The 144,179-nt window shown below is 46.5% G+C and overlaps 4 protein-coding genes and 2 long non-coding RNA genes across 10 annotated transcripts; 2 read left to right on the forward strand and 4 right to left on the reverse strand.

Moving 5' to 3' along the window:
* Nucleotides 1–1,757: 1,757 nt before the first annotated feature.
* On the forward strand, nucleotides 1,758–3,547 carry LOC146201391 (uncharacterized). Its single transcript, XM_084592526.1, has one exon. The coding sequence runs from the start codon at nucleotides 2,600–2,602 to the stop codon at nucleotides 3,545–3,547; it is 948 nt and encodes a 315-aa protein (XP_084448652.1). The 5' UTR covers nucleotides 1,758–2,599.
* Nucleotides 3,548–4,229: 682 nt separating this feature from the next.
* LOC146201392 (52 kDa repressor of the inhibitor of the protein kinase-like) lies at nucleotides 4,230–6,428 on the reverse strand. The gene is made up of 2 exons (XM_084595813.1): nucleotides 5,750–6,428; nucleotides 4,230–4,984 (listed from the first exon to the last, which is right to left on the reverse strand). Exons 1-2 carry the CDS (start codon nucleotides 5,851–5,853, stop codon nucleotides 4,807–4,809), a joined length of 282 nt encoding a protein of 93 aa, XP_084451939.1. The 5' UTR covers nucleotides 5,854–6,428; the 3' UTR covers nucleotides 4,230–4,806.
* Nucleotides 6,429–6,909: 481 nt separating this feature from the next.
* LOC146201393 (uncharacterized) lies at nucleotides 6,910–8,879 on the forward strand. Its single transcript, XR_014705334.1, has 2 exons — nucleotides 6,910–7,571; nucleotides 8,129–8,879. It is a non-coding gene; the product is annotated as an uncharacterized LOC146201393 (long non-coding RNA).
* A 5,188-nt stretch (nucleotides 8,880–14,067) lies between these two features.
* On the reverse strand, nucleotides 14,068–23,425 carry LOC146201394 (uncharacterized). Its single transcript, XM_084592527.1, has 5 exons — nucleotides 23,398–23,425; nucleotides 23,103–23,170; nucleotides 22,142–22,281; nucleotides 19,444–19,928; nucleotides 14,068–17,071 (listed from the first exon to the last, which is right to left on the reverse strand). Exons 1-5 carry the CDS (start codon nucleotides 23,423–23,425, stop codon nucleotides 16,725–16,727), a joined length of 1,068 nt encoding a protein of 355 aa, XP_084448653.1. The 3' UTR covers nucleotides 14,068–16,724.
* A 500-nt stretch (nucleotides 23,426–23,925) lies between these two features.
* On the reverse strand, nucleotides 23,926–92,051 carry LOC146201395 (FUN14 domain-containing protein 1-like). 5 transcript variants are annotated; one of them, XM_084595814.1, is made up of 7 exons: nucleotides 91,832–92,050; nucleotides 83,982–84,001; nucleotides 72,378–72,398; nucleotides 68,344–68,516; nucleotides 65,916–66,092; nucleotides 29,220–29,368; nucleotides 23,926–24,578 (listed from the first exon to the last, which is right to left on the reverse strand). In XM_084595814.1, exons 2-7 carry the CDS (start codon nucleotides 83,989–83,991, stop codon nucleotides 24,338–24,340), a joined length of 771 nt encoding a protein of 256 aa, XP_084451940.1. In that variant the 5' UTR covers nucleotides 83,992–84,001; nucleotides 91,832–92,050; the 3' UTR covers nucleotides 23,926–24,337. The 5 variants fall into 5 exon arrangements, with proteins under 5 accessions (XP_084451940.1, XP_084451942.1, XP_084451941.1 ...); XM_084595816.1 differs by having other exon boundaries at nucleotides 65,973–66,092; nucleotides 91,832–92,048; XM_084595815.1 differs by lacking the exon at nucleotides 72,378–72,398 and having other exon boundaries at nucleotides 91,832–92,046.
* Nucleotides 92,052–122,561: 30,510 nt separating this feature from the next.
* LOC146201396 (uncharacterized) lies at nucleotides 122,562–134,502 on the reverse strand. The gene is made up of 3 exons (XR_014704879.1): nucleotides 134,368–134,502; nucleotides 132,877–133,002; nucleotides 122,562–122,923 (listed from the first exon to the last, which is right to left on the reverse strand). It is a non-coding gene; the product is annotated as an uncharacterized LOC146201396 (long non-coding RNA).
* Between the last annotated feature and the right edge of the window lie 9,677 nt (nucleotides 134,503–144,179).

Consider the following 144,179-nt stretch of genomic DNA (forward strand, 5'->3'; position numbering starts at 1 on the left):
CGGACAGAACGGCCGAGCTCAGAGCGGGGGACCTCCAAGCACAGGAGAAGAAGCTGGAAAGCACAGGCACACCTCAGGGATCGGTCATCTCGCCGGTGCTTTTCGATCTCGTGATGATAGGAGTGGCCGAAAGGCTCAGGAACATCAAGGAAGTCCGAGATACGATATACGCGGACGACATAACGCTGTGGGTGGAAGGGGGCAGCGATGCCCACATCGAATCCACCCTACAGGCGGTCGTTGATGCGATCGAAGACCAACTCGACGGAACGGGGCTCAGATGCTCGCCGAGCAAGTCGGAGCTCCTCGTCTACCCGCCCGTCAAGCACCGCAAACCTAAGAGCAGCCCGAGAGAGTACGAGGCAATCAAAGTCAAGACCAGAGAGGGAGGGAAACGCGATCCCAAGAGTCAACAAGATCAGAGTGTTGGGGATGACGATCGAGACGCACGGCAGAAACGGCGAGACCGTCACCCGGCTCACTGCGAAAGCGGCGAACGCCACAAACGAGTCACGAACAAGAAAAGTGGAATGAAGGAAGAGAGCATGATCAGACTGATCCACTCGTTCGTCATATGTCACGTAGCGTACGTGGCGGCCTACCACAAGTGGAACAAGAGCGAGAGAAACAAGATAGATATACTCATCCGCAGAGCCTACAAGACTGCACTGGGACTGTTCGCAACAACGAGCACCAAACGCCTTCTGCAGCTAGGGGTGCACAACACGCTGGAGGAGATAGCGGAGGCCCAACGTGCCGCACAGCTCGAAAGACTGTCTACGACCAAGGCCGGCCGGAAAATCCTGGACAACCTGGGAATTGGATATCAAGGCAGGGAGCAGACGCAGCTCTCCGTCCCCGATGAGATCAGGCGCAACATCAGAGTGGACTCGGTACCGAAGAACATGCACCCGGAGTATAACGAAGGGAGGAGAGCAGCGAGAGCCAAGGCGCTGATAGACCATGCACGCGGCCGACACACACGCACGCCTACGTTGACGCGGCTGACGCGGGTTCACGACGGTCGTCGTCGACGCGACCGGCACCGTTCGCACGACCGCCAGCACGAGATGCACCAAGGCAGAGCAAGCGGAGGAGGTAGCCATCGCCCTGGCCATCGCCGACCGCGACTGCCACACAGCTATGCGACTCGAGGCAGGCGGTGAGAAATTACGCCAAAGGCAGGATAGCGAAAGAAGCTGTGCGCATACTGCAGGCAACCAAAAACGACGATGGCAGCAGACAAGTGAGAACCAAGTGGTTCCCGGCGCACGCGGGCGAGGCGTCAGACCGCAACGCCAACCACAACGAGACGGCACACGCCGACGCGCCGCGCCTCGGTCGACTGGCCGCTGTGGTTCAGCACCAAAGACCGAATGACGGACTACAACGAAATAACCAAGGTGTTCCGCCTAGCTCGCAGAACTCTTCCACTCCCTTGCTCGGGGCTCAGTCGAGAGCAAGCGTTTTATTCAGACAGCTGCAGACGGGCTCACTCCCCAGACCGTTGCTGATGCATAGAATGTATCCCAAGACGCACCCGACAGACAAATGCAGTCTGCCGAACGGAGACTGCCGGCTTCGCACACATGCTGTTGGAATTGTACCCAGTGCCAGGAAGAAGCTAATACCGCTAATACTCCTGTCACACGAGCAAATTTAATGTCATTCGTATCGAATGACATTAGCATCTTATGTCATTATTCCCATGCTACACGAGAAAATTTAATGTCATTAGGTTCGAATGACATTCTTCATCGAATGAGTTTGGGGAACTCATTCGCATTCGATCGCGAACCAGATGCGCAGCAGAAACAAGTAACGCAACAACATATTCTGCGCACATTGAAATTTAAAAATTACATTTCTAAAGTTTTGTTTTAAAACCTCTTAATTTAGGTGTAAAATTATTAGCACTGCAGACTCTCGCGGAACGGCATTACTCTCGGTCACAGCAGTGGTCCAGTAATGGCAGCGACTCACGATCATTTTGGGCTCTGTGCTCCTTGGTAACCGCATCTCCCCGTATGTTTCTCTCGGAACTATTTAAACTTTTGACTGAGCGCCTCACAGTTTGGACGCCAATTGCATGCTCTACGTGTCTCCGTGCGTCTCCGCACTGTGTATCCGCGCTCCGCTGTGTTCAGCCATATTGTTTGTTTACATATTTCGGATTTCTGGGTGACTCGATACTTGGCTTGGATTTTTATGGCTAAAGTGCTACAGCACGCACAGCCAAAAGTAATGTTTTTCGCTTGAATTATCGTACAGAAATGTTTTGATCAGCTTTAAAATGTTACATAGTGATTTCAAACGCCGTTTATGCGCACTGATGCTCCTTAAGTGCAGCATTTTTTGTAGCTGATCGTAATTGCTACCAATTGCGAATGACATATTTTACCGTGTAGCACCGAAAGAAACCGAATGACATTAAATCATTAAATCTGCTCATGTGACAGAGGTATAAGTCTGGGAGGATCCCGCCGCGACTGGAAGCAGCCGCAGGGAGCGACAATCAAAAGGAGCAACTCTGGGCCGTCCAGCAGGTCATGGAACATCGGGAGGCTGGCCTGCGAGTTGTTCGGCGGATTTCGCGGTCATGGCGGACTCGCCCGCTGAACTGCAGAGCTTGCTGGACATCTGCGGCAGGGGGATGTCTAGGCTTCAACTGAGGTTTATTCCTGCGAAGTGCTCTGTGCTGGTGTGGGGTGCGGAAGAGCTCGACCAGGCACAGACGTGGACTCTCCAGGGAGGTGCGGTGAGCATCGCTTCAGCCGCTAAATACTTGGGAGTGCGCCTATGCTGTGACTCTGACTACATGACAGCGCAGGAAAAGGCCCTCAAAGCCAAAGCGGCGCGAGATAGAGGGATCCTGAGCCGACAGGCGCTGTGGGCGTACAACAAGTATGAGGTGGTACGTGCACTGTGGAAGATGGTGGCTGTGCCGGGGCTTACGTACGCCAACGCAACACTGTGTTTATCTGCCGGCACAAGGGAGTTCTTGGAAAGACGGCAGAGGGACGCAGGGCGAATGGCGCTGGGAGCCCACAGGAGCTCACCGGTGGAGGGTGTACAGGGAGATCTTGGCTGGTCCTCATTTGCAGCTCGTGAAGCTGTAGCGAAGCTGAGCTATGAGGCTAGGCTCCTTCGGTTGCCGGACACGAATCTGGCGCACCAAACGTTGGTGCACATCATATACGCGGGACTGTCGACGCGATGGCCCAGACGGACGGCTAATTTACAGCGCCGTTTCAAGGTGGCACCCTCCTCCATGGCGTCGGCGCCTGCTAAGCCCAGCAACGCAACGAACGCGAAAATCCGGGAGCAGGTGCAAAAGACGGAGACGCGAGAGTGGATGAGTGGAATGATGGCGAAGCCCACCTTGGCTCTCTACCGGGCGGCGAAGACAGCTATCGGCCGTGAGCACTGTTTTGATAATTCATGCGGTAGCGGCTTGCTGGCGGAGACCCGCTGCGGAGTGCTCCGCACGCGCGTATGGCACGCAAAATCCGTAAGCGGTCTGGGCAAGGTAGATATACAATGGTAGCGAAGGTTCCATAGACGCCCATTGGTCCAAAAAATGGCGGCTCATGGGCCTTTAAGGCCCGTTAATTCACACTTGCGACTAGCAGCGGTCGCGCGACCGTTTTGGTCGAAAAGCGACAGTCGCAAATGGTCGCATCGGTCGAAAAGCGACTGCCGCGGGCCGATCGGGCACTGCTCGAATTTTCAGTCGCGCGACTACTAGTCGCAAACCATTTCACCAATCAGCGAGCTCCCGGAGTACTCGATCGAGCACCTTCTCAATGCAATTAAAGAATACCCCCACCTTTTCAACAAACGGCATCCGGAATTTAAAGGCAGGGAGAAGGATATGGCCTGGGAGGAGATCGGAAAGATATTCGGACTATCCGGTAAGTACTACGAACTTTTGAGAAATGGGTTTTTCACGCAGGCGCAACATTTTATATTAACACCGTCTATTCGTCGTCGGCGTTCTCGCCTGAAAAAGCTGAAGTGTCTGGCAAGCGGCTGCTACCGACGTTCGCTGTCATCGCCCTGCAGCTTTCCTACTCCCAACTCGTTTTTCGAGAAGGCGACAGTCGCAAGTGTGAACATAGCTCCTCTCCTCTGGTCGCGCGACCTCATCTAGTCGCAAGTGTGAATAGACCTTTATTGGGGGGCAACTACGTATGAGTGACGTTGAATGACGTCACGCATACGTATGTTTTTAGCGCGAACTTTAAAGTGGTCTTTTTATAGAACCCGCCTTTTCAAGCCGGTATCTCATGAAGGTTGCCTTTCAGTGCGCACCAACCTTTGCCAGTCAAATGTGCTCGAGTTCCTGCTAGTTATGGCCTTGCTAATGTGCAATTCGGAACCCAATGAAAGTTACTGGCAAAGAAGGCAGCATAGAAAGGCAGCAACACTTTCAGACGCTGGCTTACCTTGGCTGGCTAAGAATACAATCATGCATGATTCGTAGTGAAAATCTTGGTGGAAATACTGGTGCTGGTACTTTTGAGTACAAGGTATGATGCACAAAGCACAGGCTCAAGTGCACAGTTTGCAATACAGTGTACGGCAAGTATGGTTTTCATATTCATGGTTTATTACAGCAACCAAACAAATACAGTGATAAAGCACACCAACAAAAAATACACGTCACAGGCAGCTCAAGCAGTAGTATCTTTAAGCTGGCTATTCATCTTAATGGTCACAGTGCGGATAGAAAAAAGCCCTGCAGTTCCACGATCGTTGCCAGGTAGGAAATTGAAAAGCATAGAAGACAGTGCTAAGACAGCTTCAATTGAGGCAAACATGACATGACATAAGTAGGCGCATCAACACGAGTCGCAGCCTTTTTGACGACAGATACGCAGACGGTTCGAAGTGCTTGGAACAAACCCGCAAGTCTCGCAGCTGCCATGGTGTCTTCTTCTCCAGGCTGACGTTGTGGTAGAACTGCACCCACGCTCGGCACCTGGACGTGATGCAACGTGCACGTTATTCACAATTGCGCCGTAAGGAATACTGCATACTCCAAACGCCAATGCGTCATTATTCCTGTCAATGTTAACTGCAGTAATTATATTTCCATTATATCTGAACTACGGTAGTAAATGCTCGCCCCAAGCTCTCAGCGCCGAAGAGTGCGGTTATGTACGCTCGTCCTCATGGCATGCGGGTAGCTATACTTTTCTATGGTTAAGATTGACGAGAATGAAGTGCGTTTAAAGTTACCCTAACGGTCATGCATATGCAGAATAGCAATAAGAAGACAGGCAGTAACTCCTGCTGGGTGAATTCAGTTAAAGCACCCTCAAGGCCGCGTATATACACGTGGCTGAATTTTGATACTACCAGTTGCGACGGTCGAATTGGCTTCGCGGTGTTGGAAAACTATAACAGTGTTGTGCTCAGACTTGTCAGGCAGCACAATTGGTTTTAAATTGGCTTTCCGGTCAGTGGCATGCGCGTGGTTGCTCCTGAGAGCCCGGTATCAAGTTAACGCTGGTGATAGCCGGCTGCATGAAACTCACCATAAATCAGACAAATGGTGGGCCTCTTTCGCACAGCTCAGCACTTAAAGTGTGTGCCCTGTAGTGTAGTCCATAAATATCCCCGCAAAAATGAAGCCACGTGCGCACGAACTGGTTACAGAAACAAAAGCGAACAGCCAAACGAAAGCATTCGGAGCATACCTAGAGCAGACGCCTTGTAGCAGACGACACTGACAGGAGCTCACCTGTGAAAGTCCAGCGGGAAGCGGTGTAGCTTGACACCGACGGCACTGTCCATGCTGTCGCTATGTGCCACGTCGCATCGTTTCTTCACACGCCGCAAGCTCATCTTGAAATAAAGCGCTAAGCGCTTCAAAAGAACAGCGCGAAGCGTGCAAAGACGGAAGAAGACTTCGCACTGGCCGCACGTCGAAGGAAATGACAAAAGCCGAGAAAATTGCCGCAGCGGTGCGGCGGGGTGCAAATTTTACAAAACGGTGACAGAGACGCGACGCGCAAGGACGACGAAAACTTCGCAAAAGGGGCATTTTGAGACTGGCGATAAGAAACCGCTTCGTGAGCTCCCGCGGCCACTGTGGGTGGGTGCCGAAACAAGCATAGAGATAATACAAAGACTCTATGGAAACAAGGCCTGCAAAGTCAAGCTGCAAATGCACCGCACACTCATCAACAGGGGGCGTAACAAGAACGTTGCAAAAAATTAAAAATTCGGAGTAATGTTTTGCTAAAATAGTTTACCTATTTTATAAAACGTGGCATTAAAATATTTATTTCTTTATGTTGTTTTATAGCGTTTTTATTTGTGCTTTTGAATTTCATTATCTAAGTGGTTCGGCCCCCCCAAAGTGGCTGTGCTGCTGTCGCGCTAGACCGTTTTTGGGCCCAGCCTTCGCTACCATTCTATATATACCTTGGTCTGGGCACCGCTTGCGGCACCTGTGGAGGGGCGGAGGAAACGATAATACTTCTAGGGACTCTAACGATAGGGCATGTGGTCCTAGAGTGCCCCGGTATAACACCGATCTCGGAGGCCTCAGCCCTCCCTGCTGCCCTGGGTTTCGGCCAGACGGAGCGAAGTGTAGTGGAGACCACTAAACGACGCCTGGAATACTGGTGGCGGAATGGGGCGGTGCAACAGAAGAGCATTCCGGCTGTGAACGTGCCAGAGTGAACTAAGTGGTCACGTGGAACAGATATTGTGTGTGTGTGTGTGTGTGTGTGTGTGTGTGTGTGTGTGTGTGTGTGTGTGTGTGTGTGTGTGTGTGTGTGTGTGTGTGTGTGTGTGTGTGTGTGTGTGTGTGTGTGTGTGTGTTTTGCATTGTTATGTTTTTTTTTTTTTTTTTTGCTCCGCCACGCCGACAGGCGGAGGCGACCCCCTGCCGGGCCGCGTATTTGGGTTTGCTCGGGACGGTGGCTCTGCAAGAGAGAAAACGACAGAAGAGACGAAGAAAGTCGGCTGTTCCGACTACCATCTACACCCCCAAAGGCGACGCAAGAAGCTTGAGAGAGCAGAGCCCAGCGGCCCAGCGGGGCCCAGCGGCCCAGCGATTCAAGGCGTATGCTTTTTCAATGGGCGTTCATGTCGGCCACCGCGAGGCGGCGCAAGCTTGAGAGAGCCGAGCCAGGCCGAGCGGCCCAGCTATTCAAAGAGTATGGTTTTTCAATGGGCGTCATGTTGGCCGCGGTAGCACGCTGCTCCAGCTGGCTGACTTCCGAGGTTTCGATTTCCGTGTTTTTAACTGGTGGCGTGTGTTGTTTCGTGCGCTTTTGCGCACCTAATTAAGCTTAAATTCGTTATTCCAACCGAACTTGTGTTGCCATCGACGGATGAGTGTCCAGCTGGCGGACTTGACCAGCTATTTACGTGCTTTTAACCTGTGGCGTGTGTCGTTTAGTGCGCTTCTGCGCACCTATTTAAGCGCTTTTTTTTTTTTTTTTATACCGGAAAGCTTTTCCAGCACCTGTGCTTGTTGCCATCGGCTGATGAATGCACCCCCCGAGGCGGCGCGATGCTTTGAGAGACCCCGCGGTCCAGCGATTCGAGGCGTATGCTTTTTCAATTTATTATTATTTTTTTTTTTTTGTGTGTGTGTGGTGAGCATTATTTCTCTGAGAGATTACCGAGGTAATTGTTTTAAGTGTGTACTTAGGTACGTATACATTCCCTTTTAGCGTGCATTGTATGCATGTATTTTGAAGCTTCAAAACAGCACTGACAGTGCTTACGAAACGCAATTCTGTCTGCATACATGTACTTTCAATTATTTGAATGTAAGCGTGCCTTTATAATTATTAAAAATGCAGCAGAGCGCGGCTATGCCGCGTACCTGTATTGTTTAAAACGAGTCATGCACGAACTGTTCCTTCCTTTCGATGTCATCCCAATTAAGACCACACGGGTCCCGAAATGTTTTTTTTTTTTTTGTTATTGTTTAGTCTGCGTTCCATTTTCACGTGTCAGTATGTTATGTACATCTGTTCCCAATCAGAGGAGCTTCCGTCTAACTGTCGGCTTCAGCCTCAACGTCGGTGGCTTAATTCCACCTGTTCTGCTTTTAGAAAGAACACCTGGTTTCAATTTCCTTACCAACTTTACTGCCCAGTCCCTGCACAGTCTTCTTCTAGCCATTCTTGCAGGACGAAGAAACACCCGAATGACATGAAATTTTCATGTGGTCAAGTGGAACGAAGTTTGGACTCTATTCAAAAGGCGTTTATTTTTGAGGAGTCAGCACAACTATTATCCTTCAGTGCCAGCCATGTGTAGAGTGTTCTGACTGAAACTTCTTGTTTCCTGAACATAAGTGGAAGCGCTCATTTTTACAGCTTATTTCCAGCCTTCTTTGCATCAAGTTAAGTGGGCAACAATTCAAGATGGTACCTCTTTATCTGCTACACAGGATGGCAAAGTGAATATTTAGTCATTTATATATTTTGGTATATACAACATTATTTAATTAAATAGCAGGTATTATTTTAAGGGGTGAAACAGAAATTTAATACAGGCAGTATGTTGCAGCATATGAATCCGTTTTGAAAAACAGAAAGTACACATTTATATACTGCATTTGCACAAACCAAGAACAAATGCAGGGGATGACAATTATGGGCCTATACAGGTGAAAGAAGTGAAAGTTTGTGGACCGCACTTATGCAGACATTATAAACCTGCTCAAAATACAAAATGTGGTGCAAACACAGTGGCCTCAACATGTCCACAGACGAAAAAAAAAACAAACTAAAAGTGGATTAAACAATTTACAGTTCGGTCTCATAACAGGCTGGCAGTTATTTAATGGGCTTTTCAAGTAAATTGTTCAAATCGCAATAAAGATATTTTTCCACATAAGTAAATAGCAGAAATCTTTTTTTGCATAATAAATGATAAATAAGGAGGGTAAAACATGACCCATGTAATACAATAAAACAATAAGTGCAGAAAGCATACAAAACATGCATATGCAAAGGTTTATAATTTGTAGTAACCTAACTAAACTGCATGACATGCACCTTTATCTTGGAACTTCAATCGCCTAACTGTGTCCTGCATCAGATGTGCCTGCCTTGGGCCGACGAACTTCCAAACCACATTCACCTACCTGAATTTCTGCTGCCTTTTGGCATTTTTCTTTCCTTAGAGTTCACTATTGCTTATTCCCTTAATAAAACATGCCTTGCCACTCGTCTTATTTTCAGGTTCAGCAACGGCATCAGTAACTCTCGTTTGTACCCAGACCCACCCTTACTGCCTCGTCTTCCTTGGCTGTACACCATGTCCTTCACTTCTACTATGCTGACCCCAATTTAATTCCCATCTGTATTGGTATCCTCACAGTTTGTCCCATATGCAAGCACTCGTGATGCAACTATAATGTAGTTTCCTCCGAAGTGATGTACTGGTAAACTGATATTCATTACCTGGTAATACCGGCCTAATGCTTTTCACTTTATTTTTCCCCCTGACTTCATATTTTCCTCTTTTGATCCAGATCTATTGCCATTACCTGCAACAATGCTGCGCTACATGTTATAAACGGTTCTTCCTTTTCGTTTCCTCAAATTCAATTCAGATTCATTGTTCTGCTTTACCTCTTTGGGTGCTCAGCCAGCTTCTTTAGTTTGTTTATTCATTTTAGTTATACACTTCAGGAGTGATGGACACAAGCTGTGCAGTATCGCTAAACTAAGAATAAAAAATGGTTGTAGAGTATTTATCTACGGAGAGAAAATAAACAAGCACAGATGTTTAAACAACTCAAACTCAGAGCAGTGGAATATAGTCAGCAGAGTAATGTGTTTTTAGTTATCGCATTTGTTTTCTAAATATATTTGGTCTCGTATGAATGTGCAAGCTGAAAGTGTTTTTTCAGTCATGTCTAAATGAAGAGCGAGTGTAAACAAGACAATATTTTATGTTGTAGTATGCTCACTTCATAAATATGGTTGTGATATACAGACCAACACGGCTGGTGAAGCAGACAACAGAAATAGATGGATTATGGTAACACTTTTGAAAATACACTCATGACAGGTATTATTAATCATGACAGTAATGACAGAGGTTCTACGTATGAATCAACTATTGCCATGATCACATATTTATTTCACAATGATCAATACAAAAAGTTCCCATGCTTATTTTGGTGTCAGTGGCTGTTGGCACTCTTAGTGTAATACGTGTATATAGATATATATGTAGCAGACATTCGTGCCACTTGCCAGCGACTTGACTACCTACAGTCGCGCCGCCTCAACAACACCTGTGATCCGAGCCAAGCTCCCGAAGCCGATCTGCGCACCATGATCCGCTCTATTATACGGGAAGAGCTCCACAATGATATTTCGTCGGTGCCTGCTTTCTCACGTCCACCTGTTCAATCTCCTGAGTTGCATGGCATTATCAAGGAGGACCTTGCTTCATTCACTCGTCCCATGGCTACAGAACCACCAGCCCCTTCCTAAGTCCCTACGTATGCTGAAGTTACTGCGGCACCTCCTCGTCTTCCTGCCCATCACTGGCCTGTGTCACCCAGCCTCGCCGCCCTGTCCTCGCGACAACCGGTGTGTGGTAATTGGCGGCCTCTCCCACCTCGTCCAGTTTGTTTCTACTGCGGCATCCGCGGCCATGTTACACGCGTCTGTCGCCGATGACTGCGAGATGAGCGTGCGAGCTACAGGTACGTTTGACGTGACGACGCGTACCAGCTTACGCCTCACCAATATTACACCAACAATGACCTCCGTCGACTTCCCCTGACCTGTCTATGACAGCACGGCCATCGCTTCGCCGCTCCCCATCACCCTTTCAGCGGACTTTGTCTCCCCTTCACCCCCATCTTCAGCTCCTGCCTGCCGCACGGAAAACTAGCCTGTGCAGTTTCCGGAGGTAAAACTGCACTGTCTGCCGTCGCTCCAATTCCTCCACTGCTCCAATCGAACATGTCGACTCTATTCGTTGAAGGAAATGTACTGGAAGCTTTAATTGATACTGGTGCCGCTTTTTCCGTTATGCAGCTTGACTTGTGTTTAAAACTCTGAAAAGTGTGCACTCCTTACAACAGTCCTGCTTTACGTGCTGCAAATGGAGAGAATATTAACCCTTGTGAAGCGTGCACAGCCCGAGTCATCATTGACGGTATCTTGCACTTCATTGAGTTTGCTGTCGTATCCTCCTGTGTCCATCAACTCATCTTCGGCTGGGATTTCCTCCAAAACGCCTCAGCAGACATTAAGTGTTTCGCTCCCACTCTTGAGGTCACTGCAGGCAGCGTTGTTGCCGATAGAGAACGACCTTCCTCCCGCTTAGTTATGGTTGCCGATAACGTCCTCTATCCGGACAACGAAGATATTCTTTCTGTGACTTCTGACGCCGTCACCGATGGTGACGTCCTGAGTACACCCAGCCCTCATCTCCTGTCAAGAGGTGTTATCATCATCGTGTCCCTTCTTCGATTTTGTAGCGGTTCTCTTCTTGCTGCTTTCAACACCACATCGGAGCCCATTCTTCTGTGCCGCGGCTCTACTGTTGCATCAGTTGCTTCCGCCCAGCCTGTCGCTCTTCTTCCCATTTCCACCTCTGATCGCTCTGATTCATCCCCTGCCTCGCTCAGTGCAGCACTTCGCCACACAATCAGCACCGACCTGACAGCAGACCAGACAGACGCATTGCTCGCTATATTGAACAAGCACGCAGACCCGTTCGATGTCAATTTCGGCGCATTGGGTCAACCCGCTGCAGCAACGCATCGCATCCACACTGACGGATCAGGCATAGTTAGGCGCCAGCCATATCGTATGCCTTCAACTGAGCGCAAGGTTATTCAGGAAAATGTTCGTGACATGCTTGCACGCAACATCATATGCCCATTGTCCAGTTCTTGGTCACCGCCTGTTGTTGTTGTGCTAGTGCAAAAAAAAAAGCCGGTTCAGTTTTGTGTAGATTTCCGTGCTCTGAATAGAATCACTCACAAGGATGTGTATCCCCTCCCACGAATTGACAACGCCCTCGACTTTTTACAAGGTGCCCAATTTTTTTTCAGCCTTGACTTAAGATCAGGCTAATGGCAGATCTCCATGCATGAAGATGATAAAAGGAAGACCGCTTTTGCAACACCCAACGGTTTATACGAATTCAATGTAATGCCATTTGGACTCTGCAACACTCCTGCTACGTTCGGGCGCATGATTGACACAGTTCTCCGCGGCCTCAAATGGAAAACATGTCTCTGTTACTTAGGCGACATCATTTTCTGATCATTTTAGTCGTCTCGATAAAGTTTTGACAGCTCTTTCCAGTGCCGGCCTACAGCTAAACACGAAGGAATGCCATTTTGCATTGAAAATCTATTAGTTCTTGGCCATCTCGTAGGCAGCGAAGGAAATAAGCCTGACCCTGAACAAAATCGCTGCTGCGCTGCACTTTCCCCACCCGACTAGGGTCAAAGATCTCCGCAGTTTCCTCGACTTGGCATCATACTTCCACAAATTCATCCGCGATTCAGCCTCTATTGCCTCACCTTTACATGCGCTTCTTCACACCGATATGCCTTTCGTCTGGTCTCTTGCTGCGAAGAAGCATTTGAAATTCTGAAGCGTGCTCCGACTTCGGGTCCTATCCTCTGCGATTTTGATGACAAAGCTCCGGCTATTTTGCACACCGACGCCACTAGCCATGGCATTAGCGCTGTCCTTCTGCAACGCCAAGACATCTCTACAGAAAATGTTGTTGCCTATGCACACCGAACTCTGACTACTGCGGAACAAAACTGCACTATTACCGAGCAAGAATGTTCATCTGGGCTGTTCAGAAGTTTCATCCTTACCTGTACGGCCGTCACTTCACGGCCATCACTGACCACCACGCCCTATGCTGATTATCCTCTTTGAAAAATTTGTCCGGTCGTCTCGGGCGGTGGATCCTCTGCCTTCAAGAGTACGACTTCACTGTCACTTACAAATCGGGCAAGAAGCACAAGGACGCCGACGCTCTCTCTCGTTGCCCTATTGCTTCGCCATCGCAACACATGTCCTCACATTCCTCTCCTGTCCCAACGGAGTCACGCGATTTAAACTCTACAGTTATCCACTCTTTATTTGAGCGCCGCCTCTATTGCTCCCATGCCAGACATAGACTGTAATCTGGCTCACCACCAGAGTGCTGACCCTTACTGTCGAAAGCTGATTGATGGTCTCACCGGTGTTATGAGACCTCCAAATGCCCGTCTTTGTTTTCGGCTCAAACATTTCAAGTTACAGAATGGCACATTATTTTGGCACAACTACAGCCCACTAGGCCACACCTGGGTTCCCGTAATTCCTTCTTCCCTGCGTCCTCAAATTCTACAAGGATTTCACAACGACCTTACCGCAGGTCACCTTAGATACCACAAAACCTACGACCGCATCAAAAGTCGTTTCCTCTGGCCTGGCCTTTCAACCTCACTATTGAAATATGTAGTGTCTTGCATCCCTTGTCAACGCTGCAAGCGGTCTACGTCGCCTCCTGCCAGTCTCTTACAACCTCTCCTATGTCCTTTCACGCCTCTCAAGTCGTCGGAATAGACTTATATGGCCCCCTGCCCTTGACTCCAGCTGGCAACTGCCCAGTCGTTACTGCCGTTGACCACCTCACCCGATACGCTGAAGTCGCACCACTTCCTTCCACCTCCGCTTCCGAAATCGTCAACTTCTTCATCCACACCATACTTCTCCACGGCGGCCCTCGCCTCCTCCTTAGCAATCGTGGTAAGTCGTTCCTCTCCACCGTCCTTGCCGCAGTGCTTCATGCTTCAGGCACAGTGCACAAAACTACATCTCCTTACCACCCTCAGACCAATGGTCTCACTGAACACTTTCATCGCACCCTTTCTGATATTCTATCCACCTATATTCACCCTCAGCACAACTGGGACTCTTTACTCCCCTTTGTCACCTTCGCCTACAACACTGCCGTTCAACAAACCACCACCTACTCTCCATTTTTTCTTGTTTATGGCCACCACCGTACCTTCCACTCAAAGCATCTTTCTTCTCAGTTTCCACTCCTTCTGCCGCACCTTCCCATGAACAGTTTGTGTCTCGTATCACCCACTGCCGTGATTGTGCCCGCCTTCAAACTGAAGCCACTCAAGCTTCCAGGGAAAGCACATATGATACAACCCATCGCTCAGTGTCTTTCAGCCCTGGAGACGAAGTGCTACTCTGGACATCTACTCGCATCCCCGGCCTGTGTGAAAGGTTTCTGAGCCGTTTTATTGGCTCGTACACGGTTCTAGAACAAACTTTTCCAACTATCTCATCACACCTGCATCGCCTGTTCGCGATCACCGGTGTCGCGGCACTGACACCGAAGTAGTGCACATGTCGCGTTTTAAACACTAACTGCCGACCTTAAGCTATAATTTACGACCAGGATGGTCGCTTTCGTTTTGGAGGGGGAAGGTTGTAAGCAGTGTGAGTGAACTTCATCTTCATCTAAGTGTAATCATTATCAAGTCGTGGGAAAAAGACGAAGTGGTGATGAGCTGGGGCTAGTCAGTAGCTGCTGCTTCGGCTTATCTGAAATAGAAAGGTGAATTCGCTGGTGCGACTGTCTGCCTCACGAGATATATATATATTATAATGTAATGAGCACCTTGTTCTCCCTGCATTTGTTTGCTGATTAGCCTAATGTTTGCCATATGGGCCTTGTTTCTGAAAGCCTTGATGTCGCAGGTAGCGCCCAGCTCCCACTCTTCCTTTAAGTTGACATTCCACATGACAGCTGAGGACCACCGACAAGGGTGGTTCTGGTGAGCACCGTCAAGTGTAGGTTACACGCCACACAAATATTGAGCAAACTTGAACACTGAATAACCACTATTGTAGCTTAGTTGATAAGAGTACCAGACACTATATTCGAGGTTCACAGGTTTGTATCCCACCAGTGACCTGTGGTTGTTTTTTTTCTTTCTAATCAATTATTTACAAGATTTTATTGGTATTTCACATTTATTGACACATACACAGGCACACACACAGATCAGTTAGACTAGCTTTTTACTCGGTTAACATCTGGTTGTTTCGTTCTTCTACCTTCCAGACTGTTACCGTCATCATTGATTGATCCTTAAAGACCTTGAGCGGGCATTATTTTTGGGGAAGCAAGGACTAGTAGAGAATGTTCATTGTCGTAGATTTTTTATACAATGGAAAACAAACAAAAAGGCATGGTAACAACATTGCAATACAGTGCATAACAATAGAACAATGCAAAAACCGAATGGTCAAGGGCACCAGTGCATTCATGTCAGCATATGCTTACACATTAAGGCGGTTTATAGAAGCACAATATGCACAAAGTAGTACGCAGACAAATGACAGGTCGTATATGTTAGTAAAATTTGAGAGAGCGAACAAAGCAAAACTCACTTTTGAGGCTACGCAGACAAATGACAGGTCGTATATGTTAGTAAAATTTGAGAGAGCGAACAAAGCAAAACTCACTTTTGAGGCTACAGTAAGGTAGTTAAGAAAAATTTAAGTCAAAATGCTGCTCATTTTAATTTAGCAATTTGGACAGATATTAACAGTCTAAATTTCAAGTTGAGACATTCCTGGACTATAGATTTCGGAATCGAATTCCATTCATCAATGGCCAGTGGCAAGAGAGACCTATTGAAGGTATTTGTGTAGCCTGTTATTAACCTTTTCAAAATTGGCCAACGGGCACTGCCATATTGGAGACTGGGCTGTGCTCATAACACAGAAAAAAGCTGCGGATTCTGCGGAAGGAACCACCACCGGCCTGAATGTTTCACGTTTGGCCTCAGACCTCCTGGAGGCCAAACGTGAAACGTTCAGGCCGGTGATGGTCCCTTATTTTCATAATGTGTCACACCATATGAAGAAGATAGCAAAGAGGCATTCTATCCCTAAGCTCTGCTCCCGCACGTGCAGTGATGGGCGTCTTGGCTGCCAAATCAGGCACCGAACTACTCATGTTCTTTGCACCATTGGAGTGGTGTATTCCATCCCACTTTCCTGCGGGAAGACGTACATCGGGCAGACTGGCCGCTGTATTAATAAGCGACTGAGGGAGCATGCGCTAAATGTTAAGAAAGATGACAAAGGTGTTCATCTCGTGTCCCATATTCTTGCTTGCGAGTGTGCACCGCGATTTCATGAGACGACGATTCTTGGCAGAAGCAAAAATAAACACGCGGTTGGCACTTGAAGCTTTTCATATCAAGAAAGAAGGCGAAAACTGTATTAGCGATATTAGCTACAACCAATGGTAGCTGACGGTAACAAACTGGATTCCAAAGGCAGGAAAGCGTAGCAGGGGGAGGCAGAAAGTTAGGTGGGCAGATGAGGTTAAGAAGTTTGCAGGTGTCAAGTGGATGCAGCTAGCACAGAACTGGGTTAGTTGGAGGAATATGGGAGAGGTCCTCGCCCTACAGTGGGTATAGTCTGGCTGATGATCACGATATGTAGAATTTTTATAGCCTTTGCCTATTACCTTATAAAATGAATTGGAAGCTAATGCTGTATTTTTATTACATAGTCTTTGGGAATTATTATTTAAAAACTGTGGTGGTGAAAATTTATAAGTTGATTTGTGTATGCAACAGGTCAGATTAAATTTGCAGAACGTTTCATTTTGTTCTCCCCCTTTCCAACAGAGCAGGAGAGAGGCAAGATCAATTCACAATTGTGCACCTAACTGTAATTATGACTTGGTCCGTTATGAACACTATGCACATTAATGCTTACATGAGCACCACCGAAGCACGTCGGGTAGCTCTGCTTGAGCAGGCCAAAAGCAGCTTTGTAGCTCTCGGTGCTTTGAGAGCTGTGCAGCAGGACCGCTAGCGGCAGCGCTCCAACCACGGTCGCTGCAAGCACCAGCGTTATGCTGCTTTGGGACTCATCGCATGAGGCTGTGCTGTCGATGAATATAATCTCCTTGGCAGAAGTCAGCCCTTGCGTCCTCTTCATTATTTGGGTGACTATAAGAGCTGCCCAGCTGGTACCATCTTCAGATTTTGTGATCCTGACATCGATCCCTGCGAAAGGTGACACGTGCTTTTAACCTTGTACTATCGACTGTGTCAATGCTTCATGTGACGTAACCAGAACACTATTTTCGTACAAAATAATAGAGACCTTTCTTTAGATCCAAGCAGGGAGGTAGAAAATAAAAGCAAAATGCAATGAGAAGGCAAACATTAATTAAAAACATGAAATAAAATTGCAGTATACGACAAATGCATTTTCTAAAATATGCTATAAAGTTTGTTGCCAATGGTAATCAATACCATTTGTAGAGGTAGAGCTTGCCACTCGGAAATTATTCTTAGAAAGTGAAACTTCAGAGCATTAGTATGCATTAAGTGTGGTGTTCATCTGTGATTATGATGACAACAATTTCTGAATTTTTCTAAACCTTTAGGTAGGTATATACAGGCCAAGAGAGATGCCTAGTATGGCATGATTTCATTGTGGAGAAAGGGTAAGGCTGACAGTCACTGAAATGAAGGAAAGCATTAGGGAGAATATTTATATCATCTCCTAATTTGTGGTGTTGATCAATGCAATTATTTCTTTTGCCTGAAAGATAATTTATTAGAGAGTAGAAATGTGTTCACAAATGACTATATGGGGAAGGCAGCAATTGTGCGAGAACCGCCTGTGCTTCTGTGATATCAGGAGCAGTAAGACCCTCTTTGGTCCCACCCTTGTTGTGTAGCAAATGGCCTCCGTTTAGGTTATTTACTTATTTTTGACCGGAAATAATGTGGTGCCTGCATTAAATTAACACATGAAAATAGAATGAAGTGTAAATAATAGGTGGTAATGAGAAATTTTATTTCGGATTCTCAAATGAAAGCAGTAGTAAATACAGCATGAAAAGAAAATTATGTAAATATTCTGAGACACAAAACATTGCTGTTATACTACATGACAAACCTGTAAGCTTCAATTCCGTGTGTAAGAAAGACTCCAGCCTACCAGAAAGCATAATTGCTATCTGGCTTTGCATAACACTACGACCCATTACTACAGCAACAACCAGATAGGCAGGGATATTTTTGAAGCTTACTGCATTGCTAAGAAGCCGGTCACATGTGTAGCATAACAGTCTTTTGTGTTACAAGGAAATGAGATAGCCTTCATTGATAAGTGCCTTTCATTGCAGCATAATCCTTGATGTTTTGTTTTGGTTTCGCACATTTCACCGTATATACTTTCTAATAAATCTTAGTTGTTAGACAGCACCCGTGTCGTCCTCTCCTTTCTCTGTCCTTTGTCTCTTTTGCACTTTTCCACAATGTGAACTACTTTTAACTCACCCAATACAGTTTACTGTTTATCATGGCTTTCCACACATAATTTTTAAAACCGATTTTTAATAGGGCGCCCTTGCTGAGCAGATATGCGTATATAATTGAGGGCTTTGTAGAGCTGTGCATGTAACAAAAGTCGGAAGTCTCTGGAATCATGGAAAACACGCAGAGGAATTTCTTTTTTTATTTTGATAGTGTGGTTGATTGAATTGGGAAGTTTTTCATAAATGATATTTTAGATGTCGGATCATTAAACAGGACACAAAAAAGACGAAATAATTACTGTTTGTGCTATCCAGGAGTAAGGTTTCACTGCTGGCAAACAGTTATCAAGCTAATGACTGCAAACACCTTTTATAGGCTATTGTACACTTTCTTTTATGCCTTGTTTGCACCGTATCATTCTTATGGTGCATTCACCCTTTTTTTCACCTTCATATCACGAGATTTTGCATTTCACTTAGTATAAGCCATGTTCACCTTATCCAGCAAGTAACATGGCAATCATATGGTGTCTATGAGGCTGTGAGAAATTCATGGTTTTGAATCTTAGCCATTCAATCTTTTTTCTGGGGTATTTTATGTGACGCAGTACAAACACAGACATGTCACTTTATATTGCTCCTGCCAACTTAACATGTTATACCCAATATCAACTCTCACAGGCTAGATGCATGCTCATGACAAGTTTAAGATATGAAAATATTCACTGCAGCTTGTAACGCTAAAACATTAAATACCACATGAAACCAGTGGGATTTGTCTACATTGCATTTTCATGCACCAGGCCTATTACTATGTTAGCGGCTCCTGTGGCAGGCACAATGTTCACGAGACAGAGAACTGACTGTTTGGCCTGCAAATCTCAAAGTTCCAGGTATTGAAAAGTGGAGACTAACATGGCCATTGCTCCGAAGCTTTATGGTTAAAGCCTGACGTGGCCTCTAGAAGGGAAAAGAAAACTGTAATGCAACCTCAGATGTCGGCCTTTCCAGGCTGCAACAACGTTATGGATTTATGCCCTGAGGCTATAAAATCGCAAAAAAAAAATTTCTCCATCACATAGTACTGTTGAGCATATTGCAACTTACCGTTATGAAGATAGGCTGGTGCCTTTTCAGCCAGCTTAGTCAAAGGATCTGCAGTACTGCCAAAGTGTTCCTTCCGCCAGACCCGGTACCAGTTGTAGACTGTGTTGGCACTCGGGTTTACAGCACCACTCGCCAGTTTTTCTAGCCCGTCATCCTCTACTTCCAGCTTTCGTTGGTGTAGTGCTATGGCCTCTGCTGGGCTGTGGCCATCATTAAAGTAGGAATGAAATGCTGCCCGAGTGTCAGACGTGCTCCGCAGCAACCGCAGGCCATCCGCGCAGTCAGTAGCATGATTATGGTCATCCATGACCCTGATGACAGCAGGCAGCGGCACAGTTCGCTTCAAGAAGCCATCCCTCTTCTTTGTGTCCTTTGTGACTTTCTTGACTTTTATGTCAACGAAGGCTGGGCAGTTTGTAGCGTTCCGGCCAGCAGTCTTGTTGCGACTGCTATGCTGGCATCTCCACCTTTTGTGGAATACAATCCTAGGGAAAAAATGGGGGGCTATAAGAATGGCTTCAAAATAGTCACAAGCAAAAGCTATGGGAAGTATGGTTTGACATGCTTTAGCAAGGTTGTAGAGGGGGTTTGCATTAGGGGGATGCTCAAGCTTCACCTTAAGAGGTAAAAAGCAAAGCCTCAATTGCCTGCGAAGTTCTCGGCGAATAACCATGCATTACACCAGTGTTGAGTGCTTTATGGTACGGTTAAAAAATATTCTTATAGCAGCTGTCCATAGGCCACTATTAGGATACAAAACCCAATTTTTTGAATTAATGAAAACTTTGTTGTCAAGCCTCCATTCAATGCAAGGAGCCTTCTTAGTTATGGGTGATGTGAATATCAATATGCTTGGTGAAGATTCATCTTCTGAGTGCCTAGAAACCATACTTCGCGCTTCCACTTGTTCGAATATAATTTCCTTGCCTACCCATGTTACCGATACCGGTGCCACACTTCTAGATATCTGCATTACCAATTGTACATTGTGACCAGTGCTTATCAGGTGTGCTTTCCCTTTATATCAGTGACCACATCCCAGTTTTTACATGTATCCCGACATGTATTAATGACGTGCAATTTGCCTCTTTCACCGAAACTGGTCATGTACGCTGATGACACAAATATTTTTTTCTCCGCACAAACCTTTACCAAATTGAACACTGTCATAAATAGTTATTTGAGCAAACTTTGAATGTTAAAAATCCTAAATGTATTATTTTGAGCCTCATAACAAAGTCTGTGACACTGAGCTAGTCCTACACTTTCAAGGTGCAGCATTGCAGTGTGTGACTTCAGAAAAATTTGTAGGCGTCTGGTTTGAAGAAACCATGTCGTGGAACACACATGCTAGCAAGTTGGCGATAGAATTAAGCAAAACAGTTGGCTGTCTCTATAAGCTGAGAGGATTACTTCCAGTAAAGCTCAAAAAAGCAATATGTTTTGCTAATTTCTACTCTAGTCTTTCATATTGCATTTTAGTTTGAGGAGCTACAACCATCCATAATTATAATAAACTAGAGCGGCTACAAAAAAAGGTGCTACGAATTCTTGACAACTTTTATGGAAACCCTAGCCAGCTATTTACTGATCGCTTGTTTACTAAACATCATATGCTTAAAGCAACTAAATTATATGATTACAAACTGTCTTTCTATATGCATAAATGTAACCCTCCAAATGATACACACATCCCTTGCATGCTTACAGCTTACGTAGGGAAGTAAAACCAGTGCCACATACACGAAAAAAAATTATGGCCGGGCCACTCTTGACTACCGCATACCATCACTTTATAATAAACCTAAAGCCCACATTGACTTTACTGCTCCACCTAGCGCATTTAGACACGAATCAACAAATTTTATGATGAGGCAATGAATATTACTGTGATGTTCATATTCATTTATGATATCTGATGTGTGTATAATTCTTTAGGAAGTGTAAACGCTGCTTTTGCTCTCATGTTCATATCCATTTTTATTGTGCTGTGAAATGCACTGCGAGATGCTGCCTGTAGGCCCAGTCAAGCTGTCTGTGGTAGCTTTTTCCATGGGGGACCCCCGACTTGTAGGTTGGAAATAAATTGGAAAGTAGAATGCCCCACCACTTTTTATTATGCTTTTTATATATTTTTACTTTAAGTGTGTTTTGGGGGAAAGTAAGGTGCAGGTTTTCGGTGGGCATCTGCACCAGGTCATACTGCCGTTTCATTCTGCGATTGTTAATAATAATAAGTGGTTTATGGGAAAAGAAAGTTGCAGTATTTGTCTTTTTCTGTGGACACCTAAAAATAAAGATTAGTTTTTGGCGTAAGAAAAGTGCGGTATGTCCACTCAAGGTCATTTGGATGATGCCAGGCGAATTCAAAGTTGCATCCCAAGAAGTAGAGCTTACAATCTAAAAATATAAATTTACATTCCAGCATAACTAAGCAGACTTTTGTTTCAATTCATATATTAGAAAAATGATACATTGAAATTACACTATACTCATTTATTCTTCATCTAAGAAGCCACATTAACTTGTGCATTATGATGCTGGGCCATCAACAAATTGAATGCACAGATACTATCACACAAAATGAAACAACCAAAAACTTTCAGTTCAGTAGAGAGAACATTGGGTGTAAGCAAAATTAGTTAATCAAGAGAAAACTACAAGGAACGAGCACATGCCAAGTCAGGTAGTAAAATACCTTTTAGGATCGGCCACTTCCCAGTCGACTACCCACGACGTACTCGTAGCATTGCTGTAGCTGCTCAGCCACTCGTACGCGTCCCCATCAGTGTTGAGGGCGACACGAAAGCATTTGACGTTCTCTTCTGCTGCAGCGCACTACGACAATGAAGCCGGTAATGCAGGCAAAAAGTTCAGCAGAAGCCAAGAGCGCGCGTACGGCGCTACACGAACGAAAAATTCAGCAGCAGCCCGAAGCGTGCACAGTTCAGCAGAAGCCAAGAGCGCGCGTACGGCGCTACACGAACGAAAAATTCAGCAGCAGCCCGAAGCGTGCACACGCGACGTTACCCGGCAGGTAGGCAGTGAAGCGCACAAACGACGTTACAGGGCAAAAAACGTTCAGCAGCAGAACGTCCAGAAGCGCGGCGACAAAAGGCGCGCGCGCGCAACACCCAACAAGCGAGAGGTGCAGGGAGCAGGACGTCCAGAAGCGCGGCGACAAAAGGGGCGCGCGCGCAGCACCCAATGAGCGAGAGGTGCGGGAAGTGATAGCCGCTGGCCGGAACAGCCCGCTTTCTTCGTCTCTTCTGTCATTTGTCTCTCGCGGAGCCACCGTCCCAAGCAAACCCAAATACGCGGCCCGGCAGGGAACCAGCGAGCCGGCCACGGCGAGCGGGGACTATGGTGGCTAGCGGGGACCCAGGCCGCGCGGCCGGTGCCCAGAGGACGACGTAGGCCCCGTCCGGAGCGCGCGCGCGCGCGAGCGCGCGTTCTACTGCAGGCCCCGAATAAACGTTTTACCAATCTAGTGTCTTCTTAATTCCACAGCTACGTTATGCAATTCCTAGTTGTTATCTCCTCTAGCGAATGCGCAGTTTTGAGCTCACGAAGTATGAGGATAGAACGATTGGCGTATGTGTTCTTCCTTTATAAGCGCCAAGTGATGGCATTAATGACATCTGTTTCTTGAGACCAACTTGGTTCCGCGACGGCTGCTGCGGCACCGCCAGATACAGGGGTGTGAGATATGAGCGGTACGAGACACCTTAAAATAGGCCGACAACCATCGTTTCAACACGAGTCTTGCGGAAAAGCGCGCTATCACTTTTTCATTCTTTTTTTGCCCCCTTTGCTGGAGCGCGACGGCGGCCAAAACGCGGCCGGAGGAGGAGAGAAACAACCGAGCACTCGCGCGCAAACACGTGCTGGAAAGCAGCGCAGAGCAGACAGCATGCTTTTCGATGCAGCGGGGAGCAGACTACGCGGCCGCACTGGGCGGAGGTTTTGACGGGGTCTCCATGGAGGGCGCTGACGTACAGAGCGGCGCAGCGAGAACCTCTATGCTCTGCTTATTAACGCTGCCAAATTACAAATGTTAATGGTTGCCAATGGCAAGCCAAAATGGACAGGGTCAGCTGAACAGCCAAGGAAGGAGTCTCCACGAACTGAGACTCATCACAAATGTAACCACAATAATAACTGCAGTGCTTCAGAAGAATTTTTGTAACTGCATCGCCACGAACACAATGCTGTTTGTTCCTTTGCCAATTAGCCATGAGGACTGCTTGTGGTGCCTGCTGACGAACCAATCCCAGCAGCTAGTTTACATAAGGTGCAGTCCCCTTCTGTTGGCTGGCGGTGCCTTCAGTGATCTCAATGACCAACAGGCAACGCACATACTGTGATCTGCAGGAGTCAGTGCTGCAGCAAAACTTTCCTTGGTGCAAACCGCAACTGTTTTGGCCACTTGGGGCTTGCAATGCTGAAACTGATAAATAGAGAAGGTACATCACACATCTGTGGTCACTGAAAGTACTTTATTTCAAAACACCAACCAAGAGCAGTGCATGCCGCAGTTTCAACTGTGTCAAAAACAAAGTCAAGCAAAAGGGCCATGACACACATGCCTACCCCCAACCCTACAAAGCACACAAAAGACCGCCATGGATGGAGAACAGCACATTGATGTTGGCCACTTCAACTGAAAGGTACCATTTTCAGAAGCAGTAGGGGATAAAACATTCCTTGGGCACGTCTTCTGTCTCTGTTGACAGAACTATGAGAAGCCTGGCAAATAAAAAAAAATTAAGGGAGTTCTCCTCGGTGCCCTTCAGGCAAGATTTGTAAGGAGCCACTCAACCTTTTTCCAAATGAGACAATTTCCTAGCTGTTCCAGACCTGAGAGCCAAATCTGCGAAGTTTCTGTGCATTATTACCATTTCTCAAGGTTGTACTGCATGGCACCAAGGCCTAAGTGGTCAGAGAAAAGCCCTTCTTGCAGGGAAAAATAGCTTTGTGTCAGTCCTTGAACAGAGGGTGTGAAGCCCAGCACTGCTATGGAAGAAACTAACGCTAGGCGGAGAAGGTCCGCTTCAGGAGGACGCCACACCCAGCAGGAAGCCGCCCGCAAAGCCAGTGGCCAGGAAGACATTGTCCTTGACAAACTTCTGGGCCTGCACAAGGTAAGTAAAGGGCCTGATTTGATCACAAGCATTTCAATACTATATCCGTATTGTTTGCACTGGTGACCAAGTTTCTCTAAGCAGCGATAGCGTAGGTGCCGCCTTAAAAAGATTTATTGCAAAGCACAAATGCAGTTGTGGCTAAGTTTCAGCGATTATTATTGATAAAGCAATTGAGAATGTGTCCTCAAACTTTCTGCAAAAGAACTCTGTCCACCTACAAACAAAACAAGGTGCACTGCCGCAGACAATGTACGACTTCCAGTTAAGTAACTAACGTGAATACTATACTGCCAACCAAATGTTTGGAACAATTCACCAGTTTACAGCTGAGATTCTACACGGTGTTATTGTCACGTGGTCACACTGGTGTTGTATTTGAAACTCTTGATTGGGCTGACTTGCGCCTGCAAAAGAATTAAGCGAATCGGCGATAGCTGCAAATGTGCCTGTTTGTTGTCGAGCTAAGAATGCCCATTGCACCCATCAACGTGAAGGCTGGGCAGAAACATCTAGATAAAGGCAATCTAGAAAATTGCAGAAAATACGAGTGGCCAGAAGCGCATTCTTTGCAACAAAGAAACAAAAAAAATGCAGAATTGATATTTGTGTTACAATCACACTGAAGGCCGCATGCCAGCAGCTGTAACAAATACTGATTTGAAATGGTATGCGGCAATATGAAAGTGGGAACATGCCATTATTAAAAGTTGAGAAGCAATTGCAAATAACAAAAGACTGGTTGCAGTTCAAAGCAAATATGTTTATATATGAACACACAGATTAATTAGAGCTTGTAGTGCACCTGATCACATATATATTCTAATTATAGCAAATGTGTTTATTCAACTGACATAAACAAAATGTTCCATATATCAAATAGCGCGTCTTGGCTCCCGATGTCACTCGTCACATGTGAAGCAATCTACTGCTGCCACATGAAGACTCGTGATTTGACGAACATTTCCACTGCTGCCAACGCTGGGCATGCAATGAAGCTAAAATCTGCCCGCTAGCCAAAAGGGCAGCCGCATTGACGCTCTACAACTAAATTCTTGCAGAACACAGCGATCGTGCTCTTTAGAATTCTTCTTTCATTTAATACACCCCCTTTTTACACAGCACTATTCCTGTAATATACAGCACAACGTTATACAAAAAATGGTTACGAGGAGATGGAATGGCCATGATTTTCGGATACAGTGGAATCTCATTGATACAACTTGCAAGAAAGTGTTTGCAGGCTAGTTGATGCATTACTGAAACTGGTTTACGGTGAAGACAGGAACACGGTGGAAGAAAGAGAGCGGCCACTTGGTGCGACTTTTACGCATGACGCGGCCGCCAAAGGCAACACCAGTACTGGGAGCCTGTCTCGTTTCTATGGGCGTGCCTAAGACAGGCGCTTGATTTTGACATATGGGGGCGTTTGTCTGCTTGAAACAATTTTTTCTTTTTTTTTTTTTTGTTGGCGGCATGTACCTTTATATTTCTGCCCATTTTCTGGGTTACAATTGGACCCGGGCCGCATGAATGATTTCTTAACTGATATACAGCTTTGCGGTTTACGACAACCACGCCTAATACAATATTTCCTGACAGCACTCCTGTGATTGGCGCGTAAAGAGCATCCAAAGGAGTGCAAGATGACTATGTGAGCCTTCACGGCTGCCAACATGTGCAAAGTTTTAGGTACTGTCGCGCTGAAAAAAAAAAAGAATGAACACAGTTACGTTTGCGCTCTCCGCTGTTTCAATTTCTTACCATTATTTTTTCCTGTTAACAAAAACACGCTAATGTCAACCGACCTTATAAATTGATTTTAAAATTTGATATTCCAGCCCAATGACTGGAAAGAAGATATCTGCAATTGGTTTCGCTGCCAAATGTTTTTTTTTTTCGGGGCTTAGGAAATTAATAATGAAGGAGTGGAGGAGTGCGCTTATGTTCTGTGCTGTTTTTGACAATTATTGATTACAGAAAGTATAATAAAGTTAGGTAGCTGAAAATGGTCTCACTAAAAATATGCATGCTTTTGTTTGTGTTCAGATAATTTTGTTTTTTTGGGGGGAAGTACAGATTTCTTTTTATTTACATGAAGAATATAGGAGAGGTTGGTGCCGCATAGTGGTTCTGGCTACTCCTTTCCCCCAAATTTATGAGAAACACCTGGTCTGTTTTTATAACATTTCTTAAAGTATAATAATTGGTTCACAGAAAAAAAAAAAAGGCGCAGTATCTGTCACAAATGTTCTGTGGACACCTGGGGCCGAATTACGTACCGCTCACAGTCACAAACCAGTCGCAAACCTCTCACAATGCCCTGTTCCTATTGGTGAGTCCTAAGCGGCAGACAGGCTGACCAAATAAGAACAGGGCATTGTGAGCGGTTTGTGACTGTGAGCGGTACGTAATTCGGCCCTTGATCATTGCCGGGGGGACACGGCTCTTTGAGACGAAAAAATCGATTTTTTTTTAAACTGACATTTTCAGAATCTGTAGCTATTATTCCTTTAATTCGCCAGGTTTTATATCTCGCGGTGCAGTATTTGGGCCGCAGAATCAATTTATAGCATTACTGTCAACTGAAATCAGCAAAAAAAAAAAAAAAAAAAAAAGAAAACGCGCAATCGCAGCTATCTTGGTCTCGTTGGAAAGAGCAGCTTTTCTTTTCCGATTTCCCGCCACAAGTGCCTGGTGACTGAAATCCGAGCATAAAGTCCAAACGCGCGGTTCTATTCGTCGAGCTAGCACATGTGATTAAAAAGCGCGCTGTGATTGGCCGCGCAAAGTTCCCGTCGTCTGCTCCTCTGCAAGCGACGCGTCTCCCCTTAGCCATAGAGAAAGAGATTCCTTAGCCTTCAGTCGTAGGGTTGTGACGAGTGCGGCACGATGTCGGAAGCAACGCCGAAGTTTGCCACGAGTCACAAGTTTGGCAAAAAGAGGAAACGATCGGCCTACAACTGCAAGAAGAGCTCAGTTCCTTCGGCCGGCGTCGAGAATAGTCCGCCGCCAACAGCAAGTGATGCCGAAGCCGCGGCCTAACCGGATCGCCGACATTCCGGACAGCAGCCGCATTCGGCGCGACACCGAAATATTGCAGCGTACGGAGTTGTTGCAGAGAGAAATGGAAGCCCAAGAAAAGCTACAAGTCAACACCGGCCACCAAGCGAAAGATGGATGTTTTCACTCGCGCTGACGATGTTGCGGCCGCGCCATCGGACACCGAGACGGGCTTCGTCAGTTTGGACGACATGAACGCGTGCAAGGTGTGCGGCGGTAGCATCACGGTAGGGAAAGGTGAATATGGCCTCGCCCCGTGTGAACGTGCAACCCGTTCGTTGCGAACGTCCTTGCTGCGCGCGCGATGCAAGCCACCGGGAATCGACAAACGGCACTCAATGACGTTTTTGCTACAATGCGGCCTCCACAACAAAACTTGGCAAAGGTATGTGAAGAAGAAGCTGGCTGCCAAGAAGCAAACGTCTCTGTGCGCGCAATCGGTCCGGGATGATAAATTGCAGGTTGCAAATCCCGGAAACATTGCTGTGTCATACCTGGATGACGCGCGGCCACTCGTCCCATATCGGCGTCGGCACGGTCATCGAGCTGTTAACAGGACTGGTTCTCGATTACGTGGTCCTGAGTAATTTTTGCGCTGGTTGCGAGCGTGCCCCAAGCGAAGATGACCCGGCATACAAGGAATTGGAAGGAGACCCATGCATGCCAGAAAAACACCACCAAGAAGGCTGGTGAAATGGAAGTTGAGGCTGCTCTCACCCTCTTCCAGAGATCACTGCAACGGCACAACCTGAGATACACCACCCTACTCAGATGGTGACAGACCACCGCCGAGCAGTGGCATCTGCACACAAGTGCAAGACCACTGTGGACATGCAGCACGTTTTCACAAAACTCCATTTGGGTGGCCATAGTCAGTCTGACTACATCCCTGGTGCCTTCTAGTCACTTACATTGCAAAATATTGCAATATTTTCTCGTCATTTTTTATTAAAAGAGAGCCAATCTTTTTTTTTTCTCGTTTTCTCGAAACACCGATTCTTGCTTATTTGCAGAAGCGATATCTCTGCCTTCAATGGATACAAAACCATAATTTTTGTTGTGGCATGTAGCTAAAAGTGCAAAGCACACAATGTTAGGAGCAAATTTTGCAATTTACGTTTTAAATATTTTTAAATTTTGCTCTAGGCCAGACAGTAGGGCACCCACATTTGAATGGCGGACTTCTAAATGCTATAACATCGCTAATATTTATCAAAAAAGTGCTCCTAACATTGTATACATTATGCTTTCTAGTACCTAGCAAAGTGTCAATATGAATTTTTTTTAGTGTGGTTACTTTTTCTTGTTTCTGCAAATTGTGAACAATTAATTTCATTTATCTTTTGAACTAATTGGCCAATTGGAAAAATAGTTACATATTTAAAATCAGCGCAAGAAACTGAATCAGACTACCTAGTTTATAAAGTTTGGTCGAAAATTAAGAAAAATAGCTTTAAGAGTGAAAGCGGAAAGAGAGAAAGGGGTGCAGTAGTGGAGGGCTAAGGAGTAATTTCGACCACCCGGAGATCTTGAACGTGCACTGACATCGCACAGCACACCTTTTCTCACCTCTTCTTTTCGCCTCCATCGAAACTTGGCCGCCGGTGGTCGGGATCGAACCCGGGTACACTGGCACAGTAGTTGGGAATCTTAATCACTGCACCACCGCGGCGGGGCAAAATCGGCCCAGGAAATGACATTTTGCCTATTCTGCAGGCCTGTCTCAAAAAAAAAAAAAAAAATGTGTAGTTGCTGCAGTGAATTGCTAAAAAAAATTAATGAAAGCATTGTTGTCAGGCAAAAGGCCAGTCAATTGCTAAAAAAATTAATGAAAGCATTGTTGTCAGGCAAAAGGCCAGTCAATTACTAAAACAAATTAATGAAAGCACGGTTGTCAGGCAAAATGCCAATCAATTACTAAAAAAAATTATTGAAAGCATCATTGTCAGGCAAAAGGCCAGTCAATTGCTAAAAAAAATTAGTGACAGCATCATCCATGACCAGCTTCTTATGTGGGAGACCTGAGTGAGGCAAATGAAGTTCTCAAAGACTGTGGCATCGAACACACATCTGTTATCACTCAGGCCAGTGATTCAAGGCTGAAATTTTATATCGCTGGATATGTGGCGAAGAAATGCATCGCTGGCACAAAATGTGAAGACTGATGCAGACAACTTCTCAGTCTCAAGAACGGAACTGCTCCAGATGCAGCGTGTCTTAATTACCAGTTGAAAGTCAGCGCTCGTTGTGTCGTCTTCTAATCTTGTGCTCCCGTCCACGTTCCGCGCTGTTACCTTAAGATGCATAATCAACATATGCCCAAGCTGCTATTCTAGTTAATTACCAGTGCAGTTGACAGAGGCGGTCTTGTGTTTCCATCAACCAATCAAACGCCCCTGTGACATCCCATGAAAACACCTTTACTCGCTGTTTTAGTGCGCATGAAATCCGAAGAGACAGCCTTATTGACTTGGTATCCATTCTCCAAATGACCAAACTGCAGCTGGTTGGTTGTCACGGACATATTAAATTTGTGACAAACAAAGTAATCAAGTTCTATGTTCTTAGCAGACTACACCTGAAGAAGCAGAATTCATTTTCAAAAGAAAGGAAAGGGAGAATGAAACTGTTGAAACTGAGGTGGGTTATTTAATTTGCTATTTGGTTGTGAGCAGTTATGCCTGGAAATTGTGTTTATTCTACCTGTATTACATGTATATTTGAGGCCTTCAACAGCAACCTCAACATTGTGATATTTCACTTTTCTTTCCAGCATTCTTGCCCTTAAGTGCAATAAACAAAACTTTGCTTATCCATGAGAGTTTTTTGTGAATGCACGTTCTGGCTATCATCTGGCTAAAAATTGCACTTTCCCACTTTAGACTCACCGGAAATTCGCAGACAACAAAGAATACAAATAAGCCTGGTGCCTGCGTACTGTGCGACGTAACCGCACGTTAAATAATCGCATGTGCATTCTCTGTAATCTTCGACTGCAACGCCCCTCAACCCGAGTCGCTTTGGCTTTTTTAAAACTCACAATACTAAACCAAAATAATTAGCTTTATAACTTCGACCACTGTGCACATCGGGAAATGGTATGTAATGCATCTTCAGACCAAAACTTCGTCATTTAAGCAGCATTTAGTAGCGCGCCAAGCAAAACAACCGGCACAACCGCATCGCCCACTTTCACGGTGCCAAAGAGCATATTAGCAGTCAACGTCACTCCTGACTTGCCTATTTTGCTTACCTGTTTAAAATATTTCAAGCGGTAACAATAATTTTAACATTTTGTTGGTATGACTGCGCTGCAACCACAGCAAAGTTTACCCAGCCACGGCGCGCGCTCTCCCTCGAGACCGGCCGTGCCCCAGCGCGAGCCGAGCACGCATCGAAGTGCTGAGAGCAGCGCCACCTACGAGAGGCATGAAATGTAGGAGCGGCGCTCGCGGCCCGCTCGCGTCACCTATAGCGACGCACACTCTATAGACCCTTTACTACAGTGGCTTCACTGTACCTTTACTACAGTGGCTAGAATAGGGGAAGTGTGCGGACCGCGCTGCCGACTCTGAAGCCCTTCCGTGATGCTCCGGAGCGGGAGATCCAGGGGCCGCTGACAAACGCTTACACGTCCGCTCACTGCGTGTCGTCTGCTCGCCGCGCGGTTAATCAGCCGCGTCTGAGACATCCCTTCAATATCCGATGCATACCTTCTGCTCTTACTGCGACCTCCACTTTTACACGGCATCTTTATTTATTTGGCAACTATCTAAGTCATGCCGATGTAATTTTATTATTCTATGCAGCGGCCATTTTTAAGCGGAAGAATTACAGCCAGCATTCTAAGCGGGATTTCGCCGGGGTGGCTTTAAAACCTCCTTTGAGCAATCACTCCAAGAAAAACTTGCCGCCAGTAACTGCCATCAGACACGGGCCGAGGTAAAAAGATTAACTTTGCTGGCCACAGTGCTAGATAGACCACTCCACAATTTCGGTACTCAGTTTTCTTTTTTTTTTTTTTTTTCACGTATTAAGCTGCCAGTCTTTCAAGCTGCGCTTTGATCGAAGGTCGTTGGCTTCATCCTATATCACACAGTGGCACTAAAGACGTTAATTAGGTCTCCTTAATCCTAATGAGAGAGAAAGAGAGAGAGAGAAGGCAGAGAGGTTAACCAGGAAAGCTTCCGGTTTGCTACCCTACACTGGGGAAGGGGAATGAGGAGTTTAAAGGAGAAAGATAGAAGAGAATGATAGGAAAGGTAAGGCGGCGAAGAGCACAGTCACAGTTTCTCAATCAAGTTTGTGTCTCTCATAAAACACATAAGTGCTTTGAAGGCTTTGCCGTTAGACGCCTTCTGTGGCCATGGGCCGAGGATTTTCTCCTCTGTGAAAGGACGGCTGTCAAGATGGTCCAGAGCCGAACGCAGCGCATATCTTTCGCTTGCAAAAGCAGGGCACTCGCAAAGGAGATGCTGTGTGGTCTCTTCGCAGCCGCATCTTTCACAGTTAGGGCTATCCGCCATTCTCATCACATGAGCGTATTTTTTGGTGAATGCAACACCGAGCCACATACGGCACATCAGTGTTGTTTCGCGCCGCCCTTTGTTAGGGGGAACACGAAGGCGCAGCCCAGGGTCTAGTTCCCTGAGGCGTCGATTGGAAAATTCTCCTTTGTTCCAGGCTGAAAGCGTTAGCTCCACCGCTAAGGAACGAAGTCGACAAGCTGCGTCAACTCTAGATATAGGAATGTTCACTGTAGTTCCGTCGTTGTGTGCAGAACGGGCAACTTGGTCTGCCTGGTGGTTTCCCTCAATACCGCAATGTCCAGGTAGCCACTGGAAAATTATATCATGACCTTGTGATGTAGCGTCGTGGTATAGCACGCGGATCTCTGCAGTTAGTTGTTCATGTGATCCACGACGTAGCGCAGCTTGAACGCCTTGAAGCGCTGCTTTCGAGTCCGTAAAAATGGACCAGACACCTGGAAGTTCCTGGCCGATGTATTCAATAGCTGCACGTAAGGCAGCCAGTTCCGCACCAGTTGAAGAGGTGGGGTACGTCGTCTTGATTCTCAGCACGATGGACCTCGACGGTATCACTACGGACCCAGCGGAGCTTGTTGAAGCAACTGAGCCATCGGTGTAGACGTGTTCACGATTATTGTGCATAGAATACAGGTGATCCAACGTCATTTGCTTCAAGGCAGGCAATGGTACACCCATTTTCTTTTTTACTCCCGGAATAGATAGGTAAACTTTCGGTTCATGTAGGCTCCATATGGGTAAACTCGGTCTTGAAGCTGGAGTGAACTGTGAAGGAAGGTAGGTGCGATGAGCTGCTATGGTTTTGGCAAATGCAGTATGTGGTCTAATTGTTGGGATAGTTGCCAGGTGGTGACGGGAAACCCGCGTGAGGTGCCGTATATGTGTCCTCATGGTTTCAACAGCAATATATGTAGCTATGGGATGCTCGCGGGAGAGAAGAACCGTTGCTGCCGTTGAGGTGCATTTTGGCAGTCCAAGGCAGATGCGGAGAGCTTGAGCTTGCACGCATTGGAGGATCTCGATGTTCGTCTTCCTAATATTATTGAATATTGGAAAGCTGTACCGCATGTAACCCAGGAAAAGTGAACGGTATAGTTGCAGCATAGAGTGCACTGACGCGCCCCAGGACTTGCCTCCTAGAAAGGAGAGAACATGGGCAATTGCCGTCAGTCTTTTCTTCATACCACTGATATGTGGACTCCACGAGAGGTTCCTATCAATGACGATTCCAAGGAAGCGATGACTCTTTTCATAAGGAATAGCTTTGCCATTTATGTAAACTGCGTATTGTGACATTGATTTTCGTGTGAAGGCCACCACAGAACACTTCTCTGTTGAGATAGTAAGACCCTGTACACGAAGATATGACGTCACAATCGATGCCGCTTTTTGTAGTCTTGCACGAACTTGGGGTCGAGTCACGCTAATCCTAATGAAAACCCAAGGAACTATTTAGGTACTTAGCTAAGCGTGCCAAGGCATGGCATAACAAAGCTACAGGAGGCAATACTTTTCTAAACATGAGCTGTAAACATTGCATGTATATCCGTGCTAGTAAACCACACCTGAATTTTTTTTCACCATGAATTTTGTTGTTTTCCGAATAGATAAGTGAGTAGCTGAAGAATCACTTAGGGATTGTAGTAATTTTGTTTTCGCAGTTACTGTCTTGCTTCGCTACTGATTTTGCCTGGGCTGCTTAATTTGGCTGTTTTTCTTCTCTGAGACAAGAAGAAACACCTCTGCTGCACAACGAAATTTCATTCTATAATTGATTAGCCTGCACTGAAGTATTGGGAAAATTTCTAAATTACCGCCATTTGTTTATTTTTTTTTTGTTTTTCAGTTCTTCAGCGGCGTTATTTAAATAACTGGCAGTTATCATTTTCGTATCAACAGCTCTGAACTTCGTGACCGTATTCGGTGGAAGACTTTAGCAACCCGAAGAAAAATCTACTGGCTGAAGTTCTTGTGCAGCATTTAAATGATTGTACCGGTATTAATAAAAATACTTATCTAAAGCAGCCATATTACATTTCGGAGATACTAGACAACACGAAAAAGATCAATGCCACATTAATGTATTTAAGTATTCGTTTTTCCCTAAAACAATTCTGGACTGGAATAAGCCTCCGAATGATGTAGTTTGTGCACCTGGCTTCCAAAGTGCTGTTGAAATGATGTTGTGATATATTTATTCCAGACGCTGCGTTTGATGTATGTTATGTTATCACTTATATTACTTGTGAATTCATTTAGGGTTCTATTAGTGTGTTGTGTTACCTTGCTAACAAGTTTCCCGATACCTTCTTTGCATGTGTTATTGTATACGTTCCTTGATCAGCGCCCAGGAGATCCAGATCAGCAGTTAGGCGCACACTGTGCGCTACATTCAGTGATACCCCACTGATCTCACGAACCTTTATGACGTAACAGAAAAGTCCATGCGTGCATGTATGTGATTAAAAGCCAGTTTATGTTCAGAACTGGCCGTCAGGTCATCAGGCTCCTCACATGGCAGTGGCCGCAGCCCCTTAATCGTTATATGTCGTCGCCTTTATGACAGTGCTGAACGATGGGCACAGCCTCACCTTATGATTATTTTCCTTGAAACGGTTTTTGACACATGTATATCAAGGCATAATCAGAAAAATGGTACGGAACACGCCGTACTAAAGGGCCACCCACGATCGTTCTATCAATTAACATTAGCAGTTGTGCCGTAAATAACGTGCCAAAGCTGACGTAACAGCAATTATTTTCCAAAGCAGCTCGCAAACAGCAGCGTTGCGCCTTTCAATAATTTCTCACACAGAACAACTATTCCTAGTACGATTTGTACCCGCTTTTGTAACGAGGTACAAAACAATGACTTTGTCGCCGGCTCATCCTACACCGTGAGGCAGAATTTGCACCAAAAAACAACGCAAAGCGCCCACATCCCGTGCACACTCCAGGGTTCAAGCACGCGTTTCGTGCGCCGACCTGACGTGTAAGCGAGAAGGCGCGCCATCTAGCGGAAGCATCACCAGACGGCTTCAATGCTCCCCATAGGCGCCGCTTGGCGGTAATCACACTTTAGTACTCTAGTCACTGTACCTTTACAGCGCGAGCGCTAGAACACTATACGAGCACTTGGGCGCTGCCATATTTGATCATGTGACCCTACCGCCATCGCCGGCCCGGCCTTCTGGCCTCCTGGTTTGACGGCTTCCGGCACGCTGGTACTCGGCTGCACGGTGCGGCGTACCAGCTTTCGCTGGGGACAACGAGCTTGTAGACAGGCAATAAACTTCATGTGAATGCCTATAGTATGTGTAGGTGCTAAAATATGTTTAATTTAACCACGTAGTTCATTTATTGCGTCCTCCTAAATGTCTGCATTGGATAGAACGTTTCGACAAACCCATCAGCCGTCGACTCGGTTTTTTGTTTTGCTTTTTTTTATCAATTCCCTCTCTAGTGCTCTTTGTGGAAAACGTGACTTTCTGTAAAACTGAATAGATTACAAACTGATTATTCCCTCAAACTTATATTTTTTAATTTTCTTGCGCAAAGGGCGAACGCATGCTCAGACTATGCTGGCTGAGACGCATTATATGAATGTTCATTTACCATTGTACAATACTTACTGCACAATATGGACGCGTGTGTAATCCCCGACAATTGATAAGATATAATTTTATCTCCTGTAAACGTCCTGGCTTCAAAAGACTATTACGCTGCTTGAAGGCCGCATCAGGCGCTCAGCGGCGTTCACCTGCGCTCGGGCGAAGGTGACTGGAAACTGCACCGGAATTTAGAACGCACAGTACGCAGCCCAAGCAAGCAGGGATATAAAAAAATCTTATCATGGTAAATTTCATCATTGGCCCGTGCATTAGTTTCATAAAAGCAGCAGTTATTACGTGTATTTTAGCAGTACTTGTCTAATTAAAGTTTGGTTTTGTTTGTGCGGTGTTACGTCCCAAAGCGACTCAGGCTATGAGTGGAGGACTGCGGAAATTCCCATCCCCTTGGGGTTCTTTAATGTGCACTGACATCGCACAAAACACGGGCGCCTGGGTTTTTGGCTCCAGCGAAAAGCAGCCGCCGAGGCCGAGATTCGATCCCGCATATCCTAGGGAATAGTACCTAATTAAAGTAAACAGATTCACTTACATGTCCACACTAACTTTCCTTCTCTGCGCAATCAATTCGTACAAATGCATAGACATTAATAGCAACATGAAGGTACCTCTTAACGCCCTACGAAAAAAACTCGGCAGCAGTGAAAAGACTCAATATCCAATTCCTGAGAAAACGTCAGGGTCGTTCTCGCATTCCTATGGCTACTGCCGGTGCTAAAACGAGCTGGGGCGTGAGGTATAGCCATTCTCTGCAATTCCCAGGCGCTTTCTTGTCCCAGAAAGGAACATAAACTCGTGATACATCTCCCAGAAAAACGGTTGCCTAGGCCATGATGTGCACCTTATGTAGAAAGCGTCTTCTTTCTTCCGCCAATAAACAACAGGGTCATTAGCTCTACTTCCTCGCAGAATACTTCGACAATACAGATGACACCTGCATCAAAGCAGCGCTGTTTAAAAGTCAGCTGGTATTCTTACACAGGATACACAGTAGTTAGCACTGCGCGCCGATGCGTTCCGAAGGCCAGCAATGACGGCCGTCCTAGTGGCGCCACCTGTTAGGGAAGAGTGAAACTACTCGCTGTAAACGGTCTATAGGGTCCAAAGTAATGATTGAGAAGTTTTTCTGATAGGCCTGGGCGCCGGACAGGTGTTCACACCCAGACTTTGTCACCAGGCTGGAACACGACATAGCGATGTCGGTCGTTATATCGGCGTGCTTGCTGCTTTGTAATGTGATTACGGGCGAGTTGGCGAGCTTCCTCAGCGTATTTGGTGAATTCTGCGTCAGCGGTAAGCAGCTGGTCGTCAGCCGCACATGGCAGCATAGCGTCGAGCACGGTCTGTACATCGCGTCCGTATACTAGGCGAAATGGAGTGAATCGAATTGTTTCTTGGACGGCCGTGTCATATGCAAATATGTGACATAAGGCAATATCTCATCCCATGTTTTACCCCGCACCTCCACGTACATGGCGAGCATGTCTGCTATTGTTTTGTTTAGTCACTAAGTAAGGCCATTAGACTGAGGATGGTAAGCAGTAGTCTTTCGGTGATGTGTCTGGCTTAGTTGGAAAACTTTTTCAAGAAGACGCGCTGTAAATGCCTTGCCACGATCAGTGATGACGTATGAAGGGGCGCCATGGCGGAGGACAATCTGCGTCATGAAAAATTGTGCCGCTTCGGAGGATGTTGCACGTGGCACCGCCTATTTTCCGCAGAACGTGTCAGATAATCTGTAGCCACAATAATCCACTTATTGCTAGCTGACGATAGAGGAAAAGGGCCGAGAAAGTCCATACCAATTTGGTCGAATGGTACTAGCGGTGGGGGAATAGGCTACAGGAAACCCGCTGGCTTCAATGGCGGTGTCTTGCGTCGCTGGCACCCGCGGCAACCTCAAACATGTCGATGAACGGTGGCGGCAAGTTTGGGCCAGTATTAGGCCTGGCGCACTCCGGTAAGAGTGCATGCAAAGCCCAAGTGTCTAGCGGTGAGTTCATCATGGCAAGCATGAAGGATTTCATCGCGGAGATCTGCAGGGATGACTAGAAGATAGGCTCGGTCACTGTTGTCGGCGCGTTTCTTGTAGAGGATTCCGTCGAGCGTACAGAAGGATGGCAAGTCCTTAGCAAATAGTTGAGATACTGTATAATCAAAACCCTCCAGATGATCGATCACAGTTTTGAGGTCTGGATCAGCCCGTTGCCGGGCCTTCAAATCAGAGGAACTGATAATGCCAAGAAAATGGGCGTCTTCGTCCGTACTGTCATGGGCCAACTCCACGGGTGATCGAGACAGTGTGTCAGCATCTTCATGTTTACGTCCAGATTTATAAACGATAGAGTAATCAAATTCCTGCATACGAAGACCACCGTGCAAGACGTCCTGATGGGTCTCAGTGACTAGCCAGCCAACACAAAGCATGATGGTCTGTCACAACTTTAAATTTACGGCTGCAGAGGTAAGGTCGAAATTTCATTGTGGCCCAAACGACGGCGAGACACTCCTTTTCAGAAGTTGAATAGTTTGATTCTGCCCGAGAAAGGGTGCGGCTGGCATAAGCGATCACTTTTTCCTCGCCTTGCTGGTGCTGGACCAGAACAGCACCCAGACCAACGTTGCTGGCGTCGGTGTGAATTTCTGTGGCAGCGTCCTCATAGAAGTGTGCAAGAACGGGAGGGTTGTGCAGCCGTTGGCGCAGCTCGGCGAATGCTTCCTGCTACTCGGAAGACCAGACGTACGGGACGTCATCACGTGTCAGGAGCGTCAAAGGTTCTGCAATTTTGGCAAATCGGCAATGAAACGGCGATAGTATGCGCACAGGCCCAAGAAACTTCGGACTGCTTTCTTCGTGGTAGAGATGGGAAAGTTGGCTACAGTGACTGTTTTGTCAGGATCAGGCCGGACACCGTCAGTGCTAACCCCATGACAGAGAAATTTCAGCTGCTAATATCCAAAGTGACATTTTTCCGGTTTGAGTGTCAAATCGGCCGAGCGAAGAGCATCCAATACAGTTCACAGCTGCTTAAGATGTTGGTCAAACGTTTCTGAAAACACGATGACGTCGCCCAAATAAACCAAACAGGTTTGCCATTTAAGACCAGCAAGTACGGTGTCCATCATTCTCTTGAACGTCGCTGGCGCTGAACACAGACCGAAAGGCAATACTTTAAATTCATATAAGCCATCGGGTGTCACAAAGGCAGTCTTTTCCCAATCGCGCTCATCCACTTCTTTAACACTTCTTTTTGGGCGAGTTGGTACATATTTGGAAAACTTTGAAAGAGCGCAAACACACACAACCACTAAAGACAAGAGGCGCTTGTGTCTCGTCTCTTGTCTTTAGTGGTTGTGTGTGTTTGCGCTCTTTCAAAATCATCCACTTCTATCTGCCAATAACCACTTTTTAAATCAATAGAGGAAAAGAACTTGGCGTTGCGAAGTCGATCGACCGAATCGTCGATACGGGGCAACGGATATACATCTTTTTTTGTGATGTCATTCAGTTTCCTGTAATCAACACAAAAACGCAGCGTGCCATCCTTTATCTTAACCAACACGACTGGCGACGACCACGGACTATTAAACGGCCGAATAACATCATCATTAAGCATTTCCTGGACTTGTGTGTGAATTGCCTCACGTTCTTTGGACAAAATACGGTACGGCTGCTGTCGAATAGGTCGGACATCGTCAGACATTAAGATGCGATGCTTGGTGATAGAAGTTTGTGGACTTTCGATGACGACGCAAAGCACGGGGCGTACTCCAGCAGTAAGGCGTGCAGGTCGCATTGTTGGCAGGCAGAAAGGTCACTGCTAACATCGATGTGGTCTAGAACACCAGGAGTATCAATAATGTCAGACGCAAAACATTTAGAAACTTCGTTTAACAGTTCGCCGAAATTTACAGGAACGACAACACAGCTAGCGCACACACTCAGGGACTGATACCTGTGCACCACCAAGGACTCCCGGACAGTCGCCTACTCGTATGCAGGCAAAGAGAACACGGAGCTGGACACTTCGTTCCAGCTCCACGACCTCCGAGCGGCCTTAAGCAAGATGAAACGCGGCACTGCACCTGGGCGCGACAAGGTTACGGTCAAGCTTTTGGCCAACCTTCCCGATGCAGCATATGTCGTGGTTTGCCGTGAGATCGACCTAGAGGTGGCGCCACTGTCACTCCGGTAGTGTGGATCGGCAGCCGGCGGCGCTCGCAGAAACGCACGCTGCGTAGGTCTGCTTCCGAGTTTACGGCGGGTTTGTTAACGATGAAAACGTGTTTTCTGCAGTATTTCTGCAATATTGCAGAAAAAAACCCAAGGATTTCGCCAATGCAGCAGAAGAAGAGCGGATTTTAGGAAAACAAAGCACGCAACCACCAGTCTTCTAGATTTACTTTGCCCGTTTCTTGCGCTGTATCGCGCTCACGCGCCTAATGCTTGGGCCTGCCTAATGACAGCTTTTGTTTTTCTTATCGACTTTTAAACAGTTTGCACGTGTCGCATGTGAGTGAGACCGGCGAATTTAGTGTCAAGCCCACGCAGATACAAGGTTCGTGCTCTGACCTGCAGTAATTTAGATTGAATCGAGGCAGCCTGGTTCACTATATCGCACTTGACTCGAGGATTAAGCAGGTTAAATGTAGCATTGGCAGCGCACAGCATGGCGAGTTGCTTTAGACTGAGTGCACATCAACTCTGGCCCAGACAACCACGCACAGGTATTCCCCAAAAATGAGATCACGCCGACACTATACAGGAAACCCCGCGCACAGGAAAGCTGATTGTTCACGTGTACAGTGCTAAGTGGATTGTATTTGCCGAGATGCTTTTTGCGGCCACTGTCATAGAATGTGATAGTGTATTAATGTGTGCGCCACTAACTGTAAATGATTTCCTGAAACCGAGGAAAGTATAAGGGATTTCTGATGTGTGTGATGTTAATATATAACGGTAAATTAGTAGTGTAATTATTTTGTTTTGCAATACGAATAAATTTCACCCTGTGAAAGAACTTTTACACACTTGACAGAATTTACAATAATCAGCGATTAATTTTCAGTAACGTTAAAGTGCAAGCTACGAATTACTCGCTGCGAAGACATCGTTATAAACTTTGCATGGGCACTGTCATGTTCTGGGAAGCAATTTTACAGGCTGAAAATTTCTTTATCACTAATTATTTAGCAGTGACTAAATTTTATGCGAAGTAAAATATTGGGGTTGCTTCCAAAACAGATGCCGGATATAAAACTATTCCGAAAGAAATGGAGGTCATCTTATTATGCGACTATAAAAATGTATTTATTTCCGAACTAAACACTGATATTTAAGCCCGCATGAAGCCGTTTTACTCCCCTTGTCAGAAATGACGAGTTTTGCCGGAAGTCAGCACTTCGACGAAAAAGGATTATGATGATTATAATAGGCTACCAGTAAAGTACATTGATCTAGGTGTATTATGTAATATTTAGGGTAACAATTAGGTGCAGGGAATATGCTTCCCAAAGATTCGAGCACTTCTCTAAAGCAAAACGTGCTCACTAAAACTTTTACGGATGCACAGAAGCCTTCAACAACAAAAGAAAAGAGATGCATATTGGCCCGGGTTTAACGCATGAAAGCGGCATCGGCTATGACGGATGATTGCAGAGGCTGGTTTTGGTATCGTTTTTTTTTTTTTTTCATTATTAACACCACGTTTACCACGTGGGATAGTTTATTGTCAAATCCCACAGCAGAGGAACGCCTTTCGAAACGGTTGTAACTGAATCCCCCGTTCTCGAAATCGGCAGTCGAGCGCCCTTACCATCATTGAGACACCACGACAGAGGTTTAAAAAAAAAAAAAGTACTCACACAGCTATATCGTGCATACAGACGGCATAGCAGGCATAGAGTGGTCTGTTCAAACTGCATTCTGCTATATGAAGCAGTCTGCGGTGGCATATGTTATAGTAGCTGCGGTATTCCAAACAGAAACGGAAATATGCGATTTCCGAGCGTTTGCATTAACTTTTATTGACGGCAACGACCTGTTTTGCTTTGACACGGCGGTACCGACGGCACCACTTCGTTTGAGACATTGCATGTCAAAGGATCTCAAGCACCGAAGACCGCGATGGATGATGTCCTTATCCAAGCATGACATGCTCGATACGGACAAGTATATATATTTTTTAATGAAGCGAGGGTTATAGACTGTTCATATTTATTTTGCAAGAGGCATATAGGTAAGCAAAAGCTCACAGGTACTGCGAAACAAACAATAACACTCCTGTACACACCACATGCGCGCGTGTAAATTACTGCGGGCTGGCACGCGACGCGAAAACGCATCCACACTGAGTAGGTTTCGTCGCTGAGCCGCAAGGTGGCAACTCTGCTCGATCTCGAGGCCAATAAGTACTTGGGACGGAGACACTCCTCTCCCTCTCGATTGGAAGTCGGCTCTCGTCACCTTTACCCCGAAAACCGGCAAACCTATTGATGTGGAGAACCTTCGCCCCATCTCTCTCACGTCTTGTGTCGGCAAGCTGATGGAGACAATGGTGCGCGATAGACTCTCCGAATTTCTCGAAACACAGCACATTTTCGCGGACACCATGTTCGGTTTCCGCCCTCAAAAATCAGCACAGGATATACTCCTTCAGCTCCACCACGACATACTAGATCCTGTCGAATGCCTCCATAATGACAAGGTGGTCCTGGCCTTGGACCTTAAAGGCGCATTTAACAATGTGAAGCACGAAGTAATCCTCGATCATCTCAGTCACACCAACTGTGGTAACAAAACATTCAATTACATAAAACAATTTCTTACAGACCGCCAAGCCTACATACGCATACAAGATGCGGAACACGGGCCATACACCATCGGCTCGAGGGGAACACCTCAAGGCGCTGTCTTGTCTCCCCTCCTCTTCTATTTAGCCATGCTTCATCTTCCCTCCAAATTGGCATCTCTTCCCGGGATACATCACGCACTTTACGCAGATGATATCACAATCTAGGCCACGCAAGGTAACCTGGGCCACATGGAGTCCTGTCTGCAGGCAGCGGCGACCGTAGTCGACGACTACGCGACCTACTGCGGACTCCAGTGCGCTCCAGCTAAATCTGAATTTGTGCACGTACGTCCATCCCCTCGAGACACAACTCAGCTTCGCATCAGTCTCCCCTCGGGACCGATCCGGGAGGCCAAAGAGATCCGCGTCCTTGGCCTCTTCATACACCATCAACGCAGAGTTGACACCACTCTGGCCAAAATTCGCATGGTGGGAGACCAGGTGGGCCGTATGGTCCGCCGAGTCTCCAACAAGCGGGGCGGAAGCAAGGATGCACTGCGGCTTGCCCATGCTTTTGTTCCTCTACTCGAAACCCTACTTGTACCTGCGTAAACACGAGGAGAATCAGTCGGAGGCCATCCACCGGAAAGTCATCAAGCGGGCTCTCAACCTTCCGGTCAACACGTCCAACCAGACACTTCTGGCTCTGGGTGAACACCTTCCGAGAGCTACGAGAATTACTAAGCCAATACACGCGTCTTACACAGACCACGTCCGGTCGCCGCCTCTTGGACTGACTACATATCAAACACGATTACCACATCGAGGAAAGGGTGAGAGTGCCAGAACTCTGGAGACGCGCCCTCCGGTTCTGACCCCTTCCCCGCAACAAGTCCAAAGAAGACCATAACGGTCGTCGCCAGGCGCGCGCGGAAGCGTTGGAGCGATACTATGGTCACCAGCAACACGTGTGGATGTTGCCGGCCCTTACCACGGGGGGTGGTATACGGCTGCAGTCGTACACAACACAAACATGGTTAACGGGCTAACTTTCAAAGCCTACAGCACAACTCACGCGGAGAAGATTGCTATTGCTCTGGCTCTCAGTATTCCCAATTCAAAACACATCACCGACTCGCGAGGGGCCTGTCGGTATTATAGGCTGAGATGGGCTCCCCCACTTGCCCGGCGTATACTGCAATCTAGCTGTCGATACACGATGGGATGGGAGCTTACGATGGGATTTTATTATTTTTTAATGTTATGCTAGTCGACCCCACGCATCAATGCACCCATATAAGCCGTATACTATCATCGTCGGGGTTCAGCAGCGGATTCTTCAACGGCGTGTACTTTTGGGGGTCGAGTCCCGTCTCGGTACTCATTCGCCGAAGTCGCTTTTCGAGCTCGGGGTCCATAATATCTGTACCGCAGCAAGGGCATGAGATGTTAGCGAAAGACTAGAAATTCAGAATTGAGATCGCAGAGAGCTCTCTTCCAGGCGTTGCGGAGGGAAACTCTCTCGTGCACCTTGCCCGAACCTTGACACCTCCGTGTTTAGGCTCCTCTTGCTTTTGACTATACGATGCCCCTTCGTGAAAGATAACGATCGATTGTAAAGAAAGAAAAAAAGGAAAGGGATGAGGAGAAGGGGACTGCGTAGTTGTGCGCTGTGGTGTAGTTTGTCAGCCACGGTTCGGCATCAGCTGACTGCAACGGCGAACGCACGCGCCGACAGGAAGTAAACAAACTCTGTTCGGTGCCCGATTATTATCGCAGCATCACTCTCGCCCTGTAACCTTTTTTTTTTCTTTTTTTTTTTTTTTTTACGCCGTGTGGTGTTTGTACAGAGCGCACCCTGAAATGTCGCGCGGATGGAGCCGCGTCCAAGTTCACCAACCGAGGCGGCCAGGAATTAGAAACACGTGAAAACCGAGATGGGCGTTGATAAGAAGAAAGAGAAGAAAGGAAGGACATTGTCAGGAATGAAGAGATGGAAACAGAAAAAAAAAAAGTGCCGTGGCTTCAGCAAGAGGGGGGGGGTCGCAAATGAAACGTTATCACTCGCGTGAACTGGCTTAGTCGCTCAAAATTGTGCCTCTTTATCCCTAAGCGATCAGCTGCCGATCAGAAGTGTAAAAGTTGGTTTTGACAGGTGCATAGACAGGAGTTATACACAACTAGATTTTTCCTGCGGAAATGGGGGGGAGATAAACCGCAACAAGGGAAGAGGACTTCTCCAAATGGCTCACCGACAGCGATAAGAGCAGGAGCCTTCTCCGGTTCCTAACGAAAAATAATTTGCACGGGTTCTTATAATATGCCTTATGGCAAGCTTGCGTAATAAAAAAAGAAAAAAAACAGCGCGCGCATGCAGTAGTGCAACGATCGAGTGACACAGTTCGGCACATGTTACAAGTGGCTCACAAATGCACATTTATTTTTGTCCCAGCTTTCCCAGGAACAGCGGGTGCAGATCATCAGCCAGCTGGATGGAATGGAAGTGGACCTTGCAGGAGATGAGCGTTGCGACTCCCCGGGCTACAGCGCCAAGTACTGCATATACAACGTTATCATTCAGACTGACCATATTCTACAATGGGAACAGGTAAGAATAGGAGAGGTAAGGCAATGCTGCGATACGAAGATTGGCAAGCTGCAATTCATATTAACTGTGTGAAGTCAGCTGCAGTGCCCAATAGTGCGAGCATGGGGCCTGGCCTCAACTTAACGAGTCTCAGTGCAGTCTTTAACAAAAGGTGACAATTTCTGCATATTATTAGGGAAAATTATTTTCAGCCTCACCAAGGGTGCCCTTGGCAAGTGCTGCTTGCATGTCTATACATAAAAAGAATCAAATTAATCATTATATAATACAAACAATTGAATGACAAAATGTTTTATCGTTGCAAACCATTGGGGAAGAGGTACATTTGCTGATATGTATTATTATGTAATGAGTTTTTAATTTCATCTATCTACAGACTGCCACCCAGCTATCTGGACATATTGCAAGAGCAGCAAATCGCCCATACAGCGCTACTTTGATGCTTGGCGTATTACTAAAGATGCATGCAGTTGCTTGCTTTATTAATTAGGGTGAATACATGGTAATAACATTATTCTATACTGCATTTAAGAAGTTGAAAGCTGTGAGCAGGTCAAAGGGCTGTGAAGCAATAGAACCATGGATCCAGACAATCACAAGTCTATGTTGCTGCCCTGGGCCAGGGTAATGGTGACCTGATCATCAGCATGTAGTGCAGCCTGTTGAACCACATATGCGATAAGCGTGATGGCCATGATAGACCATACAGCAAATGCCTGCATTAGCTCCTTGCAAACAGGCAATGGATGAGCAGAGGTCATCTTTTTTGTACAGATTTTTTTTTTGTAAAGTTTTCACTTTGATGTTGTTTGGAAGGTGCATGGCTCACATTTGTGGCATTTGTCAACCAATGATAAATTTAAGAGATAGGTAATGCAAATAGAACTTCACGGAAAAAACTTTGTACACATCCACACATAACAGCAAGTTCACATATGACATAGCCGAGAAAGAAACCCCTAATGAAGTGAAGAAACAAAATAATGTAAATGTGAGTGCTGAGACTGCAAGATATTTTAATACTGAGGCAGCTTGGTTATACGTGCCAGTATGGAACACAAATACAATGGGATTTTCCATACTGCCCTATATTGACAATTTTAAAGAAGACAAAGTGTAGCATGTTTGTTCGACAACATCTCCTAGATTTCTTTTCACCGTAATATAGTAGTACAAGACCTGAGGTCTTTTTAAGAATATGATGCTAAAACTGTTTTCAGCTGCAATGCAGCAGCTGTAAGCAGGTTCAGCATCTACGATTGACTAGAACACACACCAACACTGCAATCCATCAGCCAAATATTTATATATATTTTTTTATGTATATATTTTTAACAGATTCATGTGCTTTCAAGAAGCTGAACTCCATTCTGAAGAACTCCCGGTTTTTGATTGACACTCGACAACTGTCTCCCAAAGCCCAAACATTTTCCCTTGAATCTTTTCACAACTTTAGTTTGCTCCCAAATCAATTGCATACTCGGATGGTGGGATGCAAGTAAGGTTTGTTGAATGAAAGAGAAGACTAAGACATTATTTTTCACTCCAGTGTGACTATGTAGTCCAACTTTTCTGCATGGCATGTGCAAACAATAAGTCCTTGCATGAAGCTTTTAATGTATGTACATGATATTGTCATTATAAAAGGAAAAGAAACCAAAGAAAATAGAACACAGTGCAAAAAAGAAAAACAGAAGTTCATATCATTTGCTTCATTTCCTTTTGCTCCTTTTGATTCTTCAACTTGCTAAGCAGACCATTGGAACTTGCAACTAAGCAGATCGCTTTTAGTTCGTGCTATGGAATAGCCCTGGAGGGCTGAAAAGTTGCTTTGTGACCAATTTCAAGCACCTCAAAACAGTCTTTCTCATGGTCTAGTGCTGAGGTTTAGAGAAAAAGAGTTCAAAGGGTTTTTTTTTTTTTTTTAATGTGAGGAGGGGGAAGCTGCTGTGTTACTGGACGCATTTAGCGCCTTCTTTTTATGGAAGTTGGGCTTGACTTCAGTGTCCTTAGTGCAGTGCTTGATCTGGAGCTCTCATGTTATCAGGCCAGGTAAAATGAGACCCTACAATTGCGATTCACAGGAGTCGACCCTGACATCTGCCAAAAAAAAGTGCCCACCACGTAACTCAATCCCAACTTCTGCATAAAGTCGGCACTCAATGCTCCTTATGAGCCAGCTGCCACAATCCTTCCATCCTGATAGTAAATACACTGCTGTAAAATTAGCTGAACTTATCTTGTGTCTTTCTTTTTGAAACTGGGAACACTGCCATGTCAAACGTAGTTATCATACATTTGGAGGAGACTGCAGTGCACACTTCTGACATTCAAAGATGCTTCGTATAATATGGTAAAAACATATTTGGTAGAATGGTAGCACTAGCCATTCTGTAATCCCCTTCCATGGAAAAAGTGAGACAGGAGGCTATAGATGTACTGCACAGGCCACCAAGGGTCCTCATTGAAAGTCATTGCTGTTATATTAGAATAGGCAGATGGGATGAGATAAAGAACAGTGCACCAGGAATACATACAGACAGAAATGACATCAGCTGAGACACTGCAATGACACAAAGTTGAGGGCAAGCCCGGAGTGCTGGCTGGAAAAACACCTCGTCTCTCTTTTGTGCTCCTCATCTTAGTGCAGTCCCAAGACAAAGGTAGTTTTTAAAGAACTGGAAGTTATCAGCGCAAGTTTCCTGCCTCTCTAGAACCATCTCAAATGTCCCGAAGCTAATGTATTGAAACTGAAAGAATGCTCAAGGTTCACTTGATCACTTGGACTAATGATGATCGCCAGAATACAACAGCAGGGAGAACACGGGTGATCCACGATATGAAGTTGTATAGCCCATGTCATACATTCATTTTGCCGCTTGAAGATCATTGCATCACATTCTTAATTTAAAATAAAGGCGCTGGATACAGAAGCTAAAACAGAAGCAATCTCTGCTGCAGTATGTGAATATAATGCATAATGGTTTCTTATAGTAGCCTCTACTTGGGATAACTTTGCTAGTAGGCAACAAGAAACACATTTTTTTCCAAAGTATGAGAAATTCATTCATATTTACCTTCTTTTTAGGTCACATCTGGCTGTTATTCAATTCAATGAAAATTCTTCTAAGCTCCAGGCACAGAAAAAGAAAGGAGAGGATGGCTGGAAAGTGAAAATGGCAAAATCAAGAAAAGGACATTTCAGTGCCGCTCCAGTGAAAATGGAGCATACTTTTTGTAAGTTAAAACTTTGTTTTACTTATATTATTACACAAAAAACTAAGTGAACTGTTGTAATCACGATGACTATTTCACGCAGCATACGTCCAGAGGCTCCTCCAGGATGCGGAGAAATGGTCTCAGGGCTCTTCACACAGAGACACAGCTGCAAGCATAGCTTCAGAGCGCCACCTTATGACTGATGCCTATGAAAGACCGTCAAAAGAAGAACTAATTGCTGCACACAGGCACAGATTTGTGCTTCATCACGACTATTCAATTGCACAGCACAACTGTCAGTATACTTAACCCAAATGCTCAACAGACTGGCATCAGCGAGGCACAGCATTGGCCGCTGGAGCCAAAACAATTGTTTCAATATGTTTGCTGCGACTAACAATAGCTGGAGCACAGTTTCATATGACTTTTTTTGTCGTAGTGAGTGCAATCTTGTACCCATGTCTCTGTGTTTCGCTTCTGGCTGCGGCCAAGAAAACGTGCACATAAAACATGTTGCTGTTTGCTTATCACGGCAACTCTACATGGTGTGCGACCGCTCGTAGGCCCTTCAAGTATTGCATCAAAGCTGCCACTTGAAACAAAAAGTAGGAAAGACAGAGCAACTGTGGGTTCAGGGTATGTGTAAAGCTAGATAGCGAATAATTATGCCGATCAGAGTTGTTCAGCTTCTTGAGGTCAAGCTGGAAGTAAATGGAAGTAATTAAAGTGAGCCGACTTCACAAGCGACCATGTCACATCTCTCTTTTCACAGGCTCGCTGTTCCCCATCCGTTAAGGTCCACAGTTTACAAGACAACAGTGTAATTGCGCTTATTATTATTATGTGCGCAATATAATACTGCGTTCTTAGCGGTAATTTATACTACTGAGCGACTAAGAAAGCACAACGCTTCGCTGCGGAGAGAAGTTTTTTTTTTAATAACGTCAATTGTTTACTGCCTCAGGACATAATGGAATATGCTCTAGGACTTATCTAGAGAAATGCTGTAGGCCTTCTCTCGAAATAAAGTTTTCTTTGTTTCTTCGGTGCCTCCTCATCACTGCACGGGGCAGATACAGCATGCGAATGCTAATACGTGTTTACCGCGGCGTCTTGTATCTCTCCGGCCTAACCGCTCAGTAGTTTATGGTGAAACTGCACATGGAGCTTTGATATTGCGGTAATGTTTATTTGCTCACAGTAAGTTAGGTAAGGGTGCTTAATTCGTTGCTGCTGCGTGCAATGCGAACCCGCAATATGCGCCAGTATCGGGGGCCGAAAGCTGCCAACGCCGGCACATGATACCACGGGTTCGTGCATCGCGCACAGCCGAGCCAGGTAGGTACAGTTGTCTTAGCTAATTTACTATAAGACAAAAGTTCATACGCTACAAACTTACTACATGACAAAACAAGTTTGATGCAATCAAGTCAATAGTTGAAGCGGTAGGATTTTAAAAGCCGCCATAGTATTGATACATCACAACAATGACTAACTAATTGCACCCGTGAAACCGTCATTTATCTGTGCGTTATATTCAGGCTAGTAAACACATTACTTACCAGCGTATGTTGTCGCCTTGACTCGATCCGAGGTGCGTATTTTGGTTTGGTGGACACGGGAACGGAGCGGTTCCGTCCGAAATTTTGCTGCACTACGTACGGCGCGGTGCACCGGGGCACGGCATTTAAGGCACCGACCTAATGCTGGAGACCGGTAAGCCGATTTCGAAGTCCATTTTGCATGGGAAACACAAGAAACGAGAGCATACACAGGCGGAAAGCGCCCCGCAGGGAACTGAAACGAGGTCAGTCGCCGCGCGCGACCGTGCCGCGGTTACCGTGGTTACCGCGTGACACCAGAAGTGCAAGGAAAAAAGCTTTAAAAAAAATATTTCTGTCTACAAAACATTCTAATTTTCTTTCCTGATAACTAAAAGTTAAGCGTATTACAATTATTTTGGCATGAGTGGTAGTTTTATGGATGCGTGACGTCGCAAAGAAGCAGACCAATAGTCATTCGAAAACGCGTGTACGTAGACGCATTGCACGGAGGAGGCGGGGGACCGCAAAAGTGGAAGGAAGAGAGCGCCAACTTTCGAATAGGATTGCGGGACCTGTGCTGCGCGTAGACGTGTTTTATTACGTTCAGATGTGTATCACAGCATAACCTAGCGACAGAGATAGTTTGCGAGCAATGCTCGGGAGGTGTTTGTGGGCCCCTTTAAAAATGAGGTAACTGTAGTTGGCGGGCTACGTACAAGACCAGCAAAAAGCTGTTCTTTAACCCCACGCATCAGGTGGCGCAGCTTTCTGTCTTCAGACATGTTGGGATCTGCACGTCGAAATAGTTTCGTCATGTCCTCAACATACATCATGACGGATTCGTTTGTCATCTGTTTCAGAGATTGTGGAGCACGTTCTGCTCTTTCGCGCCTATCCAGGCTGACATACGCCTCTATGATAAGACGGCAGAACTGAGGCCATGATGTTAATGTGCCTTCTCGGTTCTCATACCATGTCAAAGCATGGTCTTCCAGGCAGAAAATAGCGTTCCATACCTTTAAGTTGTCGTCCCACTGATTAAAAGATACGACTAGTTCGAACCGAGCTAGCCAGTCCTCAACGTCTTCATGCGCAGTGCCATGGAACGATTTTGGCACTCGGGGGTCTTGAAGGTAAACAAGAGTACCTTGCATGACCGACGTAGTGTTTTGCGTGGCTGGCCGGAGGTTCGTTGAAGTGGACTCTGAGGGCCCGTGTTTGGGAGGAAGGCCCAGGTTTCTCCGGCTGACGCGATGAACTGGCGTGTCCACAGGCAAAACTCGGTGTCGTTGGTTCACGGAGGGGTGTGCGACATTGAGAGGACAAATACCCAGCACCTCCACCAAAACTGCCACGAAGACACGGATTTATGGGAATCGGCAACGGGAAACGGTAACACAGAGACACAGGCTCAAGAGCCCACAGTCCTAGCTAGCCGAAGCGCGCAAGAGTCTACAACTACTTCATCTTTCAAGCGCTAGCTCAAACCGTCAGGTGGCAATATAACGTTTCAATACAGATGTACGATCGCGATAATATCAAGAAAACCACGAACAATTAAAATTTTTTAAGACAACTAATTTTGTCCACGGAGAATAGGTGGACAACAACTTTGTCCGCCTATTCTCCTTTACTTCAGCTTTTAAATTCATTGAAAACATACTGCATAACTTCATTGCGCTAGTAATTACGGCCACTCCAATAACACCCTTGCGCAAGTCTCAGCGCACGACGCAGGCGCAGTGGTTAGGGCGCTCGACTACTCTTCCCAAGGATGCGGGATCGAATCCCGGCCTCGGCGGCCACTTTTCGATGGAGGCGAAAAGCCAAGTGCCCGTGTGCTGTGCGATGTCAGTGCACGTTAAAGAACCCCAGGTGGTCGAAATTTCCGGAGTCCTCCACTACGGCGTCTTTCATAGCCTGAGTCGCTTTGGGACGTTACACCCCAAAACCAAACCAAACCAATCAAGACTATGGCATTTGTGAATCGCACACCATTTTTCAATTGTGGCATAATATCGTATTTAGTCATTTATGTCTCCGCATTGCAAATTAGCTGGCAGACACCATAGTGAATGATTTGGAAATTTGTATGCGTGGTGTTCTTGATGAGTTTGCGGCATCGGGCAGCACGGAGATGTTCTTCGAATTTTACCTTCACCAAAACACAGATTGCAGAAAAATGCGATACAGTTCAATGAGTAAGCTACATATTTCAAATATTATTAGTGAAACGAAGAAATTGTGAAAGTCATGAAGAACTGCCTCATTAAAACAGAATGTTTGTTGGTTGCAATCGTTTATTTTAATCATTCGACGATGCACATTGCCTTCATTCCTGTGCACAGTTTCTTTGTTTCTTTCATGCAGTTCAGGCTATGCATGCCTGCATGAAGTGTGAACCGCAGATCGAACATGCGGCAAAAGACCCAGTCTGACCGTGTGGATGCCGTTGTCTGAGATAGGCATGCGCATCCGGCTACAGATAGCTTTGCTTTTCTTTGTGTCCGATACTTCGCTTTGCCACTGGAGCGCCACATTCATTCTGATACCATCTGGCACAGTTTTTCGTGTGGAAACGGTTGTCGTGCCCGCGAGGGTGAAGCGGGCGCTCAAACCTCCCCGACAGCACTTTGATCTTGCTTCCTTCACCGCCGTGTTATCGGCATCTGGTTGCGGTGCGAACAAGGGGCGGATAGAATAGCTCATGTGTTGAACAGCTACCCAAGAAGCATTGCACCGGCGGCATGATGTCATGAAGCTGCTCTTTAATTGGCCAGACGTGGCAAAAATCCGCTACAAGTGCGCCCGGTGCACGCTCCGGAGCGGCGAGTGCAGCTTGGAAATGGAGTTATTTGTTTATTCAGTATTATGAAACTTTATACCCGCTCCATTTAACCCAGGTTAACCGGGTTAAGTGGAGAAATATGGGAGAGGCCTTCGCCCTGCAGTGGGTATAGTCAGGCTGATGATGATGATGAAGTCGGGGTGTAAATATCGCTAAATAAATATCTAAGAGTTGGGGCCTTTTAATGCTGATTTAAGTGGGAAATTATCAGCGTGCGCACCAGTGCTCCACAGGCACGCCAGCAGAACCGGCGGAGAGGATGATGTCCCCAGTCATGGTAAAATTTGAGACCCACAAAACAAAAACGCTCCAAGCGATCAGTGCTCAAGGACCCATCTATAAGGGAATATTTTTCCACATCGACACGTAAGGCGAAGAAGCGGTTAATTGAATACGCCAAAGAATAGGATCTACCAGTCAATTTATGGCACAACAAATTAATTGCCAATGGAAAATGTTACAGCTATAATGGGGAAACTGTATTTGAGGTTGGGCCTGCGCTGTACAATGCGAACAGTAAGCCCCCGCGCACCCTCCGTTCTGGTCGTACTCTGCCTGATGTGGGAAAGTCGGGATTCGCCAGGGGTGGTAGTACTACTACTCAGAGCACTGGCCCGAATGTTTTCTTCACTAATATACGCAGTATCTTGCCCAAAAGAGACTACTTGTGTGGGTTGATAAATGATCGTAACGCTGATATTATTGCTCTTACAGAGACATTGCTGTCTGATGAGGTATTAGACAGTGAACTCTTCCTGTGTGAAAAGAATTACAACATATTCCGATGCGACAGATCCGAGAGGCACGGTGGCGGTGCTTTACTTGCTATTAATCAACAAATCGAGGCCTTTTATGTTACTTTAACAACAAGTTTAGAAATCGTGTGGTGTTGTATAACGTTATGTTTCAGAGAAACTATTTTTGGTGTGTGCTATCGACCACCGTCTAGCCCAGCTAGTTTCTAGATCATGGAACTTGCGAATTATGCCCAGTCCCCCCCCCCCCCCCACCGCACCACTTGCTACCCCCAAAAGACACACCGTAATGTTCTCGCTGCGCAGCATCTTGGCACGCTGCCAAGAAATACATTGTGGTGGACTGCGACGCCATGAAATGGAGGGACGCGCTAATGACTAGCATTTCTTTTTCTTTTTTTTTAAGTTCTCAGCAGCAAAAGTGGGAGCTGGGCTCTTATGCTAGTAAATACGGTATGCGTAAGTGAAGCCTCAGCAAAAGATCGCCGCAGCCAACGTGGCTGCGCCAGCATGGGCGATGCAGAGATACGACTAATCTAGTTCACTATAATTATAGCTATAATCGACAGCATCCCCATTAAAGTCTCTAGGGACTCACATTAACTCTACTGACTCTTGTCTCCAAACGTTAGACGATGATACCAGTGGCGATATATCTGGCAGCAGCTTTAAGTGCTAGGTGCTGCGCTCGCTCTTGTGCCCTTTTGCTATCACTCATTATATGCTGCTGATATGAAAAATAACATCCGATGCCCTTGTTAGCGCTATCACTGCTAGAATGTGGGCATGGTAGGCCTGGCGAGAGCATGGCGTTAATCAAGTCCTTCTTTTACTTTGTACAGGGTTTCTTTCTATGCCTATCTGGAACGTCGATGCAATGCTCCTGCGCCGGTGACCCATCGTGCTTATATCAACCAATTTCCTTGCACGTGCAAACAATACAGCTTGACATTTGCGCGATTGACGATGATCCAGGATTTCTTTAACTTCATCAAGCAGCCATGGAACTGTGGTGCTGCGGACCGCTCCTCCCGTGGGATCCATGACGTCACCGACCGGTGTCTACTTAAAGGACTGCCTTCACCTTCAGTGGGCACGGTGGGCCTGGCGAGAGCATGGCGTTAATCAAGCCCTTCTTTTACTTTGTACAGATTGGTTCTAGTTCTCTTAAAAGTGACTGCCGTGCCCACAATGGTGTCTGATGATAGCGTATGAGTGTTACCATGTTCTTGAACTCCTTTTATGTGGGGACGTTGAACAAAATCCTGGTCCTATTTCCAATAATGAATTACTGCAAAGGGTACTAAAAGGACAAAATTCTCTATGGGAAGAGATACTTGACCTGAAATCAAAAACAGATGGTATGATTGCAAACATTCGAGCTCAGTTCACTTGTATTGAAGAGCACATTTCCGAACTGAAAGCTAAAACCTTGAAATTAGAAGATCTTGAAAACGCGCTCTGCACATACCATTCTTATGTTGGCCATCAAGCTCGTAAGCTCAAAGATTTAGAAGATAGAAGCAGGCACTCTAGCCTTATCGTTTACGGTATAACTGAAGAAACAAATGAAACTGAATCCGATCTTAAGCGTAAAGTAATCACAAACATTTGAAGAAAAACTTGGCGTAAAATGTGTATCAATTGGTCGCATTCACAGGCTAGGTAAGAAGGAATCAGCAAGACCGGTTATTGTCTTTTTTCAGGATTTCATTGAAAAAGCATCACTCTTTAAAAATTGCAGCAAACTTAAAGGCTCAGCTATTCAGAACGATTACTCGCCAGCTACTTTAAAAAGACGGAAGATGTTGTGGAAGAGTACAAAAACCGAAAATTTGCAAGGACAGAAGGTGTTTCTTGTTCACGACAAATTGCACATCGGCAGTGACGTGTTTGTCTGGGACGAGACAAAACAAGAAAGCCAGTTAATTTCAAAAACCCTCCAAGCACCTTGGACGTGACCCATCCCGAATAAGCATGTTAGGCTTCTAAACATAAATACCCAGAGTATTGTAAATAAGGCTAGCCTACCTGAAGGAGTTCTTTTATCCTACAACCCAGACATCACCGTCATTACTGAAACTTGGTTGCACAGTGCAGTCAGCAATGACGATCTAGTTCCGCCAGCATTCAAAATTTATCGTAAAGACAGACCAACCTAGGGCTTAGCTATAATAACCAAATCGGACATAGAACCCGTTCTTCTTCCAGATGTTAAAGACGTTGAATGTTTATGCTTAAAGATGTACCTATTTGGGCATGTTCTCGTATTGTATGCAGTATACAGACCACCAGAGTCGATTCCCGACCTTCTAACAAACCTCAGAGATCATATGAGGCATTACAGTAAATACAAGATGATATTGGTAGGTGATTTCAACTTTCCATGCTTTGACTGGAACCGCTTCCTTTCCAGGGCTGACTCTGCAAATGATTCCAATACTATGTTTGTTATGCTTGAAAACAATCTCGCTCAAATTGTGAATGAGCCTATGCGCCTCGATTGAGCGTGGTCTGTCTTCCCATTGCGAGAGCTGTGAAGCACTTCTATTTATCCAATACCTCTTTTTAATGGAGCGCATGTTTCTGCGAGACCCACACTTTCGCTGTTGCCCCAACATGTCGTCTTTTATCCTGATTTGGCTTTTCTTGATCGCTGTTTTTATGATTATGTTGCGCCGGTCGGTTCCGACTTATTCGATCATAAAATGGTATCTGTTTGCTTGGCACTTGTTTCTAAATGTGTGAAAAATGATCCAGTGGTTAAAACAGTGAATGATTTTGAGCGTGCCGATGATGATGCCATTTTAGCTTACTTAAATGCTCAGTTTGCTGACTTCTCCGACGATGCTGCTGCTGTTTTTTGGAACAAATTTAATAAGATACGCCACTTTAGAAATTTTTTGCCTGATAGAACAAAGAGACCATGGATGAAAAGGCATGTAATACATTTAAAGCGGAAGGCCAAACGAAAAAAAAAAGAACAGCATCCCATGCTTTCAGCGAAGCTTGCGCAGCTCTTTCCGATGCCATTGTACATGCAAAGTCTCTATTTTAACACTACTCTCCCGAATTTTATTTTTAAGGATCCTCAAAGATTCTAGAACTTTACAAAAGAAAAGGAGTGACAACGAATATCCCATAATGGTGCAGCGTTAACTAATCTTAAGATTATTGGACAAAACTTTAACCAATATTTTCACAGCGTTTTCTCTGCACCTGCTGGACCTTCATTTTCAACTTTCGCATCGCATCTCCTCAATGTTACCAGTTTGACTTCACATGAAGGGGTTTTGAACATGCTGCTTAGACTAAAAGTTAAATCTTCTCCAGGACCTGATGGTATACCAGGTGCATTCCTTCGCTGTTTCGCTGGAACACTATGCAAGTTCCTCGTTTTATATCTCGAGCTTCCATTAGAACTGCATCCATACCTGATGACTGGAAGACCGCGCGTGCGGTGCCCGTCACGAAGAGGGGTGACCCACTTCTTTTGTTTAACTGCCGCCCAATATCTATATTATGTCCTTCTTGTAAATCGTAGCTAATCTCATTTCAAAATTTCTTCAAGATATTAACATTTTGTTGCAACACCAGCACGGCTTCAGGAAAGGAACTACAGTTATGCAGTTAGTCACCTGATTTCACTTTCTTGCTTCCGTAGTAGATAGGACCAGCCAAGTAACGCGCGTCAAGGGTATGCCTGGGTAGCACTTGCCAAAACAGGCCCATTTCGTCCACATTAAAAATGTCCTTGGGCTGATATTTTGCAAGAATTTGCGGCCACTCCTCTTCCACCACTTTTTGATGCTCTTGCAGTTAACAGTCTCACTTTCGCCAGAGATCGTTTTGCCATTCGGAGCTGGTGACAAAGTTTTCGGTATCGAGGATACAAGCAAAGTCTTTCACTTTTTGTTGAAGCATCGGTCCCAACACCGGTATGTTTCAAGCTCTGACATCCAAAAACCATTTGTAGAGCGCCTTTTCTACATCGCTGAATGCAGGAGGCCAAAGACGTTGTTCGTTTGGTCCCTTGTGCCTTGATTTCAGCTTTGTTCTTCAGAATGGTACTCAAAGTGCTCCTTGGGATGCCAAATAAGAATGCACTCCTTTTCGCCGTTCTCCACATGCTGAATTATCTCGAGCATGGTCTTTAACTTCAGTGCTGCTCTTTTTTTCACGTTCACCGCCATCACAGCACTACGCACACCCTTGCACAACACTCTACATGACCACCGACGCAGCCTCCACAAAATGCGACAACAGCCACGCCGCTGCTAACATTAGAACACAAAAGATGCAAAAGCAATATTTGATCGAGCCGCTGCCGCCACTGCTGAAGTGGCGTTGTCAGCGATTGTGAGATGGGAACGATTTCTTTGGCATTTGTGGCGCTGTCAGCACCTGCGAGGTAGTCTGGAAGGTTTGCTGCGCCACATAACATACTTGTAGTGCAACGAAGCCTGTTATTAAAGTGAGCTAGTGCTTGGTGTCATGAAGTTCGTTATATCCGTTTTATGCTGAATTGTGTTCGCTATGGGAAGTTAAAAATACATGTGTTTGACAAAAATATTTCGGATATATTCAATAATTCATTATAAGCGTGTTCGCTATATCGAGGTCTGACTGTATATACATCGACTCACAAGGGGGTGGCACAGTGGTTAGGGCGCTCGACTACTGTTCCCAAGAATGTGGGATCGAATCCCGGCCTCGGCAGCCACTTTTCGATGGAGGCGAAAAGCCAAGCAACCGTGTGCTGTGCCATGTCAGTGCACGTTAAAGAACCCCAGGAGGTTGAAATTTCAGGAGTCCTTCAATACGGCGTCTCTCATAGCCTCAGTTGCTTTGGGACGTTAAACCCTACCAACCAACCAACCAACAAACGTCCATGTACTCCACGAGTGACAAGTTTGATGTCGCAGAGTCGTGCACGCTACAGCCAACTTGGGTGCCTCACATCACTCAGCGGCCAAGTGATGCTGGCACTGCGGAAAAGACTCGAACGCAACTGCTTTCTGTTCGCAGCTACCCATATTTTTAGGTCAAGACCGGTGCCACAAACATAGGACAACGCACGCAAAGGTGCCATATCACGGCCACTTACCGCTACATATATGGTCACAATTACATATAATACTGCTCCTGACCATCAACAAAATGTTAATCACTAGCACACAGCACAACTGCCCTGTATATGCACAACCATTCGGGGATCTGTTAGCGACGAACCTTCAGGGTTCTGAAGGTCACGGACTTTACAAAGCTCTGCAGAATGATGCACAGCACTGTCTACTCTTGGCCAAGCAGCATGTGCACTCTCTCCGGAGCGAGTGCACAATGGTGGTCATCATCATCAGCAGCAGCAGCCTGACTATACCCACTGCAGGGCGAAGGCCTCTCCTATATTTCTCTAATTAACCCGGTTCTGTGCTAGCTGCATCCACTTGACCCCTGCGAACTTCTTAACCTCATCCGCCCACCTAACTTTCTGCCGCCCCCTGCTACGCTTTCCTTCCTTTGGAATCCAGTTTGTTACCCTAAGCGACCATCCGTTATCCTCTCTTCGCACTTCATGTCCTGCCCATGTCCATTTCTTCTTCTTAATTTCCGCTAGAATGTCGGTAACGAGTTATTTCTCTGACCCACTCTGCACGCTTCTTATCTCTTAATGTTACCCCTGCCATTTTTCGTTCCATAGCCCTCTGGGTTGTCCTCAACTTAAGTAGAACCCTCCTGGTTAGCCTCCACGTTTCAGCCCCATAGCTGAGTACAGGTAAGATGCAACTGTTGTATACTTTCCTCTTGAGCGATACCGGTAAGCTGCTAGTCAATCTGAGAGTGCTTGCCAAATGCGGTCCATCCCAATCTTATTCTACTTATTCTCTTTTCATGGTCCGGATCTACGGTTACTACCTGTCCTAAGTAGACATATTCGCCTACTACTTCCTGTACTTCGCTACCTAATGTAAACTGCTGTTCCTTTCCGAGGCTGTCGAACATTACCGTAGTCTTCTGCATATTTATTTTCAAGCCTACCTTTCTACTTTTTCTGTCTAGGTCATCAATCATTATTTGCAGTTCATCCCCCGAGTTGCTTAGCAAGGCAATGTCATCAGCAAATCACAGATGAGGTATTCTCCATCTACCCTTACACCTAACTGCTCCCATTCCAAGTCTCTGAATATACGTCCTCTAAGCAAGCTGTGAATAGTACTGGGGAGATCGTGTCTCCTTGCCTAACACCTTTCTTTATGGGAATTTTGCTACTCTCTTTATGCAGAACTATGGTTGCTGTGCAGCCACTACATATACCTTCCAGCACTTTCACGTACGGCTCGTCTACTCCGATTTTGCAACGCCTGCATCACCGCCGAGGTTTCAACTGAGTCAAATGCTTTTTCGTAATCAATGAATGCTATGTATAAGGGCTGGTTATATTCAGAGCATTTTTCTATCACCTGGTTGATGGTATGGATATGATCGATAGTAGAGTACCGTTTCCGAAAACCTGCTTGATCCTTTGCTTGATTGCAGTCTAAGGTTGTCCTGATTCTATTAGCGATTACCTTAGTAAATATCTTATACGTAACAGACAGTAAGCTGATTGGTCTGTATTTTTTAAGGTCCTTAGAGTCCCCTTTCTTATGAATGAGGATAATGTTTGCATTCTTCCATGGTTCCAGTACCGTCGATGACACTAGGCACTGCTTATACAGGGTGGCAAGTTTTTCTAGCACGATATCCCCCCCGTCCTTCAACAAATCTGTAGTTATCTGATCTTCTCCAGCTGATTTCTCCCGTTTTATAGCTTCTAATGCTTTCTTGACCTCATCCTTCGTCACTGGTGGAACGTCTGACTGTTTTTCCCTGCCGCCAATCTCATTACGGTCCCGACTACTTTGGCTACTGTAGAAATCTGTTCAGAACTCCTCGGCTACTTTGACTATCTTGTCCATATTTGTGATGACGTTGCCCGCCTTGTCCCTTATCGTATACATCTGGTTTTTGCCTATGCCCAATTTCTTCTTTACCACTTTAAGGCTTCCCCCGTTCTTTACAGCATGCTCAATTTTATCCATGTTATACTTCCTTATATCGGCCACCTTGTGCATATTGGTTAGCTTTGATATCTCGGCCAATTCTATCTGGTCTGTTGGATTGGAAGCTTTCATACTCTGGCGTTTCTTAATCAAATCTTTCGTCTCCTTAGGCAGCTTACCGGTATCCTATCTATCCTACCGCCTACTTCTACAGCGCATTCAGTAATGATATCTCTGAAATTATTGTTCACTGCATCTAGGGTAATGTCCTTGTCCTAAGTTAGAGCTGAATATCTATTCTGTAGCGAGATCCTGAACTCTTCTGCCCTCTCCCTCACCGCTAATTCGTTGATGGGTTTCTTTCTTACTAATCTGTTGCGTTCCTTCTTCAGATTTAGGCTAATTCGGGACCTCACCATCCTGTGGTCACTGCATCGGACTTTCCCGATTACCTCTACATCTTGCATAATGGCGGGGGTTAAACACAGTATGAAGTCAATTTCATTTTTAGTCTCCCCGTTAGGACTTTTCCATGTCCATTTCCGGTTCTTCCGTTTGCTGAAGAAGGTATTCATGATTCTTAACTTATTACACTCTGCAAACTCAACCAGTAACTCCCCCCTGCTATTCCTAGAGCCAATGCCACAGTCACCTACTGCCTGGTCTCCTGCCTGACATTGAAGTCGCCGATTAGTACAGTATACTGCGTCTTTACTTTTCACATTGCCGATTCTACATCTTCGTAGGAGCTTTCAACTGCCTGGTCATCATAACTACATGTAGGTGCATAGGCCTGTACAACCTTCAGTTTATAGCGCTTATTAAGCCTAATTACAATGCCTGCCACCCTCTCGTTAAAACTATAGAATTCACCTATATTACCCGCTATATACTTATTGACAAGGAAACCTACTCCTAGTTGTCGCCTCTCTGGTAAATCTCAATAACACAGTACATGCCCATCCTTCAGTACAGTATATGCCTCATTCGGCCTCCTAGCCTCACTAAGCCCTATGACATCCCATTTCATACCCTCTAGTTCCCCTAACAGCACTGCTAAACTAGCTTTACTAGCTAGGGTTCTAGCATTAAACGTTGCAAGGGTCAGTTTCCAATGGCGGCCTGTCCAGCGGAGCCAGGCTTCCTTAGCACCCCCTGCTGCGTCACAGGTCTGACCGCTGCCGTGGTCAGTTGTTCCGCAGCCGCTGGTGACTGAGGGCCGGGGTTTTATGGAGCTTATCATAGAAGGCTGCGGCCAATTACTGCACCAGGGTGGCTAACTCCTGTTCTGGTGAGGGAGTGCGTTGCCGGAGGTGTTCACCGGTACCTGGTCGCACCTATGCCTGTTTATGCAATTCTATCGACACACGGATTCTTTTTTTCATTTTAATCTGGTGCTGCAGCCAAATCGAAGAGGCCTTAATTTAGACATAATGATTGAGGCTGCAGATTTCAGGGTAGAATGCAAGGTATTCACAGTAAAATTTTATCCAATCTGTCAAGACTAAAGTGAATGGCAGTAGCCACAGTAGCAAGAACAGCAAGTAGTGCCTTCACTTTGTGTCCCTTCCAGCTTATAAAAGCAAAAGCAGCGTCTTTCCCTCATTATAACACAGTCACCTACTGATTTAGACCAACTTGATTTGGGTAGCAACTTCAAACACATGGATTGATCCTGTGTGATGAAAAAAAATTACGCAGGACGTTATTTTGAAATATCATTGCAATAAGAAACTTGCAGTTCCAGTGGTCAAACCTTGGCACAAAATGATGTACCCTGACAGGAGATGCTGTGCAGAAAAGCAAGTTTCGAATATGAATCGAAGAGTAGAACCCCGTTATAGCAACTTGAAAGAACGTTTTGTTGGGCTAGTTGGTGACAGTTCACAGCTATAGTAAACTCGGACATAGTAAAGTGAAGTCCCAGATCATCTGTACATTTTCCCCCTTTATAATAGACATTTTTGGTAAAAATAGGTTATAGTAAAGTGCGCCAGACCGCGGCAACGACTCCCACGATATGACATCACCGCTTGCGCACTACCTAGAATCGTGAGGCAAAGATTTTTTTTTGTATTTGAAAACAGAAAAATAACACCGAGTGTTCTTTTAAGTGGCTTTACCTAGCAGCATTCAGGAGAAGTCTACTTTACGGAGGCCTCGAAGCCATGAGGGAAAGCATGCAGCGTGTAAGAAAAAAAAAAAAAAGGAAAAGGAGGCGGCGTGGTCCTTAGTAAAGTTCCGCAAAAATAGGGAAGAGGAAGAAATGGGCAAACATTCACAGCACTGTGCAGCACGAAACATGAGGTAGAGGAGGCAAGAAGTGGAGGTGCAGCGTGAGTGGTCTTCAAGTTGCAGCACTTGATTTCCACGCGCAATTATCATTTATTGCCTTTTAAAAGACAGAAAGAGCAAAAAGTGGCACAGTGTTCATGCAAGGCTTTGATTTTCACATGAAATCAAACTTGGTTGTATTCGTAGCCATGCTGTCCTTATGCTTAAAAGGTACTTCCACAAGACGTAAAAAAATTTTATAACTGAAAAAAAATTGTGCTAAGAGGTGATAACAGAGAGGTGGAAGCTATTTCCGAGTGTTTTTTTCATTAAGCAACAAGACGTGTTCAGTAAGTGCTCAGTAACTATAGGGAACCCAAGCTCAAGTTTCGCCGCGCGATGGCAGCGCCGTATTCCTGGCATGGTGGCGAAATGTGAAACGATGGGACGTCGCCGGAGCAGACGCTCCGCTAGCTTCCTGTGCGCGTGCGGCGATTGAGTTGCGCCTGGCGGTTATTTGGCGATACAAAAACGCTTCCGCTGATGCGAAACGGAGGTACTAAGTAGCATTGTGTTATTGGCAGCCACAATAGTAGGCGAAGCGCCAAAAGACGAGGCTCATGTGTGAAACTTTGCAGATTCCTTTGGAAGCGTTTCCACAAAACCTGTTTTCCAACCGCGTGACAGCGTTCTAAGAAGTTTTGCGTTCTTTGTGGAAACGAAAAGAGCTAATTTCCTCCTCCATAAACTCAGAAATGTCGACAGTTGGTAAAGACGGCTTGGAGAGGCATTGAAAGAGTACAGTGGTTTAACACCATGCATACAAAGCGAAGGGGGTGAAGGAATATCCAGCTCTTCGCTACCCGCGTGTCTTGCTTTGTTGTGTGCTTTCTCCCTGCTTTGCGAGTGCTCTGAAAGCAACCAAATCAACAGATATCCAGCGTGCGACGTCCACGATCGACAATGTTGTGTGAATGTACCCTAAGACCAAGACAATATCTAGGAACGAGACCTTTTTTTTTTTCTTGGAAAGGGGGGAGGGGGGGGACATGCCTTGCTGAGCTGAAACTCTTTTACAGATTTCCGCAAATTAGCCAATAAATGAACCAACATTATTATTATTCATAACGAAAATATGTCGGAAGTGCAATACAAAAGCGATCCTAGTTATGGCTCGATTGACAATACTCGCGCGGAGCACCCTATTCGCGTCACAGGTTTCGTTAATGCAAACCAAATAGAAATGAAGCACAACCATTTAATAAGAACCGAAATAAAACACTATGTAGTACAAGCTTGGATCTCACCTGCCTTCCGAGCCAGCGAGCTGGTTATGTCGCGTGCAGCACACATGTGCTTTTGAGACTGCTAGCGTTCGTGCCTTGAAGACACACCTCCTTCGGACTGTAACTCATTCTTCTACTGCAAGATTTGCGTTAGCAACGTCGTTATAATAAAAACAAAACCGTATACAGATCTAATGCTACAGGCCAAAACGATGATCAACGAGCGAGCCTCTTTATTTCAGAGTACTGATAATACGTTTGCAGTTTTTAAACATTTTATATACAATAATATAATTACATAGCAGACTTACGTCGAAATACACTTCCTACGTTTTCGCTAACGTGGGAAACGCATTCACAATCAGTATTTACTCATTGCCGTCTGTCGTCTGCTGTGCAGTACAAACGTGAATAAAAGTTTTCTCGCCTATAAATACGCTTCCTCCATGGAAATACGCGGCAGGTTGTCCAATAATCAAGACGGAATGCAGGCGGCATGTCGCGATGCGCCTGCGGGGGCGCGTCAGGGCGCGTGCTCGTGCGAGAGAAAGCGCGCGGCGCACGCCGCAAAGGCAGCGAGCCAAGCCGGCGGCGCCCCACTGTGTATTTTTCTGCCACAGATGGCGCTGCCCATCAGGAGCCGCAGCGCCGCCCAGCGATGCTTTGGGAGCCTATACCAGACAGCATCTTCAGGACCATGTCATCACCAACAATTGATATAGATATAGCTAAGACCCTTATATAGTAAAGATTTTTGCTGTTCCCAGTGACTTCACTATAAAGGGGTTCTACTATTTGTTACTCGATTCATGTGTGTATTCGAAAAACTGATATTCTAATTTTCAAATATAATACACGAAAAATTTTCAGATTCAGGTTTGTGGGGTTTAACGTTCCAAAGCGACTCAAGCTATGAGAGAAGCTGTAGTTGAGGGCTCTGGAATTTCAAACATGTGGGGCTCTTTGTGTTGCACACCACATGAGCACTTTGCTTTCTGCCTCCATCGAAAAGCAGCTGCTGCAGCATAAAATTTTCCAATTCAGCACCATGTCATACTGCACCGCAATGCTTGACTGTGTGGGCAGTGAAGCATCCTCAAAACGTGACTGGGCCATTATGCGACCTATTTTGTGAGAAGAGGGCCTTAACTTGACAAAACCAGGAAAAAATGTCACTTGGGTTCCATATCACATGCAGGTGTTCATTGGATAAAGTTACTGTGATGCGAACGGTTTTCAGCAGCTTTTCAGGCCCATGCGATACACACAATTTCATGAAGAGCGCTGCTGCACTCGTACCATAGAAAAGAGTTGACTCCTTCCTTAAAACCAGTTTCTCTGGAGCTCATGTATATATTCAAACATTTTTTCCCCCCAGTTTTATGCAGGTCCATTCTATACAAAAGCTGGTACACAGAATCCTGTACATACTGTATAATGGATTTTTAAGTAGGGCATATGCTTCTGTGCAATTCTAGTTGAATTTTATTTGAGAATACCAAAAGAAAACGAGCAATGTTTTATCTTGAATTCATTTTTCACTGATGAGACATTCAACGTTCGCTCACCCCTAAGTATCTCAAATGGAAATGTTCAAAGGTGCTTTATTTGAACAAGCACATATGAGTGATTGAAAATGCCTCATCAAGCGATGAAAGTGGGTCTGCAGAGGCCGATAGGCAGGAGGAGATGGCACAGGGCAGAAGAGAGCCCCGTACCTTGTCAAGGAATGTTCTCCTGGGTGTTAGAGACACCCCGGCTGCTTGGCGTCTCACCTCCTCGAGAAGTCGGGGCAGCTTGCCGTCTGTGCGCCGGGCCAGCTCGTTCTGGGCCTGCTGCAGGTCCTTGTTGAGGCGCGACCAGTTCACTTTCACATAGCCCTGGTGCTGGGCAATCTGAAACAGAAAATTTGCGCTCAGCCGGCATTGATGAATAAAGTCACATGCAGGCTGTGGCCGCCGCATATAACAACGTCCATCTGTTTGCTTCTGATGTGCAAGTGCTTTTCATCTCTGGTAAGTTGGATGAGCATTGCACCAAGTAACGCTCAAATGTGGTGAGAATGTAAATGAATACCACTATGTTGTGAAAATAACATCCCAAATGAGGTGACAGTGTACGACTGAAATATAGCGTGGCAAATAAGTACTTTGCGAAAATGTTAGTGCTGCTGGGAGAATGGGTACGTTGGGAACAGAATGCTTCTAAACAGCACTAAGAGCAAGCCAAATTGTTACAACATTTTTATTGCAGTATTTTGATATGCAGGCACTTTTTTACATTTTGGACATTGCTTTTTTTCAGCAAGTTCACAGAGTGAGATTTTTTTCTTTTGCTGTGTTTAAAAAAAATATTCATCAGTTTTAAAGACAGTCTAAACAGCTACATTTTAGTATATAAATATAGCACAGACTGCTTATAATGTAGGTTGCAGGGACCGTTAAAATCCAATGTATAAATGGTACCGCACTATAATCAAACATTATTTCGCACATCAAAATATATATCAGAGCTTTCCTTTCAAAAAACCCCTTATTAGGCAGTAAACGAAAAGCAACCCGCTAAGTCAACTGCGTGCAACATGACTGCAAAAATTGCAGTGCATATGCGTCTGTTATCAGTACATGCCTAGTTGCGTATGCTAAAACGTCAGTTGGATCTTTTCATTCCCGCAAAGAATGCGAGGCATCTCGGAACAAGACGAAACAAGCCTCACAATTCCCATTTAGTGTTTCGTGCACTGTTGTGGCGACCGTTTGCTTCCATCATTGCCAAAATACTCATTCAGCGCACAGAGCCGAGCGTCTGGTGTCGGTTCCAATGACACCCCGACAGTTCGCTACCAAGCTTGAACGATGTGAACACACAACAAGCATTTCCTTATGAAAAGAGCAATGTGTGGGGGAAGGAAGGCATGGCGAGAATGTGGTGCGATCTAGATGCGTGCAAAAAAGAAAAGCGAAACAGCGAGAGAGGAAAAAATGTTGCACAACCTTGTGCAAGACGGGATGGTGACTGGAGGAGGAAACAAGTGGAGCGTGTGTTGCATCATGTGCTATGCAGGGAAGTGCACTTGCTGTTCACTAAGCGGATTTTAAAACTGCACTATAATTAGCAGAAAATAACAACTTTGCATTGAGTCCTATGGGAGACAGATCAGTACCCAACAAAAACTTGTTAGATCTGGTCCTGCACTGTACTCCACTACTTCATATAATTAGACTTTTTCCCAGACTCTTCAGAGTTGCTGCTTTGTTCCGCAGTCCTGAAATAGTTAACATCAGAAAACATAATATGCAAACCACAGTTTCAAAAGTAAGGAAAAACCCGTTTTGCACACTCTGAAATTTTTACCAGCATTTCTAGTAACTATTATTCACATGTGTGTAAGAGCATTTAAATAGCTACTTTTGGCATAAGTTACAACAGGGATGTTTAAATACTGCGCTGAAATAAAGGTTCTTGGCCCCAAACACCTCTGAATCGCCTGTTTTTTCAAAGTACCGAAAGCCTTCCTCGAAGCAGCATTTCCAGCTGCCCACCTTCTCTGCATGCTCATCGAAAACCGGGCAGCTTCCGAGCCCAGTTGAGTGCTAGCAGAAGGTTGCTTCGGCTCCCTTCAATAGCTTCGGGCATAAAGGCTCTGAACAGTTTGTTGAATCCAGCTTTACAATTTTTTTTTTTTTGTTCTCCATTCGTAGAATTTTCAAATTTCCCACAGTAAAAAGCATTTAGGATGGAGCCAGCACATTTATTTGGTTAGCCCCCCAGCTACTCAAAACATTAAGGACGTTTGAGCACCTGTTGCATTTTGAGTGTTTGTGGGAAGAATATTAGTTGTGTGTGCCAACTTGAGTCACCAAAGTGGGGAGCATGCTGTACTCGAAATTATGTATGCCGCGATACAGTTAGCTATACATGCTTGGCATAAATTAACAATAAAAATTATGGGCATGCATCCTCACAAATACAATGAAAGCATTCAAATCGTACAGATGGTTCCACCATGGATCATAGTGCACTGCCACACTTGGACCATGCCTCAAAACTAGGTAGAGAACTACGTGAAATTATGAAACAATGACTGCTGTGCCTCCTCCACGCATATGTAAAGCAATGGTGGCATGGTAATCCACAGAGCCTCACCTGGAAAAGCAGCAGGCTTCCCCCAATGGCTGTTGCAGCTATCTTGCCAGCCTTGGTGAACACAAATCCCACACACCAGCCCGAGATGCCGCCAATGGTAAGCTGCTTGGCAGGCGAGGCCTTGGTGGCATCCTTGAAAAAGCTCACGGCCCACGACTCACCCCCCTTGGAACCTGCAGGTTGCATCGCTCAGTCCCCAAGTTAACAAAAAAGCAACAACACACATTTAGGACAACCCCCAGCACTCACTCCAAACTTATAACCGAGATGGTTGCCTATGGGAAGTGGGGCTGCCGACATGTAGCTTAATTGCAAAATCGGCCAGGCATCGCTCAGTCCCGAAAATGTAAACAAGAGCCATTCTGCATACACAGTCCGGAGGGAGCGCCATTTAGTTGTTGGTTGTTCCCTTCTTCCCCCTAGTTCACAACAAAACAGAAACGCACATTTAGGACAACCCCCACCTCTTACTTCAAACTTATAAATGAGAAGGACTGGTTGGGTGTTTCCATGTACAATCGAACAAAAAATGGTCAGTCGACCTTTTATATTTCTTTCAAAATTTTATACATTGTTGCCCGGAGGGTTTACAAAAGTATGTCTGGCAACCGTGAGCGGCACGCTGATCCCGCGCTGGCCGCCATATTTTGTTCGCTCCAGCCGTTCGCTTCATGTCTGTCCGCCAGCGCTTGCCGTTCTGTTCGCCTTTTTCACGTTTTAACCTAGTGTGCTGTGCTTGGACCTCTCTTCGGTCCCTGGCGGTTTCTGTTAGCGACGTCTAGAAGCGTATTTTGACAGCCGAGACGTGGCAGGGCCCACCGGCCGCGCTGCCGAGCGCAGTTACAAATTGCTCTACAAGTCGTGCATGGGCCCCTCGGCAATCCACAGCGTCACCCCTATCCAGGTACAGTATCCAGAGTCCTGTAATGTGGATTTTTTTTGTCTGTGCCCCTTTGCTGTTTACTTAAACGCCTATGAGAGATCATCGAGAGTTCGCTTGGTTTGCGCAATCAAAGTCGCTCATCCCACTGGAAGATGAAATGAGCGAGGATGCATTTTATTTTATGATAAAAGGATCGTGCGTAATTTGACGTAAGTTGGACTGGCGCTTAGCACTTTTCTTCCCATGCCGTCGACGCAGTAGTTGGCATTAGTCTCGGAAATAATCAGGGGCTGCGTAAAAAAAAGTGCCATGGTAATTTGTGCTTCCAGTGATTGAATATTGATTAGTGTGCGATAGGCGATGACGAGTTAATAAAATCTTTGTAATTAATTTATCAATTGATGAAATAAAAAAACGAAAAAAAAGAAAAATGGGAAAGTAAGGGTTTAAAGGTGTCAGAATGAAAAACCAGTGCTTGGTGATGCTAAGAAAGAAAATTTGGAATAGGTAATTGATTAATTAAAATAACTGAAGAATGTGTTCAAAAGCCGATTGTTGCTGACGCATGCGTATTGGTGTATAAAAATATAAAATGTCAAATAAAATAAAAATAAATAAAGAAATGATAGAAATATAACATAACATATATAACAGAAATATAACGCACATAACATATAACATACTACACTTGTGTGTAGTATGTTACTTTTGATGAATTCATATTTCACTGCATTGTATTCTTTTCGACCCTCCTGCTAGGGCCCAGTTAGGACCTGCAGTATTTGGTAAATAAAATAAATAAATAAAAGAACAAAAATATAACACGTGAAGAAAGAAAACATCGTGTGTGTGAGTATGAGAGAGACACTATCGCGTTATACCTTTAACGGCGGAGCTTAAGTGACCCCCTAATTTTTCTATAACGATATGATATAAATCTGATTTTATGAACACAGCTAGTTGCACAAAGCACAAACACTTCGCAGTGACGTGAGTTGACTTTTCAAATTTCTTTTCATTTCATCCGAGTTCCTCCTCCTCTGAGTTCTTTGAAGCTTCCAATGTCAGCGGTTTCATATGAGATTACGGCTTCAAATGTTTACTTTCTGACAGAGGGAATAAACAAGAAATCGACACATTTAAAAATTCCAGTAAATTTCAGGTAGCTGTGAATTAGCGAACCATCGGGTGACCCGAAAAAACACACAAAAGTGAAGCGCACGCTCCGTTATTTTATCGGCCGCGCTGGCAGGTATAAAACCTGAGCTGCGCACTCTGGACGTAGACCGGTCGAAACGGGCTGCACGTGAGCATGTTACAACACACTAGTGGGATGTCATCTTTTCCTGCTTTTCTAGACGCCGCGGGTTTGGCAGCCGCTTGCTTTTGCAGCGTGAAACACGCACCTCGGGCGCACTAGACAACCGTATTGTTCTCTGCACCAAGCACTACCATTTCATACGACTGTGAAAAGTAGTTTCGGTAATCATGCCCGTGTCTTAAATCCAATACACAATGGTAAATGCAACCTACGTACAAAATGTTTCAAAGAACGTATTTGCACAATAGCGTTCATTATACATGCATTGCTCCTTCTCCCGTGTCCCCCATCGCAGCATAAGCTTATCCTTCAAGTTCACAAGGCTCCATAGAGCGCAAAACAACCTTGCTGTTTTAGGTGATAGCACATTCTATTTATTTATTTATAGCAGTTTGTAGCAAAAATGCAATTTTTGCTGTGGGACCGAGGCTAAAGGTGACGTACAAGTCACCTGACTGGGCCTTCGGCACCACAATTGACATGTGCAACACAACGCAGCAGGCACAGAGCAGCACAAAATAGTCAGTCATATGTGAGAATGTAATACAAACACAAACCAGGGGCAAAACACATAAAATTCAATCTTTAACATACATCAAGGTAACAGTGCCAACAGTAATTGGTATTACACAACGGAAATAGGAAACAAATAATCACGTATGTTCCAAAAAGTACATCTTAAGTTTTTTTTTTTGAATGTTAACAAGGAGGATGATTCTTCAAGTAGATAAAATATGTCAGGATAGCAGTTCAAGAGGTTAGGGATTTGCCAGTGAATTAACTGCATACCATACCCGGTCCTTATGCGAGGTTTTATAAAGTTCACATTTCTAAGGACGTAATGTGGATCTGTGTTGATAAACGTAGTTAAAAACTGCATTACTGTCAGTTTTGTATTGTCGGTATATAAATTCGGATAGTCGTTGTTTATAGAGGGCTGTAATACTTAATATATTACTTAGTTTAAAGTATGCAGACGCAGAATCATATCTAGACAGGTTGTGAATAAACCGAAGGCCTTTCTTTTGCAAAATATAAATCTTTTCCATGTTGGTTTTTGTACCCACTCCCATACCAACAGGCAGTACTGAACACGAGACTGGACAGTGGAAAAATATAGTTGCTTCCTCAAGTGAATTGGCAGAAACGGGCGAAATTTATTCAGTATGCCTATGTACCGGGCTGTTTTGCTGGATACAAAGTCTACATGATAAGACCAGTGGAGATTTTCGTGAAATAGAACACCTAAATACTTATGCACTGAAACACGTTCTAAGGAGACAGATTGGAAAGAAAGTGTGATATTTTTATTTATTGGTTTATTGACAGCGGAAAAAATTATATATTTTGTTTTATTAACATTTAACATCAGCTGGTTTGCACAAAGCCAACTCGACAGATCTTCAAGCCATTTGTTAGCTGCAGACACTAGAGAGGGTAAGCTTGGCGAGGAAAAAAGGCGCTCGTGTCATCGGCATAGAGCAAGATATTGGAAGTTCCAGGGATAGCAATTATATCATTTATATATAAAAGAAATAATAGAGGGCCTAGGATGGAACCTTGAGGAACAAACATATTTTATGAATTCAGGATCCAAGGCAAAATCATTTATAACGACAAACTGAGAACGGTTTGACAAGCAGCTTTGGAGCAGTTGAAGTGCGACGCCTCTCATTCCGTAGTGTGGCAGTTTTTCAAAAAGTATTTCATGCTTAATTGAGTCGAAAGCTTTGTTGACATCCAAAAAAATTCCTATAGTACACAACTGCATGTCTATATTATGTGCTATCTTATCTTTAATGAATAATAGAGCAGATTCAGTTGACTTACCTCTCTGGAAACCATACTGGGCTGCAGAGAGCAAGGCATTTTCAGTCAAGTGCTTATTAGCCTTAGATTAATTACTTTTTCTACTATCTTGGAAAACAGTGGGAGGACTGATATTGGGCGATAGTTACTGATACAATCGACGGCACCCCCTTTGTGTAGAACTATGACTTTAGCAATTTTCATTTTATCTGGAAATATTCCTGTAGATAACACCTGATTAGTTAAGTGGCATCACACTTCAGATAGAATATCAGAAACCGCTTTGATTGGTGCTGCCATAATACCATCGAAACCACATGAACTGTTATTTTTAAGGTCATTAACTAGGTCGACAATTCCAGTTTCTGTGACTGGATAAAGAAACATGGACTTGGTCAGGTTGCACTGAATATACTTATCGAAATCGTAAGAACCAGAAGTAGTAAAAGATCCAAAAGTTAAAAAATGTCTATTGAACACATTACTGAGAGCCACACCACCGTACATTTGGTTATCAATTTTTAATTCAGCAGGTAAAACTGTATGGTGTTTGCCAAGCAAGCTTTTTACAATGCGCCATGTCTTTTGAGGATCATAATAAATGTCAGCAAATTTATTGGCATAGTAGTGGATACGTGCTTTCTTTATATCGTTACCTAACTTGTTACGGATCTTTTTGTATTCCTGAAATAATAATTTCTCTCTGCATGATAGGAACCTTGCTGTTTTAGGTGATAGCACATTCTGTGAGCTAGCTCCCAGTCAGAGGGACTTGCAGTAATGCTTTACATGATGCAAGTGACCCTTGTAAAGCCAATTAGGACTGCAAACTAACGGTCGCATACACGCGTATACCTTGATTCCTTGCGCGTCTATGACGGTACGCTGGCTGCAGAAAGGCACGCAACAACATGCTGGCATCATTCCGAATAGAGCTTGGAGCTAACAGCGACTACTGTGATGTTAAAAAATGAAACAAGCGCTTGTGAGCATTCCAATGCACCTTTCGGTGCATGCACGGGTTCTATAAAGGCGCACGTTGACAGCGTACTCGATGGGAGGCACGGGCGGACTGAACAAAACATGGCCGCCGCGCACAGTTTCTGTGTCTTTCACTAGATGGCGCTAACTTTTGTAAAGCCTTTATTGGTCTTGCTGCCAAAATTCTTTCAGGGGGGGCAGAGAATTAACAACGATGAAGAGGTGGAGTGCCACGCTTATCTTCTCTGCTGTTTTGGCCAACTTTGGTTATGAATTACACAACATATGATAACGTTAGGTAGCTGAAAATTGTCTCACTAAATATATGCATCTTTTATTCATATTCACTTAATCTTCACTTTTCTGGGTAGTGCAGATGTTTTTATAAAATTGCTCAAAATTTGCCCAGGAAATGGAATTCTACCTACTTTGCAGGGCTTTATTTTAAAAAAAGGCTTACGGCAGAGCAACAATTCCACACTATGTTCTCAGAATAGTTATCTATCAAACAGCTAAACCTTAAATTTATACAATTTTCAATAGAGAGACATGATCGCGCTAAATTTAAAAAGTCAGCGAACAATGAAAACTTCTAAGGACAATTAAAAAAAAACATTTATGATATCTTTAAACTTTGTCCATCTATTCTCCTCTACCTCAGCTTTCAAACTCATTAAAGACCTGTTGCATAATTTTGTAGCACTAGTAATTATGGCCACTTCAATAAGGCCCTTGTGCAATGCGTAGTGCATCATATAGATCTGAAGATTCTACGGCATTTGTGAATCGACCACGATTTTTTAATTTTGGCATAATATTGCAACACGGAGGAATATATTTACAAAAGAGGATTAAACATATATAAATCGAGGCACAGCCAAGGAGCTAGGCAATGAAGACCCCCTGTTCGACGCACTTCTTTTTCTTAATCTTCCACAAACGAGCGCGCCACTTCATCCTCATCGTTATAGACCTGTAACAATATTGCATCTAGCCGTTTTTGGGCTCGACGTTGCAAATCAGGTATGACACATACAGCAGTGAATGATTCAGAATCAGTTTTGTATTGCACAGAGTTCTTGATGTGCTGCAGCATCGGGCAACATGCAGACGTTTTTTGCAATCACCTTCACCATAACAATGAAGCTTTCTGAGGACAATTTTTTTTTAAATCTATTTTTTGTTTTTTTTTTTAACTTTGTCTAGGTATTCACCTTCATGTCAGCTTTCAATATTATTAAAAACATACTGCATAACATTGATACATATACTCAGGACCGGGTTAATTGGAGGATAATGGGAGAGGCCTTCGCCCTGCAGTGGGTATAGTTAGGCTGAGGATGATGATGAATATTGATGCACTAGTAATTACGGCCAGTCCGATAAGACCCGTACACAAGAATTTGGAATTGTAGATCAGACGTCTTACCCGCTAAGTCTAGAAAATGCAAGCAGGATTGGATTTCAGGTTCTTAAAGAATGCCCAACAGTACAGAAAAAATGGCGACGGAACTGAGAACGTTAATTTTGAGATATGATCATAGGAGCGGCCATGAGTGCCAGGGCATGCTCACCCTGGACGTTCGTTTTAAGAGGCAGCGCAGTGAAAGCTTGATTTTAAAGTCTTTGGACCGACAGAGTTCGATGTGTACTGGAGCTTCACCATTCTACCCTTTGTTTGCACCGCGGGTGAAGGAAGCGAGATGAGAGCATTATCAGGGAGCTTTGAGCGCCCGCTTCACCGGCGCAGGAAACAGCTGCTGCCGCATCAAGAACTGCTATGAGAGATACGATCAGTGGAAAGCATGAAACTGGCGCTTCAGTGGCAAAGCGAGGTAACAAATGCACCCACTGTTTTAATGAGGCTCCATGCCCTTCACAATTTTTCAATTTCATTAAAAATTATTTGGAATATGTTGCTTGCCCACTGAGCTTTATCGTCCTTCTGTGTAATCCACCTTATGGTGAAGGTGATTGCGAAAAACGTCTGCGTGCTGCCCAATGCTGCAGTGCATCAGGAACTCTAAGCATACAAAACTGATTCCGAATCATTCACTGCTGTGTCTATCACAACTAATTTGCAACGTCGAGACAAAAAATGATTAGATGCAATATGTTATGGGCGGAGAACGATTTGGACGAAGTGGCGCGCACGTATGTGGAAGGTGAAAAAAATTCATTAAAACTTCAAGTTGTAAATATATTTCTCCCTGTTACAATATTACGCCAAAATTTAAAAATCGTGGACAATTCATAAATGCCTCAGAATCATCTGATCTGCATGGTGCCTATGCCTTGAACAAGGGCCTTATTGAAGTGGCCGTAACTTTTAGCACTCCCCCACTACTCACTTCAAACTTATGACCGAGAAGGACTGGTTGCCTCTGTAAGTGTGGCGCTGCCGATGTGCAGCTTAATTGCGAAAACCAACGGCACACTCTGAAGGGAGCGAAATTTTGTAGTAGGTTATTCCCTTCCTCTTCCTTGGTCCAGAACAAAAAAAAAAACATACATTTAAGACAACCCCCACTACTCGCTTCAAACTTATAACCGAAAAGGACTGGTTGCCTCTGGAAAAGTGGCACTGCCGATGTGCAGCTTAATTGCAAAAACTAACGGCACAATCTGAAGGGAGCGAAATTTAGTAGTAGGTTATTCCTTTCCTCTTCCTTGGTGCAGAACAAAAAAAAAAAAAAAATTGCATTTAAGACAGAAGGAAGTTGCGATTCTCCGCCCTCTATGCAGGAGTCGCGGCGGGTCGCTATGAGGACCGCGCAGCCGGGGGAGACCTTTCTTCCCTCTTCAGCGAAGGGAAAAAGGCACCCTCAGGCGGGGAAACGCGGGAATGTGACTGGGACTGGGTCAGTGTATTTTTTGCTTATGTATTGCTCTGTACCGCTGCTCCGAGTGCTCCGTGAAAATAAATGTGTTGTGGAAAAAGAATATGTGTGGTGAAGTGTTAGCATCAGGATAGAACCCCGACGTCACTGATAGTCACTACAAACATGTTTCTTGTTCGACCCTGTCTTCAAAGCGCATGTATGACCATTGAAAAACATGTTTAAAACTTTCACATGCGATAGCGGTAAATCAGTAAACCGCTGTATTGTGCTTGTTTGTTTAGACCTGCCGCATTTCAAGCGTATGCACTGCACCCAGACGGGGTATGCAACGAGAGTCACAGTACTGAAATAAAAAAAAACTATGTCACAGTTGCTTGCCTTTATGGCATTTCTTTTGCGGCACATCTCCTTCAAGACACTTGTTTGTATGCACAGCGACTCGATGCAAAGATCGGTCATAGTTTGATGCTGCAGCCTATCACATGGCAGGCATTAAATGTTGCCTCACCCTCCACAACACACCTCCGCGTTTCATTTGCCAAAAATCGTCTCACGATGCACAACTGGGCAGGGAGCTGCATGTATGTGCGTGCTTCTGTGAAACCTCCATCACCCCTACGCTCGCCACGGGTGGATGGAATGAATACAGGAGCGTCCACTTTGAAACGGGGTGGTAGCAGTTGCTATCATGCTCATTTTTTCCCCCTATATCTTAATTATTGTTTTAGATTAGTTAGCTATACCATCATTCTATTTATTGAATTTTTGTTTCTACATTACTAACATTATGCTACTTTTCTGCTTTTAAGCCACCAATCTTCCAATCGTTTTTTGCTAGCTTCCACCGCAGGTTCATTCACCCGGCCACTGGTGTTTCTAAACCCTAGACAAAACCATTTGTTGGGCGAGCTGGTATTTTTGATGATCCATAACTACAGCGCAAACGACAGGACAGAGATGAAGGAGGGACACCACACAGCGCTGACTGACAAATAAAGTTTTATTGGATGCGAGCAGGTGTAAATACCTCCCTGGCGGCCAGAAAGAATACAATCCACACTTACATGCATGAATGACAACTAGTATACCAGGCAGTTATCACCATGCGAATTACATGCGATTGAATACAACATAATCAGTGAGCAGGCACTTGTCAATATTCGCAGTCAAGGTACCCTCTTTCTTTTTCTGACAACGTGACAGATGAAGCACTGATGCATTCTTCCGAGAGCCTTCCTATTAAGTGAGCTTCTATTATCTCCCTTGTTAACGAGTCACGGTTCTTTCCTAACACTGTACATTCCTTAGAGTTTGGCGCACAGACGTTGGTATCATCGTCATCTTCATTGTCTTTGCAGTGCCTGCAGTGTTTCACCACGTGGCCAGTGATAGCGACACGTGAGCACGAGTACAATGTCTCACGTGTCGCTTTCACTGACCAGGTCATCTGCCTGGTCAGTTACAATCTGTGTATCCATCCAGATCGTCGATCTGGCCGTTCATGTCCCACGGTGGAATAATATCGGTCCAGTCTCCAAACTGGCTTATATCGTCACTGAGACATCCAACGAGATCCTTGTTTTCCTGCCTGCATTAATGTCCTGTTCCTAAATAAACTACCCCTAGCCATGTCCTTATGTCGGCAATTGTTTCTGATACCCAGATATGTTCTTTCTAAGATAATTTCATTCTTTGCCAATTTGTTCCTTTGTGTATCAACATACCTATTCCTGCCCCCTTTTTTTCCGCTCTCGTACTGTTGCACCCTTCCCAGACGTAGCCTTTTATAAACGGTGGATCTTCTAGATCCCTGAGATGAGTCTTGCATGGGTCTCGCATAGAGTGTACACATCTATTTTGTCATTCTTCAACTGCTGTTCTATCTCTAGGCATTTTGCTCTTTTTCTACCGCCTTGCATGTTTATGTAGTTGATCCTAGTGTTAAATCTCTTTTTTGTACTCAACTTTCTTGACCTCCTCCTTGCCATTTTTTGGGGCTCAGCCTCCGTTATTACGCTTTCATCTGCTTCACTTCTAACTACCCCTGTGCACTGAGCCCTCGTGGACCCCCCTAAAATAGCTACAGCCCGGCCGGCCAGGCGCCACCGATCTCTGCTCCCACCCTTCTGTTAATATGATGCATGGCAGCGATACAATAGCACCACCTATAGGTGCTGAAAAGTATGAATTGACGTTGTTTATGTGCTTGGGTGAACAGTAACATCATCATAGAAAACATTCATCTCATGCCAACACCAGCTGTTCATTCTACAAATTCAACAAGATACAGTAATCGATGCCGTGCTGACACATCCAGTTCGGATTCGCACAATCTTGGAAGTTTCCACAAGCTTTTTATTAAGTTGAGAAAATTGGTGGGCAAATTAGGGGCACAGTTGTATTACTGTTACTGAGCGGTATTCGCTGGTCGTGCCGAGGATAAAGAAGTGCGACAGACTCCCAGAAGAAGACGACGCAGACGAGTGCTGAGATCTGTGCTGTGATCATCCTCAGTAGTGCGGACAGTTAACGGACTGTGAATCTTCCCCATAACATCTCTTGGTGGAGGTGAATCCTTCGACCTCTATCACAAGCTGGATCTCCGCAGCAGCCGACACATCGGTACCACCACTATGACTATTGACGTCGCTACATCTACGGTCGCCGCACCTACTGTCGTCATGGCCCATCCTCATGACCCCGGAATCTTCTGTGGGACCGACGACGTTGATGTAGACGACTGGCTGGCCCTATACGAACGCGTCAGCAAGCACGACAGGTGGGATCCCACACTTATGCTCGCAAATATCATCTTTTACTTGACTGGGACCCCGCAAGTGTGGTTTGAAACCCATGAAGATGACCTCACATCTTGGGATATCAGTAAGCAGAAGCTCTACGACCTATTCCGAAAGCCTATTGGCTGTCACCTCGCCGCCAAAAAAGCGCTCGCTTCTCACGCCCAGACGTCTGCAGAGTCTCATATCACTTATATACAGGACGTCCTATCCCTGTGCCGCAAAGTCAACCGCGCCATGCCTGAGGAGGATAGTCGGCCACATTGCCAACTATGCCTTTAACCTCCTGTTGTGCAGGGATTGTTCACCGTGGACTCTATGCTATAAGTGTGCAGACGTTTCGAGCAAGCGAAACAGAGGTGCGTTTCGACCGGCTACCGAACACGACTGCCGGCTCCTCCTGTGTCGATCTTCCAACTCCTCGACTGCCTGCTAATGAAAGTACTTTGACCCGCATCGTCCGCCAAGAGCTTGAGGCAATGATTCCCACAGCCTCACTATCGCATACCCCCGACAACACCTTGGCTACAATAGCACTCATTCAGGCTGTTGTTCGCCAAGAGGTTGCGAATATGGGTCTCCCTTCTACCTGTGCCACCGACACCGTGGATTTCGGACCTGCCCTTCCAGTGCCCCGATATCGGCATCGCAATCCAAATAAATGGCGTACCCATGACAATCGCCCCATCTGCTTTACTTGTTCACACGTTGGCCACATTTCCCGTCACTGCCGTAGCCGTTGGTACACATCATCTCGTCAATTCACCTACGTCGACCACCTCAGAGACTATGCCCCTCGCTATTCCTCACCTCGCCCCGACCAAGACTAGTGTTGACCCCGGTGGCCCTGTTCGTGCTGCCAACCGTTTACCATCCCCGCAAACATGACGCTCGCGATCTCTTCCTCGGCGCAGTTTGCCACTGTCCTATTCTGACCACTTACTGGAAAACTAACCAATGCAGCTCCCGGAGGTGACGCTGCATTTGCGACCCAGACTGAAAAACCTCTGCTGACCCTTGCCCAACAAAATAATTGTATCGACGTCCTTGTGGATGGTGTTCCCGTTTCTGCTCTCAATGATACCGGTGTCAAACTGTCCGTTCTCAGCTCCTCATTTTGCTGTCACCTCTAAGAAGTCCTTACTCCAGCCGTCTTGCCCATAGTTCGTGTTGCCAATGGCAGCCCTGTTGCCGTGGTTGACACGTGCACGGCGCGGGTTACCACTGGTGGTCGTCATGCCCTAGTGTTGTTCACCGTCCTACACGAATGCCCCCACGACGTTATCCTTGGCACTGACTTTTAACAGCCCACTCTGCCCTCGTTAACTGCTCTACCGGCCTACTTCGCTTGGATCTTCCACTCTGCTCTGAAGACCCCGCCTTCGAGCAGCATAGTTCTGCCGCCTTCCTCCTGAAGCTGCCGTTTACGTCCCTATGTCGCCATTCCCACCCGTCCCAGACGGCAACTATATCGCGTGCCTCATTACTGATGTCATCCTGCAGCGGCACGTCACCCTTCCTCATCTAATTGTGCATATCTCCCAGAACCGTACCACTCTCCCGGTCCTTAACTTCAGCTTGTCAACTCAAGTTCTGCCCGAGGGAATTTCACTAGCTGCACTGTCCCCGATGACCGATTGTGCCATTTCAACTCTGACTACACATAATCCAAATGCCGCCCCTGCAACCCCTCCCTCGTCGTTTACATCGCACCCTGATCCTGATAACAGCATGATTGCAGCTGGTCTGCAGCCTGAATTCGCCGCAGAGTTAAAAAAGCTTTTGCTCCCCTATAGTGACCTTTGCGACTTCGGTACTCGCCCACTGGGTCAAACCACAGTAGTCAGCCACCGCATTGACGCAGGTGACGCCAGTCCTATTCACAGGCGGCCCTATCGTGTTTCGCTTATCAAGCGACGCTTCATCCAAACAGAGGTTGAGAAAATGTTGGTGAATGACATAATTGAGCCTTCCAGTAACCCTTGGGCGTGCCCTGTTGTGTTGGTCAAAAAGAAAGATAACAGTTGGAGATTCTGCGTTGACTACAGTCATTTGAATAAGATAACCAAAAAAGATGTCTATCCTCTTCCATGTATAGACGACGCGCTTGATACTTTGCACAGAGCCAGCTATTTTTCGTCCATTGACCTTGGTTCCGGCTAATGGCAGATCTCTGTCAACGAGAGAGACCGTAAAAAAACAGCGTTCATCACCCCTGACGGCCTCTATCAATTCAAAGTCATGCCTTTTGGCCTTTGCAAAGCCCCAGCAACCTTCAAACGCATGATGGACTCTTTGCTCTGAGGCTTCAAGTGGACCACTTGTTTGTGTTCTCTTGACGTAATAGCTTTTTCTTCTACATTTGAAAGCCATCTCCTTCGTCTTTCTACAATCCTAGCACTTTTTCGCCGCACCGGACTTCAACTAAACTATAAAATGTGCAGTTTTGGTCACCGACAAAGTCCTTGGTCACTTGGTTAATGCTGCCAGTGTTCAGCCTGACCCTGAAGATTCGTGCCATCAGAAATTTTCTCACTCCATGTTCATCCAGCGATGTACGAAGCTTTATTGGCCTATGTTCTTATTTCCGACGATTTGTCCCGAATTTCACAGCCCTTGCTCGTCCTCTCACCCATCTCCTCAAGAAAGACGTTTCATTCTCTTGGGGGCCTGAACAAGTTGCAGCTTTCTCGAAACTTATTGCTGCTCTCACTACTCCACCCGTCTTGGCCCATTTCAACCTAACCGCCAATACTGAACTCCGCACCGACGCAAGTGGCCATGGCATTGGAGCTATACTCGCCCAGCGACAACACAGCCGCACAAGGGTGATTGCGTATGCCAGCAGCCTCCTATCTATGTCCAAACAAAATTATTTTATCACAAAGCGAGAATGCCTGGCGCTTGTTTGGGCTATTACAAAATTCCACCCTTGTTTGCCGCCCTTTTACAGACCATCATGCCTTGTGTTGGCTTTCCTCCCTCAAAGTTCCTACAGGCCGTTTGGGGTGCTGGGCGCTTCGATTACAAGAATATACATTTTCCGTCGTGTACAAGTCTGGCCGGCTTCACCAAGATGCAGACTGCTTGTCCCGTCATCCCGTAGACTCCCCAAGCCCTACAGACTCTGACGATGACACATGTCTCGGCCTTTTCTAACATTGCCAATGAACAACACTTAAATCCTTTTCTCCATTCCCTTATCCTCCGTCTGACCTCCAACCGCCCTAATCCATCTTTCGCCTTATGTGTACTCCACGAGAACAGCCTATACCGACGCAATACACGGCCAGACGGTGCAGACCTTTTGCTCGTTGTTCCTCAACATCTGCATTCCACCATCTTTGACCAGTTCCACGATATTCCATGACAGCCTGCACAGACATTTCTACTGGCCGGGGCTTTACCGCTCTGTCCAGCAGTACATTGCCGCATGTGAATTGTGTCAGCGTAGGAAGAAGCCCACAATTTTGCCTTCAAGCCATTTGCAGCCAATCTCCATACCCACTGACCTGTTTTCCTGTGTAGGCACTTCTTGGGCCCTTCCCAGTTTCCACCTCAGGGAGCAAATGATCGCCGTCGCCACCGATTATACTACGCGTTACGCTATTACCCGAGCCGTCCCGACCAGCTGCGCCACAGACGTAGCTGACTTCCTTCTAGAAAACGCGAGTCTACATCATGGTGCCCCTTGTGAACTACTAACTGACCATGGCCGCTGCTTCCTGTTGCTAGTGGTTGACGAATTATCAGTCCACAAATTCACCACCGCCTATCACCCCCAGACCAACGGCCTCACGGAACGTCTAAACCATACCCTCACAGACATGCCGTCCATGTATGTGTCTGACGACCACCGGGATTGGGATGTTCATCTACCCTTTGTGACATTCGCCTATAATTCATCTGTCCATTCTACCGCTGGATACTCTCCATTTTATCTGTTGGCCAACAACCGTTACTGCCCTTCGACGCCTCACTACCCGCGACAGACGCCACCAGTGATGCCGTTGCACGCGCTCATGATGCCCGCCGGATAGCTCGTGCCAGGCTCTCTGCCATCCCAAGACTCTTAAAAATTCCGGTACATCAGTCGCCACCGTGATGTCCACTACACTCCTGGATCTCTCGTCTTGCTGTGGCTCCCGTGTCTTCGTGTGGGGTTGCGCGAAAAACTTTTGCCCCGTTACACAGACCCTTACAGAGTTTTGCGCCCCGTGACCGATGTCACATATGAAGCTGAATCTGTGCCTCACAAAATCTTCGTCCAGAAAGCCATCCTCCGAAATGGTGCATGTGTCCCGTCTGAAGCCCTATTATGCATGTTCTGTTTCACTAACGTAGAACGCACCGGGACTGTGCTTTTCCCGCAGGGGGTAGTGTTATTGAGCGGTATTCGCTGGTCGTACTGAGGATAAAGAAGTGCGACAGACTCCCAGAAGAAGATGACGCAGACGAGTGCTGAGATCTGTGCTGTGATCAGCCTCAGTTGTGCGGACAGCTGTCGGACTGTGAATCTTCCCCGTAACAAAATATTGCCGCTGTGACCAACAATAGGATAAGCTGAGTATTTTTTTGGTTCTGACAGATTTGTGCCCTATGTAAAAGAACTGGCAACCAGGATCCTAAAGACTGGCAACCGTGCTGTGCAAGCCAGCCAGCCGGGTTGCTGATATAAAAGTGCAAGTGCAAAAATAAGCGCGACTGTTGCTTTGCACCTCAAGCTCAGCGGTTGTCTGTGTCGCATGCTATCTTGAATGACACACCCATACACCTTTATCTTTCACAATACCAAAAGCCAATAGTTTTTTGCTTTGCATAACGACCCACTGATAAATGAGTATCAGCTTGATGAAACAGCAACTGGGTCACAAAGTGCCAATAACAACACTTGCAGCTAAATGAACAAACCACAAGTAAAACATTTTTGTAATGAGTTAAGCGGTAAAGTTGCTGGCTGTTTCAGCTCACAGATGCCCCACAAGAGAACCCAACTAGCTTACCTGGTTTCATCCTTGGTCCTCTGCAAAGAAAGGAGAGATGCCGTTAGAAAAGTGATGCGCTTTGCACATAAAATGCGCTGTGACTAAATTTGGGTGGCTACCCATGACTGGTGTCACAATTGAAGCCCCATCAGGTGACACTTTTAAAAGAACACTCTTGGCCTGGACCGTATGTCTGGTTTCTGTTCTGCGCTACAAAACAGGAGGTGAGTTCCTGTGGAAGTGACCATGAAGAACTGATTTCCCATTTAGAATTTTTTCGCAGTAGGAGAGTCACCAGCAGTGTCACTGGATTGCATAAAAATCGAACCAGACCACATTTTGTCAAGCCACAGGCGCCAGTATACAACACCTCCTCACTCTCCTTTTCCTTCTCCCGCAATGTTCACCTCAGTAAAAATGACAGCATAGCAAAGCGAGCTGATCCAAAGCAAACTATTCAGTAGATTCATCCGCTGATGAGGAAAACCCATTTCCATCCAAGAATGAGAAAGGGCACAGTACAGCCATTGGCGACAAATTTGAAATCCACGCTACTTTCTCTGTAAAAAACAAGCCCACAACATACAATGTATGTCAAAGTATATTTTGATGGCTCAGACATTTTACGGGATGGTCTACAATTTCGCACCAGAATTTCTGCTCGAACTTGATATTGTAGGTCTTTGCCATATCATGCATGCACCAGTTACTGTAGCTAAAAATTGCCAGCCAAAATAGTTGGAGGGACAGGACTAGGACAAGGCGTGTGCCTTTTCTCGTCCCGTCCCTGCGCTATTTTTGCTTAACATGTGTTAGTAACAAGACCAAACTGCCACCTTACTAAAAACTGTCCTTTTAATATTTTAACTGCAGGGACATGGGAAGAGCAGCAGACACAATGCATTTTGACACTAGCTTCAGAATGTTATTTGTCATGCTGTGTAACAGAATAAGCACCTCGCTTGTCTCCATCTAGTCTTGACGAGACAGAATAAAATAAACCTTGCCATGAACTTCTTGAAACCTCACTGCACACACGCAATGTCTGCACTTGTGTCTGTGGGCCTTCCCAAGAGCTTTGACATTTCTCACTCACCCATTATGGAATCTTGAAATGAACACTCAGATTATTTTAACACTCAAGAACACACACACGAGAGGAAACACAGAGGACGTGTGCGTGTTCTTGTGCGCTTGAATTCATTTCAAAATAAGCTATGCACCATCTAGCCCAAACAGAAGTTTTGTTAAAAGAACACTCAGATGCATGCGCACAGCCTACTTCCATGCTTATTGAAGCTGTTTTCAAACAGAACCTAAAGAAGGCTGATTCTAAGGAAGCAGTGCTTTCTTGACCATTTCAAGGAGTGCAGGCTGAACTTGTGCAGAAAGTTGGCTAAGCCTGGCTCTCAGGTTAAAACCAGATGGGTATGCACACATCTTCATCCTGCCGAGTAAAACTTTGTTGCGTCAAAAGCTGTGCCAAAAGAAACCCTGCTATTCATAGCACATAGGAATCTGTTCCCTCTGAAACTTGTGTGCCAGCAGGTACGACTGTCTCCACTGGGCAGCCCACTGCCGCACAAGGGGGCCAGATTTGCGTCCAGCATTGAAGAGCAACTTGCCCAAACATCCTGAACAACATTATGCGACGAAACTGTTAAACATTTGGCGGAATGATTAAAAGGCAAGTAAAGCCCTATTATTGCCATTTCAGGGATGGCTGCAGCAGTGCTAAAAGCTGTACACATTCCACTGCTCTTGTATGGGCATAAACAACTAGATGACACTCTTAGTGCCACACAGATTACCTTTGCTGCACGTCAGCATCGAGACCTACCAGAGCTGTGCAGTGGTGGCCTAGAAGCTAAGCTAGAGCAATGATCTTGTATATCTGCTGACTCGTCACACCTTGTGCAAGGCCTGACACATCATGGAATAATCCCTTCAGCCAGAGCTTCTGGATGCCGCTGAAAAGAACTTTTTGTTCGGCTAACTGGTGCAAGGCTGACTTGCGCACGCAAAAATGTCAGACACAGGCTCTTTCCGCCTTTTTAGTTTCCTTCCTCTGTATGTCTTTTTGCGTGTGCAAATCGTCATCAAAAACAGTCGCTGAAAAAGCAGGAGACAACCAGCGATGATGACACATCAAAACGGCTGAGGTCACATATGGCACAATGCTTCGCGAGGTGAAGAGATGGCGGCTACGTCATCATCATCATCATCAGCCTGATTATACCCACTGCAGGGCGAAGGCCTCTCCCATATTTCTCCACTTAACCCGGTTCTGTGCTAGCTGCATCCACTTGACCCCTGCGAACTTCTTAATCTCATCCGCCCACCTAACTTTCTGCCGCCCCCTGCTACGCTTTCCCTCCCTTGGAATCCAGTTTGTTACCCTCAGCGACCATCGGTTATCCTCTCTTCGCACTACATGTCCTGCCCATGTCCATTTCTTCTTCTTAATTTCTACTAGAATGTCGGTAACTTGAGTTATTTCTGTTACGTCGGGTTCACAACATTTTATTTAACTTCGTCCGGCCCCAGCCGTGACAACACTCAAGAAAAACACACACCGCATTCCACTGCACCGCTGATATGTTTGACGCCAGTCTCCCACGCCTGGTTACTCGTCTGGAGCACACTCGCACCACACCGCGGCAGGAACGCGCAACTGCCCCACCGCTAAACTCCGAACACAACACTCCTCCACCCTTAGTTCGGACTCAACAGTCGGCCAGAGCCAGCACAAAGTCCCGCAGATGGGACGGAGCCTTCCGAGCTCGAAGTGAGCGACGTAGGGTTGGTGGCTCAGCAGGGTCACTTTTCTCCCCTGAAGACAGTGGTAGAGGCATAGCCATTGGTACTGTTTGTGGTGTGACAGTATCGTCAGAGGAAGGTTCAGCTGTTGGCTGCTCCTCCACTGCTTGGTCTTCAGGTGGCTCGCTGCTCACTACTTCGGGTGGTGTTCCCTGCATAGGACAAGCTTCTACCGGTGGCCCCCCTTGTGAGGGGCAGACTTCTGGCTGCTGTTCTGTGGGTACTGGTCCTTCACCTATGCAAGGGGTAGCGGCCCGTCGACGGAGCTGGTCCACATGCCGGCGCAACACTCCGCCATCTGGCAGCGTAACTTCGTAGGAGATTGGGCCTGTGGCTCGGGCTACCACAGCAGAGACCCATGGAGGCCCCTGGCCATAGTTGCGTGCAAACACCGGGTCTTCAGGTTGGAATGAACGTGGCATCGGCAGCGTTCCTGTATGCTGGGAAGACCTGTCTGGGGCCCTGTCCGGATGCAACCGGTCCAGCATGGTTAACAGCCGGCGGCCCATCAAAAGTTCGGCTGGTGATCGCCCTGTGCCTGTGTGCGGGGTTACATGTTGCTGTAACATGAAATCTGCTAGCCGCCGTGACCAATTCCCCTGAATAATGCGGGACAGTGCTTCTTTAGTGGTTCGCACCATCCTTTCAGCTTGACCATTTGTGGACGGGTGAAAGGGTGCAGAAGTCACCTGACGAATTAGGTTGGCATCGAGAAACCCCCGAAACTCGGCAGACGTAAACTGAGGCCCGTTGTCAGACACGATAGTGGCTGGAAGGCCATGTGTTGCAAACAGCTTCCGCAGAGCGTTGATCACAGTGAGTGATGTCATCGATGAAACTGGAGTGACCTCCAGCCACTTTGAATACGAGTCCACCACGATCAAGAACGTCTGTCCTTGGAACGGCCCTGCAAAGTCAATGTGTAGGCGGGACCATGGTGTCCGCGTCGTCTCCCATGGATGGACTGGTGCTCTGGGCATCTCTGGCCGTGTCTCCTGACATGGAGAGCATCGTCGCACCCATTCCTCAATAGCCGCATCGATTCCCGGCCACCATACATAACTGCGGGCAAGTGCCTTCATCCGAACAATTCCTGGGTGCCCGGCATGCAAGGCTTCAAGAATCCTGGAATGTAACTTCTGCGGAATAACTACACGGTCACCCCACAGTAAACAGCCCTTGTGGGCCGATAGTTCATTTTGCCTGACCACGAATGGTGTGAACTCAGAACTAATGCTGTGCTTTGGTGGCCACCCCTTCCATGCCCAGTTGAGTACACGGGATATTATACGGTCCTTGGCAGAATACGTGGCAATGTGAGCCGCATGGAGTGGGGGTTCTGGAAGAGCGTCCAAGAGCATAATGATCTCAGCTGGGGACGGATCCTCGGGTTGCTGGTTTGTCAGGGGAATTCTGCTGAGGCCGTCCGCGTGGCCCAGCTGTTTTCCAGGCTGGTGAAGGAGAGAGTATTGGTACCCATTCAGAAAAATGGACCAGCGCAGCATCCGAGGGGACAACATCTGCGGCGTCTGGCGGTCTGGTGCAAACAATCCCAGAAGTGGCTTGTGGTCCGTGTGGATCTGAAACGGCCGGCCATATACATAGTCGTGGAACTTTTTTACGCCTGCAACTACTGCAAGTGCCTCTTTATCAATCTGAGCATAATTCCGCTCAGTAGTAGACAGCGTCCTTGAGTAGAATGCAATTGGTGCTTCTCTGCCATCTGGCATTTTGTGACTTAGCACAGCCCCTATTCCATATGGTGAGGCATCACAAGCCAGAATGAGTGGTTTGTTCTCATCAAAATGCACCAAGACCTGGTTGGATGACAGGAGGTGCTTCACATTATCAAACGCTCTCTGCTGTGTGTGACCCCAGACCCAGGGCGCATTTTTGTTCAAGAGCCGATGCAGTGGTTCTGCGACAGTTGCCTTATGGGGCAGAAATGCATGATAAAAGTTGAGGAGCCCCAGGAATGCCTGTAGCTCTGTCTTGCCTGCCGGACGTGGTGCCTTCACAATCGCTTGAGTCTTCTCCGGCGTTGGATGAATTCCCTCGGCGTCGACTCTAAACCCCAAAAAATCTACTTCAGCCACCCCAAGCTGGCATTTCTCTTTCTTGACCTTAAGCCCCACATCTTGGAACCTTCTGAGAACTTCACGAAGACGACTGAGCAGCTCTTCTTCCGAGGTTCCAGCAACAATGACATCATCAAAGTAAGCAACAACCCCAGGCACTCCCCGTAGAAGGTTTTCCATGAGACTCTGGAAAATGCCGGGTGCGGTGCTGACCCCAAATTGAAGTCTGTGGACACGGAAAGCTCCCCGGTGAGTTACGATAGTCTGCACTTCCGCCGCTTCCTTGGTCACTGGCAGTTGCTGGTAAGCCTGAGCCAAATCGAGTTTAGCAAACACAGTTGCACCGGAGAGGGACGACAGCACATGGCTCACCACTGGTACTGGATATGCATGTTGCTGCAATGCTTTGTTTATTGTGCACTTGTAGTCTGCACAGATACGGATGTCCCCATTAGCCTTCAAAGGAGTGACGATAGGTGTTTCCCATCTTGCATGATCAACTGGCTCCAGGACCCCTTGCTGAATGAGCTTGTCCAGCTCTGCATCGATTTTTGGACGAAGTGCAAAAGGTACTCTGCGTGCCCTCAGTCGGATTGGCTCAACCTTGGCATTGAGTGCAAACTGCACAGGTGGCCCTTTGTAACACCCCAGTGCTCCATCAAACACTGAACTGAACTCCTGGAATATGTCAGCACTCAAGTGGAATGGCTGGTTGATATGCTGCACTCCTGTAATGTTGATACCCAATGCTGGGAACCAGTCCAGTCCAAGCAGACTTGGACGCTCACCCTTGACAATGATAAGACGTAACAGGCCATCGAAATCCTTAAACTTCACTCTGAACGTGCCATACCCATGCACGGCTATGCGATTGGCCTGGTAATCCTTCATCATGATATCCAGTGGTTTCAGCAATGGCAAACGGCCGCTCGGGAAAATCCGCCTGGCTGTGGCTTCAGATACGAGTGAAAAAGTTGACCCCGAATCCACCTCCATTCGGCATGGATTACCTTCAATTTCGACCACCACATGTACCTTCTTCAGGGCGGGTGCAGGCACATCGTGTATAGCGGTCGCAGTTTGGTCGTCGCAGTAGGAAATATTCGCGCGAGGCGTCCTGCTGTCAGTCTCGGAGTTCTGGCGGTAGTTCCTTGGCTTCCGCGAACGGCAGACCCTCAATATGTGACCAATTTTTCCGCAGCCCCTACACTGGGCGTTCCTGAAACGGCACAGACGACGTTCGTGGGGGCCGCCGCAACCAGCACAGGTGACGCCCCCTGTTCCTTCTGGGTCCGTCCGCTGGGCAGGAATGTTCCGTAGACGCAAGACATCTTCGGTGGCGTCTTGCTCATTATCGACGTCCGAGCTCGTTCCCTGATGTACTGGCTCGATGCGCGGCGTGGTTAGACCTGGACGGACGCCGCGGTTAGCTTCCCGGTCGATGGCCTCGGCAGCGGTTGCCTCCTCCACAGCACTAGCGAGGGTCACTTCTTTCTTGGCCAAAAGTTGTCGCTTTACCTTGTCGTTCCGCAACCCGAAAACAAAACGGTCTCGAAGCGCGATGTCCAGGGTGGTGAAATTACAATGCTGCGCCGTGGTTCGAAGGGCAGCAAGGTAGGCGGCCACCGGCTCTCCCTGTGCCTGGTCGCGTCGGTGGAACTCGTATCGCCTTGCGAGCTCCGGCGGCCTCGGGGCCAGGTGCTCCCTGAGCACGGCGAGTATTGTTTCGAACGGGGTATCTCCGAGCTGGGCCGGCGCGACGAGCGCTTTCACCAACTGAAAAGTGGCGGAGCCGCAACGACTAAGGAACGTGGACCGCTTTTTTCCGCCGTCTGTTATACCTTGCGCATCCAGGAAGAACTCGAAACGCTGTGCATAATCTTCCCAGTCCTCGGGGCGGGACAAGTCGAAAACTTCAATGTAGCCCTCGCTGGCGGTGGCGGCCATGCTGCACAGGTGGGCGTCCGCGATGTCAACTTCCCTTAGCCGCAGCAGAAACGACGTCGACCCAGAATCCCATCCTCGTCGCCAATGTTACGTCGGGTTCACAACATTTTATTTAACTTCCACCGCACCGCATTCCACTGCACCGCTGATATGTTTGACGCCAGTCTCCCACGCCTGGTTACTCGTCTGGAGCACACTCGCACCACACCGCGGCAGGAACGCGCAACTGCCCCACCGCTAAACTCCGAACACAACAATTTCTCTGACCCAATCTGCACGCTTCCTATCTCTTAATGTTACCCCTACCATTTTTCGTTCCATAGCCCTCTGGGTTGTCCTCAACTTAAGTAGAACTCTCTTGGTTAGCCTCCACGTTTCAGCCCCATAGGGGAGTACAGGCAAGACGCAACTGTTGTATACTTTCCTCTTGAGCGATACCGGTAAGCTGCTAGTCAATCTGCGAGTGCTTGCCAAATGCGCTCCATCCCAATCTTATTCTTCTTGTTATTTCCTTTTCATGGTCTGGATCTGCGGTTACTACCTGTCCTAAGTAGACATATTCGCCTACTACTTCCAGTATTTCGCTACCTAATGTAAACTGCTGTAAACTGCTGCGGCTACGTGTTCGGTAGCAAACCGCCATGGTTTGGCACAAGCCGTATGCAAATGCATATTTTGATAACAGACTGTACAATTAATCTTAATAACGTGCTACTCTTTGAAGCCACCGGACGCCTTCTAGCTTCGTACAAACTGCCCCTCCCACATTCGACTCAGTACAAAAACACACTTCGTTCCGAGGAACGCAGCCAACGAGAACGCCTCTTGCTAAGCCAAGGTGCACAGAGGTGGCTCCGAGGGAAACCATGACTTTCACCGACGATCCGCTGATCACGAAGCTCTACGTTCGGCATCTGGCCGAATGCCCACGACCAAAGAGCCCATCATTGTCCCGCATTCGCCCCGAAAGGACAAAAACTTGCACAGAGCCACGCGTGAAAGCATTGCAGCTCCGGGGCTTACCTAGCTTGCAGAAAAATCACTCAGCGCGAAACAGCGTAACTGGCGAGACGACTGTCGAGCATACAGCAGCCAAGCAGCAGCAACGCACGACTATGCACGACGAACGATGAACCATCCGTTCGATTCACCACTTCATGTGGTGCTGCAGCCTGCACTTCGCCATTCGTTTCGGCGATGCAACATGGCGCCCTCTGCACGACGCCGTTCGTTTCAAAAAGTGCAGATAGAGTATAGTGCCTAATACTGGCTAGTGTGACGAGCGCCCGCGCTTCCCTATGGGCGAGGATGGCGCTGTTTGCAATGAAAGCCAATCGTTAGCGGCAGAGAGCGCTGCTTGTCAAGAGGGTGCCACCTGAGCAGACGACGCAGTTTTCTCTCTTCAGAATACGGCAATCTGTTGGTGTTGTGCGTGCGTGTTAAACCTGCTTCTGCGCCTCTTTTGCTTTCACGAAGGTGCAGTAGTTTATTTACGGAGTAGGTGTTTGCTCATGCGAGTCGTTCCGCACTTCTACCTGCTCGGCGACGATTGCATCGGTTTTTTTTTTTCCTCGTTTTGTGCGCGCGTTCTGTGCTCGCCTGTATCCCTTCTTTTTTTTACTGTGTCGCCAGTGGTGGAGCGCGGTTCCCGATTGTTGTTTCCCCAGTGCCTCTAACTAAACTGCAGAGAAAAATGCCAAAGAGAAAGCGGTGGTGCACAGAGAAGACTTTCTTTTTTGGCAAACGGGGCTACCGCTAGAACAAGGAGCGTACGTATTACTGCGCCATCTGATGCTACGTAAGTACGCATTCTGTACAATGGGAACGAAGCATCGATAGAAATGACGGAAGGTAAACGGCAACTGCTTTTGTTGGCGAGAAACATTTTTAGAGCATGCACTTATATTCACAAGGATGCAAACCTGGGCGAGTCGGTAACGGTGCTCCATGGCAGTGTGTAGCGCAGAGTGTACACAGGCGCTACAGACAGCACCTGTGTTGTGTACCTTTTCTGTGTCCCTCGATTGTCATTTTGCGCTACACATATGTCATATGGATGCAGTTATATATTAGGCGCATGTTTCACCGTAAGCGCGGCATTACCAACGAGCTTCATCGGGATTAACCGGCCGCGTCTCGTGCATATTGCGTATCTGAGAAAAAAAAAAAAAAAAAAAAAACTTCGTCAGCTTCTTCATTCAAAAGATGGTGACTTCGGCAAAACCTTGTGCAATCGCAGGCCGCGATGTACCTTAATTAGCCGCTGTAAGTAAAGGTTCCTCGTTTGTGTTCTGCTGTTTTTTTTTTTTTTTTTTTTATTCAAATACCTCACGGGTTCCGATTGGAGTAATATGTGAGGGGGGTTACTTAACTGGGGTGCGAAACAGAAGCATGTAGAAGATGGTTATTTTAACATCGTTATTTTCGAACCGTTAACATTATACCCTCCACACCTTGTGCCCAAGACGGCACCAAAAAGGAAGGAAAGAAACATATGCGAGCAGCAACCACCTCGTAAACGCCATAAGCGGGACGCAGGGACTGGACCCGGCGATTCGGGCTCGGAAATCAACGAGGGCTCCTGTTTTCTCGAAGCTGGCTTTCAAGACTGCAACGACTCCTCCGGCTCCAGTGAAGCGGGCATTGTGGGTGAACAGAGTGGCAGCCAGGCTACACTGCAGACACCTAACCACCACGGAGGCCGTCATTCGTTTGAGGACATTCTCATTCCGGTTACATGGATGCGGATACCTTCCGTGGATAACAGCCTAGCTTATGCTTAAGACCCAATAACTTTGAAAAGATGAAGGTTGACCTTGCATTCCAACTTTTTGGAGAAGAGGTTATTAAAGGACTTTTTTTGCAATGGCGGCATGTGGAGAATATATATACACTCGGGTGCAACCAACAGAAGACTTCGTCACGCTAATCAATCGCCTGATACGAGTAATGACCTCCAGGATAACCAAGCGTGCACTTAAGCCGGGTAGCCCAGACATGAGTTTCTTGGAAGACATTTTAGGATATCTGGACAAGTGGGAAGAACATGCCAGCATTGCCTTCCACTCGCATTGTCACCTTTGATTAAACATGCTGCCTTCGTTCTATTAATCCGAATCTGTGTTTCGTGACTTGTATTCTTTGAGTTTGAATTCCTCCAAACGCGAAAGCTCTCATGTGCGTTTACCGGGTTAGCGTGTGGCTCACGTACCGATTGAGCTTTCAAGTTCGAGCAATCTGCACAAAGCAATTCGATATTAACATTAGCATGTTAAAACGTTATATCAATCCTAAGCTCCTGAAAGAGCTCTAAAACAAAGTATTAAACGTGAGCCAAAGCAACGCGCAGCTCCCTTTCCAACTCTCAGCAGCGCGGCGCAATGTGCGCGAGAAACCGGCTCGCACCCTCTCGCACCACAGCGCCGCTATGCGGCCGCCGGCGGCTTTCATTGCTCTCCGAGCCATCCCAGCCGGCGCGCTCGACACACTAGCCAGTATATTCTAGGCACTATATATTCTAGGCACTATAGGGTGCGTTCCAATTCTTAGACGTCTAGCAAGACTGCTTCGTAGACGTCTACGTAGACGTCTACAGGTTCGCGTATTGGAACGCGTCTACCTGTTTACGCCTAGCGTCACCTCGCGGCATAAAGGTTGAACTAAACCGTTTTAAGAACTATTATAACGTTGTTTTCTTTAAAGATTTACGACAATACAGGTGAAAATCACGTTTTTAACGGTTCGCAGATTTTTTGCAGCAACAATATTACATGTGTAATCGCCACAACGTAGATAGACTATTAATAGGTTAACTTGTTGCAGACCGACTTATCACGCAATGAGTCCTATCACGAATTGACGGAAGAGAACGTTAGTCTGTTTTTCCTTTTTTATTACTGATGCTGAAGTGTACATGCTTCTCAGATGTCTCATTCACACAGCTGTAAGAATGAAAACATGCAAAATACTGTTAACTTGAAGAGATTAAGGACGAAAGGTGATAACCGGCTACAGCAAACGAAAAACTGTGCCGTTACACCACTAGACGAGGAAACCAAAGACAACTCGTTTTAATAATGTACAGCCACAAAAAAATCTATGCGCAACAAGTCGGCATCGTCAGGCGAGTTCGTTCTTCCGAGATTAACGTCTGAAAATCCGCGGAAGAGTTTGCCACGGCTACTACAGCAAGATAGAAACATACACGTGCGCCGTACAGCAGCCGTCCTGACTCCCGGCGAGGTGCCCAGAAAGCGACGAGTTCGTCGATAACATCACGACTGACGAAACTCGTCAAGTTAAAAAAGAAGACCAACAGCATCCAACGCACGCTTTCCTCTTAAGCGCGGTAAAACAATCTGCAGTGCTATGAATCTTACGACCATAAAGACAGCTAAATTAGCCTCTAGCTAGCGCATACATTGACGTAACAACTCACGTTTGAAAGATCGTTCATATGCATATACGCCGGCGTTCGCAAAGAGCACGACCACCGTGCAACTACTGCAACAACCGCACGCACGACTCGCTCAGCGCGAAACGCGCTCTGTCCGCCATATTTAGACAGCAAAGTAGTCTGCATCGATGTTGACTTCGGCGAAGCCGTCTTCGCGAGACTGCTTCGCGAGAATTGGAACGCGTCCCAAGATGGCGGCTGCTCGCGTAGCCGTCTAAGTAGACGTCTACGAGGGGGTATTGGAACGCACCCATAGATAGAGTCCCTAAGGACCGTAGTGCAGACGTTGTGCAGGTCGAGTTCAGCTCCATTCAGTCAGTTCAGGCCCATTCGTTCCGGCTGCACCTCCTGGCCTCCTGGCTTGCACAAGCTGCACTAGTTCTGAAAAGTGCTGCAGCGGTACCAGGCGGTCACATGAGCGTGCAGTGCCAGTTCCGACACTGGCGTGCGGCGGCATGCTGCCAAAACGAGTACGCAGGTGTAAAACGTGGGACAAGCGTCATGTTTGTAAACAAAGCTGGCGCTGCGATCGACAGCGACGTGGGCTGTAGGCAAGAACGTGGGTATAGTGCCTAGAATATACTGGCTAGTGTGCCGAGGGCGCGCGCTGGCGTGTCCGCCGCGGTGATGCCTTCCCGCCGCCACCGCGGGGCGGCGCTACCAATAGCTAAGGTGCTATCGCTCCGCGTTCGCGGCCTCGGCAGCATAGGCGGCATGTAGGTCCGCGGATAGCGTGCTGCGCTTTTCACTGCGAAACCTGTCTCTTGACGGTTTAAGCGCACTTTGTGTCTAAAAACAGTCATGGTGGAAGACATTCATACCGTCTTAGTACTGTGCGGAGAAAATCATACGCTCAAATAGCGCTCGAGGAAGCGTTTAACAAATACTGTCTGGTCCATGTCTGCTATATATCTGTTTTATTTATTCAGCTGAACCGGATAAGGTCTTAAGCAGAACACATATTGACTTCCTGATATCCAGCGAGAGAAGAAATTTGAGAAAACCACCTAAAGTTGACACGTTGGTTGCAATAGTTTGTTAATCTTTGATTAAACGATCGAGTCCGGGCCGGATTCAATATATTGCTATGAAATATTCCGATGACGATTTTATTTTATCTAGAGCCATTCGATTGCGATCCACGCATCGTGATTGCGGATGTAAGGTCGGTAAGGTATCGTATGCCTCTTCCTTCTGAGTGAGCGCTCAGTCAGCCCAGGTGGTTGTCCCGAATTATGGGAACTATATTCTCAATCGCGATCTAACCCGGAACGAATCGACGACGACTGTTATTGTCCGTGTGACACAGGTATCAGAAAATACCCTTAATATATGACACTGTTCATTAATCCAACTTTGAATTTTATTTACTCTTCGGTCTTTTCTTATGGTCCATATCCCAAGCATCCTTGGCCGACCATTTACGTGTGGCCGACGTTCGGAAAATGGTCGGGAGCCTACTTAGTCGGCTAGTAAACCACGGCAAGCGGTCGGCCCGGAGGTAGCCGCCAGCCATTTCGGCAAGTAGTTCGCAGCGGCCTTTGGCCCGACTTTTTGGGCGGACTAAATGCCGGGCACGGCGCCAAGTTAATGGCAAGAGTGCGGCAATGCGTTGGCCCGACTGTTGAGGCGGTACATTGAAAAAAAGTTATGAAGAGCACGACTGCTACTTTTTTTTTAAATTTGCCTGTTACTTGGCTTTGGTTTTTCGCGATGTTATGTAATTTGCGCTTAGTATGGAACAAAATGATACATGCTATTCAGTGTAAATGTTTTGTCACATTAATTAATGTTATTGTTTGTTTAACTTGTCGCTCACATTTTTAGTGAACCTTATAGCTGTTAGTAAAATTATTTACCGAGTTCTGATAAACAGCAAGCCACAAGGTGACCGCGATTTCATGTGTGGATCATGTCGTTATACTGTTTGCTTATTACGAAGCGCAGCTGTAGGTGCTGTAACATCAGTTATATTTTGGCGCACAAGCTCCCGTACACCCCATTTAGCCCGTATCACTCACTGAAATGCGTCCGCTATATGGCAGGGCACTTGAGTAGACGCAACTTCTCATTGTAAGGGAGGAGAAGGCTATTGTGTAAAATAAAAGAAGCGGACAGAAGAGAAAAAGCACACGGGGGCAGAAATTATGCGTAGGGCACTGGCAAGCCTTGGCCGCGGCGAACGCTCCGGCAGGCAAGCAAAGAGACAAATTCTAAAAACACTACTTCGCAGCAGGAGAAGAGAAATGCGTACACGGAGGGAGACTCGGACGAAACAAAACCGACCTCACGCTTGGACGTTTCGAAGGAAGGGCGGAAAAGAGAGGGGAAATGGTGGGAAGGGCGGGGCAACTGTGTCACCCCCGCAGCTCGAAAGTTGGTGGCGAGCGTTCCTGACTGGGCGAGAGAAGAGATGTGTACACGCCGACTTTGAAGAGAGCATGCAGTTTTGTGGTATTTGTATACTATTTTTGAAGGAGCTCTTTTCGAACAAAGTTGTCTTACGATCAAATACATGAAGAAAAAAAAAACGAAGGAAAATGATTATTGTCCAGGTTATTAATCGCATACTTTTTTTCTCAAAACAGTCTGGTAAAGCTAAGAGCCGCGAGAAAACGGGCCAGCGTCCTTGTCATTTGGTTTTGTTTCTTTGCGTGTGGCCCATTCATCCTCTTTTACGACCTGCCGGGGTGGGACGGGCGGCTCTTTTCATTTTTTTTTTTCGGAAGTCGGAGGGGCGCATTTTCGCAGGGAACGGTCCGATTCTACACCGGAAACTACCCCCCTCTCCTCCCCCGCTTCTTGTCAACAGTTCTTGGAAGACTCGGCAGCTTGTGCTCGTGGGTGCGTGCGTGCTTTCAAGTTCATTGCAGAAGTGTAGAGCGCGACCAAGAGACGATCTCGAGCGCGCGAGGACGCTGTACGTGCGAACGAAATGTTGGAAATATAAGCGCGTTTTCCAAAGTTGCGCGTTATTAGTTAAAATTACAAGACAGTCAACTTTGTTACCTTCAATAACTAGGCGCTGGACAACCAGACCTCTTTTTCATTCGCATTTATATACTGTCAGGACAAGTGACTGTAGTAGTTTTCAATCGCTGTATCCTTTCAGTAACTCCGCCAAGCCATCCTGAAGCTCCTCCGGCGCGTTTGGACACAAAAAATCGAAGATGCTCCGCTTTTTCTGTTTTTTTTTGTTCCTTTTTTCTTTTTGCTCAAAGAATGGGAGTGTGGTTTCATAGGAACGAAACAGTTGATTTTTATTTGTTTTATTAGTATTTCGCTTTTGTTTTACAGATTGTTTTGAATTATGGCTTCTATATTTTCTTGCTTGTTACTGTCCACTCCTGGTCCGCGAGAGACATATTTTCTCAACGCATCCTGCATATCAATATGAGTTTGAGACTTCTATGTTAGACAGAGTGATTGAAAATTAAGAATATTTATTGAGAGCTACACGAGGTACGCGCAATGAAAGAAGCTAATTGAAAAGAATTCTTTCCTGAAGCAGCTGCCGCAATTTCGGGTTTTTGTTGTGGCTTGCAGACTAATAATATGGAGAACTTTTAGTTTTAAGGCGTGGACATGTATCGGAAGTGATTAAAGCGAATTATATGTCGTACGTACTAAGCCGAGAGATCGCTTGTAGAATAGCCCTGCATATGGAAGGAATGCTGCATAGGTCCAGAAATTTAAGACTTCTGCTTGAAAAGTCCTGGGATAAGAGAGTAGAAACGATCAGGACGTCATAGGCGTGAACTTCAACCATTTACATAGCAGGGAACCAAAGAAATCTTATTGATAAACATGGAAATAGCAAAGCACACTGGGACAATAAATAATGTTTCAGTAAAACAGCAAACAGTACCGAAAATATAAGGTAGCGGCAAGAAATATATAATGCAGTGAGTTTCTGGTCACACGTTGTATATCAATAATGCGCAGCTGCAACAGGACTCCCTCGGGAGCTCTGACCCCCTAACAAATTTCCAGACAGTCGATTGCTCGATCCTTTGTGCTCACACATATACGCGTGAGCCGCAGGCTTGTGTCTTTCAAGACAAGCACCCAGTTCAAATCACTTCGATGTACAAGTGACCTTCCTGAGGTGGATGTGCCGCGTCAACAACCTCCGGATAAAGCTTTGCTCTCCAAGAACTAACAGCTGGCTATATCTAGGTGAGACGCACTAGCATGGGGAACAGCAGACAACGGGGTCACCGAAAGGATACGATCGACCGCGTTGCTATTCTGCCAAATGATCAATCCCACGGACTTCACTACACGTTATTCGAACGCTTCGCGCGGCTTTCCACTGTGCGACGAAAAAGCTCACGGCGCTAGGCAGCGGAATGTCCAAGCTGCGACGCAGTCCTTAAGGACACGTGTATGAGACTCGACCTGACCAAAGTTGATACTGTGCGGATCAATATGCCAGCTGTAAAGCCTGTCTTAATTTGGTGGGGATCGAATACGGCACACTCAGTGCGCCACCGAAAGTCTCTTAGAGCATGCGGGAGATAGGGTGCAACAGGCGTCTCCCACTTCGCATACGTTTGGCACATATGTATAGGGGCGCAGAATAGCAGAGCGCTTCGCAGAGATTAGATACTGCTATGGCTATCCATGCTCCGTCTACAAACATCTCCTCTAATTATGCGAACACGTGCGCCTGCTTCCCCTGACCATGCACTACAAGCATCTGCCTTCTACTTCCAAGCCAGTATAAAAGTTAAGGCCGCCCAACTTAACCTATGTGATCCACTAACTCGGATACCCAATAGCGCACAACAAAGGGCATAATGAAGACAAGGCGGAACCAGATAGACGCCACCACCTAGCTATAGTGAAAATATAATCAAAGTAGATTGACTTTGCAAGAGGAATCCACAAGAAAACACGTGCTAAGCCATGCAGGGTCGTATCATTGGGAGGCTGGATCAATAAACAATCAAGGAACACAGATGTGGGAAAGTTGGCACCTGTGTGCACTAGGCTTTATCAGAAGTTTCGCGCATACGTTAATTAGCTATAACTTTAGGATGAACAAGATGTCCGAGTTAATAGTCTATCCCGACATCGGCACGAAGCCGTTTGTGACGCATGCACGTACGCACGCACGCACTTACGCACGTCTGCAGTCGCACAGAGTAAATTGTTCCACGACCTTACACAGTAGTACGATGGAATAGTTAATAATATTTGAAAGAAGGAAATAAAAATTAGGGGGACGCTCAAGCTTCCCCTTAACATTCGACGGGATACAACGCCTTCTCATTCTTCTCTCTATCTCTCTATTTCGGTGGACAACCGCAGTTAATTGTAAATTGGTTATAGGAAAGTAAAGGCGCAGCATCTGTCACAGATCCCGATGGGAACCTGGACCGCATCTCCATATTTACTACCACATTCCGAATATTTCAGACAAAACTCGACAATAATCAAGCGAAAACCGGGTTAGCGAGGTGGCTTTTGGACCAAATGAGCTGTAACGCTTCGCATATATACATATATGCTGCACTCTCGATAGACGAAACTCTGGTATATTGCCGACATGAGGATAAATGGAACAGCTTGGGACAAATATTTGCCCGCCTCAGTTAAAACACGGGGATTAGGAAAGCTTTATTCCTTATATATCAATATGCCGAGGCCGACTGTCTTTATCCAGAACACAAATGTGGTCCTGATAGTTTTCAAATAAAAATGAAAGGCACGCAAAGAGCCGATCGCCCGGACGATTCGCCTGTCGAACGTATACTTCCTGCGAACACAAGCATTGTGCAAGAAGTAACCTTTGGTTCTTTTGAGAAAATTCAAAGGGATTGCGTTTTGAGAATCCCGCGCAACATAAAGAGGATCGATCGGCTCCTGCACCAGTGGCGGTCTACATTGTGTTAAATTCTTCAACGTCAGCCTCACACGCAGAAATATGGTATGAAATGCCAGAATATATATAAAGTTCCTCGAATCCCCTTTTCTCCAGCCGCGTATTCACTGCTGCTATATTATATCACTAAATAACATTGTGCATATCAAAGTAAAGTCTCCTGCAATACAGCAGGTTTCCCCTCTACGTTCCATGGAAAATTCGTATCATTGAAACAGCTATTTTTATGCAACATTGAGTTATACCGCGTGCATGATATATATTGACACTATATCATTTGAGCCTGCTGATAGAATTATACATTGCGCAACAGAAGGTGAAATTAACTGTTATTTATACATATTTTGAAATAAAGCTTTAACCGCGCGCTAATTGAGCCACGGCGGGTATGGTACACTCTGTAGTTGATCGCGAGTGATCATGAACTTATGCTTGAATTTGTGAACTGGTAGGCGCTGATTGTCTGTTTGAAGCATACTTAGTATTAAGTGCCTAAGATTTGCGCGGTAACTGCTATGAACCTACGAATGTAATTGTCCATTTTTTTTTATGGTTAAATGGTAACCTCTGAATTTAAACAACCTCATCATAAAGTTAACCTATAACGTAACCCTAAGCAAACCCACGGTAAACCGAAGAGATCACGTGCCTTTATGGTTTATATGTTAACCGTCAATTACTTTTGCCAGTGACCTCGAAACCTATCAATCCTAAACGCCCTTAAATTCGTTTCGCAGCCTCCGTGAGTTTACATTTCGTACGGGGTCAAGAAAAGAGGCGGTGAGCTTTTATGAGCCTTCATCCGGATCCGGTGCACTTTGCCCTGCGACCTTCTACTGATTTTCATGCATCCCTAAAACAAATGGACAAAATATATTTTTGTCAGAAACTTGCAGCAGTTACTATGTGGTTCAATCGGTATTTACCAGCTTGAGCTCGAGGTCACGGGCTTTAGTCGAGCTGCAGAAGCCGCATTATGATGGAAACCAAACGCGAAAACGGAAATGTGGTTTGCGATTAATATGACAGCTCGAGGGACTCTAAATAACCCACGTACTGCTTTGGGAAGTATAAATCCGCATGGACTATGTAATCTCTGCAAAAGCACTCATAATATACAGTGTTCTGCAACTTAACCGTCTTGGAAAAGTTTCCAAGACGGTTCCGATAAAGTTGCTGAACACTATATACGTAGCCAGGTCTTGCTATTTTGGCTAAATGAAGCTGCAGGTGTTCTACTGCCCCACACTTGGTTTATGTGGAAGATATTCGGTTAAAAGAACATTACATACATTCACTCCAAGCCATATTTTTTTCATGCAAAGAACTACAGCCGCTGGTATCAAGACGGGGGCTCTACAGAAGCTGTAGAAAAAGGAAAAGAAAAGAAACTACCTCGACGCTTCTTGAACGACGAGGGAGGGGGGGGGGGGGGGCGTGAAAAAGAAAGAAAACTGCTTCTCGCTGCGCGGGACCCGCTGCCCCCCATCGGTCCATCTCTTCTCCCCGCGGCAAAGCGGAAAGAACCACGGGGAGGCGAAAGGCATCGAGGCACCCACCCGCGGGGGGCGACAGGAATGCCGAAGCAGAGAGAAATAGCGGAAAAAAAAAGAATTGCATGCACCGCACACAGGAGATTCTCCCTGCTTTTGCAGCTTCTCTCCCCCCCCCCCCCCCCCCCCTCCTCCCTTCTTGAGGTCACCTGGCCAAAAGGCGGGAAAACACATCCCGCGCGAGCTAAGATGCGCGGCGCCACTCAGTCGACGGCCAGCCTCCGTGAGTCCGTGTGGGCGCGCGCGATGCCTACTGCCTAATTTTATCGTCCGCTTTTATTTCGCGCAAATTCAATCTGTCTCAACCTCCTGCAGCAGTCAGCGTTTGAAAAGAACAGCCCATATATGCAGCTGATGATTGCAGCCGCTCTGTACAGATTCTTCGTGCCGAAGTTCACCAAAACATGCGTAAGTACATGATCTTTCGGTATATATATATATATATATATATATATATATATATATATATATATATATCATTGGTGTGGGCGCTGATCGCGCAGGAAGACTTGCTGAGCCGTTTGGAAACAAGGCTGCGGCTGGCTGCGGTGGCAGAATTGGCTCATTTTGCTGCAGTCTGGGTCCTTAGGTATCTCCTGTCCCAAAATGCTCGCCTTTTAATATGGAGGGACACTCACTATACCGATCAAGTAAGTCCAGTTAGCACATATTTTGTTCGATACGACAATATACTGCAACTGTTTCTGGAGCGCGTATATATATGCGCATCTTATTACTACGTACATTTTTTTTATATATATAATCGATGTGTGCGCATTTCGCTCTGATTGCGCAGGAAGACGTGCTGAACCGACTTGGAAACGATGCTGCGGCGGTGGAATTAGCTTCGCTGCAGTCCGAGGTCCGATCTCCTCTGCCCCAAAACGCCCGTCTTTCACTTCTTCACATCGAAGTGCATGCACTGACATGTATACCGACCAGGTAAGTCAAATTATCGCTGATTTTCTTCTATACGATAATGTACTGCAACTAATTATGTATTGTTTTGAGACTTATGCGCATCTTGTTACTGTAAATGCATATTTTGTAATTGGTGCGCGCGCCTTGCGCTGATCGTGCAGGGAGGCGATATCAGCTGATCTGGAAACTGGCTTCGACAGTGGAAGCTCGTTTCGCCGAAGCCCGAAGTCCTTGGTCTCCTCTACATTAGAACGCTGGTCTTTCGCTTCTTCATGGCGGTGCACTTGCCGGACAGGTATTAGCGCTGATTTTGTTCGGAAAATTCGATTATCCGACTCACATCGATGGGACGCATGCAACCCAGTTAAATGTCAAATGCTATCACTGATATAAATATTGCAGCACCCCTCGCCATAGGAGCGATCAGAAGCTGTACGAGCATCATCGCTACTGCCAAGCAAGCTCGTGCCAGGACTGAGTACAAGATTTATGCCGTGTTTATTATTATTATTTTTTTTTTTTGCTGCTGTAATGATGTATATACGTGAAAATTGATGATTGAGTGATGCGGTATGCTGGCAAGGTAAGTGAGCCAGTGCGTTCATTTGTGGATTTTGGAATTATATATGTGATGCACGCAGATCTGAGCCGTTTCACATTGATTTTGCTCTGTGCGCTTGCTTTCTGGGCAAGCAGTTGTATTTTCATCGTGCGGATTATTTCCTGGTGCTTACATGCTCATGAGGTGTTCAGCTAACTTGTTTCAAGCTTTAAAAATTTAGAACGGGTTCTATAAGCTTCTAAGAGTTGGGCTGTCTAAATAGCCGTCTTGGCTGATGAGACAATTTTTAAAATAATGCTCGGTTGTTAAATAACGAAAATAAATCAGATGACTTATCGTTAAATATCCGGTCGCTTTTGCTGTAAAAGTTCCATCTAGTTTGAGAAAATTAAGCTGTAGTCTACGGAATAAACTTATTGCAGGTTTCATGTAAATATCGCGGAAACTGTTTGTTCTGCCGCGTTGGAATCCCTCATACGCGCTCTATGACAAGTGCGGACACTTGGTTTTGCTAGAATTATTAAATTGCAGCATTAGCATGCAAGAACGCGCTTCGGGAGGATAAGGTTTGAGTGCGCTACGGTTGCAAATTGCAACATCATGACTCCAGCTCACGCCTTTCTCGCGGATTCACGGATCCTGATTACCTATTGCGGCTTTGCGCTAATGCGTTTTCAGTAGGGTCGCATGAAGTCAAGCGCATAAAATATATTGATGTGATAGTGCAGTTGGTGGCAGTGAGCAGACATTATTTTTTCTACCTTTTCACCCTATATTTGCCTGCAATGTAAAAGTCTAGGCGAAAAGGAAATATTTAATTAAAACACTTTTCTTCATACAGCTGACCAAGATGGAACCTGCCGCAGATCCGACCAGTCGCAGACATCAGGTGATCGACAGGCTGCCAAAAGAAGAAGACCAAGCCTCAAGCCCATCTTCCATATGTGGCACACGCGCAGTCATATATATATCCACGCTTATTAAAAAGCAAATCGCGAGCTTTTTTGAACGCTGTTGACAAATAAATTTTTCACCAAATACTGCAGCTTTTGTTTCTTCGTGGCATCAGAAAAGCTACTGCTTTTCTTGATGCATTTGTATGTGCTACTCCGTTATATATGCATGGGCCACGATATATTAAATGCATGGCATGATACCTGCACGAGGGGCGATGCCGGCCACTAACCGGCGTCGGGAAGCAACCGGCCGACGTACGGTCTTTCGTCAGCAAAATGCTAGGGCAGACGAGCGGCCGACCATTCAGTAACGCTGGCAGACGGCAGGCCCACGTGCGGCAGGTGGTCGATCACGTCGGGCCAAAAGGTCGGGCCGTTGTCGATTGCCGAAAATCGGCCGACGTTAGGTCAGTGTCAATCCCCGACGCCGGCCCTCATTCGGGTGCCGAAGGTCGGCCGGCCACTTTTTGGTCGGCGAGAAAGGTCGGCCCTACCTTTTGCCACACACTTTTTTTTTGCTTGGGATGGTATATCGCGATGCCGCAGTCAAGTGCTACGAACGTCAATACGTATACGGGCCTCATGCTTTCGGATAGGTTACGTCGACGTTTCTGCAATTCAGTCATGCTTATTGCTAAGGTGATATATATCAGGTTAGTGACGTTTCATAGCGTCACATATATGCTACAGAAAAGAAGGGCGATCTTGCTTTTTCGTAACATATATTGCACGCGCGCATGTTTTCAAAGATCGCATGCGACAATAAACACAAGCAGTCTGAATCTGACTTCAGTTTTTGTTCTTACTCTTTATTCATTTGTTTTATTAGGAAGTCACTTAATTGTTGCTTCATACATAAATGATTATTATGCGGTGTGCTTTCTTTTGTAACAGAAGGAAAGGCAAGAAACAAAAGTGGTGATTGTATCACTGATTCTTTTTTTTTACAAAGTCTACAATATAGTAAAATTTGAGCAAAAAGGCGCAGCAACAATAAACAAGTAAAAATATAGAAATGCACCGCTAAAGGTTTTGGAGAAAGGCCGCACATATGACACCGCAATAATTTTAAAGTAGTCTGATACCAATTTTTGGTGGTATTTTTTTCACTTGCTAATGATGCGCTAGATATTCCTGTATAATTCTCCACGTGGTTTCTCGCTTACCACCGCTAAGTAATTTATATATAATTTTACTTTCTTCACCAGTTTCGGCTTCGCGGTTTCAGCAGCCGAGCGGTTGTTGTACGGTCACAATTGACTAGGTCACGCGCGTGATTTTTTTAAAAAAAAAGCTTTAACCACAGACTCACTTATTAGCTCCTCATTTTGCGCTTTCAATAGAGCCACTTGTTCTGCGCTCCATGCCAGTTTTCTCTTAGCTCTTCTCAGAGCGCGAGAAATGTTGCAGCATTTATTTGGCTAGTTGCATGCTTTAATTTTCCTTCTTTCTGCGCATCTTGTGTAAGCCTCCGCTGGTATATGCATTCAGCGCAGCTAACCCCTTCAGAGTTGACGGTCAAGCGACACTTTTTCTGCAAAATATATTCCCATGAATGATATGTGCTTCCTGAATCAGCTGGTTGCAGGCCACAATCGGAACAAAGACCCTCCAGTGCACTCTACCTATACATATAGCTCTATCTTCAGCTTTAGATAGGTATTGTTGTATTGCACGCGCAATTGTTTTTTTTTTCTTTTCCGAGAATATACACTGTAGTGTCCACAGAACTGCGTTCAGGCTTCCAAAAGTTATCACTTTTTCTGTGTACAAAGTGACAAAGTTCTTTTTCTTTTTTTAGGCTCGATAACGCGCGTAGGCTACAGATCCAACAGGTGCTTCGGTTAATTTGGTCCAAGTTGCAGGTATGTAAATTGAGTCAAACGGATCCCGAGGCTCAAAGCTGCACGTCTGCTGCTGCGGGCATGAGTTCTCGCTCGGCTCCTCTGCTGCCAGCTCCTTGGAAGCATTGTCAAACATCCTTGACGGTGCGTGCATGGCTGTGTCGTCTGCAGTCGTTTAGCGGCCGGTTGGTCACAGAGGTTCCTCAACTTTCTTTTCGATGTCTTAGGCAGAAGATGGTTCGGATAATGGCCGAATAGCGTTGGCACGGTTTCGGGCTTAATTCGTGGTCTAGCTCTAGCGAGCTCGTTGACGATGCCGTTTACTGTCACTTTGAACGTTCTCTCGATGTAGCTCTCCTCAAAATATTTTTCGCAGACAACACACGTTGAAGTCAACTTGCGGTCCTGTCTTTTAATCAGCCGCTTCCACTCAGCAAGCTGCGCAGGGTCCGATGGCACACCGAACATAGAAACCTAGTCCTGATTCGAGCGGTAGCCACTCCGACAGAGCGACACGAAACATGTCTTTCCCTGCCCTGATGCTTTATTTTTAGCATCATTAGTCGTTGCAAATTTAATTATCTCATATGAATGCAAGAAACAGAACGACTAAAACAAAAGAACAGCGTAGACGCGTCCAAAGCGCTCGAACCCACTGATGGCTCGGCCAGCGCAGCTGCGGCAAATCAACGGCGCGCCGGCGGCCGACGGCGTCGACGGCACCTTTACGATGAGCAGCGCCCCTGGCGGCCAAAGTTGGAAGGCATCGCCGGCGCGGACACCTCCTCCCATTGAGAGAGCCCTCCGCACGGCACACTAGCCAGTATATTCTAGGCACTATAACGTGGGTATAGTGCTCAAGAAGATTGGGCAGTGTGTCGACCGCGCGGCGAAATGCATGGGAGCGAGGGGCCGCTTTTGCGATGACGGAGGCGCCCCAGCGCAGAGGGCGCCACCAGCAACTGGTTTGTCAGCCATCCGGGCGCCCGCGTATGCGCGCTGAGCGGCGGGGCGGATACTGCGCGGACTGTACGTTCTTTACCGTAGCAGTCTGGGCGTGTTGGTTATTCATGATGAAAAAATACAGCGCAGAGAAGGACGAGGACAAAATGAAGACACATAGGACACACGAGCGCTGCGCTCGTGTGTCCTATGTGTCTTCATTTTGTCCTTGTCCTTCTCTGCGCTGTATTTTTTCATCATGTACGTTCTTGTTTACTTGTGCGTCGTCTCGAGCTGTTCGCGACAAGATTTTACAAATATGCCGGTTAACGGTGCTCAGTACTGTTAGCAATCACCTAATTTATTTTCCATTTTGGCCGTCGGCAACACCTCGGGGAAGTAACATGACAGGAGTTGGCTCCGAAGAAAACAGCTTGGAGAGGGCCGGCGTACGACTCGCACAGCACGCTTCACTCGCCGTACAGCTTGCTTTAGCATTCCTAAAGCACCTAATTCACGTCCAGAAATGTAGTCGTTTTGAAAAGAGGGCAGTGTGGAGAGAGGATGTATGAAGAAGTGAACATACAACACGTGCGTTCGAGCGCTGACTAAAACTGGTCACAGTAATCCCATTATCAAAACAGTCCAAAATGGTATATTCCGTTGTTTCCCACGCCAACTATGCCGACTACAGTAAATCACTGAAGCCACAAGAGAAGTCGGCATTCAGTTGGAATGAATTAAATGTGGACTACCCGCATGGAGGTATAGATATAGTAAAGTAAGGACATGAAAAACGAACGACACCACGCCAACTGGCTACTGAATAACGGAACACAGTTGTTCGGGAAAGGTGGAAGAAGTGGGAGGTAAAGGCTGCACAGGGAAATAAAAAGAAACCTGTCGCCTACCAGGGAGGGAGAAAGGGGTTGGTGGAAGGCACGCAGCGCCGTGAAAAGAGCGACCGCGAAGTTGAACAAAGGTTCAGAATTTTCGTGCGGCACGGCAAACGCACGACGAAGAAAAATGGAGATATATTAAAAACAATAAAAAAAGAGGAAACAACCGAGCATAAGAACCAAATGAAGGCCCGGGAAGAGGAAAGCAGTGGACAAACAGGCTGCAATCGAACGCGTATAAAGATATAAGCGTCGAAATTTAGGAGACAACAATTTGTGAAACTGTACACTAATCTAAGAACACACCATTTTATTTGCTCTCCATAAGCTGAAACATTGTTGTAACGGGTAGCTTTATAAATACCCAGAAATGTGCGCTATAGTTATGACATTTAATCTCAATGCGTTTGACCTAATTGTTCAAGAAAATGTTTCCATTCTAGGGTGCGCAAGCTACCGGTTATATGCAAGTCATTGCCTCCAGAAGATCGCTATAGTCCTGTTTATGTACATACAAAAAAAAAATGAATACCTTTGAAAAAGAAATAACGACGGAAAATAGAGGACGCAGAGGCTATAGGGTACGCTTAATTCGCTTCCGCTAGATCATCCTTCTGCGAAAGAGAGGTTGTGAGGCCGGCACGATTTCTCACCACGAACAAAAATAGCGCTATAGGTTCGAAGCTAGGTCCCAATATACTCAAAAATTTGGCTCGGATGCACGGTCCTTTTCGACTGCTTTGCACTTCACATTTTGTAAACTTCCTGTAAAATGTGAAGGTTCAAAAAGTTTACCTACTTGGAGCACCAGAAAAGCTCGCACTTGAATCAATAAAATTTAATGTGATTTTGCGGCTTCGCTCTTTGCGAAGTAAGCGAATCACGACAAGAGTCCCCAAAGGGAAAGTAATTAAATTCCCTTGGAAGTATTTCACGTGTAATATCAACCTTGCTAACAATTAGTCTGGTGAGTACTGCAAAGAGCACCCGCGGCAAGTAGCCCGATTATATATAGTCCGGTAAGCAGTAGTTGCAAGTATATCCAGTCGATTACTCATATTTCATACCACACACTCAAAGAATAAACACGCAATATGCCCGCATTTGATTTCGGCATTATATTAATTGCTTTCGTATTAGGTGCTCGTCATCTTTTTTGCATTTTCCGCTTTCTCTCGGTGCACGGGCCAAGAACTGCATCATACCTGCCAATTCGACGCGCAGTTATCAGGGCTTTTATTTTTGTCTGTTTGCTCTGTACCATTTGATGCCAGTAAAGCGTCCGCACTCAAGTGCTCACTATGAACGTATTACGTAAGTGACAGGTTTAATTTTTCACATTTTATTTGAAGCAATGCCGTAGCTGTACTAAACAGCTGGTTCACCCTTTCGTTAGTGGCACGCAAACAAATGTCCGTGATATACGTATATGTTAATCACGAACAAAGAATAAATGCTTGAGTCGCGTATACCTTGTTTATTTTTTTTTTGCCGGTAAATACCACAGTGCTTTAAATTAGTACGGTAGTGAATAAATGTGTTTTGCTCGCACACTGTATTTGTAATTTATATAAGCGGTGATTAGGGCACATAAAGAACACCGATTAAAGAGATATATTACAGATTACTGACGATTTAAGATAAACGTTGTTATGTATTAATAAGCGCAAGCTGCAAAATGTAAGCAGGTGTTCGTAAATAAGGTTTGTAAAAAATAAGTGTTCCTAAAGAGACCATACGAAGCACAAGCTTTGATTCGCATGTACACTGTTTTTCTCCGCGTGTTAATAGCGCTCCTGGGCAGTAGCCTTTATTCTCTTACGGGAAAAACGAGTGCAAAATATGACGCTTCGTTGCAAACGTTAAGTACAAATTGCTCATCTGGACGATTTATAACTGTCCGCAGGAAGAAATGTTGAGAGTTTCAGATAGCGATTCAAACATCGCGCGCTGCTCCGAAGGACTACCCAAGCGTGCACGATGTCTCCAGATAGACGTAAAGGAATGGCAGGGATCAGTTTAAGCACCTGGAATAAGTAGCCTCTTAATTAATTATCACGCTAATTGCGTAGCGTCTGAAAATCGCTCAAAAGAGAACGGCACCCCTCCTCTGTACCCCCGCTATCCCGCGGCCGCTACGCGCCGGACGGCGAACGTGGCACCCCTGTTGCACGTCGCGCCCTCTCGCGGGAGTCGGTTCTTGTCATCGCAAAAGCGGCCCGCTCTCCGGCGCCGGTCGTCACACTGCCCAATATTCTAGAGCGCTATAGCCGGGCTTCTCCCTGTAGTCGTGCAGGGCAGCAAGTGCTGCTGGAACAGGAGACGACTCAGCTGAAGTTCGATGTCGCCTCCTTTCAGTCGTTTAAGGGCTTACTTTGTTTCCTGAACGAAGCGCTCGGCCTGTCCGTTAGAACCCACGAAACACATAACGTCTAATAAACTTCTTTAAACAGCTCTGGAGGGCTACAAACATCTTGTTCTGGAACAAAACTTCTCACAGACGTCGACGGAAAGAAGTTTCCTGGAAAACTTCGTTAGCACGTCTATACTAAGACGCCTTTTCAAAGACGTCTCAGGTATGTTTTTTAGAGACATCAATTAGATATTTTTCCAAAGACCTCTCAGCGATGTTTATTCAGGGTTTACTAACTTCGAAAAGTCCACAAAAATACTCCATGTTTCCCCTGTTCAGAATGTTGAATCCCTATTCAAAGAATGTTCACGAATCACAGCGAACATTTTCTACGCTTGGTTTATTGCAGCCACGGGATTAAGCAATAATTACTGCACATAAATTGTTAGACAGCTTTGCATTACTCCAATGTCTCAACTTGATTATTTGATAATCAGGAACAGAAGGCAGGAGACTGCTTTAAAATAACCTCGAACTTTGAAACTGCGGTTCGTTCTAGCGGGAACCAAAGCCCCGTCAGTTACAGTCCAGCTAACCTACCGCTCGTAAGGCTGCACTGGGTTGCACACCGGTCCTGAACGACGAGGGGAGGCACGCGAATGACAACACTTTTTTATGCTACGAATGCCTCTTCATTCCAGTTTGCCTGGCCAACACCAGAAAACCACCGTATTGCCGCTCGTAAGGCCGCACTGGGGTAGCATACGGGTCCTGAAAGAAGACGGGAGGCACGCGAATGACATGCTTCTACTCCGGCTTGCTTGGGAGCACGAGAAAACCACCGCACTGCCGGAAATTTGTTGCTTGGGCAAGAGAACAGTCAGCAGGAGAGCCGATCGTACGCTCAAACATTGTTCCGTGCGCTGAAGCCTGCTGCGTGGTGGCGCTCTGCTCGATGCCGATGCAATTTACAATTTGTCAACATTGCTTTATTATTTCATGTTTTTTTTTTCTTTTTTCTTTGCAAAGCATAAGGTTAAATTGAAAAACAAAATAAAATTAAATTCATAATTGTTTTTGTAATAGTTGGGTTTTGTAGGCAGTTATTGCTTTATTAGCATTTTGGCATTGCAGTCGCTAGCGATTGCTTGCTACCCGCGCGCACCGATCGTTCAACTCATCTTTTCTCGTCTTTCGACATGCTCAACGTTTGCTCAACATGCTCTCGATGGTGTGTGTTCGGTGTGCTGTCTTTGTTTCCCGCGCTTGGACATTTACGCTGATTTTGCAACTTTCCCGCGCTGTATTTTACAACCACTGCTGCGCTGTGATATGGAGCTCATATTTCTCAACAGTAAGTAACTTTCCACTTCTCTTGTATGGTGAATGCAGCGCGCCGAAGTTGAACCGCAGATGCGTCTGACTAGCGCGCTAGAAACACGGGTAGATAGCAATGCGTGTTTGTCTTTCTATCTGTGTATGTTTCTAGCGCAGTTTTAACGTACTGTCCAACCAACTCGCCCAACAAGCAACTTAGCTGTATTGTATTGGCTTTGTTAACTTCACTGATGCGTGCTAAGTATGTGCGGTAGCAAATGTAGAACTGAAGTAATATATATGAGTTATTTTGTTGCTAATGGTCGTGTTGAAGATGTGGAACTATATGAGTCTGTGAAAAAATTACGGCACTTCACTGGCATCAGATGTAGAATATTCTTTGTTTTCTTCCATAAATAGTTGGTAGTTGTGCGCATATGGTGTCCTATTCGTTTTTGTTGTCATCTTTGTACCGTAGCGTTTTCAAATCAGTAACCTCAGCTTCTTTTAAGGTTTTCTGTGTATGTACAGGGTGAATAAAACTTTCTTCTTTTAAAACACACTAGAAAAAACTGTTCTTTCAGTTCACGGTAGGTCAATGCCCGAAGCATAAGGCCACTGCCTCGACCTCGTTTTGTGGTGCGAGCTATGAGGGATATTTGTTTTTCATACATGGGGGGGCTACTAGGTGAATGATTTCAATGGCGTTCATGGTAGGTATTTTGAATAGATGCTAGTGGTATCACCGTATTTTGGTGTTTCCTTTCTCCGTGCATATTTTTCTTTAAAGACCCCACAAAACTCAGGCACGTAGCTCAACTGCCACTGCCTTTGGCTCGTTTGATTATTTTGAGCTTTTTTTGTGTCTTTGCAGATTGCTGGAATCTTGTCTGTCTTAAAGACCCCTGGAAAAGGCAGAACCTGGAGCTTACGATAAGCCATTGAATTTAGCTCATCAGCCAATGCCTTGAGTGTGCATTAATTTTATATATCTGCAAGTTATAAAAAAAAATATTTTTATGCAGAACTTCCTGGGCGGATGGTTTTAGTGAGTTTACACCAGTGCATTTGCATGCATGCCTGTAACTTAACTGTTTTTTTGCCAGTGCAGGTTGTTTGGAATTCACTTTTGCAGAAGAACCTTCAAAAAAAGGCTTCTCAAATCCATATTGTCAACAAGTTTATTTGCTGATTGCTTTTACTTTTGTAGATGGAGTGCAATAAAAATTCGGACTGGAGAAGCATGTGTTATTTATACATTCAGCATGTGCATTCACTATTGAGTGTGGCGATTTGTCGTTTGTGCTCATTGTCCTCAATTCTGTATGTGAGACCACACAATAGTCTGCTTTGAGAGCATTTTTTTTCTAAATTTTAAATTACAGTTAACTGGGGAGAGGGTGAATTGTTGAAGGCTTGCATTTTCTACAGCACAATAAGAAACAGCTAGAGATGGCACATAATCGGTGGGGTGTTAAAGGAGTAAAATTGAAAATTCCATAAAAAAATTAAAATTTTAATTCTCTTCAGCCCAACCGATTTTTCGCCATCTCTAGCTGTGTCTTATTGTGTTGTACAAAGTGCAAGCCTTCATGAATTCGCCTTCTCCCCAGTTAACTGTCATTTTATTAAATTTAGAAAAAAATGCTCTGAAAGCAGAGCACTGTGACCGCACATGCAGAATTGAGGACAATGAGCACAAACTGCAAATCGTTACACATCTAAAACAAGAATAGAAACGTTCTAGCCAAGAGGGTTTTAAGATGTCTACTAGCACAGCTATAGCAGAGCTACAGCTAGAAGCAATGTCTAGAACAAGTATAAAAATTTTCTAGGCGAGAAGTTTTCAAGACTTCTACTGGCGTAGCGTTAGCAGAGCTAAATCGGAGCTACAGGAAGGCTTGTAGCTCTTGGGTCTACAGAACGTCTCAAATGAGTCTTCTTTTAGAAGTGCCCATTTCTTGGCCTAGACATATTCTAGATGTCAATTAGCTCTTTTTGTGTTTCGTGGGAAGATGGATGGTATTGCGCGACTAAAGCTTGACGAACATTGTTCCTGACGAGGAACTGTCGGAATTCAGCTGAGGTGAATGCAGAACCGTTGTCGGACACGACGACGTCAGGAAGTCCGTGTGTGGCGAACAGCCTTCTGAGTTCTCGGATAACGACTGCAGCTGAAGTAGTGTTCAGCACAACGACCTCTAGCCATTTCGAGAATGAGTCCACGACAATAAGAAATATCTTGCCCTGGACTGGTCCAGCAAAGTCCACGTGCAGCCTAGACCACGGTCTCGTAGTCTGCTCCCAGGGATGGACTGCAGCTAGTGGTGGAGCGTTCCTGGATTCTTGGCAGGTCTCACACGCACGTACGGTGCTCTCCACATCGCTGTCGAGTTTCGGCCACCACACGTAACCTCGCGCGAGTCCCTTCATGCGAACGATTCCTGGTTGTGATGAGTGAAGTAGCTGAAGCACTTCCATGCGGAGTTGCTGTGGAATCACGACCCGGAAGCGCCACAGAATGCAATCACGATAAGCGGAGAGTTCTTCGCGGCGCACGAAGTAAGGTTGGAACTGGTCCTTTACTTTTGTTGGCCATCCAGTACGAATCCACTTGAGTACTCGCGACAACACACGATCCTTTTTTGTCAGCTGAGCAATCTTGGATGCATCCGCGAAGGCTTCTGGTGGGTTTTCGAGCAGCAGGACGTCTGTCATAGTGGGACTTTCAGCATTTGTCGAGGGCAGCGGAAGACGACTGAGTGAATCAGCGTTGCCCATTTGACGCCCTGGTCGATAGATCAGCTCATAGTCGTACTGTGCAAGGAGCAAATTCCATCGAAGCATCCTCGGTGAAAGCACTGTGATGCAGCAGACCCAGCAGAGGCTTGTGGTCCGTGTAGACCTTGAAATATGCCTTCCATAAAGGTATTGATGGAACTTCTTGACGCCGGAAACAATAGCCATAGCTTCTCGGTCTGTCTGAGAATAGTTCCTTTCGGTGGAGCTGAGAGTACGAGAACCGAAGGCAATAGGAGATTCGTGTCCGGTAGTGTCCTGGTGACTAAGGACAAATCCTATGCCGTAGGCAGATGCGTCGCAGGTAAGCGTGAGCGGCTTGTGCACGTCGTAATGGACTAAGACATCGGATGCCTGTATGAGCTCCTTGGCGCGCTAGCGTCGGCTTCTTCTTGGCGCCATCTCCACGACTGATCCTTTGCAAGCAGGCGGTATAGAGGCTCGAGGGTGTGAGCTGCACCGTGCAAGAATCTGTTATAGAAGTTTAGCAGTCCGAGAAAAGACTGAAGTTGCTGCTTGTTTTTTGGACTCGGAGCTTCATTAAGTGCTTCCACCTTTTCTTCGGTCGGATGAATACCGGCGGCGTCAATGCGATATCCAAGGAAGGTGACTTCCGGCTTGCCGAAGGTACATTTCTCTCGGCTCAGACGAATGTTGTCGTCCCTTATGCTTTTCAGCACAGCTCGCAGGCGATTGTTATGCTCGTAGGCATCTTGACCTCCCACGATAATATCGTCCAAGTACACGTGAACTCCAGGTAGTCCCAAGAGGAGCTCTTCCATGTAGCGCTGAAATATGGCTACGGCGGACGACACTCCGAACGGCAGGCGAGTAACTTTGAGCAGTCCCCGGTGCGTATTGACTGTCAGGAGATCGGCTGTTTCATTGTCCACGGCAAGCTGCTGATAGGCTTGATTGAGGTCTAGTTGTGAAAACACAGTGCATCCAGCAAGGTTCGAAAAAAGCTGATCGATGGTTGGAAGAGGATAAGTTTCCATCTTGACTGCTTGGTTAACGGTGCTTTTGTAATCACCACAAAGCCTGATCTTGCCGTTCTTCTTAACGACGCAGACTACCGGTGTCGCCCATCTGGAGGATCGCACGGTCTGGTAGACGCCTTCCTGTATGAGAACGTCGGTGGCTTCGTCCACTCTGGGCAGTAGAGCCACCGAACTTGACGTGCTTTCATGAAGATGGGACTGATTTCAGCCTTGAGCTCGATGCGAACGGATGGTCCTTTGCTCTTCCCTAGTCCTTCAGCGAAGACTTCTGGGTATTCAGAGACAGCATTCAATAAGGTTAGCGCAACTTCGATTTGAGACGCGTGGTTTATCCCGCAGAGTGAAATGCCCAACTCCGAAAACCAGTCTCTCCCTAACAGGCTGGTGCCATTTCCTCGGACAACGAGAAGGTGTAGGCGAGCGCTCTTCGTTCTGTATGAGACAGTGACTTCCAATGGTGCCGCAAATCCCTAAGCATTCCCTTGTATAAGAGCGCAGCTATAGAGAAGATGGCTTTAGGTCTTGCCTTGACAGCCGAAGTTTCTGCATGGTGTTCTCGCTGATGATGCTGCAGGCGGCCCCGGAATCAACTTCCATAGTCAGAGGCCTACTGTTTATCAAGACGTCCTCGCAGACTGCCGGAGAAGTGACGTTGTTGACTCTACCCGTAGACTTGTGGTCTTGAATTTCGCGATGAAAACTGACCGAAGTCGTAGAATTTACGGCTTGAGCCGGATCAGCTGATTGCAAGATTTGGTGGTTGCGTCCACGAGAGTGCTTGTTTTTGCGGGAAAACTCCTTTCGATGCTGAACACGCTTGGAAGTTTTTTCTTTTGCTGCCTTCTTCCTGCAGGCCTTCTCGAGGTGTCCTTTGTTTCCGCAGTAGTGACAGATGGCGGAATGGTAGGAGCAAGTACGAGCGTCATGCTCGCCGGTGCAACGCCAACATTGCTGACTCGGAGGATGGTTGGCTGGCTTGATGTCCGGGCGCTTGGGGTTCCATTGCAATTGATGCGTTTCCGAGGGGACCCTCGAGGGGCGAACCTCTTCTGTCTTGGCGGCCGCTTCCTCTACAGCACGTGCCAGTAGGATGGCCTTAGAGAGCTTTAGATCTGGTTCAGCCAGGAGACGTCTTTGAATAGGCTCTTCACTAGGCGGTCGCAAAGAAGTCGATCCAGCCAATCCCCGAACTCACAGTTGCGGGCCAAGAGTCGAAGAGCGGCGAGATAATCCGGTACCGATTCGCCAGGGTGCTGGTCTCGCTTTTTGAAGCGGAAGCGTGACGGAAGGTTTCTCGATGAAGTGGTTGTCGAGCTTGGAAACAATTCTGAGAAGGGAACCTCCGAAGGTGCCTTGGGTGCGCAGAGCGAGCGAAGCAGGGTATACGCGTCGACACCGCATACACTGCAGAGGAAAGCCCGTTTCTTCTCATCGGACTGAATGTCGTGGGCTTGAAAGTAGAACTCGAGGCGTTCTAAGTAAACTGGCCAGGAGGAAGGCTCGGCGGGCGAGGATTCTCCGATCGTGGCCGAAGGCAGAAGCGATGCCATGTCGACGGCTGTGCAGGGATGGAGCGGATCCAGGAGCTTTGCAGAGGCGGTCAGTATTTACTGAACTTGCGCACTCGGGATCGCGGCGATCCCATCCTCGTCGCCAGTGTTCTCTCGTTGGAGTCTGAGGCAAAAATGTTTATTCCAGCGAAAGCGTACAAGCAGGGCAGACAGTCCAAACAGAGAGAGAGAGAGAGAGGAAGTAAAGAGAGTTCGCGTCCTCGCGTAGCTTCGTCCATGCTAGGACCGAAGAGCAGCCGGGACGAGGTGTCGAGCGAAATACGATGCTCAGGCCAGACAAAGAACAGCATGGGAAGCGGCGCTTGGAGCGGCAGCATGTGCGATACACAGTTGGAACGCAGTACCACGATACCCAACACCGTCTCCACTTTTTTTTTCGGAAGGGGGGGGGGGGCAATGCCACCTAGCGTTGCAGATGGCGCATGACTGAGTGAAGGACGACGAAGTGTCGCTTGCGGGTTTTGCGTCTGTACTGCTCACCTCGGCGGTGATGCAGGCATTGCGAAATCAGGGGGTAGACGAGCCGTACGTGAAAGTGCTGGAAGATATATATAGTGGCTGCACAGCAACCATAGTTCTACATAAAGAAAGCAACAAAATTCCCATAAAGAAAGGTGTTAGGCAAGGAGACACAATCTCCCCAGTACTATTCACAGCTTGTTTAGAGGAAGTATTCAGAGACTTGGAATGGGAGCAGTTAGGGATAAGGGTAGATGGAGAATACCTCAGTAATCTGCGATTTCCTGATGACATTTCCTTGCTAAGCAACTCGGGGGATGAACTGCAAATAATGATTGATGACCTAGACAGAAAAAGTAGAAAGGTAGGCTTGAAAATCAATATGCAGAAGACCAAGGTAATGTTCAACAGCCTCGGGAAGGAACAGCAGTTTACATTAGGTAGCGAAATACTGGAAATAGTAGGCGAATATGTCTACTTAGGACAGATAGTAACCGCAGATCCGGACCATGAAAAGGAAATATCAAGAAGAATAAGATTGGGATGGAGCGCATTTGGCAAGCACTCGCAGATTATGACTAGCAGCTTACCGGTATCGCTCAAGATGAAAGTATACGACAGTTGCATCTTGCCTGTACTCACCTATGGGGCTGAAACGTGGAGGCTAACCAAGAGATTTCTACTTAAGTTGAGGACAACCCAGAGGGCTATGGAACGAAAAATGGTAGGGGTAATATTAAGAGATAGAAAGCGTGCAGAGTGGGTCAGAGAAATAACTCAAGTTACCGACATTCTAGTAGAAATTAAGAAGAAATGGACATGGGCAGGACATGTAGTGCGAAGAGAGGATAACCGATGGTCGCTGAGGGTAACAAACTGGATTCCAAGGGAAGGAAAGCGTAGCAGGGGGAGGCAGAAAGTTAGGTGGGCGGGTGAGATTAAGAAGTTCGCAGGGGTCAAGTGGATGCAGCTAGCACAGAACCGGGTTAAGTGGAGAAATATGGGAGAGGCCTTCGCCCTGCAGTGGGTATAAGCAGGCTGATGATGATGACTGCTCACCGCTGTTGTATCGGAGCTAACCCCTTGCTATTCTTGCTATTCTTGATATCCTCAATCCTCAATCACCTTGTACGTATATATATATATATATATATATATATATATATATATATATATATTCGCCATGTATATATATATATATATATATATATATATATATACTCGCTGCGGAGCGTCAGGCGTGGCGAATATATATATATATATATATATATATATATATATATGTGTGTGCAGATAAATGTAGGGGAAATGAGGGTGCTCGTTATAATACATGAAGGAAAGCCAACAGTCGGCGAGGCCAAGGAAAGCATTGGGAATTATGTTTTGTCTTTTTTTTTAATTTTTACTTGGATAATCACAGAAATGAGTAATGTAATCTGCATATAGGGGAAAGATAATTAAACACAAAGTAGAAGAAAAAACAACGTGCCGATGGTGGGGACCGAACCCACGACATCCGAATATCGCGTCCGGTGCTCTTCCAACTGAGCTACATCGGCCGCTGTCCCCCCTGCTACTTTCTCGGGTATTAATGTTGTCTGTATACGAACCTTGAGAGTGTTCACCAGCGCCACCCTCAACCATAGCGGCGGACGTGAAACGTCCTGTGTTACCGCCAGCGTCGCGTAGAACGTGATCAAGAGCGAGGGCGAAAGTTGTGCTAGAACCCTCTTATGCTACCTATGGCTTGACTGCCAGAACCGAGACCCCCGTAAGCTACAAGCAGATAAATGTAGGGGAAATGAGGGTGCTCGTTATAGTACATGAAGGAAAGAAGCCAACAGTCGGCGAGGCCAAGGAAAGGATTGGGGATTATGTTTTGTCTTTTTTTAATTTTTGCTTGGATAATCACAGAAATGAGTAATGTAATCTGCTTAGGGGAAAGATAATTAAACACAAAGTAGAGGAAAAAACAACGTGCCGATGGTGGGGACCGAACCCACGACCTCCGAATATCGCGTCCGGTGCTCTTCCAACTGAGCTACATCGGCCGCTGTCCCCCCTGCTACTTTCTCGGGTATTAATGTTGTCTGTATACGAACCTTGAGAGTGTTCACCAGCGCCACCCTCAACCATAGCGGCGGACGTGAAACGTCCTGTGTTACCGCCAGCGTCGCGTAGAACGTGATCAAGAGCGAGGGCGAAAGCTGTGCTAGAACCCACTTACGCTACCTATGGCTTCAAGACAGAAATGAGTAATGTAATGGTTTAGGGTGGCGCTGGTGAACACTCTCAAGGTTCGTATACAGACAACATTAATACCCGAGAAAGTAGCAGGGGGACAGCGGCCGATGTAGCTCAGTTGGAAGAGCACCGGACGCGATATTGGGAGGTCGTGGGTTCGGTCCCCACCATCGGCACGTTGTTTTTTCTTCTACTTTGTGTTTAATTATCTTTCCCCTAAGCAGATTACATTACCCATTTCTGTGATTATCCAAGTAAAAATAAAAAAAAAGACAAAACAATCCCCAATGCTTTCCTTGGCCTCGCCGACTGTTGGCTTCCCAGACGGCCATAGACGTCCGACGGTCGACCGACTGACGTCCGTTTTCGGACCTTCGGACATCCGACGGAAGTCCGGTTATGTTCGATATACGTACAGCGGACATCCGTCGGACTATCGTTTGTGGATCCGGATCGCGTCCTACGGACGTCCGACGGACAGCAGGAGGCGGACATTCGGCCGTTTCCCGGAACTTGCTTTCAGGGCCCGCTATTCGTGTAAAAACTTGCCAATAACATTCGTGTAAAGCTCAGCAAGCATGTGCCATGGAAATTTCAGTCACATACTAGTGCTCAATGCCTTTGTCGTGAGAGTAAAGCAGACAATAGAATATGCAACAGGTTCAAGTTTCCCGTTGTCTGCTTTACTTTCACACACAATGCACTGAACAGCAGTGTGCAATTAAAACTTCCATCAAAGAGGCACATATGCTAGCTGAGCTTTACACAAATGCACCATTCCTGAGAACATGCGAATAAGTGCATAGGCATACCAGCATCATCATCATCATCATCATCATCAGCCTGATTATACCCACTGCAGGGCGAAGGCCTCTCCCATATCTCTCCACTTAACTCGGTTCTGTGCTAGCTGCATCCACTTGACCCCTGCGAACTTCTTAATCTCATCCGCCCACCTAACTTTCTGCCGCCCCCTGCTACGCTTTCCTTCCCTTGGAATCCAGTTTGTTACCCTCAGCGACCATCGGTTATCCTCTCTTCGCACTACATGTCCTGCCCATGTCCATTTCTTCTTCTTAATTTCCACTAGAATGTCGTTAACTTGCGTTATTTCTCTGACCCACTCTGCACGCTTTCTATCTCTTAATGTTACCCCTACCATTTTTCGTTCCATAGCCCTCTGGGTTGTCCTTAACTTAAGTAGAACTCTCTTGGTTAGCCTCCACGTTTCAGCCCCATAGGTGAGTACAGGCAAGATGCAACTGTTGTATACTTTCCTCTTGAGCGATACCGGTAAGCTGCTAGTCATAATCTGCGAGTGCTTGCCAAATGCGCTCCATCCCAATCTTATTCTTCTTGTTATTTCCTTTTCATGGTCCGGATCTGCGGTTACTACCTGTCCTAAGTAGTTATATTCGCCTACTACTTCCAGTATTTCGCTACCTAATGTAAACTCCTGTTCCTTCCCGAGGCTGTTGAACATTACCTTAGTCTTCTGCATATTGATTTTCAAGCCTACATTTCTACTTTTCCTGTCTAGGTCATGAATCATTATTTGCAGTTCATCTCCCGAGTTGCTTAGCAAGGCAATGTCATCAGCAAATCGCAGATTACTGAGGTATTCTCCATCTACCCTTATCCCTAACTGCTCCCATTCCAACTCTCTGAATACTTCCTCTAAACAAGCTGTGAATAGTACTGGGGAGATTGTGTCTCCTTGCCTAACACCTTTCTTTATGGGAATTTTGTTACTTTCTTTATGCAGAACTATGGTTGCTGTGCAGCCACTATATATATCTTCCAGCACTTTCACGTACGGCTCGTCTACCCCCTGATTTCGCAATGCCTGAATCACCGCCGAGGTTTCAACTGAGTCAAATGCTTTTTCGTAATCAATGAATGCTATGTATAAGGGCTGATTATATTCCGAGCATTTTTCTATCACCTGATTGATGGCATGCGAGGTCGCATACCAGCATGCGAGGTTGTAAAAAAAGCATTTTTTTTGCTTTATTGCAAAAACTGCATGCATAAATAGTCTACAGTAAAAAAATATCGATGTTAAGGAATGGCATGGTAAAATGCAGGCCAACTGGAGTATTAAGAATCTACTTGAATAATTTTTTTCAATTATCCTTGGCCGTGACAGCTCTTCCTTTGGGGAGGTGGTGGAGGAAAAGGTATTTATTGAAACCTAATATTTCGGAATTAGCGAGGAGATGATCGAGTTCTCTGTGGGCGGCCTCCGCAGGCCGGGATTCCAGGAGCAGTTACTATCCTGTGCATTTGCTCGATCAGCTGTTGCTGGCCTTTCAGGCCTAAGATGGAAAGAGCAGGTTGGGCTCCTCCTGCAATAGAAGGGAAAATGAAATTCAAGTTATCTGTGCTGAACTTTGATTACACATCTCCAAGGGCAACTGCCAGTTTCTCTCAATTACTTTTTCCAGATGTCACTGTATGCATACATCTCCATTCAGAACTGTCACATACTATATAGAAAGGTCATATAACTGCAGCAAAACCCATGCAGAATAACAAAAGATACAAACGTAGTTTGACTAGAACCTGGCATTCAGTACTTTAATGTTTTTGTCGTCTCTTTGAACATGCCACTCTGACCAAACATGGCATGTTATGCTTGCTGCTATGCGCCCTCAGCAATGCCCAAGACATGGAGTGCACATGCAGAGAAACTAAGCATGAAGGATGCTGTATATGAACATAAAGCACAGCCAGAGCATTGCAGTATTACACAGGTACGCATTGGCGGCAGGAACCTGCATTTTGAGCGGTTTAACAGGCAGATTTCTAAAGTCTTTGTTCCTGCTCTGAAAAAAAAGTGATCAATAATAACATCATTTAAAATTGTTACCTTTTTGTTCTGTAAACTGTACATTTCACTGGTTTCCATGTACCCTCTACCGAAGACATTCCCTGGGCGTGTCAGGGGTATATCGACATCAACATCTAGGCTACAAGCGTCTAGAAAGCATCTCTTTAGAGCAGCTGCGACGAAGTAACTTATCTGATAACATGCAAGCTGCTGCAGCAGAATAAAGATAGACATTGACATGTGGCTAAAGCCCAATGTAGAAGCATAGCCCGCCGCAGTGATTGCGCAGTGTTCATGCTTCTACAAGAGTTAAAAGTACAGTTATTTGTTTACCCACAGCGCTATATGTGACATTACAATAGCAAGGCTTATAGTTAAACAAAATACAAAAAGCTGACAACCACAAGCTCCTGATGTATTACCGGCAGCATGCAGCATGGATGTTAGTTACTGAAATATGGTTGCATAATTCTGGCAACCAGCTGTGCATGTATGTCATGAATTTCTCAACTACGCACAACAAATTACAAAAAAATGATGGTCTTTATACATGCAGCCAGCTGTTCACAAGAAACACTGTAGCTTTTTTATGGGGAAGGTAGTGGGCGCCAAAGAAACTGCCCCTGTAAAGGCGCCTAATTTGCCCCTATGTAATATCGGGGACAAAAGCGTGTGGACTACACAAACTGCAATCAAAGCACATAACTTTCACATCGACCAGGAAACTCGAACCATACTTGTCGATGTGAAAGTTGAACGTTAGTTCTTTCATGTGTGCAAGAGAAATAAGGTCACAATTCGTTTACATCGCGATTCTAGTCCAAAATCTCCAGACATACTGTCCAAAGACTTTCGCCCCCGCAGTATAAGCCCCCACTTGGGTAAGAGATTAGTAAAAGAAATGTATAAAAGACATTAGTGCTGTTGGACAGTCATAGCTATAAAAATGGTATTGACATTGGAGTACTGCCTTAAGGCGGGGCCTAGGGCATTACAAAAGCAAGAGTTAGTGTCCGCTGGTCCTCATTTGAACGAACAAAAAGAGGGGGGGGGGTGAAGAAATCTACCTCAACTACATGTTTTGAGTGACACCAAGCCGCAGCTAGCATTAAAGATATCACACAGTTTTGTGGAAGATTTGGGAGCGCTTTGCTGCTTTTTAGAGGATTGGACAAAAGAGCTCACCATCTTCAGAAAGGCATGTTATATAGAAATGAAAATAGTGAATTTACTGCATCTGGCCACAACAACTTGCACACACAGAGGAAGATGAACTGAAAACTTTATACATGAATGTACGTATTTACAACAGGTGAAACAATGACCATGATCTATGCCGAAGAGGAAAGAGATCAAAATCTAGCTCAGAACGAGTTCTCCAGGCCGCGGGGCCGTTTCATTAACTTCGGGACTCCGCCCACATTTCTCATCCCCAATGAGAACGAACTCATACATGACTGGCTAACAAACATTTTGGCATGTCTTTCCACTTTCATAAGGTTCTTCACCCTCTCCCTAATACAAGCAATGCAAGAGGGACAACAAATTCATTTCACAACAAACGGAATTTAGAGAATGGACCTCGAAATGATTGGCTCACTAGGTCACATGCCAAACTCTCTCCCCTAGGAAATAAAAAAAGAAAAAAAATAGAACCCATCAAAACGGTGTCCCACGTGCGCAACCATTGCCCAAAGCTTGCACCCTTTGCGGCTCCTTTTACAGGGCAATTATTGCAATTATTGGCGTCCGAGTCAGCACCATTGCGGACCACATCAGAAGAGCCAACCCACATCCTCCCGCTCCGCATCATACCGTCACTGTTACACACTTGCCCTTTTTCAACGCCGCCATCTCCCACCATTGTTGACATCCAGGGTTGGAATCCTCAACGAGACCCCACTCAGCGCGCCTGCACTGAATAATTGTCACTTTTATGGGCTCCCCAACAAGGAAGAGGGCCTTACACCCTTCAACCTGACAGTGTTTTTTCTTTGAACGATAAGCAGTTCTTCCAAAAGAGGTGCTCATTTCAAATTGACTGAAAATAAAGCGCACGGGAAGACACACACAAGAGAAGAAGACACAGGACACGCGCTAAGAAGACACAGGAAGAAGACACAGGACACAGGATTAGCGCGTGTCCTGTGTCTTCTTCTCTTGTGTGTGTCTTCCCGTGCGCTTTATTTTCAGTCAATTTACAATGTACCATCTAGCCCAACTTCAAGTTTTGCTCATTTCAAAGCTGTGCTGCCTCCGGGTGATGGGTCCAGTCAGCGTACTAAGGACCCCTTAGTACGCTTAGTACTAAGGACCCCTTAGTTGTATACTGTTTGTAAAGCTCCTTAAATAAAAATGAGCCCCCTAAATGACACAGCAACGAGAACAAACTGCCTGTCCCAGCGTCTTCGAGTGCGACAGCAAAGTCCTCGGAAGAGGGGACTTCTTTCCCTCTCTGCCTACGTTTCCACTAAGCACTGTAGCTGCTGTAGCTGCCTCTCTGTGCGCGTCTCTCCGCCTCCTGTCCGAGGGCAAGTGGAAGACGGCCGCAGCTGGGCATTGAACAGGTAACTCAAAATAGCAGACTAATAATGGTGCCTAGCATACCCACCGATCCCTTACAGAAATCATTAAAGAAATGAAAGCAACACATCAGATAACGCTACAATGTTTCTAAGTGCAAAGTCGACAACTCAAAGTCATATAAATATATGTACATCTCCGCACATTGACTAGACAGAAACAGTGCAGAGTAAAGTAATAATTCAGTGTCTAGCAACACTATTAAAAGGGGATAATGGCCACGGGGGCTACAATTATTAGTACTGTACTGTGATAGTCATCGCCATCGACATGCACCTGTGCGTTGTGCGACGAAGACGAAGTACGCTGGGCTCGCCGTTGCAAGGTCCTGTCCTCACAGCTCTCCATCTGAGCTTCAATAAACGCCCTATTACAATTGGCGGAGGTGCCGGAAACGATCCCACCCAAACTGGAACTGCGAAGCCGTACACTACCCTCTACGACCGCCATGCAAGACACTTCGACGCTGCCGGCTGTTCCACCCACGATCATGTGTGCTGGCGTCGTGCGCCATCGTGACCCTTGCCTGTTCAGCGGCACGGCCGATCAAGATGTCGACGACTGGCTGTCATCCTATGAAAGAGTAAGCACCTACAACAAGTGGGATGACTCATACAAGCTCAGTAACGTCATATTCTATCTGACGGACGTGGCGAACCTCTGGTTTCGCAACCATGAGGCTGACCTGTCATCTTGGTCGACATTTAAAAAGAATTTCGCGGAAGTGTTCGGCCGCCCGGCAGTGCGTAAGCTTCGTGCCGAACAACGTTTACACGATCGTGTTCAGCGCGCTGATGAGACCTTTACCAGCTACATAGAAGACGTCGTTGATCTCTGCAAACGAGTCGACCCGGCCATGCCGGAAGCAAACAAAATCCGCTACATCCTCGAGGGCATTTCTGAGGACGCCTTCCAGATGCTGGTAGCGAAAGATCCCACCAGCGTTAGTGAACTCGTGAAGCTTTGCCAGAGCTACGACGAGCTCCGCAAGCGGCGCGCTTCTAGGCGCCGCTCCAGTGTGTGCGACGAAGGCGTATCCGCATTAGCCCTGGGTGGTTCGCCAATTTCTGAAGGGAGCCCGCTGAATCAAAAGATCAAAGATTTTATTCGTGAAGAGGTCGCACGTCAAATCTCACTCCTTCCCCATTTTCAAGACTTGGGCCGCCTCGTTCCTGAACTGGCTCCATCTTTGGCCCCTGCTATACGCCGTGTCGTGCAAGAACACGTCGCTGATGCCTTGCCGTCCAACCCCGTGGTGCCGCCTGTGACGGCACCTCTCACGTATGCCCAAGTAACGGCTAGGCCACCACCTTCGCCCACGTCTGGCTCCTATGTGCAGGTCCCTGCCTACCGTTCACCGCCGCATGCTGAGCCTTCGTTTCAAGCCCCACCCTCAAGGTTCCGCCCACATCCTATGAAACCTTGGCGTACTACGGACAACCTTCCGATTTGCTATGCCTGCGGTCGGCCGGGCCATGTTGCGCGCCTTTGTCGCCAGCGCCTCCAACCTTCACAGCCTGACATTCGATTTTACCCGTACGATACCGACTCACGCTCGCAAATGATTCCGCCCGGTTCTCAATTTGTCCCACAAGATCGCCAAACCTATACCACTCGTCGATCACATTCTCCTCGGCGCCGATCGCTTTCTCCAATGCTGCGACGTTCTACCAGCACCGTTGAGGGAAACTAACAGTCGCAGTTCCGGGGGCAAGAACTGCGCTTGTTTCGAATTCCTCAAGTCCTCCATGCCGTCCCGCTAATGTTATCAAAGTTTCTGTAGAAGGCGCCACAGTTCTCGCTCTCGTCGATACCGGTGCAGCCGTCTCCGTCATCAGTGAAGCGCTCTGCCGTCGAATTCGCAAAGTGACCACTCCGATTTCCGACTTTTCGCTCCGCACCGCCTCATCACAGCACATTCACCCCTCCGCATCTTGCACAGCCCGTGTGCTCATTCAAGACGTCTTGTACCCCATCGAGTTTATTGTTCTGCCGAACTGCTCGCATGATATCATCCTCGGATACGATTTTCTATCGACTCATCAAGCCGTTATTGACTGTGCTCGTGCACAAATTGCCTTCGCCCCCCTCTGTGATGCCCCCTTTTGTGATACCCCTCCCCGCACTGCAAAACTTCTCGTCGCCCATGACACCGACATTCCTCCGTTCTCTGCTGCCCTCGTACCACTGTCTTGTGAGTGGGTAACTCCTTTGACTGCGATTTTTACACCTTCCGAAGCCACCTCCCGTCATCCCTGCCTCCTTTTTCCGTTCGCTGTTCTCGAAATTCAAGACGGCAAGAGTGCACTTTACGCCTCGAACCCATTTTCTTGCCCAGCAGTCCTGCTCCGTGGCGAATGCATTGGACGTCTTGAAGAGCTTGATCCCAGTCATATCACCACTCTTGCTGACTCAACCCCCTCCTTCGACGTTAGTCTGTGCTCTTGCGATGTTGCGACCGCTTCGACGCCCTCCGACGTTTTCCAACATGCTATTGATGCTGATCTTCCACTTGCGCAACGTGATCAACTTGTCGCCCTCTTGCAGAACTTCGCTTCTTCATTCGACTTTCCTCAAACTGACTTGGGCCGCACGTCTGTCGTAGAGCACACCATCGACACCGGTAAAACTGCACCTTTGCGCCAGCGCCCCTATCGCGTGTCGGCTTCGGAGCGCCAAGTAATTGCTGATCATGTGAACGACATGCTCCGTCGGGGTGTCATTCGGCCATCCCACAGTCCCTGGGCGTCTCCAGTTGTGTTGGTACCTAAGAAAGATGGCTCCTTCCGGTTTTGTGTCGACTACCGCCGGCTCAACAAGATCACGCGCAAGGACGTCTATCCTCTGCCACGCATCGATGACGCACTAGACTGCTTGCAGGGCGCCGAGTTTTTCTCCTCGTTGGATTTACGATCTGGTTACTGGCAGGTGCCAATGGCTGACGCTGACCGCTCTAAAACTGCCTTCATCACACCAGATGGATTATATGAATTCAACGTCATGCCCTTTGGGCTTTGCAACACCCCGGCCACATTTGAACGCCTCATGAACACTGTGCTTCGTGGATTCAAGTGGCGAACCTGTCTTTGCTATCTCGATGATATCGTAGTCTTTTCTACCGATTTTCAATCCCACCTGCTCCGACTGAAGGACGTTCTCACTTGTCTCGCTACCGCCGGCCTCCAACTGAATCTGAAGAAGTGCCGCTTTGCTGCTCGCCGACTAACAATTCTAGGTCATGTCGTTTCTAAGGATGGCATTCTTCCCGATCCCACCAAACTTCGTGCAGTTGCCCAATTCCCACGCCCAAAATCACTGAAGCAGCTACGAAGTTTCATTGGCCTATGCTCCTACTTTCGCCGCTTCATCTTAAATTTCGCCTCTATTATTGCTCCTCTCATCCAGCTCCTCTCCGGTAGCTCCGACCTCTCCGCATGGACACCTGCTTGTGATGACGCCTTCAACACTTTACGCCGTCTTTTGGTTTCGCCTCCCATCCTCCGCCACTTCGACCCGAATGCGCCAACTGAGATTCACACTGACGCTAGCGGTATTGGGATAGGCGCCGTTCTCACCCAACGCAAACCTGGTATCCGAGACTATGTGGTGGCGTACGCAAGCCGCACCTTGACCAAGGCAGAGTCCAATTATTCTGTTACGGAAAGAGAATGCTTGGCCATTATTTGGGCCATCGGCAAATTCCGTCCGTATGTCTATGGCCGACCATTTTATGTGGTCACTGATAATCACGCTCTGTGCTGGCTGGCGTCCCTCAAGGACCCGTCCGGCCGCCTTGCTCGCTGGGCTCTTCGCCTCCAAGAGTATGACATTCGTGTCATATATCGCTCAGGCCTCAAGCATACTGACGCGGACGCTCTTTCGCGCTCACCGCTGCCTCCCTCTTCGTTGCCTGATGAGATCTGCGCCTACGATTTGTCTTCGCTTGCCACTATTGACATGGCCACGGAACAGCGGCGCGACCCGTGGATATCTACACTTCTGGACTTTCTTTCAAGTCACTCTCCAGGTCGTCTGTCTCGGGCGCTTGCCCGCCAAGCTCACCATTTTTCAATTCGTGACGGGCTGCTCTATCGCCGCAATTATCTTCACGACGGAAGGAAGTGGCTTTTAGTCATCCCCCGTCATCTCCGCGCCGAAATTTGTGCTGCTTTCCATACTGATCCCCAGTGCGCCCACGGCGGAGTGTTGAAAACCTACACGCGCTTGCGTCTACGCTTCTTCTGGCGTGGAATGTACCGCTTTGTCCGCCATTTTGTCCGCTCCTGCCAGTCTTGCCAACGCCGAAAAGCTCCTCTCAAGTCCTCTGCTTCGTTGCAGCCGTTGCCCTGTCCTGCCCGTCCGTTTGATCGTGTCGGCATAGATCTATACGGTCCCCTTCCTGCAACTTCAGCTGGCAACCGCTGGATTATCGTGGCAGTGGATCATCTAACCCGCTACACTGAGACATCATCATTGCCCTCTGCTTCCGCACGCGACGTGGCTGCCTTTATTCTGAAAAACCTGGTTCTTCGCCATGGTGCCCCTCGCGAACTGCTCAGTGACCGCGGACGCGTTTTCTTATCAGACGCTCTTGAGGCTCTCCTGAAAGAATGCCGCATCATACACCGCACCGCTACCTCGTACCACCCTCAGACGAATGGACTGACAGAACGTTTTAACCGCACTCTCGGTGACATGCTGGCTATGTACGTGAACACCGACCATTCCAATTGGGACCAAGTTCTACCGTTTGTTACTTACGCATATAACACCGCGACACAGGCCACTACTGGATTCTCTCCATTCTTTCTCCTTTACGGGCGCGAGCCACCCTGTACTATGGACACACTTTTTCCCTACCGCCCTGACGTTTCCGAATCTTCCCCGCTATCCGATGCCGTCACGAACGCAGAAGAATGCCGTCAGCTCGCCCGCTCTCTCACAACAGAAAATCAGTGGCAACAAAAATACCTCCGTGATACCGGCGAAGCTTCGTCATATCTCCCGAACACACTGGTGTGGCTCTGGGTGCCCTCCACAACCCCTGGCCTTTCAAAGAAGTTTCTTGCTCGCTACCACGGGCCATATAGGGTCCTCCAGCAAACATCTGCAGTCAACTACGTAGTTGAGCCCGTCACGCCCTCTGCGGACTTGCGTCGCCGTGGTCGTGAAACAGTTCACGTGAACCGATTGAAGCCATTCTATGACCCCGCTGTGCTTTCCGCGCCATAAGTCGCCAGGATGGCTCCTTTTTTTTACCCGGGGGGAAAATGTACTGTGATAGTCATCGCCATCGACATGCACCTGTGCGTTGTGCGACGAAGACGAAGTACGCTGGGCTCGCCGTTGCAAGGTCCTGTCCTCACAGCTCTCCATCTGAGCTTCAATAAACGCCCTATTACAGTACCGTTTTGCCTTTAAACTACAATAACATACTTGTTGCAAGCTTAAAATCAAAGATTCACACCTGTCCCACCCACAGCAATGGAACACACATCTGACTCAAGTCTGCAGAGAAATAGCAAGCTAGACTATTACAGACGCACCCTTGGTTGTTTTTCTGGCATTTCTGAGGGTGAAGAATCTGACTTGTCAGTAGCATGTATATGAATAAGAATCCTATGACAGTAAATGCATCAGATTTTCTGGAGTGGCTTTTCTTTGCTGACCATATATGAGGTGAGCTATAATTTATTCAACTTGGCCTAGGTTTATTCTATGAATAACAAAGCTATAGCAGGTACACAGTCGTCCACTCAGGCTGAACATGCGAGTGCGTGGCATGCACTTTTTGAGATGCCACTGCATCCATCGCAGCCGCACACCGTAGCGAAGAGGCAGACACCATGAAGTACCAGCCTCTAGTCCCTCTACCACCACTGGGGTCCCAAACTAGGGACCCCTTGTTTTTGTCAGGACAGGCCCCCTCAGGGTCAGCTAGTGAGTAACCTCCTGTATTTGTATCTGATGGAAATGTTTTCCACCACCACCCACAATACGCAGCTGCGCATCATAGCAGATGTGAAGCAACAGCTCCTGGTCCTTCTACGCATAAGCCACTTTGCCTTGTTGCATGCCTGCGCACCATAGTAAAGAGGCAGACGACATGACGCGGCAGCACATGGTACCTTTGCACATGAGCCCCCCCATTGTACTTCGATACGCACCATAGCAAATATACAGACTGCGCCACACAGCAGCTACTGGTCCCTCAATGCATAAGCCATTTTGCCTCAATACGCACCTGCGTACCTGAGCGAAGAGGCAGACGTGAAGCTGCAGCTCCTGGGCCCTCCATGCACAAGCCATTTAGCATCAATGCACGGCTGTGCACTGTAGTAAAGAGGTGAAGGACGTTAAGCAGCAGCTCCTGGTCCCTCTACACATCAGCCATTTTGCCTCGATGCGCATCTGCACACCGTAACAAACAGCCAGATGTGACAAAGAAGCTCCTGGTTTCTCTACACATAAACCACTTTGCCTCAATGCACGTCTGCACACCGGAGCAAAGAGGCAGATGACGTGGAGCTGGAGCAGCTGGTCCCTCTACGCACAAGCCACTTAGATGGCTGTGACGGATTCATTGCTATTTTGCAAACTGCATGCCACACATTCCCATTCAAGCTAAGAGTGGACGACTGTGTAAACGTAAAATACAGGTTATTTACTTCAATGGACAATGATAAAAAGTAACATGGTGGACAATGTAAAAAGAATTTGCTGCATAAAGTTTGTTGAAACCAGTTCTACATCCTACATGTAAACAAGCTAAAACCTTAATGTCGAAGGGATGTCCTGTGTGTTTAAAATCATCACGCTCAAATAACTTCAACACTGACAATCATGATTCAATATTAATAATATAGATAATGATACAATACTCACTTTTAGCCATACCAAAGAAATGAGAATGCAAAGGGATGTTGCTGTTTTTTCCCCGTCGATGACAGTTTTCCATGCTCAAAGTGCTGCTTCCTGTTGGCCTACGAAATCGGCTACAGCAAATGGCATCTGAAAAATTTTTGGAAGCCTCATGCTAGTCTTCAACGAGAAAAGCATTGCCATACAGAAGCAGAGCACAAATACTTTTACAACACACTAAAAGCACCAACTGCGGTGCTGTTTTTAGGATGACTAGGTACAGGTTTTGCTGTACCAAGCCAAATGTTAGCCTTCAATAAGGAAAGAATTCCCATACAGAAACAGAACACAAAAACTTTTACAACACATTAAAAGCATCAATTGCACAAATGCTTGTAAGATGACCAGGTACAGGTTTCTGCTATAGCCCACATCATGTGACCAGCGGTTATCAGAAGCCTTGTATGTGAGCATGATGCCCTAGATTCAATTTATGGCTATCACTGTATTAACAAGCATGGGTTTAAAGCTACTTTAATGTGATAATCTAAGAACATGGTAAGAGCTTTCAGTGCGAGACATAAGCTCAGTATCATGCACTATAAGGTGCTGCATGGCTCTAGTGTAGCTTTGGCATTATCTCGCTGTCAATAATGCAGTGAAGTTCTGAGGAGCCTTTGAATATCTCTAAGGACAAAGCAACAACATTTTTGTTTTCATCTCACTTTTGCTCAGCTCGTGGGATTTTTTTCTTTTTTTTCTTTAGAGCCCGCGGCTTGCATGGCCTCCCAGTATGTCTGTTTTGCATAAAAGAAGGCGTTGCAGGCACCAGAGCTCACAGCCCAACTGTATCGCGGCGGCGGTATGTCAAATTCGTGCCAGAACAGCGCAGAACAACGGGTCAAGAAAAAGACAAGTGCTGACTTTTTTTTCTTCTCTCATCTCCTTGTCCGGTTGTTCTGCGCGGTTCGGTCCCACATGCATAACCAACATGCGCAAGGTGCTGTCCTGGTTTGTCAAAGCTGAAGGAGAGTACTAAACCTTTAGTAATTTAGCAGCTACAGCCGTTCCTTCTAGAAACTGTAGTTGCCGTAAAGCTCAAGACAGAAAGATCAGCGGCTGTCCATTACAAAAAAAAATCTCGCGACGTTTTCACAAGTGTAGGCATGTCGCACGATAGGCTCGAGTGCAAAAGTTTTCTCGTATAGTTTTTACAACTCAGCACGTTGCGCATGGTTAACAAATTAACTCCTTTAAAGCTCGGGCAGGCACTCCTTTATCAGAGACAGAGAAGTTGCGCGGCTTACTGGCGCAGCGTCCAGTAATGCGAAGAAAGATTGCCCTCAGACTTGAGGCTGCACTTTAGCTAGTCGGCGCGGAGCCATCCTGTCAGTCTCGCCTAAAACACTCGACCGTTCGGCTGCTGTACAGAGCTGTTTCCTTACCCAAAAGCTCAGCACCATCGGTGCATCGAAAAGTTTCACTAAAGAAACAGAAGTTCGGTGAAATACTTACTTTGCAATCGGCGGGTGAACAAAGTGTGCCAGCCGCACCAAGCCACAGCAAAAACAATGCTAGCTGTGCATTACAGCCGTAGGTATTTGTAACTGCGCAATAAATGCAGAACACTGAAACGTGAAGCCATCTTCCATGACTAAACTTCAACTTGTCAGGTGGATTGGATTGGCTCATTTCACATTTTTTTGAGGATAGGTTCGGTTTCGTTCTTTTAGAGCTTGCTGCTTGCTGCGTCTATTCAGCCACTGATTAAAATTTCACCGAAGCATCGTGATAGAAAAATGTTTAACGGTCATTTAACTTTTAATCAAAAATTTTTGATGGAAGAATTCAACGATGAAACATGCGGAAAATAAAAAAAGACTGTTTAATGGAAACGCTTTCTATCGCATCGATTCACTCTGGCATCATATAATGCAGACTTGACGGCATTACTGATTTATACGCAGTTCAGACGAGCACGACGACTACAAAGTATATCATAGCTGTGTAAAAGCAAATCCAGTGGCGGACGTACGGCGGCTGTCCGTTGGGCGAACGAATTCGACCATCCGCTTTCGTACGTACGCCGGAATTCCGGCGGACGTCCGAAATCGGCCGCCGAGTTGCGGCCGAGTTCGGTTGTCCGTCGGACGTCAGTGGCCGTCTGGGTTCTTTCCTTCATGTATTATAACGAGCACCCTCATTTCCCCTACATTTATCTGCTTGTAGCTTACGGGGGTCTCGGTTCTGGCAGTCTTGAAGCCATAGGTAGCGTAAGAGGGTTCTAGCACAGCTTTCGCCCTCGCTCTTGATCACGTTCCATGCGACGCTGACGGTAACACAGGACGTTTCACGTCCGCCGCTATGGTTGAGGGTGGCGCTGGTGAACACTCTCAAGGTTCGTATACAGACAACATTAATACCCGAGAAAGTAGCAGGGGGGACAGCGGCCGATGTAGCTCAGTTGGAAGAGCACCGGACGCGATATTCGGAGGTAGTGGGTTCGGTCCCCACCATCAGCACGTTGTTTTTTCTTCTACTTTGTGTTTAATGATCTTTCCCCTAAGCAGATTACATTACTCATTTCTGTGATTATCCAAGTAAAAATTAAAAAAAAAGACAAAACATAATCCCCAATGCTTTCCTTGGCCTCGCCGACTGTTGGCTTCTTTCCTTCACACACACACACATATATATATATATATATATATATATATATATATATATATATATATATATATATATATATATATATATATATATATATATATATATATATATATACATATATATTGTAGTGTGGTAATCTTCGTCTTCATAGCCACTGCCATGCATCGCGTGCTGGCACACTCCAGGACGAAGAAGTTGGTCGCTGCCTTGCTGATTCGCCACGCCTGACGCTCCGCAGCGAGTTCCTCCTGAGCGGCTGGATCCATCTGGGTTTACCGAATAAACACACCCCTACAATTGGTGCAGGTGCTGCTGGGTACATTCCCGTCCACCTGGAACTAAGAAGCCGCACATTGCCATCTGCTTCCACCATGCCGGACGATACTACCTCAACATCGCCGCCCCTCCCAACCACGGTCCTGTGTTCTGGAGCTCTACGGCAGCGTGACCCATGCCTCTTCAGTGGCACGGCCGATCAAGACGTCGACGATTGGTTGTCGGCGTACGAGCGTGTCAGTAGTTACAATTAACCGATAACACGGAAAGTTGAGCTAGTTGGTACATATTTTTAAGGAATTTTTAGATATTAGACTGGAAATGAAGCCGGATCATGTGTGCTGGTCTTTTCTGCAGAGATCTGAAAAGCCTTTACTTAGTTATTATTCCGCGCATTCCAAGATTGTAAAATGTGGTATAGCTGTTTCTTGTTTAGGTGCCGCCATTTATAAGTCATGTGTACATGCTATCAGTGACAGTTTTAATCGACAGGTTCAAAGACTAAGAACAGCGGGGTTTCCGGATGATACCATAGTTCTTGCATGCAGCAAGATACTAAAAAGGAGTAAATCGTGCGGTAGACAAGAATCACCTCAGCATTCCCAAAAACAGAAAAATAAAATTGCAATCCTGCCGTATATTCACCAAATGTCTCACCGTTTGAAGCAAGTAGGTAGCAGATATGGAGTAGATGTTCTTTTTTCTGCCCCCAAAAAGCTGGGAAAAATATGCGCCATGGTTGAGGCAAAATCTAGGGAAGATGAAAAGAAACAAAGAAAAATTGAAAGAGGGTGCCAGATAAAGCATGACTTGAGGTTTGTCGGTTGCGCAGAAGGAGTTGTGTATGAAGTGCCTTTTACATGCGGGAAGACCTACATAGGTCAAACGGGAAGGTGCTTAAATACCCGCTTACGTGACCACAACCCTTCATTGAAGGGCGCCCCTTCCTTGAATCTTGCTCTGCATTACAGGAACTGCCCGCTTAAGAACCAACTGAATTGTTCTAAAAATTCATGTGTTCCCCTTTTTAATGAAACAAAAATTATTTACAGACACAAAGATAAACTAACAAGGGAAATCAGTGAAGCCTTTCATATTCATAAAAATCATGACTCCTGTGTAAGCACCCCTTCTGTATCTGTTCATGACTGTGAACTAATCTATCTTGATTCAAAAGACTGAGGTATCTGTTTGGCGATTGGTGTCGCACATGCGTTATTGGTTGTGAAAAGAGTATATTTTGCGTGTTTCTTTCTAATAAACTGCAGTTGATAGTCAGCGCAGGTGTTGTCTTCTTCCTTGTCCTTCGTCTCCGCACGTTATCTGGGGTTACCCACAAACCTTCCGACCTGGCCGTATACTCAACGACGCATTAAACGGAGCTCAATTAACTGTTTATAACACCCCAAACTCCATTACCCGGGAAGGTTACAGGAACCAACAATCCACCATGCCAGACCTCACAGTGGGCCGCGGACTGCGAGAGGTCACCTGGCAAGTTACAGATGAAAAATTGCTCAACGACCATTACATTATTAACATCACTGTCCCTAGCCGTACCCGTCCGCGTAAACGTAAAATTTCCCACACAAACTGGAATACCTTTCGCACTATACGCGACACCTCTCATACTACTGGCAGTCTTCAGAGCTGGACAAAAGCACTCAAACATGCTCAGAAACAAGCTACGCAGGAGAGTTCCACTTCAGCCCCGTCAGATAATCCGGACCCTTACCTTGTACGCATCTGGAAGAGGCTGAAACGACTCTTGCGCACTCTTCGCACTCAGCCCAACAATGCTCGCCTCTCCGACCGAGTCACCGAATTGACGCGACAGGTTAAAGAACACTGCGTTACACTTGACACCAATCAATGGAACAAAATTTGTAACACCATTAACGGCACACTAAATCAAAAAAGAACCTGGCATTTACTCAGAGAACTACTCGGGCCTCAACCGGCGCCTGTTCCCACTCTCGAGAAGCACTATTCTCAACTAGGCGCGGATGCCTTAACAGCCCAACTCCGCGATCTCTACATTCCTCCTCCCCTACCCAGCCTTTATACTCCGTACACTGGTGCTTCCAATGTAGAACTCGATCAGCCGTTTACCCTCTGGGATCTCGACTGGGCGCTAGAACAGCTAAAGCGGAAGTCAGTCCCAGGTGAAGACCAGATTACATACTCACTCATTCGAAATCTCTCTGACAAGGACAAAGAACATTTTCTGAGTATTATAAACTTACATTGGGAAGAAAGCACACTCCCAACATCTTGGAAACAATCACTTATAACCCTACTTCCAAAGCCAGGCAAAAAACCTGCGCTTCAAAACCTCCGCCCAGTTTCTTTAACATCATGCCTGGGAAAAACCATGGAGCGGATGGTGCTCAATCGGCTCGAGACTCATCTTGAATCCATAGATTTCTTTCCCCCTCAACAAATTGGCTTCCGAAAAGGTTTGTCTACTCAGGACCTATTTTTTCTCCTCATGCACGAATTTGACCCTCCGCCCACTTCCCAGATCCAAGCCATAGTGGTCCTTGATGTGCGAAAAGCTTTTGATAACCTTGCCCACGATCCTCTATTAAATATCCTTGCCTCTACTGGCTGTGGTCCAAAGATGTATGGCTACCTCACAGCATTTCTCCGCGACCGTACGGCCAAGTTCCGTCTCCCCGATTCGATATCTGATCCTTTCCCCCTCACACGTGGTACTCCTCAGGGCGCTATTCTGTCACCCACCCTTTTTAACCTTGCAATGGCTCCCCTATCTCGTACTTTAGCGTCTATCCCAAACCTAAAACACACATTCTATGCAGACGACCTTACTCTTTGGTGCACTTCTGGGTCTCCTGGAGCAGTAGAGGAGACCCTACAGCAAGGTATCGATGCAGTCGTTATTTACCTTGATAAAGTAGGGCTATCTCCCGCACCTGAAAAATCCGAATTGCTGCTGATTGCAAAAACTCGCTATCAGCGCCAACATAACCAGCTGATCAATCTCACAATGGCAGGTCACCCCATCCCTCGTGTATCATCCTGCCGGATCCTCGGACTTCATATCCATGAGTCAACCAATCAGGCCAATGTATCTACAACCGTTAAAGTTTGCAATCAGCTTACGCATCTAGTTCGCCGCATAGTCAATAAGCACGCCGGGCTGCGAGAGGGTCAAGTCAGGCAGCTTGTCCACGCATTAGCACTTAGCAAAATTTTATATACGATTCCTTACCTTACACTAACTTGTCGCCAAAGACATCAGATTGAGGTTGCACTTCACATATTGTACAAGGCCGCCCTTAACGTCCCTGTACATACGTCCACGGAGCGCCTATACTCTACGGGGCTGTTCTTGCCACCTCATACAACAACATCGCGACCGGCAAATGGCACGTCTTTCTAGCACCAAACAAGGACATTGGATACTACAGCAGGTTGCACTCAAACCTATAGACCTCCCTATAATTACCCTTCCTTCTTCGCTCCCGGATAACCTCAGAATAATCCCCATTTCAAAAAACGTTGCACCCGACACTAACACAGGCAGACGTTCCGCTCGCGTTTCCAACCATGTTCACCCGACAGATTCCACGATCATCTACACAGATGCATCACGAACTAACGTCGGAGCGGCTGCTTACTCAATTCAGAGCTGTAGCGATGTAGTGACGCATACCCTCGGTCCTTACATAGATCCTCCTCCTACAGCGACTCTCGAGACCCTACCAATAGTTACCAGTATTCAAGACCTCGCACAAGCAATCCCTAACCCTTCAGGATATACCATATACACTGATTCAATACAAGCTATACGCGCCATTCACACGGGTCGCATTCCTGAAGAACTACACGATGATCTACACAGAGCCCTTACTAAACTACGTCCCCACACTGTAACACTGAGGTGGATTCCTGGTCACGCCGGAATCCCAGGCAATGAGGTAGTGCATCGCCTCGCCCGCGAACTTCAACACCGGGCGCCTGGGATTCCCTGGCCTTATCCACCAACGTGGGACACTCCTCTTCACTACAAAAAAGAAATCAACGTTCACTACGACAACATTAGAGAAACACTCCGTACACTTCCTCTTCCTGATAAATCTCTCACTACCACGCAAATCCGCATTCTTAGACGCATACAACTAAATACACTGCTTACTCCAGCCCGATCTTTTCTATACAGAATCATACATTCCCCTGCATGCCCAAATTGCCCAGAACACTATGCAAACTTGGAGCATTGCATCTTTTCATGCCCTGTCGCCCTCCAATCTCCTCACTTTCCACACCCTCCTCCCCCAACGTGGCGGGCTTGGTTAGCCTCTGACCAGCTGCAAGATCAGTTGGCCTTGGTGACCCTGGCCCAGGACATTCTTAACGCTTAATGCAATGCGTTTAATAAAGTTGTTTCCTCCTCCACCTCCTCCTCCGCGCTGTTATTCTTTAAAAACAATTAACCGATGGGACGACTCTACCAAATTAGATAACGTAATCTTTTACCTGACTGACGTGGCGAACCTCTGGTTTCGCAACCATGAGGCAGACCTGCCATCTTGGTCTGCATTTAAGAAGAATTTTGCGGAAGTGTTCGGCCGCCCTGCAGTTCGCAAGCTCCGAGCAGAACAACGCTCGCGTGAGCGCACTCAGCAGGCCGAAGAGTCGTTCACCAGTTACATAGAAGACATCGTTGACCTGTGCAAGCGTGTCGAACCCTTGATGTCCGAAGCGGATAAGATAGAAAACATCATGAAAGGCATCTCTGACGACGCGTGCCAGATGCTATGGGTGAAAAATCCTGCCACGGTCAGTGACGTAATCAAACTTTGCCAGAGCTACGACGTGCTTCGTTAGAAGCGCGCTTCTACCCGGCGGTCCGGTGTTAGAGACGACACCATCTCTGCACTAGCTCTGGGCGGTTCTACTCCATCAGAGGACAGCCCTTTGATTCAACAAATCAAAGCCTTCGTTCGAGGTCGCCCGCCAGCTATCACTGGTCCCTCAGTTACAAGATACTGGCCGCCTTGTTCCTGACATGGCTCCGTCTTTGGCCCCTACCATACGGCGTGCCGTGCAAGACCACATCGCTGATGTCCTTCCGCCCAGTTCCGTGCTCCCGCCCAGCCCAGTACTGCCGACCAGCCGACGTTAGTGGTGCCAGCGCAAGTAACGGCACCACTAACGTACGCCCAAGTTGCGGCCAGGCCGCTAATGCCATCAGGACCTCTTTCCTACCAGGCCGCTCCTTCTAACCTTCCTTCGCCTTTGGCTGGGTCAGCATTCAATGTCCCTATTCTAAGGGTACGCCAACGCCCTACGAACCCTTGGCGTACCGCGGACAACCTGCCAATCTGCTACTCTTGTGGGCTGCCGGGTCATGTCGCACGCCTTTGCCGCCAACGCCTTCCACCTTCTCGCCCTAACCTTTGGAACTACTGTTGCGATACCGACCAGCCCTCGCCGAGAACTCCGCCCGGTTCCGACTTTGTATCTCGCGTCAATCAAACATATACCACTCGCCGATCATCTTCCCCTCGTTGCCATTCGCCATCTCCGTTATGACGTTCTACCGGCACTGTTGAGGGAAACTAGCAGTCGCAGTTCCCGGGGCAAGAACTGCGCTTGGTTCGAACTCTTCAAGTCCTCCGTGTTCTCCCGCTAACGTAATACGAGTGTTTGTCAACGGCGTCGCAATACTCGCTCTTATCGACACAGGCGCTGCCGTATCCGTCATCAGTGAAGCTCTTTGCCGTCGTCTTCGCAAGGTGACCACCGCGCTTTCCGACTTTTCGCTTCGCACCGCCTCATCAATTCATCCATCAGCGGCGTGCACGGCCAGTGTTCTCATCGAAGACGTCTTGCACACCATCGAGTTTATTGTACTGTCTCACTGCTCACACGACGTCATCCTGGGCTACGATTTCCTTTCCACTCATCGTGCCGTTATTGACTGCGCCCGCGCGGAAGTTTCCTTTTTACCTCTTTGTGGTGCCGTCTTGTGTGACGTCCCTACCCGGCCTGCAAAACTCCTCGTCGCCAATGACACAAACATTCTTCCATTTTCTGCTGCCCTCGTTCCACTCTCCTGTGAAAGCGTTACTACTTCGACTGTCTTCTTCACACCTTCTGACGCCGCTTCACGCCATCCCTGCCTCCTGCTCCCATTTGCTGTTCTGAAGTTCGAAGATGGCCTTAGTGCAATGTACGTCTCAAATCCGTTTTCGTGCCCGTCCGTCCTGCTACGCGGCGAGTGTCTCGGTCGTATTGAAGAACTTGATCCTGCGCTTGTAAATATTCTTCCTGAAACACCTACTTCATTAGACGTTAATGTTCTCAGCTCTTGCTATATAGCGACCGCTTCGACACCACCCGATGTTCTTCAACAAGCTATTGACGCAGATCTTCCACCCACACAACGCGATCAGCTCGCCGCTCTTCTACAGAACTTCACTTCTGCCTTCGACCTTCCTCACAACGCGCTGGGTCGCACGTCTGTCGTTACGCACACAATCGACACTGGTACAAACGCACCTTTACGAGAGCGTCCTTATCGTGTGTTGGCCTCTGAGCGCCAAGTCATTGCTGATAATGTGGACGACATGCTTCACCGGGGCATCATACAGCCATCTAACAGTCCATGGGCTTCTCCGGTTGTTTTGGTCACCAAGAAAATGGTTCCATCCGGTTTTGCGTCGATTACCGTAGGCTAAACAAAATCACGCGCAAAGATGTCTATCCTCTGCCCCAAATCGATGACGCCTTGGAATGTTTACAGGGAGCCAAGTATTTCCCCTCTTTGGATTTGCGCTCCGGTTGCTGGCAGGTACCGACGGCTGATGATTACCGCTCGAAAACTGCCTTTATAACACCGGACGGCTTATACGAGTTCAACGTTATGCCCTTTGGCCTTTGCAATGCCCGAGCTACTTTCGAGCGCCTGATGGACACTGTTCTTCGTGGACGCAAGTGGCAGACCTGTCTTTGTTATCTAGATGACATCGTAGTTTTCTCTACCGACTTTTCTTCTCACCTTCTTCGCCTAAAGCATTTCCTCACGTGTCTCGCCGACGCTGGGCTTCAGATGAATTTCAAGAAGTGCCACTTTGCCGCTAGAAAACTCACAATTTTAGGCCACGTAGTCTCTAAGGACGGTATTCTTCCCGACCCCACCAAACTTCGCGCAGTTGCAGAATTCCCGAAGCCAACCTCAAGCAGCTTCGGAGCTTTATCGGCCTCTGCTCCTACTTTCGACGCTTCATCTTGAACTTCGCCTCTATCATTGCTCCTCTGATTCGGCTCCTTGCCGGCAGCTCCGACCTTTCCGCCTGGACTCCAGCCTGCGATAAAGCCTTCGACACTCTACGCCGCCTTTTGGTTTCGCCTCCCATTCTACGCCACTTTGATCCGACTGCGCCAACGGAGATCCACACTGATGCCAGCGGAATCGGGCTTGGTGCCGTCCTTACACAACGTAAGCCTGGTTACGGCGAGTATGTTGTGGCATACGCCAGCCGAACATTGACGAAAGCAGAGTCCAATTATTCAGTCACAAAAAGGGAATGTTTGGCCATTATTTGGGCCATCGGAAAATTTCGTCCCTATGTGTATGGCCGACCGTTTTATGCTGTGACCGATCACCACGCTTTGTCCTCTCTGAAAGACCCATCCGGTCGCCTTGCTCGCTGGGCTCTCCGCCTCCAGGAGTATGACATCCATGTCATTTATCGATCAGGTCTGAAGCATACGGACGCGGATGCTCTTTCCCGCTCGCCATTGCCTAGTGATACCTCGTCTGACCACGTCTGTGCTTACGATTTGTCGACTCTTGCCACTATCGACATGGCTACCGAGCAGCGGAATGACCCCTGGATCAATGCACTTTTGAATTTTCTCTCAAGTCCTACTCCCGGTCATTCATCCAAAGCACTCGTCCGGCAAGCCCACCACTTCTCTATTCGTGACGGTCTTCTCTATCGCCGCAATTATTTGCTTGATGGACGCAAGTGGCTTCTAGTTATCCCGCATCATCTCCGTGCCGACATTTGTGCTGCGTACCATGGTGACCCACAATGTGCTCACGGTGGCGTATTGAAAACCTACACGCGCCTACGTCTGCAATTTTACTGGCGTGGAATGTACCGCTTTGTGCGACATTTCGTCCGCGCTTGCGAATCTTGTCAACGCCGAAAAACTCCTCAGAAGTCCCCTGTTTCGTTGCAGCCGTTACCCTGTCCTGCTCGTCCGTTTGACCGCTTTGGCATAGATCTCTATGGCCCTCTTCCTACTACTCCCGCTGGAAACCGGTGGATTATCGTGGCAGTAGACCATCTTACTCGTTACACTGAAACATCACCGTTACCCTCTGCCACTGCAAGAGACGT

The sequence above is a fragment of the Amblyomma maculatum genome, chromosome 2 (assembly GCF_055883805.1).
Source record: "Amblyomma maculatum isolate TAMU_Amacu chromosome 2, ASM5588380v1, whole genome shotgun sequence".
Taxonomy (NCBI): domain Eukaryota; kingdom Metazoa; phylum Arthropoda; class Arachnida; order Ixodida; family Ixodidae; genus Amblyomma; species Amblyomma maculatum.

What these genes read in the sequence shown, in the direction of transcription:
- LOC146201392 (XM_084595813.1), bottom strand. Translation starts at nt 5,853, where the DNA reads ATGAGCTTGCGGCGTGTGAAGAAACGATGCGACGTGGCACATAGCGAC. An exon ending in TTCCCGCTGGACTTTCACAG is followed by an intron (nt 4,985 to 5,749) that starts GTGAGCTCCTGT and finishes CATCACGTCCAG; the next exon opens with GTGCCGAGCGTGGGTGCAGT.
- LOC146201394 (XM_084592527.1), bottom strand. Translation starts at nt 23,425, where the DNA reads ATGGAGACCCCGTCAAAACCTCCGCCCA. An exon ending in AGCAGCCGTCGCGGAACCAA is followed by an intron (nt 22,282 to 23,102) that starts GTTGGTCTCAAG and finishes TCATTGTCGTAG; the next exon opens with TGCGCTGCAGCAGAAGAGAA. An exon ending in GAAGTGGCCGATCCTAAAAG is followed by an intron (nt 19,929 to 22,141) that starts GTATTTTACTAC and finishes TTTTTTCCCTAG; the next exon opens with GATTGTATTCCACAAAAGGT.
- LOC146201391 (XM_084592526.1), top strand. Translation starts at nt 2,600, where the DNA reads ATGGCGGACTCGCCCGCTGAACTGCAGAGCTTGCTGGACATCTGCGGC.
- LOC146201395 (XM_084595814.1), bottom strand. An exon ending in CCAGTATGGTTTCCAGAGAG is followed by an intron (nt 68,517 to 72,377) that starts GTAAGTCAACTG and finishes TGCAACCTGCAG; the next exon opens with GTTCCAAGGGGGGTGAGTCG. An exon ending in GGAGAACATTCCTTGACAAG is followed by an intron (nt 29,369 to 65,915) that starts GTACGGGGCTCT and finishes TTTTTGAGACAG; the next exon opens with GCCTGCAGAATAGGCAAAAT.